Here is a 144,179-nt window from a genome sequence, read left to right as displayed (position 1 = left end):
CCACTAGTTGAAAACCACGGGTAGTATCGCTCCTATACCTTCGAGAAGGCTCAGGACTCGTAGGTGCAAGCCCACAAAGTCTCCTAGACCGACGATCTAGTTGACTAGCCACTTTGAATTATTTTTAAGAAATCTACTTAAAGACTCAAAAAAAAGTTTAAAGCTAGGCTAGCTAGGAGCAAAGAGAACTCTCTAAAAGTCCCTAAAGCTAAAAGCAATCCAACAAATTTCAAGTATTTCTACTCCAGGTGATTAGGACTAGACACCAAAATACAAGAAAGCCAAAATCAAGGGCCTTCTAAAAAAAGACTAGGGTAATTACATCCTAGGCCTACTAGCGAAGGTGTCAGAAGCAGTTACGCTAACCTCCATACAATAGCCTTTGTCAGTGCAAGCACCCAAGCTTCACAAGGGTACCCTCTAGAATTACTATTGAATGTGATGCAACATTAGCCTCAGGTGCCACGAGATTCCCTTTTGCAACCACCTATATGAACCCTAGGAAAGGAAACTATGGATACCAACTCATATCAAAAGCCGAGGGGAATAGTCGTGAGGTGGGATCCAAGAAGTAGAAGAGGGGGTATCTCTCTTCCTTGTCTTCACTCTCCCTCGTGCTTAAATCCCAATCATGGAGCCTTCTCGATATTTCTAATGATATTGGCTTTCGCTCTTTATTCAACTTTTAAGTTTTGTAATTTGAGCAGCCTTGGAGAGTTAACTCTCCACTCACCTAATCCAAGGCCCTAACGAACCTAAACTTGTTGGTTTTTTCTAATGACAACAATAAAAGTTCTAGTTCATTTTATTAATCGTTTGATTTTATATAGTTGTCCTTTAAGTCAAGGGGAATTACGAAACTAAAACTGATGATGTTTTTATGACGTAAAAGAAACCAATAGAAAACTAACTATATGAATGCAATCATTTTCTTTGATGAAGAGTGATTTCTACTTGGGTTCTACGAAAACCTATATATAAGAAAAATAATTTTCTTTTGTTTTCTGAAACAACCTACACAGACCCAAAAACTAGAAAGGACTAAGAATGCTTTAAAATGCAAACTAACCTAATGCAAGTCAAATTGATGATGTAATATCCTAAACAACACTCATAAGGAAATGCAATTCTTTATAGAGACAATAATCTAACTTAAAAATAAATAGGGAAAAAAATTGAACACAAATCTCTATTTAAAGAAAGCATAAAAAATTGCAAAATATCACAATTTGCTTTTCAACAATAAAACAAAAGAAACCATAAACCAAAAGCTTAGGAAAAAGAAAACAAAACCAATGTTTTTGTGATTTTCTGTTAAGGAAACAAAAGAAAATTTTTGAGGTCACAAGAGTACTACTAAAACTCGAAAGATCAATAAATAAGCACAAGGAGTATTTTAATCTCGCAAGTTATAAATTTGAAAATGAATGAAACTTGAATAAGAAAGACTACAAACTTGCACAAATTGAACCAAATAGCAGCAAAATATTTCGACAAACTAACCAAAATTACAAGAAACAAAAAAAGACTCTCAAAAAAGAAAGAAAGCAACTAGGCCACCAAACAAGGGAAAGCAAAGCAAGCGAACTTGAAAACTGGGCTGAAAATGAAATTGAAAACAATTGCCTATCATGGAAGACTAGAACAACCAATAAATTGAAAATGAAGCCTTGAACCCAAGATACAAACTACAAACTTGCTTAAGAAGCAATCCTAGGCAAAATATTTTCAGTGAGAAGGAGATTTTGAAAAAGAAATCTTGCAGGAGAACTGAGTTCTCCAGACAGCAGCATAAATCACTAGGAAGTAGACCTAACTGGGCAGAAATATTTGAACAAATGATTCAAAAAATTGCATACGCAACTGTGCAAAGACACAAAAGTGTGCACACGCTTTTCTAATACAGGAAACTCGCGTATACGCGAGTCTTATTTAAATAAACCTGTGTGCGTATGCTTGCTATGGGGTAAAATGCACGGTCTATGGAGAATGAAAACTACCCTCAAAGGCCTTCCCAGGACCTTCGATAGACTGTAAGATTATCTACAGATGCTACCAAGTTATACACATGTTCATAGACAAATATTAATTAACAAAGTATGGAAAGATTATTACCTCAAGTCTCCTTCTAGATTTGTTTGGAGATCACAATGCAACCAAGAATAAGTCCCTCAAAGTTGGCTCGAAATCAATTCTTGCACAAAAGAAATGCAAACACAATCACTGCATACAACCTTGAAAACTAATATATGAATACACAACGAACATATATTTTCATACAACTTGTTATCACTCATGTTTTTCCCAAAAGTTGTAAGAAAGGGAATACTGTCGAGGTAACCACAGACCAATATTTTAGATACAGAATCTAGCCCATCTGTATCCAGAGAGGGCTCTCTCTTTATGTTTTTCTTTGTTTTTTAAAGGTTTTAGGCTAGTTATGAAGTTCAAGGGTTTTATTTTGAGTTTGGGTGGTGGGATTCAATATAACAGAGAGGTAAAATAGAATAGTTCAGTCCATTGGGCATGATGGGGTCAAAGAAGATGGCTTTCTGGATTCAGCTTCTTAACAGAGGATGGCTTCACAGAGCAAGGTAGTCAAACAGGGAAAAAATGAAGGATTGAAATATATGGAATGGGCTCAAATAGGTGAAGGGCAATTAAGAATCCTTCAACATATTTAAAGAGGGAAAATGGATGATTACTAAAAAAGAGCAGTTAAGAATTCTTTAATAAATAATCAACATGAGAGAATAAGGAAACAGGAGCAATTAAGATTTCACTGTTTATTCTGATTCTGAAGAAAACACAGAGAATAATAAAGATTGAAAACAGAGTGCAATCAAGCATATTCTAAATTAACCATTTTCTTTATCATTCAGACTATGAAACACGGATGATATAGTAAACCAGGAAACTGTAGAAGACAAGATATAGGGGACTTATTGATTTGGAGGTTGATTCAAGAATTTTGTGACAAGTCCTCTCCTTCAATTCTTCATCCAGTATGGCCAGACAACAGATGTTTCCAACAGCTCTTTATTCCAAAAATTTAGTATTTACAGCAAAGTCTAAGAAATCCACACGCTACCGACTGCCCCCAAACTCTAATGGAGGGGGTATTTATACAAAAATATATGTACAACCTATATCTCATAACAGTTGTGAGATAATATCTCATTTTAACATAAAATAATTTACAAGTTAAAAATAAACAGCTAACTGATGTTGTGCTGGAGGCAGGTCTTTAGGGTTCAGCTTGTAGCCACCTTTTGTAGTAGCTCTACGCTGACTACCTATCTTAACTGTGTATTAATCCTGATGTGATTTTCTTTTATGCCACCTTGATACTCTTTAACTCTGCTCTAACAGTCTTTATTGCTGATTTTCTTTGCCTTTAATTCTACTCTGATACTCTTTGACTTATTTTGTGATTTTCCTTTAATTTCGATCTGATAAAACTGCTAACATGTCCTCATATCATCTTTCCTCTGGCAACTTGCATCTTCTGAAGGTCTACTGGTTTAGGTAGCAAATATCCTTGTTCATTCCTTTATTTCTTTTTCCACGAGCCTGAATGTCCCTCGGCGCTGGTTCGAACTGTATTAAAAGGAATAAAACTGTAAAGGGCAACTTAGTTGAGGCCGTGAGCTCGTTGTTGGAGCTTTTCTAGTCGGAGGCGGTCTGAAACTAGAAAATTTGATTTCAGCTGATTTTACACGTGGAGTGCGTGGGGCGCTATATGCAGAAAACCATAACAAAAATGACCTTTTCCCATTTTATTTAACAAAAATGAAATTTTGGTGGGAATTTATTATTTGAAGGATGGATGATGTCAGTGGGGGTATGGTATAGATGACGTGGTGGTGATGTGGCAGGTGACATCAACAGGAGGACGGTGGTAAGCGGTTTGGCCCGCACCACTTTCGGGGCTGGGCAGTTTTGGGCGGAGGGTTAGCGAACATGGTGGGAGCACGACGCATGTCCTTGGCATGGCGGCAAAACCACCGGTCTCCCATGGGTTAAAGTACCATGATTAAGGGGGTGCGATATAGTTGTGGACCATTGGATGATGGAGCGGAGATCGGACGGTGGACGGTGCATGGAGATGGCGAGAGGTTAACTGCGTGGGGGCCCAATATAATTAACGTTAATAAATCATATTAGGGATGTTTTCATTGGTTCGCGGGAGTGGCTTGGTTATTAATTAACGAGAGGTTAATTAATCCCTTGATGCGCACGGGGAGGGTTTTTAATAAGTTCCAAAGGAACTTATCAATCCACATTTGTACAGTGACTATGGTTATAGTTAACCAGGGCGGGGCATGTAAAATAGCGGGTAGTGTTAATATTAATATAATACGGGATGGGTAAATGATTTTATATGGGATTTATATAATAATCATGTTAATTGTTAATATGAATTCGAAAGTAGAAAAGTGCTAAGTTATAATGTTTAAAAAAAAACTTAGGCTAAAGGGGAAAAATGGGTTTTATGGAGAATTTTTTCCATTTCCCTAAGCAAAACAGGGTTTTACATAGGCAATGCTTATGAAACGAGACGAGTGATTTATGGAGGATATTAAGAATAGATTCTTAATATTTTAGGGGGAAATTATTAAATGACTAGGGAAAAATAAGAAGGGTACTTAGTCATGAAACCTTGACTTGCTTGAGCTGCTCCAAGTATATGTCCACCATTTGCACTAGTGATAGAAGTGAAAGTTAACACATTTTTAGAAACATTGTCCATCACAAGTATCATTCTGCAACACCAATCTACCTACCCTGCCTACTATGCCTAGCATTTTTTCCTTCTTTCTTTGGGTGCACTTAGAGTAGCAAACCCTCATCAACTTTTCTTTTGTTTCATGATAAGACTACCTAAGTCTACACTTATAACATCCAAGGGATTAGATTTAACTGTTGAGCTCCTTTGCTTCTTTACCTATCTACTTATCTTCCAAGATTAAACAGTTTGGTCATATTTTTATTCTCTATCTCTAAAACATGAAATTCAAAACATGAACTAGACAAGATTAAGCTATTTGGCCATTCATTAATTGTGGCATGAATTTGACAAGTTGCACACAATGCTTTATTTGCCGGAAAACGGAGAAGTAGTGGCATTTTGGACTTGCACACTTTCCTAGTCTTTCTTTGTTTGGGGTTCATTTTTTTCACTTTTTGACCATTTTATTCCTTTTACCCTTTGATTTTTCTTTTAGGGTATACCCCCTTTACGTTTTTTGGTTTTTTTTTATTTTTTGATTTTTTGATAATATGGAAAACCTTTGCAAAAGGGATGAACATATTATAGAGCTTCATCAAGTCAATCATGAAATATGACACCTATTGGTATAGGAGTATAACAGTGGCTCCACTTGGGGATGGCTTTCCCTGGTGGAAAGTCAAGAATAGCAAGTCAGATGGCCTTATGAGTAACTTTGACTATTTCTGAAAGTCTCTTTTGCTGGTTGCTTTATTGTACATATGACAACACACTTCTGAAGTTTAGGGCCTTCTCTTCAGGCTTTAACTACAGCAAGTTACTATCTAAACAACACTTAAACATTTATTCTTCCTCCTTGAATCCTTCTTGAGCACCTTGTCCCTTGCATAGGAACTTTTAGCCTTGGTCCTTTTATCAAAATCTTCTTAACCTTCTCCTGCACAACTTGAGATCTGACCTAAAACAAAAGGGTGCTGCAATCTTCAAACCAGATTAGTAAATCCTCAAGATCTTGGATTCAAAAATTTAAGGATTTATTTTGTAATCTATTGAAAATTGAATTAAAACAAACGAAAAACCTACCTACTTACTCTAATCAGCTTTCTAATTGTTGGTTATGTAAAATGAAATAACCAATGCAACCAATCAAGCATTATATACATTAGTGACCTTTGTTGCTTGAATTTGTTGGTGTTCAAAATTGAGATCTTGCAATCAAATATAGCTTTGTTAAGCTGTGAGAAGATAAGGAAATTCCTTATATCTTTTGTTGAATCTAGAAACTGTACAAAAGGATCTTGTAAAATATGCACACTATTTTTAAACTGATTGAAGCAATTGTACAAATGTTCTGGGTAGCTTTCCTACCTTGAAACTGAAATGTCACTTTTATCTTTATCACCCTGCATGTTTTCAACTGCTCTTTGTGATGATATTTTTGCTGACTGTAAGGTCTCTTTTGTAAAACCATTATCATCTTGATTCTGACTCTCATAGTCTATTAATGGAGAAGAATTCTGATTGTTTTCATCATCCAACCTGTCAACTATTGGATCATAAAGGACTTGGAAGGACTGTTGCAACTTACTATATACAGGTTCAAATGGAACTTCATAGATTTCTACAAGTTGCTCCTCCTTTTCTTTAACAATTTTACATGATTCAAAACAAAGAGGTACAGAATCAACTTGGATCATTTGATCATTCGTTCCAGCTTCCAAGTCTTCTTCTGCAACCTGACATTCAATGGCATTTTGGGGCTGCAAATCTAGATATGATAAGTCTTGAACAAAGATTTGATTGCCCTCTAGATGGTTAATATCAAGACTTGTTGACATTTGATTTCTAATTGCATGATAGTTATCTCTGATAAACTGAAATGAATCAAAACAAAATGGTAAAGTTCCTTCATTGATTTAAAAATTTTATGCACTTTCCTTGTCATTCTCATTACTGAAATGAACAAGCTGATCACTTCTTTCAAGATGTTGAACCTGAATTTCCTTATTCCCCAAATTAGCTTCTGATTCCTCTGCAAGGTTAATTTGGATTTGAGAAACATAATCATCATCATATTGATCATATTTGGGTGAATCATTGAAAGAAGAAATGTTATCAAATGCACACATTAGATCAGGAGATTGCTCCTCCACATATTGCTCTATGAATCTATCTTCTGATCTATGGTAGATCGAGTTGGTAGGAATTTGTTCATAAATATCAACCTTTTCCTCTTGTGAAACAAATGTTTCATGATGACTTTGAACAAAAAATTCAACTTTCATTGTGATATTCTGCATCATTTCCTCTGTCTTCTTTATCAAAATGTCGAGTTTTTCCTCTTTCCGTGTTTTCAACTTTTCTCTTCTAATTTTCATATTAACCTCTACGTCCACTACCATGTTCTGCATCTGTTCCATAGTTGAGGGGTTTCTTTCTCTTAGATGAAATTCTATCTTTGAATCAAATGCTCTTGGGTAATGTAGTAGAGCTGCATCAAGGGGAGGTTTTATATTTAATGGTATTGAACAATAGATTTGATTAAATCTGTCTGAAAATTGTTGTATTGTTTCATATGAATGTCTTTTTAGTTGATTATATTCTTCTATGATCATGAGAAGATTGAGTTTGATTATCCATCTATCAAGGAAGAGTTTGAGAAACTGTTCGAGATTTGAGATGCTTGCCTCAAGCAGGGTTTTGAACCAACTCCTGAGTTTGGCTTGCAAAGAAAGAGCAAAAAGCCTAATACTAACACCCTCTTCATCTACTTCAAATAAGCTAAGATAATCTTCAAAACCTTGGATATGTTTTTGGGCAGTGATACCATTATCTCCATCAAACCTAGGGAGATACTTGGGATAATCGTTAGGGAAAGCATGGAGTGTAGGAGGAAAAATGAGTGGTTTATACCTATCAAGAACTTTATGAGGTACCGGAATATGTTCAGGGATTGGATGATTAGTCTTAATGTTTGAATTCTCCTTAACTGAAAAATGATCTTCATAAGAATTAGAAGACTGTTGTTCAAATGTGTAAGGAGACTTTGCATCTACATTTTTCAAAGGAAAATAATAAAAATTTAATCTAAAGTCATCTCTAAAATACAATATACATTGAAAAATATTATCAATGAGAAAGAACATAATGTCTTGGATAACAATCCAAGTCAAAAGCCTGATCTTTTCATATAGTTCTTTCAGGTTCATTTCTCCAGTGGAGTCTTGATTGTGAAATTGATATGGAGTTGCCAGGTGGATGATTTTGACCTTTGTGTGTTTGATCCTTGTCCACCATCACAGACCAGATCTAAACCTGTAAAACAGTTCTCAGGAAAAGGTTTAGCTTCTCCAAGAAACCAAATTTTTTTTTAGTATTTTATGATTATTTCGATTTTTTATGAGTTTTCAAAACAACTTCTATGATTTCTTTAAGAGGCTTTAGATATGAGATTTAAACTTTCTTAAAGATTTTATTTGACAAGAGGAACTGATCATGTATTTGAAACTAGATGTTTAATCTATAAGCTAGACTGGAGATAGACTGAAGTAGCATTTATTTACTTCTGCAATTGTAAAGCAAAAGCAGTTTCAAAGGATACCTGGCTAACTTCAGGCTCCATCTGTAGCTTATGAAACAAACAATAGTAACAAACAATTATTCAGGTCCCCAATATGGTCACCAATGATGTTATCACTCAGGCTTTTCGCAAAAGTTGTAAGAAAGGGAATGCTACCGAGGTAACCACAGACCAATCTTTTAGATATAGAATCTAGCCAATCTGTATCCAGAGAGGGCTCTCTCTTTATGTTTTAGCTTTGTTTTTTAAAGGTTTTAGGCTAGTTATGAAGTTCAAGGGTCTTGTTTTGAGTTTGGGTGGTGGGATTGAATAGAACAGAGAGGTAAAACAGAATAGTTCAGTCCATTGGGCATGATGGAGTCAAAGAAGATGACTTTCTGGATTCGGCTTCTTAACATAGGATGGCTTCACAAAGCAAGGTAGTCAAATAGGGAACAAATGAAGGATTGAAACAGATGGAATGGGCTCAAATGGGTGAAGGGTAGTTAAGAATCCTTCAACATATTGAAAGAGGGAAAATGGATGATTACTAAAAAAGAGCAGTTAAGAATTCTTTAATAAATAATCAACATGAGAGAATCAGGAAACAAGATCAATTAAGATTCCACTATTTATTCTAATTCTAAAGAAAACACAAAGAATAATAACGACTGAAAACAGAGTGCAATCAAGCATATTTTGAATTAACCATTTTCTTTATCATTCAGATTATGAAACACGGATGATATAGTAAACCAAAAGCTATAAAACACAAGATATAGGGGACTTATTGATCCGGAGGTTGATTCAAGAATTCTGTGACAAGTCCTCTGCTTCAATTCTTCATCCAGTATGGCAAGACAATAGATGTTTCCAACAGCTTTTTATTCCAAAAATTCAGTATTTACAACAGAGTCTAAGAAATCCACACACTACCAACTGCCCCCAAACTGTAATGGAGGGGGTATTTATAAAAAATATATGTACAACCTATATCTCATAACAGCTGTGAGATAACATCTCATTTTAACCTAAAATAATTTACAAGTGAAAAAGAAACAACTAAATGATGTTGTGATGGAGGCAGGCCTTTAGGGTTTGGCTTGCAGCCACCTTCTGTAGTAGCTCTACGCCGACTACCTATCTTAACTGTGTATTAATTCTGATATGATTTTATTTTATGCCACCTTGATACTCTTTAACTCTGCTCTGACAGTCTTTATTGCTGATCTGCTTTGCCTTTAATTCTGCTCTGATACTCTTTGACTTATTTTGTGATTTTCCTTTAATGTCGATTTGATAAAACTACTAATGTGTCCTCAAATCATCTTTCCTCTGGCAACTTGCATCTTCTGAAGGTCTACTAGTTAAGGTAGCAAATATTCCTATTCATTCCTTTATTTCTTTTTCCGCAAGCTTGAATGTCCCTTGGCACTGGTTTGAATTTTATTAAAAGGAAGAAAACTGTAAAAGGGCAACTTGGTTGAGGCCGTGAGCTCGTTGCTGGAGCTTTTCTAGTCAGAGGCAGTCTGAAACTAGAAAATTTAATTTCGGCTGATTTTACACCTGGAGTGTGCAAGGCGCTATATCCAGAAAAACATAACAAAAATGAAAATTTTGTAGGAATTTATTATTTGAAGGATGGATGATGTCAGTTGGGGTATCGTATAGATGATGTGGCAGTGACATGGCAGGTGACATCAACATGAGGATGGTGGTAAGCGATTTGCCTGCACCGCTTTCGGGGTTGGGTAGTTTCGGGCGGAGGGCTAGCGAACATGGCGGGAGTGTGACGCGTGTCCTTGGCACGGTGGCAAAACCACCAGTCTGCTGCAGGTTAAAGTTCGGCGATTAAGGGGGGTGCGATACAGCTATGGACTGTTGGATGGTGGAGTGGAGATTGGATGGTGGACGGTGCATGGAGATGGCAAGAGGTTAACTGCATGGGGGCCCAATATAATTAACGTTAATAAATCATATCAGGGTTGTTTTCATTGGTTCACAGGAGTGGCCTGGTTATTAATTAACAAGAGGTTAATTAATCCCTTGATGTGCATGGGATGGTTTTTAATAAGTTCCAGATGAACTTATTAATCCACATTTGTACAGTGACTATGGTTATAGTTAACCGCGACGGGGTATGTAAAATAGTGGGGTAGTGTTAATATTAATATAATACAGGATGGGTAAATGATTTTATATGGGATTTATATAATAATCATGTTAATTGTTAATATGAATTCGAAAGTAGAAAAGCGCTAAGTTATAATGTTTAAAAAAAAACTTTGGCTAAAGGGGAAAAAAGGGGTTTTATGGAGAATTTTTTCCATTTCCCTAAGAAGAATAGGGTTTTACTTAAGCAATGCTTATGAAATGAGACGAGTGATTTATGGAGGATATTAAGAACAAATTCTTAATATTTTAGGGGGAAATTAGTAAATGACTAAGGAAAAATAAGAAGGGGAGTTAGTCATGAAACCTTGACTTGCTTGAGCTGCTCCAAGTATATGTCTGCCATTTGTAATAGTGATAGAAGTGAAAGTTAACACATTTTTAGAAACATTGTCCATCACAAGTATCATTCTGCAACACCAATCTACCTACCCTGCCTAATATGCCTAGCATTTTTTCCTTCTTTCTTTGGGTGCATTTAGACTAGCAAAACCTCATCAACTTTTCTTTTGTTTTCATGAGAAGCCTACCTAAGTCTACACTTATAACATCCAAGGGCTCAGATTTAACTATTGAGCTCCTTTGCTTCTCTACCTATCTACTTATCTTCCAAGATTAAACAGTTTGGTCAGATTTTTATTCTCTATCTCTAAAACATGAAATTCAAAACATGAACTAGCCAGGATTAAGATGTTTGGCCATTCATTACTTGTGGCATGAATTTGACAAGTTGCACACAATGCTTTATTTGCAGAAAATGTAGAAGTAGTGGCATTTTGGACTTGCACACTTTCCTGGTCTTTCTTTGTTTGGGGTTCATTTTTTTCACTTTTTGACCATTTTATTCTTTTTACCCTTTGATTTTTCTTTGAGGGTATACCCTCTTTACATTTTTTTGATTTTTTGATTTTTTGATAATATGGAAAACCTTTGCAAAAGGGATGAACATATTACAGAGCTTCATCAAGTCAATCATGAAATATGACACCTATTGGTATAGGAGTATAACAGAACTAAACTACTCATATAAACAAGTATCGACTAAACAACTTAATGAACTATGTTACTGACACCATGTAGAAGGGAACACAACTGCATTTCTGTATTAATAATGAAAGAGTGATTACAACCATTTGTTGTATCAGTCTTCCTTTGCCCCTTCCACTTCTCTCCCTCTCCCCCTTCTAGCTCACTTCTTTAGATATGAGATAGTTCTCAACAGCTTAGTAGGCTATCCTTCCAATTTTCCTCCTTTTCTCAGATTAGAAATCCTCCAAATATCTCGATTTTGGATGTTTCCTTGCTTTTCTTGCATAATTTTAGGAACAAATATCTAGATATTTATGAGCCAATTCGTTCCTTTAACCCATTGAACTTCGTCAAGTTTCACTAACACTCTCCCCTCACTAGCAACATGAGTTAGTGGGGTCACTAACACTCCCTTAGGCTTGGTAACAAGCTTTATAAAGAAGGTTGTTAGTGTAAAACCAACGTTAGTGTGGAATCAAGGCTTGTAATTGTGATCTTTGCTTCAGTCATCCTGTCTTTCCCCTCTGAGTTGATGAGGAGGTCATTTTGTTGTATAACAGATGCCCTATAAATTATGAGATCAGAGGGAGGGACGATGGCTGAAATACTTTACTAAAACTGTAATTTTTCTATCAAAATGTGAGAGAGAGAAGCTTCAGGCGGCAAGGGAAACCTGATACAAAACATATATATATATATATAATTGCTAAAATCATGTCCTGAGTTGGGTATTCCCATGCTCATTAGCTATGTCAGAGTGATTTTATCCAAAGAGATATGATGATACTAGCTGCTAATAAGCATAATGTGGGTCCAGTGTCATAATAGGATCATCCTGAAACAACTGTCTCCAAAAAAAATATCCACAGCTTGGGAGAGGAAACAAGGTTGAATGATGCAAGCCTCTACCCAATGTCTTTATTTCTATTTCACCAAACAACATTGATCGATACATGTGAAAATATGCGTTGACATCGAACATGCATGAAATCATTTGATTACCAGTGAATAATGGAGACCGTTAACAGATGCAAGGAAGGCCACCGACAATGGTGATGGTATCCAAGATGCACAGTGCAATCTAACAAGTGTGAAAGATGTCTTTGTCATCGAACACCTGTAGAATCGCTCAACTAGGAGCCAATAATGAGAACCCCTAATCAAAGACAAGGTAACCTACCATTAATGTCTGTAAGTACCAAGGCATTGAATGTGTTTCTGGGTTATCTTCCTAGATAGATTGTTGAAGTCGATGGGAAGAAACCTATCGAAAGGTAGGAAATAATATGTCCTACATCAATCGACACGAAACGGGACAAGAATGATTTTATTTCTTGTGGAATCTTTTGAGCATTTGGGTCTAAACAACAGAGGGCACGATGGAAGGATATTCTTGATGGGTTGATGGAGGAAACAAAAGGTTAACCCTTGAACATAGAAGGCATGAAAATGGTTTTAACCATGCAGCACTAGACTCATGAACACTACAGAGTGTTTAGGATACAAAGATGCAATTACATCAGGGTATTTAGGCTAAACACATAGGATGGTAGGATTCATATTGAGAGGTCGTCACAAGGAAGGTTTATCTAAGGGAGTGCCATGTTCAAGGGAATGACTGCTACCAAACCATGCTCTCTAATACAGAATACAGTTGTATTGTCCACTTTCCCCATTTGATTAATTTAATGAGTCCAGATGGGTAAACTCATCGATCTTTTCATATTTAAAGAGTCTAAGAAGGATCGCAAAAAGAATGACTCTCTGCCCTATCTGATTAGTTTAATGAGTCCACACGAGCAAACTCGTCGACTTTTTCATGTTTTAAGAGTTTGAAAAGTATCGTAGAAAGAGTGACTCTATATCTTGTCTGTGTAATTTAAAGAGTCCAGACTAGAAAACTCAGTGGTCTTTTCATACTTAGAGAGTCTGAAAAGATCGTAAAGAGAGACTCCATGGTGGTCCCTTTGTCATAGTTGTTAACCAGGTGTGACAAAAGGTTAATAGTATACCTGGATCAGTTAATTTTCCATAAATTAATCTATTGAATCCGGATAAATAGAAACCTACGTTCAATAGATGTCGACCTCACTTTGTTACGAGTACGAGGAGACGGACTAAACTCATTTTTCGTTGTGAATTTTTAATGAGTCATGTGATGACAAACTCAACACCTTCATCAAAATTTTTAATGAGTCAAATGAAGAAAACTCAGGGTATCTTTTTCAGATTAGTGAGTGAGAAAAAGAGGTAAAAGAAGGACTCATTCCTTCCTCATAGATTTAACGAGCTTTAAGGAGGGGAAAGACTCAGGGATTTTTTGATTTAAGAGCGAGAAACGGTCCCAAAAAAGAATGTGCTCTAGTTGTTGCCGTATATTTTTAATGAGCCCAATGACAAAAACTCAGGATTTTTTAGTTTAATGAGCGAGAAAAGTACCTAAAAGAATTCTCGGGTCATATTTATAAAGTTTAATGAGCCTAAAGACAAAGCTTAGGATTTTTTCAGTTTAAAGAGAGAGAAAAAAGTGCCTAAAAAGAATGCTCGCTTGGTCTTTTTCAGTTTAATGAGCTAGAAAAAGATCAAAAAAGAGTTGTTCAGAGCATCATCGTATATATTTAACGAGTGCAATGATGAAAACTCGGAGATGTTTCTATTTTTTAAAGAGCAATAAAATATCTCAAAAAGTGCTCTAATCTTCGTTGTAGTAGTTTAAGGAGCCCAAAGAAGGAGACTCGAGGTTTTTCGAATTAATGAGCAAGAAAAATACCATAAAAAGAATGCTCAATCTTGTTCATGGTAGTTTAACTAGCCTGGAGAAGGAGACTTGAGGATTTTTTGGATTAACAGGCAAGAAAAATACCATAAAAAGAATTCTTGATCTTCTTCATGGTAGTTCAACGAGCCTGAAGAAGGAGACTTGAGGATTTTTCGGTTTAACAAGAAAGAAAAATACCATAAAAAGAATTCTCGATCTTCCTTGATCTCATGATTGACAATAGAAGGGTCTATTCCATGCATTTCCTCATAAGACCAAGGGAAAACATCACATAAGTCCTTAAAAGGGCAGGTGAAGCTCACAATTTCCTCAGGATTACAATTGGCTCCAATCTGTATGTTTTCCACGATGCCTGTCATGACAGAAATATCGAGGAGCAATGTTTATGAAATATTGCCCCAGTTTCCTTTTGAGTCCAAAGGTTGGATAGTCGTATATGGTGAGGAAACAATTTCATGTGCATAAGGTGACATGATTTGAAGAGGCATCGTGTCCGTATTAGGAATCGAAACATGATGGTGCGAGTCCTCCCAAGGTTGCTCTTCTAAACTCATTATCTCTCGAATAGCTTCGTCCTTAGGTAGGAATTGATTGAGTGGATCAAAAGGAGCGGTTATGGGAGGGATAGTGGTACTTTTGGCTGAAACCAAAGTGACCAGAGATTCAGATGCAATTTGAATGACTTCGCAGGTCAATTTAGCTGGTGACAATGACATTTTTTCTCCATATGTGTCAATGTCTGAAGGAGTCAGTAGGATCCATGGATCGGTCTGTTCATGAGGAATAGATGAAATCATATTAACCTTCTATGGAACCTGGGGTAGCTGAAGAGGGAAAAAAACCATGAAGGAAGAAGCCTTCAAGAGACCAATACCAATACTGACGTAAGAGTCAACTACACCACCCACTAAGGGTACAAATCTACTAGGTAACAGAGAGTAATCTGGGGTGCAAAAGGACAGCTGGTCCACTGTGACTATCTTTCCATCCAAGGGAAAGAGGACGACATGGAAGATAGAAGACAGAACGGCCTTCATGGCATAAGTCCAAGTGCAACCTAAAAGTAGATTATAGTTGATTTTATGATCCACGACTTCTATGTCCACCGTTACAGTTTTCCCATACAAAGTGATGGAGAAACTGGCTAGGTATCCTTTTGGGATAAAGGTGTGGCCGTCAAAAGCTTTCAAGGAGTTTGATAGTGGGGTTAGGGTTGGATAACATAGGGCGAGCCAACATAAAGCTGACATGATGTAGGTAGAAGCACCTTCGTCGATGACAATTCTATGTATAACTTTACCTTTCAAAGTTATATGCACCTGGAATGCAAGATGATGAGAAAGGGGAGGTTTACACTTAGCCATGTCTAAAATAGCCAGCATGGAATCCTTTTGGTTGATACCACCAATAGCCGAAAGCAAAGCTTTCTGTTGTGTTGAGCATATTTTTAGTACTTCGAACGCTGACATAGCCGACGGTGCTTGCGCCAAATCTTCTACAATGTTGAAGTGTTGGGCATCACATGCAGATGTATTGTGCATTGTGCATCGAAGTGCCCCTTTTAGGAGTCGAATTACAAGGTCCTCAATTGGCCTTTCGATATGCAAATCGTTGGGTGGCAATAGGTTTTGACCTGAGGATGGTTCTGTTGCTAGAGCGATAGGAGCTCCATAAGATTTGGTTCTTGTGGCGAGTTCTACCGTTTCAAATGTGTAGACAGTAGAAGATCCTTCACCAGCCAAAGGATGTTACGAACCATCATTGCCCCCTTTATGGGGTTGCGGTTGGTTTGCAATAAGATTTTTCTATTGCTGAGTGGGAAAAGGGTTTCTAAGGACAACGAGGGCCTTACCAGTATCCTGTTTGGCAAGTTACTCTGTGCATTCTTGAAGACATGGACAATGCTAGGTTGTGTGGTCTTTAGCACAGAGTTTGCATGGATATCTGGTGGGTTTATACTTTTCCTCGTTAGTAGGCACAGTGGCCTTTTGTTTTGGGTTTGGATGCTTTGTTGACAACTCTTCAGTAGGAGAGGTCTTTTTCTTATTCTTCTTGTTCTTGTTCTTACCACTGGATTTTTGTGTAGATTGCACAGAGTTTACCGCAGTGACTAGAAGAGGAATCATATTGTTAGAGGGATCCATTGTCATCTCGGCAATGTGACCACTGAGTTGTTTTACAACAGCCCTGGAGGTTGCGCTGACAATCCCGTCGGCATGCACTCCGAGGTGCTAAGTGGTAGAAGCATTGGGGTTACTAGGGGCATTGGGGATTATGTCGTAAAGAGTGCTAGATTGTGAATATATCAGGTCTAAGTGCTCGGCATGACATATGGATTGGTCTTCTATAACTGCACCACCTAGAGGGACATCTGTAGAGATTTGCAGGAGTATGGACCTACAAAACCAGTCCGTTATGAGAAATTCACGGAGGGGAGCTTTGACTAACCTCTGCCTACGTCTCCATTCATGTATATGATCAGAGATGTATGTGGTGGTATCTTGATGAAATGAAGTGAGGAGCTCTATCCCAGTATCATAGCGGATGGGTAGCTGGAAGTGCTTTAGGAATTCCATCGCTAAAGTGTCAAAGGTGTTTACTAACGTGCGTGGTAACTTAATATACTATTTCACTGCGTTGCCAGTGAGGGTGTGAGGAAAAAGACATGACTAGAAACTATCATCCACCATAGAGTTTGAAACACACCAAAGATGGTAGGTGATGATATGGGTGCCCAAATCATCCCCTTGCTTTCCATCGAACTTTGGGATGTCCGTTGGTATCTTATGCGAGATCAACAACCATTGTAAGTTGTGATAGATGGGGTCATTTGTTAGCTTGTATAAGTTGGGTATATCCAACGTTGCCAGGAAAGTCAGAGATTTTGGTGCCCTTGACTCAGACCATGGTGATGACAGATTACTTGAGGAGCTTTGCGCTCCTCCCATCATTTGGCTCCCAATATTATACATGGGTTGCATGGTGTAGTAGTTTCTTTGAGGTATGGTGTTGTAGAGTGGATTTCCATGAGGATTTTGATACTAGGGTATGGAATTGCCCCCATGATAAGCAGTGCCCCCTTGACTCATTTGAATATTTGAGTAGGGTGCCCCCATGGACTGGTTGGGAATCCCTTGAGGATTCCCGCCTGACACAGAACTAACCATTTTTCCTTGATTGACAGAGGGAATTCTCATGTCAATTAGTGACTGACCATGCATGCCTGAGAATGGAGGGGTAACTGTTATGTTCCCTACTGGCATCTGCATGTTGGGAGCCCCCCCATGTATATGAATCTGGGGGTTTGAATTGTACATTGGTGTTCAACCATGTTGTTGGTAAACGAGAACCGCACCCATAGTGCCACACTGAGTGTTATAGGGAGCATTGTATGTGGAACTTGTTGAAGGTATGTAGTTTATCACCATAGGGGTGGAGCCTGGCATCTGCTGGGTTCTGCTCATACAAGGTGTCATGTGAGTGGTTGTACTTGGGACAAATGGGATAGCGGGATTCGCCATTACCAGTGTTGTGGTGACTGTCGACTAGCGGAGTGGTGAAGGACCAAAAGTGTCTCTAAAGTTCCACATCTCATTAGTCGTCGACTGGATAGATGGAAATGTTCCAACTACCGAAGCAAGAAGTATTGGTTCCATAGGAATCAAGAGGGGGTCTAACTGATTCATGAGCGGAGGGTTAAAATTAGGAAGAAATCCTTCTGTGAAGAAATCCTTTGGCAAACTTGAATCGTCGGTTGTCCAAATAGATTTCGTGTGAGATCTGGAAGATTGATTTCCTGAATATTGTGAATTCGGTTAACGAGAGCTCGACGGATCCTCCACAATGAGTGGAGGAAGTTCTAGCAATCGTCTAGAGTGATGATGAGGGCCGGATGTAGCCACGGTGACTGTTAGTTTTTAAAAATAAATTTTATCGTCATGTTCATTAAAGTCTCAAAATGATAACACTTGGGTACCTAAAAAATATAAAAAATACACTAAGTCTATCAATCAGCAAACAGAGGGAAAATACCTTGTCTGATAAGCACCAATAATTGGAGATGAAACCTAGTATCTCAATGAATAACAGAGAAGGATGGCAAGATGTACATTTATGGTTACTTTAGAGCTCTGCCCAAACCTCAGATTGAGGGGCCAAGTACTCTCGTGAAGATGAGCACCCTCCCAAAAACTGAAGACAAAGTAGGTCCGTTTGTGTTAGGTACCAGGACAGCCCGTGCCAGTCACCTTGTGTAAGTCCCTATAAGTTTGGTCACTCAAGATACCTCAAATCACAGACACCACTTGGAGGGGGACATAGTCGTAGACAGCACGCTGTGTGGGCAGGATACCTAAGTCCCCGACTCAGCTGTGAAATCCTCGAAGAGATCCCCAATACATAGAATACCGAAAGGATTTGTAAGAGAAGGTAGGCTACCTTCACTTATAGTCCGATGTTGTCCAATATTTAGCTCCGCTTTTACTGGAATGATCCCGATAGTATGAGTGTAGAAGGAATTTTTCTCTCTTTCAATGACACTAGTTTGGTTTTCAACCTTGGGCAGTTCACTCACATGCTTATCCCAAGATCCTAGCCTAACTAATGTTTGTTTGCTCAAATAAAGAGTTAATGATTGATTTTAGGTAAATTTTATGTGTACTTGATTATTGTCTTCGGTAGGGGAGTTGACGTATGAAATGTGATGAGACTCTGACTCAATAAATCATGCAAAAAACAATTCTTTGAATTTTTTTTCAATTTGATGTAAACAAGCGGTATTCTACATATTCATATTTTTCACATATTCATAGTTTCTTCCATGCATATTTAGTCTTACGACACATGCATAACCAAAATATTCTTTTCCATTGTTTCCTAACAACTACTTGAAACCAAAATGAGGCAATTTATAACCAGTTAAACAGAAGGATGAATAAAAATGGTGAGTCTTTCTTTCAGAAAAAATGTTTTTAAGACAGAAAAACAAAACCTTTTTCCTAAAAATAAATTTCTAGGACACCAATTTTCTTAGCAAAATGTAGTAACAAATCTTTTTCGGTCCATGAGAAGGCTTCCCACCCCTATTGGATTACAGACACTACTGAAAATCAAATTCTTGGGAGACTAACGCTCTGTAACAGTGGCTACAGAGAGTTAATAGGTCCACTAACACCCCCTATGAACAAGCACAGTTCTTTATAAAGCTCTGTGTAGCCTGCTAACCTACGTTAGTGTGGGAAATCAGTCAAAAAGAGGGCTTTCAAGATCAGCTTCTGAGATGAATGTATACAAGCAATATGCAACAAGATATTTAGTGGATCAAAAAAGGATTTAAAGAAGTATAGGAAGCTCTTAGAAGGAGGAGAAAATAAAGAAGAGTCTGGGTAAACCGAGAACTAGATGTATATTCCCCAATGAAGTCACCAATTCTACTATGGGGTAAAATCCACAGTGTATGGAGAATGAAAACTACCCTCAAAGGCCTTCCCGGGACCTTCGACAGACTGTAAGATTATCTACAGATGCTACCAAGTTATACACATGTTCATAGACAAATATCAATTAACAAAGTATGGAAAGAGTATTACCTCAAGTCTCCTTCTAGATTTGTTTGGAGATCACAATGCAGCCAAGAAGAACTCCCTCAAAGCTAGCTCCAAATCAATTCCTGCACAAAGGAAAGGCAAACACAATCACCGCATACAACCTTGAAAACCAATATATGAATACACAACGAACATATATTTGCATACAACTAAACTACTCATATAAACAAGTATCGACTGAACAACTTAATGAACTATGTTACCAACACCATGGAGTAGGGAACACAACTGCAGTTCTGTATTAATAATGAAAGAGTGATTACAACCATCTATTGTATCAGTCTTCCTTTGCCCCTTCCACTTCTCTCTCTCTCTCCCTTCTAGCTCACTTCTTCAGATATGAGACAGTTCTCAATAGCTTAGTAGGCTATCCTTTCAAATGCTCTGACCTCTTTCATAATAACCCTCACCTTGCTTATATAGCAATTGAGTTAGGGTTGCCAAGCTCCTCCTTGAGTTCACTAGGGAAAAAGTAATGAACTTGCCATGCTTTTCAGCTCTTTCCAATTTGCCTTCTTTTCTCAGATTAGAAATCCTCCAAATACCTTGATTTTGGATGTTTCCTTGTTTTTCTTGCATAATTTTAGGAACAAATATCTAGATATTTATGAGCCAATTCGTTCCTTTGACCCATTGAACTTCATCAAGTTTCACTAACACTATCCCCTCACTAGAAACATGAGTTAGTGGGGTCACTAATGCTCCCTTAGGCTTGGTAATAAGCTTTATAAAGCAGGTTGTTAGTGTAAAACTAGCGTTAGTGTGGAATCAAGGCTTGTAATTGAGGTCTTTGCTTCTGTCATCCTATCTTTCCCCTCTGAGTTGATGAGGAGGTCATTTTGTTGTATAACAATGCTACTATAATCAAAGGAAACAACATATACAAAGCTTAATTAGTAAAAAACAAAAATCAAGGTCTGATCAAGAAAATCATAATTGATGCCTGTGACACTGATGGAACAAACAATACTGCAAAAGAAAGCAATCAATAAACTGAACCCTAACTGAGAAAAGCAACCCAAACTAGGAATAACAAGAAAGTTATCCCCAACAGAGTCACAATTCTGTTGTGGGTGATACCACCCGAGGGCTTTGGGTTGAGAACCCCAATAGAGTAGAGGGAAAACCACAACAAGAAATGCTCAGGCAATGAACCTAAATTCTTATTCTAATGAACTATGCAAGAGTGCCCTTACCTGGATGTCCCATGTTTGGGTAGATCCCGTAGGGTGCAAACCCTCACCTTCTCTTGATGTTCTTGAAACCTAAAAATTACCCAAATGGAACATATAAAATAGTAGAAACATAAAGCGTGTTCATGATATTAACCTTAAATCATATAAATGAATGACCAATTATACATCAATATAAGATTCATAAACGAATTACAACATAACTTAATGCATAAACACATTTAATATCGTAAACATAACATCATTCCTTTTATTAAAGTTAGCTACAAGTAAAGTGAGGAAATAAAACCTGAGTCCTTCTCTAGCTCCAAGCGGAACCGTCCTCCAGATCCATCCTTTCCGGCCCTTCAACAATCTTCGTCCATCACCAATTCAAGGATATCTCAAGCAAGATGAAGGATATCTATAACAAGGAAAAAAGGGTTCCCTGAAGCTTTGGAAAGTGTAGGAGGCACAAGGATTGATCAGACTCGATAATGGATAATCTCACTATAGTATCAATATCTCATCTCTTCTCCCTTAAGGCCTTCCCATGGAGGTTTATTTATACTTTTCCAAATTAGTTTTATTAGTTGGGAAATAGTTGGGCCACTGTCAATATAAGGTGAGTAACAGGTAAAACCCATGAACTCTGCCCGAAATTAAGGAAATTTATTTTTTTTTAAGTGTTTTACTATATGTACAATGGTTGGGTATCTGCTGACCAGCGTGTAGACACTTTTATCATGGGGAAAAGTAGCAGATAGGGAATAAAACATTGTTTTTTAGATTTTGGACCATGTATGGAAGGAAGGGTTTCCCTAGGCCATAATTAGAGCATCAGATCTACCAAGAGTGGTAAATGGTGCTATAACAATAAGGCAATACATTTTCAAGGAAGTCAATAGAGGGAGGTGTGATGTGAGAGTAGGTGGTTCCATTAATCCAAACCAAGGAATATGGATACTTAGATTGAATCTGGATAACTTGATAAGCTAACTTGTTAGGTGATAAGGGAATTTGGACCCCAAAAGACTCAATGGTAGAAGGGATCACTGTGTCCACGGATTTGCAGGGCCATCTAAAATGGTCAAGACCATTGAAATGGTCAGAGAAACCTTAGGCGATGGAAGCAGGAAGCACACTAAAAGTGAGGAGGCCTTCAACAGATTAGTACCGATGATGACAAACATGTCAAGAGAGCCAGCCACTAGAGGAACATTATTGGTGGGTAAGGGTTGAAACTCAGGAGTGTAGAAGAAAAATTGATCTAAATTCACAATCTTCCCTTGATAAGGGAAAGAGATAACCCTAGATACTGATGAGACAATGGCTCACATTTCATAAGTCCAACTACGTCAAAGAATAATATTGTAGTCGAATGAAGAATTTACAATTTCAATATGAATGGATACAATTCCCCCCCCCCCCCCCCCCCCCCAAGAGTAATGGGTAATCTAGAAAAATATCCTTTAGGAGTGAAGGTGTGACCATCAAAATATTTCAAGTAATTTGATGGTGGGGATAAAGTGGGTGAACCCAAGGTGAGCTAATAGGAAGTAGTCATCAGAAAAGTTGAAGCACCTTCGTCAATCATGGTGCAATGGATGGTTTTTTCTTTTGCTTGAACTTGCATTTGGAATTGAAGTTGATGGGAAAGATGAGGTGCACTTTTCTCCATGTAAAATACATCTAAACTTGAATCCTGAGGGTAAAATCACCCTATCGTTCTAAGCAAAGTATTCCATTGTATAGGAAAACTTTGTAACACTTTAAGAGTGGACATGGCACAAGGCACTATAGTTCTATGCAGTGCAAGCAAACAAATTGTGCATAGTACAAATAAGTATCACTTTGTGGGGACAAATCATAGGGTCTACAACAAGCCTCTCAATATGTAAATCATTAGGAGGAGGTGGGGTGTAGCTTGATGAGGCATCTAACGAGTCAGGGATAGGAGTCACATAATTCTTGGCTTAGGTTTGTAAATAAACTACCCTAAGAGAATACAAATTCAATAATACTTCTGTAAAAGGATGGGTATGGGAACCACCATTTACCCCTTGTGGGGGTGGAGGTGGGTTTACAACAAGGTGTTGCAATTGCTAAGGCTAGGTAGGGAAATGCTTATTAAGGATAAAAGGGGTCCTAGAATCCTTCTATGCAAGATCAGTACATTCTTGTAAATGAGGAAATTTGTAGGTCAAGTGATCTTCAACCCAAAGCTTAAATGAAAACTTAACCACTTCTTCTTTTCCTTATCAAATTTGGTAGTGGTAGAGGCTTTCTGAATTGGAGTGTTTTGACTAGGTTGTTGATCCTTAGAAGGAGCAAATTTGTTCTTATTTTTCTTTTCCTTACTGATAGTTGATTGGGTAGATTGCACCAAATTAATTACACAAGAAGGAGGGGTAGTAGATTGGGTCATTATATTTGAAGTGGGAGGCATAGTGATGGATAACTAAGTCGATTTCCCACACAGCTAGTTTACAGTAATTGTGGTCATAACACCTGTTAGAATCAGGTTTACACCTGCATGTCAAATCAAGGATGTCAGTCTATTTTTTTGCAACTCATAAGTCATGTAAAGGGGGGTGTTGTATTCATTATAGGGTTTTCTAAGCCTACGTAAATGTGTCATTAAAACTCTTTTACCTAACTCTAAGTCTATGCAAAATTTCGCTTAGTGATTTGACCTATAGAAAAAAATCGTGTGGCGCTACGAAATGTTCGTAACGCTTTAAAAAAAAAAGACTTTATTTTTTACCAATTAATTCATATTTTTTGAGCACTCAAGTGGTGTTTTGTAAAATAATGGTCCTCCTACTACATGATGTGGCATTTTCTAGCATTTGTGAGCCCATTTGAGTCATTTTAGAGAAAACCCTTGTTTTCCCTGTTTTACTTAAAAATGATTTTTCCAACAAACCCAGTTTTTTGTTTCTCAATGAAGAAAGGGTGCGAGTTGTCTTTTAGTCTTGTGTTAGGTTTTTTCAAGGTCAGTGAAGTTGTTTTAGGTCTTTGAGCTTGGAAAAATAGGTCAGTCTAGCCAAATGAAGAGGTTCGAACTTGATGGCATGTACTTTGAAGTGTACCCTAAAATGCTTGATCTTTTTAGAAGTGTAAGTTGGGAACTCGTCTTTCAAATTTTTAGTGGGTACAACCTCAATCGATGCCATGACTTTATCTTCTCTTTTGATGGTACTATAGTGAGAATCAAGACATTATGGTTCCCTTTCATAGAAGAATCAATTGCTGAACTAATGAGTTCTCCAACAAAAGGTCAAAGGTGGTTTAAGAAGAAGAGGTTATTGAATGTGGTTTTAAATTCTTCCTGAAAGAAGACCACCAAAATAAAGATTGGGATGCAAGGGTCCTCCAACATAAACTGAAACCTCAATTGGCTACTTCACTCAAAACTATCCAACTTTTCTTCCCCTGTGAAGGAACTTATTCCAAATCTTACCTATACCACATGAGGTTTCTTTGTCACTTAGCGGGTTTTACGAAAATGAATTTGCCATATTTCCTACATCATAAATTGTTGAAAATGTGTACTAAGGCAAGGAATAGACCCAAGTTACAAGCTCATGATATTTCTCATCACAATCTCATTAAGATTTTATATACTCATGAGTTGAATAAGAAAGTAGAACAATTGAGGGAAATGAGGCAAAGGAACCCAAACCACTTGTACCTAGAAGATAAAAAAGATGCCAAAATAGAGTTCCTTCTCAAGCTATAGCCTAGGAAACCAAAGGAGAATATAGTAAACCCTAGGTTGAAAGACACGAGGAGGTCCCTGTGAAAATCCCAGAGGTTGAAATTTATGAAGGCATGACAAGAATCCAAAGAAGCCAACAAATAATTATGGTAGAGGAGGAAGAAACAAAATAGAAAATCTCAAAAAACAAGAAGCAAAAACATAAATTTGGAACGTAGGATGAGGAAGCTGAGATAGAGGTTAGGGTTCAGGGAAAAATACCTCACTCTCATCCTTCTAATAAGCTAATATTGAATTTCAAAACTAGAATGAATACTAAGTTCAAGGAAATAATTGTCATCCTTCATAATGAAGAATAAATAGAGCAGGCTACAAAGAGTAGAAAAATACAGAGAAAAATAGAGTATGTTGAGAAGAAAAAATTCAAAACCCTAAAAGCTGATAAAAGTACACAAAAACCTACTAGACAAGGAGTCCAGGTAAGTTGGATAACCTTGCTCAAGTTGCATAGGGCATAAGGAAGTGATCAGTTGAGTCAAGGGGAAGAGTATAGTTTAAAACCTAAGTTTTGTTACAGTAAACCCTAATTTTGTTTCACCAAACGCTAATAGAGATTTAAAATTTTGGTTTACCCATGGTTAATCATCAATTAGTAATTATTTTTAGTATACTGTGGTAAGATATCATATATTTTTGTGGCCTAATGAGTATGATTCAACATGAGGAAACAAAGCAACAAATAAGGAAGAAGTTACATAGTTTTGGCATCATTTCCAAGTTCATGCATCAGTTGGCTACAAGGAGGGAATACAATTTTAACTTTAGAGATAAAGCCTTTAAAGTAGCATATTCTTTTTATATCCTATCTTGTAGCAAAGACCTCACTATTTTTCTAGGATACCAGCAGGAGGCACATATAGCAACCTTATACTTTATTTTGACCAGCGATTATGTACCAAATTAGGGATTCAAGTAGCTAAGATGTTAGGGTTTATGTGATTTTTGTCAATTAAACTCTCAAATATTATGTAAATATTTTTTAATTATTTATACCATACTCTAAGGAGCTGAAATCTATTGTATTTTCTATATATTTCCTTAAGAATATGAAGAAAGGGTTGGTTTTTTTGAAAAAAATAGTCATTGTTTGTGTGTGTTTGAATACTTTAATTATTTCATTTGCTAAGATTAGTAGATTATGACCAATGATATAAAGATACATGAGAAAGTTGGTTTTAGTATGTATCTGTGTATGTTTTCATTTTCTCCTTTAATAATTTCATAAATGTATTCCTTCTTAATGTTTGGAAAAGATAAATTAATTCAAAAATTCATTCTGTTGTGATGCTCTAAATTTACTTTTCAAAGGTTCCCATCATGATATTCTAAAGACACCATAGGATTCATTGTGCATGCCCTATAGTGGTGAAATATTATTCTTTTTATCATCCATCTACAACAAATGGAAAAGGTCTAAGATATATTATCCACCTTGCCTTTATCAATCCTGATCAGACAACCAATTATCTTAGTAAACCTATCTAAACCCTATCTATTTGACTCCATCACCCAATGGGCTATTGATTTCAGTACCAACCAAACCCTATATGAACACAACCTATCTAAGTATCTAGACATAATGTAAAGGTTAGAGGGAGCCCTCTCTAGTTTGAAGAAGTTAGCCTTCAATCTACAAGTTGGAGTGAAAATTTTACCTTGGGAATTTATATCCTACAACCAAGAGAAATTTTCTAAGTGCTTACAACACCAATGAGACCGTCAATGTGTAGACCGGGTTGCTAAGTGATGGGAGCTTTCAAAGTTTGGGGAGCATTAGGGATCAAGTCATAAAGAGTGACCAATTGCAAATATCTAAGATAAATATGTTGGGCACGTCGAATGAATTTATCTTTAGTGACTTCTCCATACATGAAAACGTTCTTCGCGATGGCAAGTGAAAGTGATTTGCAGAACCAATTGACAAGTATGTGGTCTGGAATGGGTGCCTTTACTAACATATGTCCTCTTATCCATTCATGGATATGATTGGAGATATGGGTGGATGTATTCTAACAAAAATTAGTTATTAATTTAATTCTTGTTTCATAACTAATTGATAACTAATTTATTTTTAAGAAATTCCATGGAAAAGGTGTTAAATTTGTTAACCAAGTCACATGGTAACTCAATATACCACTTAAAAGCATTACCAGTCAAGCTATGATGAAAGATCCTAAGCCGGATACTGTGATCAATCATGGAATTGGAAACACACCAAAGATGGTATGTAGTGACATGTGTCACCAAGTCATCTACCTACTTGCATTATAACTTACACATGTTGGTAGGAATTTTGTGTGGGGTCGAAGGCAACAACAAGTTATGGTTTAGGGGGTTGTGTTGTAGCTGCTACAACCACCCCTCCAAAAATTTCCCCATGCATTGATTTTGGAGCCTACCTTTGTCTAAAAGGACTCGTCTTTCACTATCATCATGTATTCATGTCAATGATTGTTGGGCAGTGGATCCCCCGCGTAACGGTTTTGGGGCTTAAAGCCCACAATTTTGGGTAATGGTATTGTAAAGGCTCCGCGAAGTGTGTGGAGCGTGAATTGTATTGAGTCAAGTCAAAGGGTTATCAGCCCCTCAAATGATGCAAGGTAATGTAAAGTGAGTCGGCCTACCCATGGTCCGCAGACCATGGGAATGTATAAATAGAGTGAGGATCTAAGGATAGAAGTAAGTTTTTAGATCTGATCTGAAGTATTATGGGTTTTTGAATACGATATTCGATCTGAGTCTATAAGTTCGAGTCTTGGGTCGAAGTAGTAGATAGAGGCTCTTCAATTGTGTGCGCGAAGGCCTAGTAGAGTCCACAGCTATGTGTGCGGACCCCTGCAGCTGTGTGTGCAAGGTAGGAAGTGGATTGTAAATGGATAAAGCACTAATAAATACAAGTTGGTTTTGGAACATCGTGTATCTATTTCTATATTTCTGTTTATGCATCTGTTACAATCTATGATTGCACTCATGCTTATTTATGTTGAATGGTAACTGAATGTATTGGGCCCACTTAATTTAATTCAAGATCTTTAATAATACTAAGCACAGAAAGGGTAAAGAATATTCGCACTCATCAGCCAAGTTGTGTGAAGGTAGTTGCACTGAATAGACAGCTACGCGGAAGTAGTGCAGCACATAAGATCGGTTTGCGAACTTTCCAAACCTCATCAAGACATCCCTAGGGTGCAGAAACTTGGTTCTAGTACCCTCCCATACTACCTAGGGTGAGACCTCAGTTCACACTCTGCGGACTGTTGCCGAAAAGGCCGGTAGTTCCAGGATTTGTTTGGTTAAAACACTTTTGAACTTGGGTCAAGCCACAATAAGCCAACAAATGGTTCCATTGCCGGGACTAGGATCTGCCTAAGGGATGTTTGTTGTTTGAACACTGGAACCCTACGAAGAAGGAAATTGAAGATTGGTTGGATCAGAAGCTTCACGAGTTCATGGTATAGGAAAACAGAACTCTGTAGATATCTGAAAAGAGGTGGTTGGATCACTACGTATATATGAAAATCCATGAGATATTCTTTACAACCTTCTCTTCAGATGTGTATGATTGGATCACGAGGCTAGCCAACAACCAGGGAAGGTATAAGCTTGATCAAACAATATTATGGACTCCGAAGTTAGTGCGCAAACTAGAGGCATTAGAAGATAAGATCGCATGGGTCGTGGACCATTGGCTCAACAGGATAAAAGGAGGGTTTATCACTGAGTTCGTGATAGACACAACTATGAGCTATAGCGAAGCAGAACAATGCTTTCTCAAAGGACCACGAGGTAGGTACGTCAAATCCCTGAATACCTAGATTAAGATGATGTTATGTGAGAAGCAGGTTATGCGAATACATTAATGATTGGAATGACGCAAAGCGGAAATATCTACAAAGGGAATGAAGGGTTAGGAAACAATCCTTTAATTTCACCACTGTGAGCAAGCAAGGAAGAGCAAGCTCGGTCTTCCGCCAAGAAGTGCAGTTAGTTTGATAAGGCATTGCATTCTACAGTTATCACCTCCACTTACCCCATAACCCACTTCGCCTACTTCACCTCCATCTTCAACCACCCCACCTCCACCAAATCCAAAGTTCAGCATGGTGAGCATGATCAAGCTACCCATATTCAGAGAAGTAGGGAATGACAACCCGGATCAGTTCTAGTTTGTGATAAGAGTAGTGTGGGAAGCACATGGGGTCATGGATGACAACATTAATAAGGCCACACTAGTAAGTGCGTTACAGGATTGCGCACTTACATGGTATATCAAGCACTCGAATGATCACCCAAATGCAGCAATAGCGGAGATCCACAATGCGCTGAACAGAGAGTTTAGTTGACCGAAGTCAGAGACACAGTCAATAATTGGATTTAAAGAGATTGTGGTGCTTCCAGGCAAAACCCATTGGGATCTAGATCAGAGGCTGAAAAGCACGATCCGCGAGGCTAATATGACACTGACAGATGCGCAGCACCACGCATGGTTTGTGGTTTGTTTGACACCATACCTGAGGACGGTGCTATCACAATAGAAGCTTTCAACCCAGGCAGAAACGTTGGAAATTGTGATGAGGTTGCATGAAACCGCGATACAGGATTCTAGATTGGGAGTCCAATAGATCCATTCGCAACTATAGAACCTATGCTTGGAGATGTAAAGTTTGAAGCAGGATAGTGCACCCCGGCCAGAAGCGTGCGATGAAGTATGGTGCATAAAATGTAAAGACCAGGGCCACGATAAGGATCACTGTCTAGTATTCGTAAACTATTTGGCAGGAGGGGGACCAATGTCATTGAGACCAAAGGTAGAGGTAGGGCCAAGTGCAAAAATCACTCCGCTGCGCGATCTGTTAGGTGGGAGGAAAGCACATGACGGACAACTGTCATTTGTTGCAGAAGTATACACAGACTCTGCAGCAGCTGTTTTGTAATTTTTGTAGATCGGTAGGCCATGATGAGCATACATGTCGTAGCTACGAGTTAATGATGGAGCAGACCCCAGCATATAGGATGCAGATAGAAACACGAGGCTTTGACCTAGCTGCAGGGATGGCACGTGCTGGATTTCAAGGGTGAGGGCGAAGATGAGGAGGAATGGGGCCAAGAAGAGGCCGCGAACAACTAATCTGTTACAATTATGGAGGACTAGGATACAACGCCTGTGATTGTACCAACCCAACAAGAATATCATGTGCGTACTGTGAGAAGTTTGATCATGAAATGGTCGATTGTCCTATGATGATCGAACAAATGTGTGAGAAAGGGGTACTACAACCTACTCTGACTCATAATATCCAAATGATGAGGCCGGAACTGCACGAAGAATAACCCAACATGAACATGATGCTCAGAAGTGGCGCAACCACAGGGGAAGATAAAGGGAAGCAGCCCAGGGAAGATACATTGGTTTGCAAGGCTGCTACAAAGGAACCTAAGTTTGACTTGGAACGCGCAAAGGAGATGTTTATGGAAGCTAAGAAGAGCTTCACAGAGGCCTCTACTTCAGGTAGTAAGGATCAACCAAAGCCAAGAATGGATCCATCTATGCTTACTACCTTTTTAGAGACATTCATGAAGCTGCTGCATGACAATAAAGCAGTTAAATGACTACAAGAGCTAATCACTGGGTGTGCAAGGTCAGGTGAACCATGCATAGTCTGGAAGCTGGGAAAGCATGCCTTGCACACCAGGAAGGAAATGCAGTTGACAGTGCAAATTGGCGAATATGAGATGGATCAGGTAATCCTAGACCTGGGGTTGGATGCAAATGTGTTACCAAAGTAGACATGGGAATGCATGGGCAGGGCCGTGTTACAGTGCTCTCCTATTCAATTACAGATGGAGAACCAACAAAAGATCTTGCCCACAGAAGATTGCAAGGGGTAACAGTGGATATCAAAGGTGCGAGCACACAAACGGACTTTGAAGTAATAAAGATTGTGGATGAAAGTAACCCTTACCCCGCGTTGCTAAGAATAGAATGGGACACGGATATGAATGGAGTCATCAACCTGAAGAAGCGGAAGATGATTTTTGAGAAAACGTCCCTACGCATAGTAGTTCTACTAGATCCAGTCGAAGGAGCATGCTACACTGAACCTATGTGTGAGAATGACAACGACGATGAGCTAGATTGCATTTACCAGATAACAGCGCAATACCAGGATCAGGTGAACCTGACTGAAGATGGGAGAATCTCATGGGAGTGCGATAGTTACTATACCTCAGATTCAGATGAAGAAATTGAAAGATTGCAAAATTAGTTGCACGAAGTGATGACGCTAAATTGCAACATGATGATTAGATCATTGCAGCGAGTGACGACCGAAGCAAGGGAACTACCAACAGATGATGGGATAAAAAATGTGGAGGAACCCTTAGACCAATGTGAAAGAGTAGTATCAAAACAACAGAAGTATGGTGTGCTCATATGGTGCACACGATGGGGGAATATACATCAGAAGACTATGGGGAACTGGTGCGAAGGTAGAAGATGGATGCGCTTACGACCTAGAAGTCCCCAGTGATGAATGCGAGTTGGACAACTAGGATACAATAGTTTGCATGCCCACTTGTGTCGATGCGTGTAGATGTGTGCTGTGCAAGCAACTTCCAGACTAGGGGTCGAATATCAGGGAATGTGATGCACGCCACAAAAATTTCACTTCAATGCCCTCACAAAGCTATGTGGAATCATAAACAAAATTTACCAGACAGGACGAACAGATTGGGACTTACACGTGCCAACGGTCTGATGGGCATATAGGGCCATGTATAGGAACTGAGGTGCAGAAATGGTTCTGCAGACGATGAGCGGAGTCAAGGCCATAGTTTTGGGAAAGAATCCTCACACAATCACTACCATAATTGTGACATCTCGCGAGGACTAGAGTGAAGACATTATGCAGCTGCGTCAGGATGAACATATGCAGATTCAAGAAGCCATTTAGTGAGGGAACATTGAGCTGCATGAACTTGAAAAAGATCAGGTATAATTGAAGCAAAAAATCACATTAATAGATGAGGATATCAGAGAATTGGAAACCAAAATCTTGCAAGAATTACGCACCAACAGTAGGATGTGGCCATGTATGGGAAACTCAATAACCGTGCTAGAAGATTATTGTTAGAAGCTAGTGACTATACTACCCTCGCTGCGAACGAACCTTATTAGGTGAAGCAACCAAGGAAGCGCTCTGCATAGGGGAGAACGCGAGGTGCTGATTGGCTCAAGGGTAACTAGGGAAGGCCCGTGGACTGGGTTGGGTAGTGGCTTGAAGCCTCGCACTAGTAGTACGACCACCCGACTATCCATAGGAAGCATAGTCTCAGCGCTCCAAGTAGTTGAAAGAGAGCACGAGACTATAAAAAAGTCTGTATGGAAGCTACATGACTTGGATGTCGTGCATAAGATCAGTATGACGCATAGATCACATTCACACACAAAGGAATACGCTGCCACGTGGATGGGATGGAAAGTGACCATTGGTGACACTGTTCATGACAAGATGGCTAATTTAAGGCAATGAGGAGTGGATGGTGGACAATTAAGACATGGGGTCAGAACTAGATTTGAAAAGATCTACTGCCAATATCACATTAATGAGCCAAGAAAGGGGGGAACAGTTGAATTTGAATTATGGTAGGCCTATAAATCCCAGATGGTCATCCACTGAACAACCATTGGTAACTTGAGAATTCAGTTATTGTGCATGGACTTTATGGCTTTAGAGGATTTGACAGTGAGTTCACCATTTGAAGTGTTACCGAAAGAGACTTAGGACCTTCTCAGAACGACAATGTCAACCACCAAGGACGCCACACCAAGCCCTATGTCACTAGTCGAGCATGCATCATATATTCCAAAATCACCCCAGATGTCGAGGGCAGAAAAGGATCCACAGGTTGTTGCACCAGTCTGTATGTCTCCGTGAAACCTGCGGTTTGGCAAACTGTCGATGGAATAGAAGGGAAAAATAGTTAATATTGAGAGCGATGATGAGGAAGAGGATCCTCTGACCTTTGTCAAAGAGGTAAAACCAAAGGAGGAGATGGAAGAAGACACCTCACCAATACGTACCACGGCAAAGCTTCCCAAGTATGTCCCTCCACAGAAAGGGAGGGTAAAAGTACCTAAATATTTGGATGACGTTAAGAGTACACTCAACACCCCATTCCTCCCCAGAGAAGTTCTATTCGAAGGTTCAGCTGTGGGCCATGTACCCACTATGAAGTTTGAAGACTGGGACCTCATGTATAGTGAGAATTGTCCTCATTTGGAAACTATCCACCTGATGAAACTAAGCACGAAGGGGGCAGTTACAACACTATAGCCACAAAAATGGTTGTGCAGGGTAGAGGAGGCCGGGCTACTCCACCTCCTATCAATTCCACACTTTCATCGGGCCCTAGTCATGATATTTATCATCCAGCAACTGCTTTGCCTGGTGCACGATGGGTACTTGTGGTTGGCTTTATTCCCATCATGGTGGAGCTGATGCATAGGATTTCTCAGCTTCCCTGTGTAGGAAAGGACCCCGCAGCAATAGTTTATGTAGGTGGAGACTTGACCATTGTAGAGGCCATGAAAAAGAAATATAAGTTGGAGAAAAAACAGAGGGGTTATGTTATTACTAGCATTCAAGACAAATGGGTCTATGTCACTACCCAGTTGTTGGCAGGGAAGGTGATGAGAAAATGTCATGGTAATGAGGTACCATCAATGGTCATCATGTTGGCCGATCAATGCGAAGAACGGGTACGATTCAACTGGTCGCAGTTCCTCTGCAAGGAATTTCTAACAAATTGTAGGGAGGCCCAGGAGCAAGGTAAGACCTTCCACTACACGTGGTTGCTCTTATCTATCCTATTGGTTACAAGAAAATTTCCTGAGCATAGTTAGTTTCCTTCCATTGATCAGGACTGGCTAGAGGCAGCAAAATACATGTCATTATGGGAAACAAAGGATGCCACATGCATCCGAGAAACCAAGATCTTTTGGGTACTGATGGAAGTGAACATAAGACTATGGATCAACAAGCAATTGCGCCTATCCCCCTTGGTTTATGAAAGTCTGAAGATTTTTGTAAACTTTAAAGCAGATATGCACAATGTGCATATCAAGGCATGATAGGATCCAGAGCAAAAGTGGACCACGCTCCCCTTCATCGCAATAGATGACATTGTTTTCACAGTGCTCAACACATGGCCACCGGAATGGCGTGCACCAAATTTTGTGTGACACGATGAGATGGAGATTCAAAGATAGAAGGTTTCCACCAAGATGCTAGCACAACAAAAGCGGAACAAACAGCTAGCTGAGGAAGTATGGGCATCCCAGGAGGCAGCGAAGGCCGCTGCAGAGAAGACAAAAGCAAGAGGGGCCACTACACCATAGGAAGAAAGAGGCCCGAATGTGACCATAGGGCAGGGAACAGATGATACAACAAATGGCATGGACCCAAGCACCACCTCTAAACAATTAAAATGGTTGCGCGCGACCAAATGAACAGGGCCATGGAAGAATACCAAGGCTTCCAAGTTGGATGGGGAGCTTATCACACTAATCGATGGTGACCTATATGACATCAGCGACACAGTTCGCGAAGTCACCACAGAGGCACTCCAGGAGGTAATGACGGAGCAGCAGAATGTGTTGGGGGAGCTCAGGGTGCAACTCTAGGAACTTCAAGTACAGGCCCCACAGCAAGCAATGGTAGCCGGGGATATAGTACATTAGCAGCCGAGCAATTGCTGTGAGCCAAAATGCCAAATACTATTGCACTGCTAGGAGGAGCACTAACAACGACCAATACAGAGGACAGAGCTATGGTAAGTTAACTCAAGGGACTTGGTTTAAACATGGTTGCCTTGTTTTGAGAAATATTATACTAGCTACAAGATGGAGCGATGACAGAGCTCTGTGCTAGGGAAGGACATGCAGTCCAGGTGCTCAGTGAATAGCGCATCAACATCGATCAACTGAGCCTTCAATGCAATGAAGCAGTAGCACAAGCCTAGCAGTTGGATAAAATCATTGAGGAAGCATGTTGCTGCATCCCCGAGCTAGAGATTGCAGTAGACTTACCAGTGGGTATCCAGATCCACACTGGCCAATGGATTCTGCTAGGCACGGGAGGAAGCAACAAAGATCCAAATGGACCTCAACCTATAGATCGCGGAGCTGAGGATGAAAGTGCAGCCCACTACACCACCGAAAGTCAAAGAGTAGCGGAACCGTGACATTAAATTAGGGTTGGAAACAATAGAGCACACGATACAGGATTGCACGGTCTTGTTAGATCAGTCACTCGTCACCCTCATTTCACTATACGAGGACCAAACATTACAGTGGTTGGAGACAGAAGCGTAGGAGCTGTAGTAGGCTTATGACAATATCTTGGGGAATGCGCAGATGGTCACCCTTACTCAGCGACTAGCCAAGATGAGGGAGGCCCAAGCTCTCAAAGCGCGGGTGGATGTCGCACGCCAAAAAAAAGCAGTGCTTAAGGAATGCATCCAACTGTGGCTCGAGGAATCATTCATGGTCACAGCTAAGATCAAGGCAAAGCTGGCACAAATACAGGGCGTATACACACTCAGGAAAATAATTCCACATGACGACGAAGCATCAGAGATACGCGTACAATGGGTACAGTGGACAGCGGAAGAATCTGTTGCAGACATAAGAGAAGCGAAAAAGTTGTTGGATGAACTTTGTGCGAAGATAACTACACTAGCCAGGTGACTCGGGACGAGTCACGATGATTGTGTTGGGGGCCTGTTGGGCAGTGGATTCCCCACGTAACAGTTTTGGGGCTTGAAGCCCACAATTTTGGGTAATGGTATTGTAAAGGCTCCACGAAGTGCACGGGGCACGAATTTATTGAGTCAAGTCAAAGGGTTGTCAGCCCTCAAATGATGTAAGGTAATGTAAAGTGAGTCGGCCTACCCATGGTCCATGGACCATGGGAATGTATAAATAGAGCGAGGCTCTAAGGATAGAAGTAAGTTTTTAGATCCGATCTGAAGTATTATGGGTTGTTCAATACGATATTCGATCTAAGTCTATAAGTCTGAGTCTTGGGTCAAAGTAGTAGATAGAGGCTCTACAGCTGTGTGCGTGGAGGACTAGTAGAGTCCGTAGCTATATGTGCGGACCCTTGCAGCTGTGTGCACAGGGTAGGAAGTGGATTGTAATTGGATAAAGCACTAATAAAGATAAGTTGGTTTTGGAACATTGTGTATCTGTTTCTATATTTCTATTTATGCATCCGTTACAATTTATGATTACATGCATGTTTTTTTATGTTGAATGGTAACTGAATGTATGGGTCCACTTAATTTAATTCAAGATCTATTATAATAATAAGCACAGAAATGGTAAAGAACATTCACACTTTTCAACCAAGCTACGCGATGGTAGTTGCACTGAACAGACGACAGCACAGAAGTAGTGCAGCGCATAGGATTGATTCTTGAACTTTTGAGACCTCTTCAAGACATCCGTAGGGTGTGGAAACCTAGTTCCAGCACCCTCCCATACTACCTCAGGTGAGACCTCAGTCTACGCTCCATGGACTATTGCCAAAAGGGCCGGTAGTTTCAGGATTTGTTTGGCTTAAACACTTATGAACCTGGGTCAGGCCCCAACAAGCCAACAATGATGGAAGCTTATCTTTGCATGCAGTGCTTGTGATATTTTATTTTGACCCTCATTTGACCTTGCAACATCCCCAATCTTGCCTCTTGGAATCGCATAATCCACTGTAGTTATAAATTGTGTTGTGCCTTGAGCATCAAAATTGCGCAATCATGGAAGGCAGGCTAGTCTTGAAATCATAAATTGCACAGATATTCCCTTCCTCTCAGAAACTGCACAATTCACTAAGGCAAGGAACTTTGTAATCCCTTGAGACTAGGAATTGCGTAATCCCTTCTTATAATGTGAATAGGAATTTTCCTAAAAAATAAGAGTTCCCCTTACTAAAAAAGAGGAGTTTCTGAATGTGCACCATTAAGTAATATTGGGATAAGTGATTTAGAAACTTGTGTGTGAGCTCGGTATTCTTGATAATGGCTTTCATGGGAGCTAGGGTTTCAATTACAACTATCGCAGGCAAGGTTATGGAGGCTAAGACTAGGCCCAAGGCCAAAGGAAAGGAGGGACTTAGTCCAGCGAGAGTTAGGGCTCTGATTGCTGTCAACATCGAATTGGATTTGGCGGTTCGGAACAGGCTCAGGGCCAAAGGGAAAGAGGGACACAATCTTGTGAGAACAAGGGTTTTGATTGCAGTCATCAATGGCATGGATTTGGTGGCGGTCTTATGGAAGAAAGCCAATAAAGAAACCATGAAGAGGAACTGGAAGCATGGTCTAGAGAAAACAGAAATGACGGCAGAAGAGACAACAATCTTGGATCCATGGCAACAAGACTACAGATTCTAGTGCAGCTCCATTAGATCAAACGAATCGAATTCTATCAACTCAAAACCCCACTTTCTGACATATACCCTCTGAGCTTTGCAGACAGCAGAAAGGAGGTAAGGGATTCTTATCAATCATGCAAGCGTATTAAAAATGGGGTTTACCACTTTTTGATGTAGGGCTTGACGGTATTTTCTACAATAATACCTTCGGAACCCCTGTATTATCAATCTATGGAAACTATAATGAGGGGAAAAGCACGAGAAATAGGTATCTTCGAGGTCAAACGGATATCCACCATTAGAAATTTGGGGATTGATGGACAATGTGGCAATTTAGGTAACTTTGGAGGTTTTTTCCCAACAGAGCATCTGGAGCAACTTAGCTGGGACCAGATCTCATCCCCTCAGTATTTTCTTAGCGTACCCAGAAAGAAATCTCTCGGAATACGAAGATGTGCAGCGAATTTGATGTAGATGGGAAAATTTACTCTCAGAAAAAACCAGAACCCGAATCATTGGTAAACCCTCTTCCCTTTCAAGTTTTTATAAAAACCCCTTCTGGGAGGACACAACTGGCTTGGATACGGGTAACCAAATTAGTACAGCTTTTGAAGAAAGCATCTTCCAACATACTGTTTATCCTACAGGATCACAGGTTTTGATATTCGGAGGCAGAGTACTCCAAGAATACAAATCTCTTATGGATTACAAAATCCTACTTGAGTCCACCATCACTCTTAATCTGCGACTAAGGGGAGGCATGGCAGATCATCACAAAGCAAATCCTTCAGGCAGTGGCATAGGAAGCAACACAAAAAAATCTCAAAAACACATCAAAAGCAAAAAAGTGCAGGGTTATCCTTCAAAGACATTCTTGAAGGAAACAAACTAGCTACAACATCAACAAAACAAGCTGGCAGAGCACCCACCCCATACATTGTGGAACAACTGAGTTTCACCCCAGAATCAAATATGGATGCACCAGAAATAGATGAGTATTGTTCTTCATTTGAAAAACAAGCATTAATTTCAAATTCAACGGTTTTTGGCCCAAATCTATGGACCTTTTCCTTTGGGTCTTTAGAACCTAGACCAATTTATGTGACATTCATATCTGTTCCAAAGGGTTCTTCATAGTAAAATTTCGTACAAAAGAGGAAAGGGACATCATTATGAGGGAAGGACCATCGTTCATGGGATCCACGAGTCTCTTCATTACTCCATGGTTCCCAGAATTTGATCCAAATAAAATGGTTGTATCTCGGATGCCGGTTTGGGTTCGTCTTCACAACCTACCACTACATTTCTGGAGCCCTAAATTCTTGTCTAGTATAGGCAACACCATTGGAAATTCATTAAAATGGACACAGAAATAATGGAGGAAGGAATTTACACATTTGCACGCATGTGTGTGGAAGTATACCTTAGCAAAGGATTTCCAGACCAAATACAACTAAAGTATAAATAGAGATGCTAGACACAGATACTAGATTATGAAAATATTGCATTCCAAAAAAGATACGTGCAGGAAGAAGAAAGTAGGAAAATAGCCCAAGGGATGGCAATTCCCTCCACCAGACCATGATGATGTCCCTGTTGAGGAGGAAGATATGGAAAAGGAACACCCCATTCCCAAAGAGAATAATCAGATACATAAGGAAGCAGAAACTGAAGAATTTGTATCACATGATCTGATGGACTCTTTTCCAGAGAAGATACCAGACACAATGGATACCAGCATATCCATAAGACATCATACTTCAGACCACTCAGATTTAGACAAGGATAATCCTCGCCCTCTGGAGGACACTTCACTCGAACTATTTTCGTCCTTGCCAACTCAAGGGGAGTGGCGAAAGGTCGAGAAGAAAAAAGGGAGAAAAGTCTAATTTTCTCCCCAAATGTACATTATTTTCTTTCTGGTTATTTTCTTTTGAACAATAGTCTTTGATCTCATAATGGATATGCGCTTTAGCATCTACAAAATGTATATTTTTATTATTAATAAAATTACGAATTTTCCCATGGGAAAAAAAATAGGAGTTTCCCAATTAATGCCCGGTTAAGTCCACTAAGCTGGTAATTATGACTTTTATACAAGTGGCACTTTTTCCTTGATTTTAGGCATGTTTGTGACAAACCCTAACTTGACTAGATATATATAATAGAAACCTCTAGAGCTGATTTTCACATCTAATATTGGAGCTCCATATGTCCCAACAATATCAAGGAACTTTCAAGTAAGTTTTTGGCGCTTTTTCAGGTAAGTTTTTCATGTGTCAGTTTTTGTCGCTTTCTATGTCACTTTTGGTGCTTTTGCTTATATGAATGATATTTTTCATGTTTCTTTTAATATTAGTCGGAATTTTAACTAGTATTATCTTGTAAAAGTATTTGTCCAGTTCGTCATTCTCATTTTGTAGGTGTCACATTAACTTCTTTCTTCTTACCCACCAACAATTGCCTCTGCTGGATCACTTAGTGCATTTTTGTTGTTTTTCCTTTTGCATGTTTTTTTCTAGCACTTAGTTTTCATTGATCTATATTTCCATTAGCTTGATCTATGTTCCTTTCTTCCCCAACACTGAAATCTTATATTTTCTCTCTCCTTATCGAGTAGCTTTGCACAATCATGGCGAGGAGTTTCCCTCTCCAACTGCACAATTCACATTATCTAGGGTCAAGCCTCATGCTTGGCCTGTGGGACTGTTCAATGCACAATCACTAGAATTCCCAACTACACATTTTGCAATGCCAAGCCTCAACCATTAACCCTAGCCACTAAGACTACGCAATGTGTAGTTACTCCGTTTAGTCTACCTATCCGGGACTGCACATTGCACAATATCAAGCCTTTAACTACCAACTTGTCTGTTATGACTACACAATGCACAGTTCATGAGCTAAATCTCTCACCCTTAGTCCATAATTGCATAATCCTTCCCTTCGGTCTCTGAGTTGTTGTCATTATCTTGTAGAATATACTATTTTCTTGAGGTAATTGTGCTTGCCATGAGTGAATCTTGTGAAATAGTTACTACAAATGTTGAGGTTATCTCTCTCTATCAGTTGTTATCATCATGGCACCAAAGAGATCTGCCTCCAAAGACACCACAAAGAGCAGCACCAGTGAAGCAGTTGAAATCACCCTGATCAATGTGCCAATTTTCTTAGACACTTAATTGTTCATTGAGAAAGATTCAAATATAACATGGCACACATTGAAGGATTCGTTCACAACAACTAATTACAAAATCATATCTTGAAGATAGACAAGATTATACTAATTTTGAGAAGTGAGGATTACATAAGATTTGATCCACGTATCTGGTTTTCCCTTTCGCGAGTGTTATGAAATGGATCTTGTCACATATTGATTCAAAGATAATGATCCTTAGAAATTCTAGTGGACAAAGGCTTGCCTCATTTATGGCACATTATTTTCACCTTATGTATCACTTACCTTTGCTAGAAACCTGCATGGATTCTTACTTCTATGCAGTGACTAGTTACATGAGAACTAAAGATGTCATCAAAGGTTGGGTGAAAGTGACATCCAAATTTTGGCAGAAAACAAACAACACTTATAATACCAAATCTCTCATCAAAATCATTCCAATACTGATAGTTCTATGTTGCCGAATCTATGGTCAAAAGAGTATTGAAACCTTTCCCGAAGGCTAGGAATTCCTACTATATGAGGTTGTGAATGATGGGAAATAATTAAATTGGTCAAAATTGTTGGCTCAGTAGTTAAAGATCCATGTAACCAATGAAAAGAACCCTCCCAAGGGTAAGCAAGCCATATTCTACATGTCCGCATACTTGTTGGATGTTATATGTGCTCAGAATGCTTTTCCTGGCCTGAGTTGGAATTGGTCAACAAAGGAGCCTGTTGTAAAATTTACTACAAGTTATTTTTAAAATGAAGATACAAAGAAGTCATGGAGAAGCTCACTCATCTCTTGTTCATACCACTGTACAAGATGATCTTTGAGTAAGATCCACCTTGCATGTCTCAAGAGGGAACAAAAGAAGTAGGGAAACTTGCGACTGGTTTGCCTCATCGAATGGAACTTACCTCAGGATGTTCATTGGTTAGATGTCTTCACATTGGTTACTGAGGCATGCCACCAAAAAATTAGTCATGAAAGAAGCAACTTATCATATTTCAACAAGTTTATGAAGAGTTTTGTAGAGGAAGAAGAAAGCACACTAGCCCACTCTTCCTTTGTAAATTGGATTGTACAAGATCAAGAATCTAAAGGCTGCTGAGACCGAGGGAAAATAGATAGAAAAATTTGCATTCGATCGCATGGAATACCATCTATACGATCCTATGATTCTTTTCAAACGAATTTTTGAAAAGATACATTTCAATTGGTTAAGTGGGACTTATTCCAAACCTGAGGTGGAAAAGACTAAGAACTATTATAATGCATCTAAGCCCTTTGCACTAGTCATATTTACAAGTACATGAAACATTAATCCTTAGCAAGAAAAAAATCCAAAAGTAGAACCATCAGTGAGGCACAACCTAGTGTGTGGAAAGGGGAAGTGAAAGGTTGTACACAGTACCACAAAAGAACAAAGCCACAAATGGAAAGCAAACCCAATCATATTGAAAGCGTCCATAGCAGCAAAACGAAAGAGGAAGTAGAAGAAGTGGGAGGAATAAATAAGGTAGAAGGAAGAGTAAGAATAGAAAGAACACAAAGAGATAAAAATACTAGAAGAATAAAGGTGGAAGAGAGAGGAGGAAGAAACAATAATGAAGTTAGATTTGGGGGCCTGTTGGGCATGGTTTGAGGTTAGAGTTGAATCTGAAGTGTACAGGGTCATAGTAGTAGGAAGAAGCTCTGAAGCTGAGTGTGTAGAGGCCTAGTAGAGTCTGAAGTTGAGTGCACAGACCCCTGTAGCTGAGTGTGTAGGGCAAAGTTGGGTCTGTAATTAGGATTGGAAGTTAATAAAGAGAAGTTCACTCTGTGCACCTATTATTGAATCCATATTTTGATGTTATGCATTAATTTTACTCTGTTTATTTATTGTGTGAAATTGATAGATACTTGTATGAATTCTTATATATGAAAATAATCTAAGTAATCAGCTAAAAGAGCCTAATTAAGTAAGACTTGGGTAAATAACATGGGTTGCGCTGCAGCTAGAACTACGTGAAGATAGTATCATAGGGTGCGGGTGCCATGGGTGCATGTAGCACAGTAAGTGCAAAAGTTGGACCGTGTAACAATCACCTCATATCAGACATCCCCACGGTGCAGAAACCTGGTTCTAGCACCCATCCCATACTACTTCGAGTGAGACCTCAATCTGCGCTCTATGGACTGTTACCGAAAGGGCCAGTAGTGTTGGGCATAGGATCCCCCGTAGCATGTTTTTGGGGCTCAAAGCCCAATTTTTGGTCAATTAGATTGTAATACTCCATGAATTGCGGATGCTGAGCGCGAAGTCTAGGATGGGTCATAGGGCTGTCCGCCCTAGAATATTGTAATTTAATGTAAAGTTGTGTCGGCCTACCCATGGTCCATGGACCATGGGATTGTATAAATAGAGTGAGTCTCTAAGTGTAAAGAAGAGAAATAATAGATGGAATAGCGAAGGCATGGTTCAGGGTTAGAGTTGAATCTTAAGTGGACTAGGTCATAGTAGTAGGAAGAAGCTCTGTCGCTGAGTGCGTAGAGGCCTAGTAGAGTCCGTAGATGGGTGCATGGACCCCTGCAGTTGAGTGTGCAGGGAAAATTTGGGTCTGTAATTGGGATTGAAAGTTAATAAAGAGAATTTTAATCTGTGCACCTATTCTTGAATCTGTATTTTAATGTTCTGCATTACTTTTACTTTGTCTTTTTATTGTGCGCAACTGATGAATAGTTGTATGAATGCTTATATATGAAAATAATCTAAGTAATCAGCTAACAGATCCTAATTAAGGAAGACTTGGGTAAACAACATGGGTCACGCTGCGGCTAGAACTCCGCAAAATAGTATCACAGGGCATGGGGTCTCTGCTGGTGCGCGCAGTGCAATAAGTGTGAAGGTTGGACTGCGTACCAATAACCTCCTATGAGACATCCCCAAGGTCCAGAAACCTGGTCTTAGCACCCTCCCATACTACTTTGGGTGAGACGTCAGTCCACGCTCTACGAACTATTGCCGAAAGGGCCAGTAGTACTGGGATTTGCTTGGCTAAATCACTTCTGAACCTGGGTCAATCCCCACTAAGCCAAAAAATGGTTCCATTGCCGAGACCGGGATCTCCATAACGGATGTATGATGTCGTGCCACTGGAACCCAACAAAGAAGGAAATTGAAGAGTGGTTGGACAAGAAGATTCACGAGTTCGCGAAATAGGAAAATAGAACTCCGCAAGTATCTAAGGAAAAATAGCTGGAGCACTACGTGTATACGGAAATCCATGAGATTTTCTTTGCATCCATTTCTTTTGAGTTGTTAGAGTGGATCGCGAAGTTAGCTGACAGCTAGGGAAGGTGTAGGTTGGACCAACCAATAGTGTGGACTCCGGAATTAGTGCACAGACTAGAAACGCCACAAGATAAGGTCACGTGAGCTCTAGACCATTGGCTCAACCAGCTAATAGGGGGATTTATCACTGAGTTTGTGGTAGACACAACCGTGAGCTACAACGAGGCAGAATCACGCTTTCTCAAAGGACCAAGAGGTACGTATATTAAATCTTTGAATACTTGGATTAAGATGCTATTATGTGAAAAAAGGGTCATGCAAATACATTAATGTTTGGGACTACGTGGAGCTGAAAGATATACAAAAGTAGCGAAGAATTAGAAAACAATCCCTTAATTTCACCCTCGCGAGAGAGAAAGGAAGAGTTTGCTAAGGTCTCCCCAAGAAGCACAGTCAGTTTGATAAGGTAGCACATTCTGTGGTTACCCCCTCCACCCACACTAACACCTGCTTCACCTCCCTCGCCTCCATCTCCACTCACTCCACCTCCACCACCTTCACAGTGCAGTATGGCGAGAGCGATCAAACTACGAGTATTCAGAGGGGTAGGGAATGAAGATCTGAACCAATTCTAGTTCATGGTAAGAGCAATATGGGAAGCACAAGGTGTCATGGATGACAATATTAAGAAGGCTACATTGGTTAGCATGCCACAGGATCGCGCATTAACATGGTATATCAAGCACTCTAACGACCACCCAAATGCAGGGATAACAGAAATCTAGAACGCAATGAATAGGGAATTTATCAGGCCAAAGTCATAAACACAATCAATCATCAGGTTTAAATAAATCACGTTTCTCCTGGGCAAGACTCCCTGGGATTTGGATCAACAGCTGAAGAGTATGATTTGCGAAGCCAATATGACATTGACGAATGGACAGCATTGCGCATGGTTTGTAGCATCTCTAACACTGCACTTGAGGAAGACGCTGTCACAACAAAAACTTTCCACACAGGCCGAAGCATTGGAAATGGCAATTAGATTACATGAGACCCTGATACAAGACCCTAGGTTGGGAGTTCAACAAATCCACACGCAACTATAGAATCTATGTTTGGAAATGCAAAGCTTGAAGTAGGATATGGCACTGTGGCCAGAGGCACACAAGGAAGTATGGTGCATAAAATGTAAAGGCTAGGGCCATGACAAGGATCACTGTCCAATGTTCACGAATTACTTTGCAGGAGGAGGGCCAATGTCATTGAGACTAGAGGCATAGGCACGGCCGAGTGCGACACCTGCATTATGGTCTGTGATCTGTCAGATAGGAGGGAAACACATGATGGATAAGTTTCATTTGTTGCATAAATATACACAGACACCCCAATTTTTGCAGGTTGGTAGGCCACGATGAGCACACTTGCCACAGTTATGAGCTAATGATTGATCAAACCCCTGCCTATAGGATGCAGACCGAAACACTAGCCCTTGACCCAGATGCTGGGATGGTGTGCGCTAGATTTTAGGGGCGAGGTCGAGGACAAGGTGGAATGGGACTAGGAAGGGGCCGCGGACAATTAATTTGTTACAATTGCAGAGGACCAAGGCACTATGCCTGCGATTGTACCAACCTGATGAGGATATCTTATTCATATTGTGCTCAGTTTGATCATGAAACAATAGACTGTCTTACATTGATCACAAGCATGCATGAAAAAGGGGTATTCCAGCCTCCTCTGACTCAGAATATACAAATTATGAGGTTTGATCTATGTGAAGAAGACCCGAATGTAAACATGATGCCCAGAAGCAATACAACCATGGGAGAGGATATGGGGAAATAGCGAGAGGAAAGTACATGGGTTGGTAAGGATCTTGCAAAGGAACCCAAGTTTGACTTAGAACGCACAAAGGATACATTCATGGAAGCTAAGAAGAGCTTCACGGAGGCCTCCACTTCAGGTAGTAAGCATCAACCAGAGCTAGGAATGGATCCTTCATTGCTCACTACCTTTCTGGAGACATGCATGAAACTATTGCGCGACAGCAAGGCAGTTAAAGGACTACAGGAGCTAATCACCAGGTGCGCGGGGTCTGGAGAACTGCATGTAGTCTAGAAATTGGGGAAGCCTGCATTGTGCACTAGGAGGTAAATGAGGTTGACTGCACAGATTGGTGAGTATGAAATAGATTAGGTAATCCTAGATCTGGGTTTGGACGTGAATGTATTACCGAAGCAAACATGGGAACACATGGGTAGGCCCATGTTACAATGGTCCCCTATTCAATTGCGAATGGTGAACCAACAGAAGGTTTTTCCCATGGGGAGGTTGCAAGGGGTAACAGTTGATATTGAAGGTGTGAGCGTGCAAGTAGATTTTGAAGTAATAGGGATTTTTTATGCCCTATCCCATGCTATTAGGAATAGACTGGGCCACCGATATGAACAGAGTCATCAACTTGAAGAAGCACAAAATGGTTTTCAAGAAAAATTCATTGTGTATAGTAGTCCCATTGGAGCTAGCCGAAGGACTGTGCTACACTGAACCAGTGTGCGATGATGATGTTGATTGTATTTACAAGATAACTGTGTGAGACCAGGATTGGGTAAATCCGACTGCAGATGGGAGGATCTCGTGGGACCGTGAAATCTCTTGCACTTCGAATTGAGACGAAGAAGTAGAGTGATGGTAGAATCGATTGCACGAAGTGATGACATCGAATTGTAACATGATGGTTAGATCACTGTGTTGTGTGACAATAGAGGCAAGAGAGCTGCCGACATATGATGGATTGACAACGGTGGCCGAACTCCTGAGAAAATTTGAAAGCGAAGTACAGGAACAATAGCAGTTCGATGCATTGAAGTGGGCACTGCGTGCAACACCCGCGCGATGATGGGGTACACATCAAGGAAACTTTGAGGACTGGCGCGATGTAGAAGGATGATGCGCCTATGGTTTGGAAGGCCCTAACTTTAGGCAAGAGTCAATTAGCAAGGATGGAGCAACTTGTGTGCCCACCTGTCTCAATGGGTATAAACATGTGCTGTGCAGCCCACACAAGCACACCCCAAACTCAGGATCGAAAATCAAAATAGGACACAGCAGCAGGAAAGGCGACAACCACCAAAAACGTTCCCCATGGAAGCATTCAATAAGGTATGCAGAGTCTTGAGCAAGGTTCACCAGGCGAGACAAACAAACTCAAACCTACGCGTACCAACGACTCGACGGGCCTATAGGGCCATGTGCAAAAACATGAGCACGGAGATGATTCCGAAGCTGAGGAGAAGAGTTGAGACCATAATTTTGGAGGAAAGGAATCCTCATGCAATAGCTCCCATAGTTGGGACAATACGAGAGGAACAGGATGAAGGAATTATGCAGCTATGTGAGGGCGAACATATGTAGATTCAGGAAGCCATTCGGTGAGGGAACCTTAAGCTTCGCAAACTAGAATAAGATCGGGTACAACTGACGAAGAAAAGCATGTTAATGGATGCAGAGATCAAAACACTGGAAAATGAAATCGTGCAAGAATGTCTCATTGATAAACTAAGAATGACAAGACAAGATACGAACATCCATACTACTACATTAGAATATTGTCACCAAGAATTTTTGACTCTACTACCATGGCTGCAACCACACCTTACCAAACAAAGTAACCAAGGGAATGCACCGCATAAGGAAGAATGCGTGGTGCTTACTTTTGCGAGGGTAATTGAGGAGTGCTCGTGGACTAGGCTGGAAGGTGAATTGAAGTCTTGCATAGGTGGTACGACCACCTGACTAGCCGTAGGGAGCACAATCTTAGCACTCTAAGCAGTTGAAAGAGAGCGTGGGTCTATAAAAGAGTCTGTGGGGGAGTTGCACGATAAGGAGGTTGCATGCAGGATTGGCATGTCACAAGGGTCACGCCCGCCCAGAGGGGGTTGCGCTGCCACGCGGATAAGCTAGGAAGTGACTGTTGGTGTTACTGTTCATGACAAGATGTCCAATTTAAGACAAAGAGAAGCGGGTGGCGGGAAATTAAGACATGAAGTTAGAGCTATATTTGGGACGATCTGCTGCCAAGAATGCATTAATGACTCAGAAATGGGGGGAACGATCAAATTCAAATTTGAAAGATTCTATAAAACTACCGAGGCTAGCCACGAGAAAACACTTGTTTGTTTGAAATTTGAGTTGTTACAAAGAGCACAGGGTGTTGAGTGCCAAGTGGTGTTTGAGCCCCCAAAGTCGCGAACAACTATAGACAGCTCGAACAAGATGACAACTGCCAGGAAAGATGTGGGTTTTGTCGAAAGTACTACCAAGGAAGCTGTGAAAAGCCCTACAGCACCGGTGGGGGATGCGCCAGGAATCCCGAAATCACCTCGGACACCGACGCCCAAGAAGGACAAGCAGACAGCAGCACTAGTCTGCATGTCCTCACGGAATCCAAAGTTTGGTAAACTTTCCATGGAGGAAAAGGGCAAGACTATCAACCATGGGACAGATGATGAGGAGGAGGACCTACAGGCCCTCGTAGATGAGATAGAGGTAGATGAAGAAATGACAGAAAACGTCCAGTCGGTGCGCGCTGTAGCACAACTGCCTGAATATGTTCCCCCACAGAAAGGGAAAGTTAAGGTACCAAGGATCTGGATGCCACTGAAAGTGCAATCCAAACCCCGCTCCTCCCAGATGGAGTTCAGTTCAAAGGCTTGGCCCTAGGCCGAGTGCCCATAGTAAAATTTCGAGACTGGGACCTTGTGGATGACGAATAGTTCTCACATTTACAAACTAAGAACCTCATGAAACAAAGCACGAAGGGGTCTGTTATAACGCTAGAATTGCAGAAATGGCTACGCGGTGTGGAGAAGGTTGGGCTACTCCACCTACTATGGATTCTACATTTCCACTGTGCACTAATTACGATCTTTGTCATCAGGTAGCTACTTTGCCTGGTACATGATGGGTACTTATGGATAGAGGAGCCCATTCCCATCACGATGGAGCTTATCCACAGGATTTCTCGGCTTCCCTATAAGGGAAAGGACCTTGTGGAGATAGTTGGCAAAAGCCGAGATTTTTCGCTCGCAGAGACCATGAAAAAGAAGTATAAATTGGAAAAGAAGAAGAGAGGCTATGTCATCTGTAGCATTAAAGATAAAGGGGTGCATGTAGCCACCCAACTGCTAGCCGGAAAGGTGATGAGAAAACGTCGAAGTGACGAGGTACCAGCACCTCTGGTTGCATTGGCCTAATAGTGTGCGAAGGGGATCTAGTTCAACTCGGCTAAGTTCCTCTATGAGGAGTTTCTGACCAATTGTAAGGAAGCTCAAGAGCAGGGCAAGACCTTCCACTACACGTGGTTGCTCTTGTCCATCTTACTAGTAATAAGGGAACTGCTTGAGGATAGTTAGTTGCCTCATATTGAACAGGAATTGACGGAGGCTACCAAATATGCATCGCTCTGGGCTATGAAGGACACCACACAGATTTGTGAGACTAAGATCTTCTGGGTGCTCATGGAGGTGAGTATCCGAATGTGGATTAATATAGGGCCGCACCTATCCCCCACAGTGTACAATAGTCCGCGGAGCTTTGCAGACTTCAAAGCGAATATGCACAATGTGTATATTAAGGCGCGTAAGGATCCGGTGCAGAACTGGACCAAACTTCCTTTCATCGCAATTTGATGATGCCATTTTCACCATGCTCAAATCATGGCTCCTGAGTGGCGTGCCTCAAATCTGGCGGACTGCGATAAGATAGTGATACAAAAACGAAAGGATGCCACCAAGCTGCTGGCTCAACAGAAGTGCAATGAGTAGTTTTCCATGGAGGTAAGGGCTTTCTATGAGGTAGCGAAGGTCGCTGTAGAGCAGACCTAGGCCGCCGAAAAAGCAGCAACATCATAGGCAATAGGGTTAACCACAACGCAGGAGGAAGGAGGCCTGGACTTGACCATGCGATAGGGAACAAAGGACCCAATGGAAGGCGTAGACCCAAGCACGACATCTACACAACTAAAATGGTTGCGTGGTATAGAATGAGCAGGCCCACAGAAGAATACCAAGGCTTCCAAATTGGATAGTGAACCTATTACACTGACAAAGGTTAACCTCTACAACATTGGTGACACAGTTCACGAGGTCACTAGGGAAGAACTCCAGGAAGTGATGGAGCAGAAAAATGTGTTGGGGGCCCTCAGGTCCTAGCTACAGGAACTTCAGGTGTAGCCCCCATAGGAGGGAACGGTAGCCGCCTACGGTGCCGTAGGTACATCAACAACGGAGTAGTTTCTATGGGCCAAAATGGCTAACACCATCATGCTGCTAGAAGGAGAACTAACAACAAAAAGCATGGGGGCCAGAGCCATGGTGCGCTAGATCAAGGGACTTGGCCTAAACTTGTCTACCCTTCCGTGGGATACATTATACCAACTACAGATGGAGCAACAACAGAAATCTATGCTAGGGAAGGTTGCACAGTACAGATGCTCAGCGAATAGAGAATCAACATCGAGTAGCTTAGTCTACAATGCGATGAAGTGCTAGCATAGAATCAACTACTAGAGCAAATGGTAGAGGAATCATGTCACCATGTTCCATAGCTAGAAATTGCGACAGACCTCCCAGTTGGAGTGCAAATTCACAGATTGGCCAATGGATTCCATGAGGCAAAGGAGGAAGCAACAAGGATGCAACTGGACCTCAACGTTCAGATTTCTGAACTGTGATTAAAGGTGCAATCATCCACACCCCCAGAAGTTAGGGAACAATGTTCTGGCACTATCCAGAAAGGGCTAGAGGAAATAGGATAGGTAGTGTAGAACCATACTACTATGTTGGAAGAATCCTTCACGGTCCTCACTTCCTTACAGGAGGACCCCACCATACAGCGCCTAGAATTAGAGGCGTGGGAGCTTCAAGTGCAGTACGATAGTGTGTGCAAAATGTCACAGATAGTTGTCTTGACCCAATGGCTGGCAAAGCTACAACAAGCAAAGGCATTGAAGGAATAGGTGGATGTTGCACGATAGAAAGGGGCAGTACTTAAAGCACTCATCCAGCCTTGGATTGATGAGACCTTTGTCATCACTGTCGATATCAAAGGAAAGCTGGCACAGATGAAGGTGATGCATGCCTTAAGACAGGGATTTTCCCTTGACAGTGAGCATTCAGCCAAAAGAGTAGAACAGATCCAGTAGATGGCAGAACAGTGAACTCCGGACCTTCACGTAGCACATGAACAGTTGGAGGGGCTCCGCACCAAGATCACAGCACCAGAAGAGTGACTCAGGATGAGTCATGATGATTGTGTTAGGGGCTTGTTGGGCATGGTATCCCCCACAACATGTTTTTGGGGCTCAAAGCCCAAGTTTTGGTAAATTAGATTGTAAGACTTCGTGAATTACGGGCGCGGAGCACGAAGTCTAGGATGAGTCATAGGGTTGTCTACCCTAAAATATTATAATTTAATGTAAATTTGTGTCAGCCTACCCATGGTCCGTGGACCATGGGATTGTATAAATAGAGCAAGGCTCTAACTGTAAAGGAGAGAAATAATAAATAGAATAGCAAAGGCATGGTTCAGGGTTAGAGTTGAATCTGAAGTAGACTGGGTCATAGTAGTAGGAAGAGGCTCTGCAGATGAGTGCACAGAGGCCTAGTAGAGTCCACAACTGGGTGTGCGGACCCCTGTAGCTGAGTGCGCAGGGCAGAGTCAGGTCTATGCTTGGGATTGAAAGTTAATAAAGAGAAGTTTAATCTATGCACCTGTTCTTAAATCTATATTTTAATGGTATGCATTACGTTTACTCTATCTATTTACTACGCACAATTGATAAATATTTGTACGAATGACTATATATGAAAATAATCTAAGTAATCAGCTAACAAAGCCTAATTAAGGAAGTTTTGGGTAAATAACATGGGTCGCACTATGGCTAGAACTGCGCAAAGACAATATCGCAGGGCGCAGGGTGCCCACTGGTGTGCACAGTGTAGTAAGTGCGAAGGTTGGACCGCGTACTAATAACATCATATCAAACATCTCTAGGGTGCGGAAACCTGGTTCTAGCATCCTCCCATACTATTTCGGGTGAGACCTTAGTTCGCGCTCCATGGAGAGTTACAGAAAGGGCAAGTAGTACTGGGATTTGCTTGGTTAAATCACTTATGAACCTAGGTCAAGCCCCACTAAGCCAACAAGAAGGTTGTACACAGTACCGCAAAAGAACAAAGCCACACATTGAAATCAAACCCAATCATATTGAAAGCGTCCATAGTAGCAGAACGTCAGAGGAAGCAGAAGAAGTGGGAGGAACAAATAAGGCAGAAGGAAGAGTAAGAATAGACAGAACACAAAGAGATACAAATACTAGAAGAATAAAGGCGGAAGAGGGAGGAGGAAGAAACAACATTGAAGCAAGCTGAAGAAGAGGAACAAAGTCAACTACTTGAAGAAGAAAGCAAAAAGTTGCAGGGAAAAGAAATTTCCCAACGTATCAAGAATTTGATACTGATCAAAAACATGGAGGTAGAGCTAGAGGAGTAAAATAAAGATGTCTATCTCATGCATCCCACACAGTAGATCACCACTCAATCTCCATCTCCTCTTGTTTAAGGTAACGCTCTAGGTGAGGAAGAGGAAATTTCTCCTCTTAATGAAGGTCTGATCATGAATATCTATAGCTTAACTTATGATGAGATTCAGAAGAAGATTGTATAGGTGAGGAATAATCACTTCAGATAGTACCTCACACATCTTTCATTTATCAAAGAATAGGTGATCGTGATGGATAACAAGAAGAATCTAGAAGTTATTTATGTAGCCAACTTGGCCTTCACAGGAGTCTCCAAGTCAAACATAAAGTATTTCATGGCCGAGAACAAATAGATGGAAAAGAACTTAGACGATATGAAGTAACAGGTTGAACAACTCCAGGAATATTTTTAGAAATAAAATTCCACATAGATGTACTTAGAGGAACTCAAGGCAGTAATACTTGGCGAAGTATCAACAATGAGAGATAATATGAGGAGCTAGTCATCGTGCACAAAGAAGTTGTCTGCCTCAATGACATGGAACAAAAATGTAAAAAGAATTCTAAAGCTATAAATGATGTCCACATAGCCATCGTTTTTGTGCATGAGTGGGGAATGAAATATATAGGTGCACCTCCTGAGTAGGTGAAGAAGACAAGGCAACAAACTGAGTTGGAGAAGTTAGAAATCTAGATGCTTATTTATAGAAATAAGCAGCTCGATACTTTCATCACCAACATTCAATCCTCTTATGCACATTTGTATAATAGTGTGGATTTCTTGATGAATTCACACAAGACTCCTTGAGTTGGCACACTCATCGAATGTAAAGTCATAAACAAGGTTAGATAGGAAGTGGATGAATCTTTGGACCAGTTCAAGAAAATCACTACCAAGGGAGATTTAGAGGTGAACAAACATGATATGTAAAAGTATATTGTTGTCCCTACCAAGATAAACACCATGTTTTTCTTGTTAAAGAAGGAAACACAAACTAGATCTAACATTGTGTTAGAGCCTAAATCTACCTCAGGCTGAGAAAGGTAGGATCCAGGGCCAACATCAAACCACGCTTAACCTGATAGCTAGCACTATCAGGTCGGGAGAGGGCTCTCTCCCGGTCAATCTCAGCAAAATATGATCAATGAGGGCTTGAGATGACTGATGTGAATACTGATCTTAGGCTAGGTATGTGTGTAAATGAGTTTGATTGAATGAAATGATGCTTTTTTGGGCTCAGACCGAAAGGCAGTTTTGGGTGAGGGGAATGAGGCTCAGTCTTGCAGAGATCTCAATGGGGCAAGGTAGGAAACTAATTTTGGCACTTCAAATCAAATGAGGTGTAGGGATTAGACAGGTGAGGAGTTGAAGAGGGCAAGAGAAGCCATGGATCCTCTCCAAATAGCTGGAAACATCAAAAACTAAAGCAAACCTCAAGTAGAGCACTGCAATTTCAAGGGATTCTACTTTCACTCTTGTTTGATTTACTTAGGAAGAAATAAGATAGATAATGTCATACATAACACATAAGTAAATTCAAAATTACAAAGAAAAGCACTGTACCAAAAAAAAATACCATAGGGATCAAAAAGAGTGCTGTAAACCCTGGTCTCAATTCCTTAGCCAAAATGTTGATATGAGTGTACAATGAAGCTCCTTGCTTTCTCAAGAGTCCAACCATGCTAATGACTGAAAAACCACATAATATAGACAAACCATAGCTCATCCTAGCCTCTAGGGGTCGAGTTCACATGTTTAGGATCTGTTTTAACTAATTCTAAACTAAGAACTAGAAATCAGGCAATAGAACAGCATGCCTCTAGAAACAAGGGAACTGATTCATTCAGTTTCAGACAACTTTTTAACAGATGAATCTATGTCCATAAGGGAAAATTGAACATATTTACATCATGATCCATCAACATACATTAAATTACATCACAAGTTTGACACTAAGCAGGTGAAAAATTCAAACTGGCAAAAAATAGGTGAAAAACAAAGCATTCCTGGTCAAACTGGGCCAAATTTCCTCTATGCGCCGTGCCTGATTCTCTATGCGTGGCACCTGTTTGGAGCCACTTTTGAAGGCCTTCCTAGTGTCCAAATTCGCTCTAAGTGTGTTTGTTTGAAATTTTTTCCTGTCTACTTTCCAACCCAAGTGGAATTTTCCAACTTGGCCTCCATTTGCCTCTCCAAAATTCAGTTCTCCCAACATTGCTTCCTATGTGTCAAAATAGGGGCAGTGAGGTCATTTTTTGAGTGTTTTCAACCTTTTTGAGGGCTCAAAACTTGTCCAAATTTCTTGGCCATTGGTAGGAAAGCATATTTTTTCATGCCAAATTCAAAAATGCTGAGTTTTTGTCATTTGGAGGCTCCTATCAAAAGTGAACGGCAGGTGGCGCGGCGCATAGAGCAGAAAATCCTGTTTTTTGTGCCAAAAATTCCAAAAATGCAAAAAGTGCCCTAAATTTTTTGAGATTTGGACTGATTCTTCTTCATCAAGCATTGTGTTGGGCCAAGGAAGCCTTATTCAATATCTGAAGTCCTTCATGCTCCTTTTGCCTCCTTGATGCTCTCTTCAATTTTGCCTTCAAGCTCCTGATTCTAGATTGGCACACCATATTCCTTGACAAATAATGATATGCCATGTTTCTCAACATATTCTTCTCATTGATGGCCTTTTCCAACCTCCTCTCCAAGTGGATATTGGCTCTTTCAAGCCATGACTCCCGATCGGAATTGACCTCTTGCTCAAGTGAAGTGAGCTCCACCCTCCTCCTTTAGGCAGCTTGGCGATTCTCCCGAATGTTTTGCAACTCCATAATCATTTGCTGATCTTAAAGATGCTTATTTCTTTTCTCCAGGTACTGTATTGTCCATTTATCCCTCTCCAAGTTGAGGGACAAGGCATTGGTATCCGCCTACTATTCTTGGATGATCCCTTTGAGGTTTGTGCTTTGCGGACCCATATCAGTATCATCACTCTCAATGAGAATGAAATCAGTCTCCCGCTCACCTGATGGTCCTTCATCCTGTAGTGGCCTCTTGCCTTTGTCCTGAACCCATTGTGTTGATGACGCAAGCGAGATCCCTTCCACCGCAGGTGGAGATAATACTCACTTAGTTGTTGTGAACAACCGTCTAGTGCCCTTCTGATAAGTGATAAACATCGACATACTAGTGGTCTGTGTCTCATGACCCTCATGCTGATATGAAGGTCCACCTGTCCCATGAAAAGTCTCTGAAGTTCCCTGAGGAGCTGTGAAAAACTCACGAGAAATGAAGTCCTCCCAAGTGATGCCCTGTAAGCCAAGCTGATGGATGACCACAATTTTAATGAGAATAAAATGATATATACTGTTGAACTGCTACTAAGGAGTCTTCTGCTATACTAGGGTGGTCATCTTCTCAATGTTTCGGAACATGAATTAGGGGAGGTTCATCATCCTCACCCTGGTAAAATGCATCAGCAGCCTGATATGATAAGCATATAAACGGGAAAACCGGCCCTTACAGATGAAATACTTCATTATCAACTTCATCAAAGGAGCATAAGAATCTTTGAGGTACCGAAGAGGAAACACTCTACTGAGTTGTCTCAAATAACCAGGCTTTATGTATGGTTCATAATGCTGCCTATCAATTTGCTGCCTCGTGTTCCATTGCTCTCCAATGTTAGGAATACCAGTTGCTAGTGAAATAGATTCTGGTGTTAATGTGAATGTGACACCAGCTAGAGTGGCTTGACCATCATGTAAATGAAGCACAAAAAAACGAGCCAACTCATGATGAAACTAAATTATAGCAACCATCTCACAATATTCATAGCAGGATTGGTGTTGGAAGCAAGTGATGGCAAGAGGGCATGACTGTAACTCAGTAACAGTGGTTGGTTCTTCTCGAATATGTTTGCCACCTCTATGAGGCCTCCTGGGTGCATGTACCTCTGTAGGTGAGTCACTGTGTGTCTCCTCTTCATAAGAATATGAGGGATCAGATTCCATCTCTGCTAGGTGGATGAGCTGTCTTGATGAGAAGTACATGATTTATGATGTTTTTTGACTTCTACCACCAAGGGAAAAGTGATATGAGGGACTGTAGAGGGAGGGAAAAATGAGGGATTTTAGGGACCGTTGTGATAGGGTTTAGTTAGGGAAATAGGGGATTATGGAATAATTTAGGAGTTTTGGGTATAACACTAGGGTTTGGGAATTATATTTGGGATTTTGGAAAAAATAGGAGTGGGGATAGGGATATATGATTTTGTTTTGGGAATATGGGAATTAGGTAATAGGGGAATACACTATGAAAATGAGTGAGGGAGTGGAAAGATGAGGGAATGACTTGGAAGCCAAAACAACAGTACAAACCCTAGGCACTATTTCCTTTAAAAGATGCAAGAGGTAGGGTTTGCTTTTTTGTTCACACAACCACCATAAGACAACGACCATAAATTAGATGAAAAGCAGTGATAGAGGATCAACCTACTTGCACAAATGAAGATCCAAGAGTTTTGGATTATTTGAAGCAAGTTGTTGCAAAATTCGGGCTTGGCAGCTCCATGCACTGCGCATCAAACACAACGCGCCACGCCCGTGTAAATTTAAACTGGAAATCACGGCCCTATGTGCACCGCGCCACTTGCCCAGTGTGCCGCACCTCTAATTTTGGACAGATTTCTCGAACTTTGTCTTACTTGCTCACAAACACGAATTTGCTTTGCCCAACTTTGTCTTTGAAATGCAAATGAACCTTTCAATGGAAGAAATGACTTATATACAAGGAGATTTAAATTTTTTGGTTTATAAAACCCACTTTACAATGTTTGGAAAATGACTTTATTTTTCTGTTTTTGAGCTTTTTCACTTTATTTGAGCTTGTGATGAACTGAATGACCTGTGTCTTGTTTTCTTTGTAGGGGGTTAGAGCTACTGAGGCTAGGAAAAGTGACCAAGGTTGCAAGTGAAGTAATTTACATATGAGAGAAATAAAATTACATGAATTTGTACAATAAAATATAAAAATACCATGTTTTTCCTCAAAATATAGTTTTGAGGAAAAATACGTCTTTGACCACTTGATTATGAAATTTATTGATGCTGGAACCTGCTCATGTGCCTACTGGTTATTATTGTACTTTTTGGAACCCTTTTTGATGAAACCCTAATGAAACCCTAGACCTAAATGACAATGAAACCCTAGAAAAGACTTATGTAATCTTTAAGACAAAAAGGTGACTGTATAAAATTTTTGATGAATAAACATGAGCCAGCAGGTAAATGACATCAGGGAAACTGTAGGAGAAGCCACTACTGTGAGATGATCCATGCACCTAATGGAATGTAGCTGACTAGGAAGGACACCTAATATGCAATTCAACAAGAGGATTTGATCTTTGATCGAGGGATGAATATACCAACACTAACGTTGGATCCAATGGGGATGGTAGCTCGTTGGAGGTGCCAAGAACCATAGATCTCTGGGAAAGCGGGGAGTGCCTTCATCCATTGGGCTATGGAGTCAATAAATTTGATAAACCCAAACAAAACTCTTGAGTCAATGACTCATAGTTGAACTGACTAATTCAAAACTGAAACAAGACTCTCAAAAACTCAAATTGGATGCTTAGCTAAAACTATCATTAAATTGAACTGACTAAAATAGAAAATGACACAAGACTGACTTAACTGAAACAAGTACTTACAAAGCTTTCAAAGGGTAGTAGTCCATCGAGATTTGAAGGCTTTCAAATCATGACGACAACCACCTGCCTACTGATGAAATATGTACAATCATGTGTAGTGAGCCTTCCAATGTAACCAATCCAACAAATGGCTACTCAATGAAATTCTTCTCTCACTTTCCCTGAGCAGGTAGAATGATGTACATGTAAGCAACTCACAATAAAAACTGAAACCAAGGCTTATGATTACGAACCAAGCAACATTCATCTTCTCTAATGCTTGCAAAAGAATGCCAAAGGGATCTTGATAATCCTGAAGCACTATCTTGTCTTGAGATCCAGCAGCAAAAATTCAAGTACTCCCGTTATTCTGATCTGAAAGAACAACTAATTTCCAAGTGATAGGAAAGCATAGAGAAGTATAAGCTTCTTCCATCTGAGTGTTAGCTGTAAATTCCTCGAGCATAAAAAATTATGGCATATTGTCTCTCTCAGGCTCATATTCCTCAATTTCATGGTCAAGGTCATTCTTAAATAGAAAACAATCTTCTAGATTATCAAACATGACAACCTTATCATCTTCATGAAAGAAACTATTATCTGTTCGCTGATCTATAAATCTAATTTCAAGATTATCATCATTTTCAAAAGAAGAAAAAGTTTCACCAACACCTTCTTGATCATGTGCACACTACAGATCTGCATTAGCTTGGTCTCTAATATGACCTTTTAGGAGTTGATCTATTTCATTTTCAGACAAAGGAGATAAGATTATTTGTTTCCTTTTGCTCAAGCAAGTATTCTCTTCTTAAAATAATATTTCTAAACATGAAAAACCCGACTGAGAGTCCTCTATTCCCTGATCTTGTGAAATTTGAAAAAATTGTAGATTGTCTTCATATGACATGGCAATCAAATTATCATTTACCATCAAGTTACCAAAAGAGTATTTTTTACTTACTTGAACAAAGATCTCATCTTGTTTTTTATAAAATGACTGGATTACCTCCTCATGAAGGCTTTGTTCTAATGAAATGGGAACACTTGGATCAATAACTTTGTCTTTTTCATTCATCTCAACAGTAGAGCTCTCCTTCATGGGATTTAGAACAAGGTAGTCTTCATCTTCACGATCTGTATCTAGATCTGAAATAGCCAACCTAATTTTGTCACAATCTAAGATTGAAACTTGACTTCCCTGCATATTGTTTTCTTCTATCAACAAATCTGAAATAAAACCTTCTCTTTCATCATTTTCCACTGTACTAAGATCTTGATTCAGCTGCAAATTTTCCTGAGCATCTTGATAAGTATTCTCTTTATGCTACTGAAATGGATTTTCATGCAGGGCTTCCATGATCTCATCATCCATGAAGTTATCATCTTCATAAATTCTCTCAATATTTTCACTAAAACTATATACATGTTTCCAATAGTTCTGAACTAAATTTAATGATGGATAAGATTCTTTATACCATGCAAAGAACATGGCATGGAAATCCTTTAAACAGTAAATACAAGCAAGCGACAAAATTTCATACCAAGATCGGGCTTCACATTCCAGAGTGGCCATGAATATCTTCATCAAGCAATCTTCATGAAAATCAACCTTCAACTTGCGAATATGTATGTGAAATCTAACCAGATGTAAAGCAGCATCATTCCTATCATCATCTTTAAACATAGGCAAATTCCTTTGCCAATCTGCCTTAGGAATTTTATTTGGAAAACCTGGAATGTGATCTCGGCTCATGGGAGCATATCTTCAATCCAATGAAACCATTTTGATAACAATGAATTCACCAAGAAATTTTTTAGGCTACTGGTTCTTGAAGGGTAGAGTCGCCATAAAAATTATAAACCTTGGGATTTTTCGACACTGGAGTCACCAGGTGAATGATTTCAGCCTTAATATTTTTCTGACTACTGTCCACCATCAACAATCAGATCTAACTTGAGTCATATACTGGGGCAATTTGCAAGTCAGATGTTGCGTTTATAATACTAGACCAGAGATTGACTAGAGCAGCGTTTATCTACTTTCGCTGATGCAAAGAAAAATCGTTTTGAAGGCTACCTGGCATAACTTCAGGCTCCGTCTGTAGTTTATAAAGCACGAACACTAACAAAAAAATAATATTTTCTTCCCCAATATGGTCGCCACTATGTTAGAGCCTAAATCTACCTCAAGCTAAGAAAGGTAGGATCCAGGGCCAACATCAAACCACGCTTAACCTGGTAGCTAGCCCTACCAGGTCGGGAGAGGGCTCTCTCTGGGTCAATATCAAAAAAATATGATCAATGAGGGCTTGAGAGGATTGATGTGAATACTTATCTTAGGCTAGGTATGTGTGTAAATGAGTTTGATTGAATGAAATGATGTTTTTGTTGGCTCAGATGGAAAGGCAGATTTTGGGTGCGAGGAACGAGGCTCAGTCATGCAGAGATCTCAATGGGGCAAGGTAGGCAATTGATTTTGGCACTTCAAATGAAATGAGGTGGAGGGATTAGATAGGTGAGGAGTTGAAAAGGGCAAGATAAGCCATGGATCCTCTCCAAACAGATGAAACATAAAAAACTAAAGCAAACCTCAAGTAGAGCACTGCAATCTCAATGGATTCTACTTTCACTCTTGTTTCATTTAGTTATGAAGAAATAAGATAGATAATGTCATACATAACACATAAGTAAATTCATAATTAAAAAGAAAATCACCGTACCAAAACAAAATACCACAGGATTCCAAAGAGTGCTACAAACCTTGGTCTCAATTCCTTAGCCAAAATGCTGATATGAGTGTACAATGAAGCTCCTTGCTTTCTCAAGAGTCCAACCATGCTAATGACTGAAAAACCACATAATATAGACAAACCATAGCTCATCCTAGCCTCTAGGGGTTGAGATCACATGTTTAGGATCTATTTCAACTAATTCTAAACTAAGAACTAGAAATCAGGCCATAGAACAACATGCCTCTAGAAATAAGGGAACTGATTCATTCAGTTTCAAACAACTTTTTAACAGATGAATCTACCTCCATAAGTGAAAATTTGACATATTTACATCATGATACATCAATGTACATTAAATTACATCAAAAATTTGACACTAAGAAGGTGAAAAAGTCAAACTGGCAAAAGACAGGCGAAAAAAAGAGCATTCCTTGTCAAACTGGGCCAAATTTCTTATGCGTCGCGCCTGATTCTCTATGCATAGCGCCTGTTTGGAGCCACTTTGGAAGGCCTTAATGGTGTCAAAATTCACTCCAAGTGTGCTTGTTGGAACGGTATACCTGTCTACTTTCCAACCCAAGTTGAATTTTCTAATTTGGCCTCCATTTGCCCCTCCAAAATTCAGTTCTCACAACACTACTTCTTGTGTGTCAAAAAAGGGGTAGTGAGGTCATTTTTTGAGTGCTTTTGACCTTTTTGAGGGCTCAAAACCTGTCCAAATTTCTTGTCCATTGGTAGGAAAGAATATTTTTTCATTCCAAATCCAAAAATGTTGAGTTTTTTTCATCTGGAGGCTCCTATCAAAAGTAAGCGCCAGGTGGGGCGGTTCATAGAGTAGAAAATCCTGTTTTTTGTGCCAAAAATTCCAAAAATGAAAAAAGTGCCCCAAATTTTTTGAAATTTGGGCCAAGTCTTCTTCATCAAGCATTGTGTTGGGCGAAGGAAGCCTTAGCCAATATCTAAAGTCCTTCATGCTCCTTTTGCCTCCTTGATGCTCACTTAAATTTTTCCTTCAAGCTCCTGAGTCTAGCTTGGCACACCATATTCCTTGACAAATAACGATATGCCATATTTCTCAACATATTCTTCTCATTGATGGCCTTTTATAACCTCCTCTCCAAGTAGATATTGGCTCTTTCAAGCCATGACTCCCGATCAACATTGACGTCTTGCTCAAGTGAAGTGAGCTCCACCCTCCTCCTTTGGGCATCTTGGCGATTCTACCGAATGTTTTCCAACTCCATAATCGTTTGCTGATCTTCAAGATACTTATTTTTTTGCTCCAAGTACTGTATTGTTCGTTTTTCCCTCTCCAAGTTGAGGGAAAAGGCATTGATATCCGCATGCTGCTCTTGGATGATCCCTTTGAGATTTGTGCTTTGCGGACCCATATCAGTATCATCACCCTCAATGAGAATGAAATTAGTCTCCCACTCACCTGATGGTCCTTCATCCTGTAGTGGCCTCTTGCCTTTGTCCTGAACTTGTTGCGTTGATGACAGAAGCGAGACCCCTTCGACCCCAGGTGGAGATAATACTCGCTTAACTGCTGCAAACAACCATCTAGTGCCCTTCTGATAAGTGATAAACACCAGCATATTAGTGGTCTGTGTCTCATAACCCTCATGCTGATATGAAGGTCCGCCTATCTCATGCAAAGTCTTTGAAGGTCCCTGAGGAGCTGTGAAAACTCACGAGAAATGAAGTCCTCCCAAGTGGTTCCCTGTAAGCCAAGCTGATGGATGACAACAATTTAAATGAGAGAAAAATGACATACACTGTTGAACTGTTGCTAAGGAGTCTTGTGCTGTACTAGGGTGGTCATCTTCTCAATGTTTCAGCACATGAATTAGGGGAGGTTTATCATCCTCACCCTGGTAAAATGCGTCAGCAGTCTGATATGATAAGCATATAAACGGGAAAACCGACCCTCATAGCTGAAATACTTCATTATCAATTTCATCAAAGGAGCATAAGAATCTTTGAGGTACTAGAAAGGAAACACTCTGCTGAGTTGTCTCAAATAATCGGGCTTGATGTATGGTTCATAATGCTGCCTGTCAATTTGTTGCCTCTTGTTCCATTGCTCTCCAATGTTAGGAATATTGATTTCTAGTGAAATAGATTCTGTTGTTAATGTGAATGTGACACCAGCTAGAGTGGCTTGACCATCATGTAAATGAAGCACAACAAACGAGCCAACTCATGATGAAACTAAATTCTAGCAACCATCTCACAAAATCATAGTAGGACTGGTGTTGGAATCAAGTGATGGCAAGAGGGCAGGCCTGTAACTCAGTAAGAGTGGTTGGTTCTTCTCGAATATGTTTGCCACCTCTATGAGGCCTCCTAGGTGCATGTACCTCTATCGGTGAGTCACTGTGTGTCTCCTCTTCATAAGAATATGAGGCATCAAATTCCATCTTTGCTAGGTGGATGAGCTATCTTAATGAGAAGTCGGTGATTTATGATGTTTTTTGACTTCTGCCACCAAGGGAAAAGTGATATGAGGGACTGTAGAGGGAGGGAAAAATGAGGGATTTTAGGGACTGTTGGGATAGGGTTTAGTTAGGGAAACAGGGGATTATGGAATAATTTAGGAGTTTTGGGTATAGCACTAGGGTTTGGGAATTATATTTGGGATTTTGGGAAAAATAGGAGTGGGGATATGGATATATGATTTTGTTTTGGGAATATGGGAATTAGGTAATAGGGGAATACACTAGGAAAATCCGTGAGGGAGTGGAAAGATGAGGGAATGACTTGGAAGCCAAAACAACAGTACAAACCCTAGGCACTGTTTCCTTTGAAAGATGCAAGAGGTAGGGTTTGGTATTTTGTTCACACAACCACCATATGACAACCACCGTAAAACAACCACCATAAATTAGATGAAAAGAAGTGATGGAGGCTCAACCTACTTTCACAAATGAAGATCCAAGTGTTTTGGATGATTTAAAGCAAGTTGTTGCAAAAGTCAGGCTTGGCAGCTCTATGCACCGCGCATTAAACCCAACGTGCCATACCCTATGTGTGTGTCGCACCCGTGTAAATTTAAACTGGAAATCGCGGCCCTATGCGCCGCGCTTGCTATGTGTGCCGCACCACTTGCCTAGTGCGCCACACCTCTGATTTTGGGCAGATTTCTCCAACTTTGTCTTACTTGCTCACAAACACAACTTTGCTTTGCCCAAATTTGTCTTTCAAATGCAAATGAACCCTCCAATGGAAGAAATGACTTATATACAAGGAGCTTTTAATTTTTTGGTTTATAAAACCCACTTTACAATGTTTGGAAAATGACATTATTTTTCTGGTTTTGAGCTTTTTCACTTTATTTGAGCTTATGATAAACTGAATGACCTGTGTCTTTTTTGCTTTGCAGGGGTTGGAGCTACTGAGCCTAGGAAAAGTGACTAGGGTTGCAGGTGAAGTAATTTACATATGAGAGAAATAAAATTACATGAATTTGTACAATAAAGTCTAAAAATACCATGTTTTTACTCAAAACGGAGTTTTGAGGAAAAATACATCTCTGACCACTTGATTATGAAATTTTTTGATGTTGGAACCTCCTCATGTGCCTGATGGTTATTATTGGACTTTTTGAAACCCTTTTTGATGAAACCCTATTGAAACCCTAGACCTAAATGACAATGAAACCCTAGAAAAGACTTCTACGATCTTTAAGACAAAAAGGTGACTGTATACAATTTTTGATGAATAAACATGAGGCAATAGGTAAATGAAATGAGGGAAACTGTAGGAGAAGCCACTACCGTCAGATGATCCATGCGCCTAATGGAATGCAGCTAACTGAGCGGGACAGCTAATATGTAATGCAACAAGAGGATTTGATCTCTGACGGAGGGATGAAGATACCAACACTAACACACTGTGTACCTAGATGCAATGGAGGAAAGATTTTTCTTATAACTTGATCCTATCACAAAGTTTGGGGAAGTCATCACACAATATAAAGCTTGGCATTGCTATGTCAATGAGAACTACAAGTTGAAATGGTTGAGTTGGACTTCCCCCAAAATCAAGCTCGACATCTTGTTTTTCTATTAGGCTTGTTTATTTGACTCTACCCAATTTTGTCTTATATGGGTATGAGAAATATTGTAATATTCTATTTGTAATTAATTTGTAAGTGAAATTCCAAGTGTCAATAGTGGGAAGTGAAAAGTTAAATTTTAAGGAAGTATAAGGATCATGGTTGAAAGAAGTCAAAGAGTCATCATGGAAGTACAAGAGTCACAAAAGGGAGATGATTAGTTATCCCATTTGTTATAAATATACCCTTATAACTCATAAAATAGGCTTTTGGCCAGTCTTTAGCTAGGATCGAAAGCTCAGGAGTTTTATCAAGAGCCATGGTTTCTCCTTTAGCATAGAGAGAGTATATTTATTTGGAGCAGTAGGTGTTGTCTTCATGTTCCACTATTGGAGCTTGTGGTTTGTCAATTGTATATGTATTTTTGGAACTTTCACTTTAATAAAATCTCAGAGTTGGCACGTTTTCATGCATATGTGTTGAATATAGTAGGACTATTCTTGTTATTTTTGCAATGTATGTTATTTAATTTATGTTAAAGCTTATGAACTAATTTGTTTGCATTAGTATGAATCTTGTTGAATGTGCGGAATTATGTATTTCTATCATGTTTATCTTGTGAAGTATTTTGCATGGTAACTTATGATTCCTTTTATGCTCGTGTGTTCCTTTGAAGCTACGTACTATTACAAAATTTTAAGGGGATCACTTGATTCCCCTTTGTTGTGTTAGAACCTCTCATTTATTGCACTTGACTCTTCACAACATTATACACTCATTTCACCAAAGTCACAATTACATCATTATATGTGTCATCCCAACAAAATCATAACAGTAAAACCCATTCTTTCGGCAATTGGGCCGTATTCTGGATGGGGCTTGTACTCTAAATGATGTGAGGTCTAATTGGGACTGCATACCAAGGAGACCCATTGAATGTTGGTGAGTCAAAAACTACTAAAATTTATGGAACTATAAGGAGGGATAGATGAAAAGAGAAGCCCATGAATTCTGCTTCAACTTTCCTTATCATTAAATGTATTTTCCCAAATCTTAACCCAAACAGGTTTTTCTAGAACTACAAATATGAATGTGCCCATGAGAATAATTCATGACTTTTATGATTTAAATTCTGATGGATGGGCTTGAACAACCATTATGGAAAACACAACTCATTTCTTTGAATTATGCACTCATCATAAAATTCATTGTGAAGACATGGCTTGTAGGTTGTTCATCCTCATATTTGAAGCACATGTTAAGGAATGGTGCTACACGTTGCTGACCACTTCAATTCGCTCTTTCAAGCATCTTGTCAAGGAGATTTGTTGCACCTTTGATAGTTATGATGAAAAATCTATTTACAGGAAAATAATGCATCTTAGAAAAGAACCTGATCAATCTCTCAAATACTTTCATGATTGTTTCATTCATTTTTGTTTTGAATTTTCTGAAGCAGATATTGACTCGGATCTTATGAAAGATAATTTTTAATTTCTTGTTCATATTTCTATGAATCGAATAGAATATAAATCTTTCAAAAGTATCCCAACATACATTGGTCAAGTACCTTTTAAATATGCAACAAAAGAAGTTTTTGTCCCAAGTGACTCTTCATCTTCCTTTCATCAAATATATCCATGTACGTAAGTTGAGGTTGGAGAACTTGAAATTTATCTATTGATTTACTAGCATCCTCCCCTAGCTCACATGTCAAATATCTTAGAAAAATTTTCTATTGCGAAGTTGGTTCGATTAGTTATATTATTTCTTCCCATCCTCCATCTGTGGTTTCCTTTGATCCTCCTAAGTGTTAGTTGTCAGATCCACTCGTTTTGATAGTTTCTTCTGATGTTTATCAGGATGAGGTTCAGGATGGAGCCAGTGTCAACCAGGAGACTTATAATATAATTCATAATGACTATGTGTGGGATTCCATTTCTGAACAAGAATCTGCGATAAAAATTCATCTTTCTCCTTTCTCACCTCTCCCTTATTATCGTGACATCTTCCACAATTCTATCATATCTATTGCATCCTTCGAAGAATCAGTTTCTAACAATGTTAATTCTCAGGACTCATGAGGTGTCAGTTTCACATTTGAGATGAGCAAGGAAGAAACCTTATCTTCTCAATCTACCTTGTTGTTGGGAAAAGTATCCAATACGGAATGACCCTATCCCACTCTAAGGGTGATAGTACCTCAGCAACAATCAAAGCAAAGCTATTCAAGATTACTTCTTTATGATATGTAAGAGAGAGGAGAAAGAGATCCACTAACCGTTATCTTCCGCTAATGATTGATCCAATCTTCCCTCTTTGCTGCTTGCTCCCAGCTCCTTGCTCTTTCACTGGCCCAGCTACACAAAGATCCTGCAAAAGCACAAGAAAAGGAAACTACAAGAAGCATACATCCATAATTGATTCAAGGATTAGAATAAATCAAATATACAAGCATCAAAAGACACATGCATATAGAAGAACCTCAAATACTTTATTAATGGAAGAAGTAAAGTTCTGAGAGTGTTACAACCATAAGAGGCCCAATCCAGCAACACCTCCCAGCAGAAAGAAATCTCCTCTTCACCTCCTTCAAAGCAATCACCCAATAGTTCTATACTCAAACCAACAGCACTTCCTTACATTCACAAGATTCCCGCCTCCCTAGACCTCATGAGAGAGCTCTATATATAGGAGTTTTGGAGAAAGGATGAGTCAGCTTGAGGCTGGCATGAAGCTGACTAGTGTCCTCTCCCACTTCAGTTATTCTTTAGTTCTTGAGTCCACTTGGAGTTTCTTGCTTCCACTTGGAGATCTAGATCCTCTTACTCATCACAAGGCAAATTCCCTGATCCAAGTGTCATTTTGGAAGCTTCCTGGGCATTTGACACCTTGCAGAATGACTGTGCCACTTGGCCAATCTCGCCCAGTGCAGGTAGCCTTCATTAGATTTGACATTCGGCGCAGGTACAGAGTGAAGCAGTTGACATTCAGCGCAGATGCTCAGTGGAGCAGTTGACATGATCCAGAATTAGCTTGTTTTTGAGTGTTTTCAGGTGGAGAACTGATTTTTAGTGCTGTGGTTTGCTGACCTTGTTCCTCTAGGGGTAGGAACAACATGTTTAGGGACTTTGGATCCCTCGGATTATCGACATTTCGATAACTTTAACGAGCCGAATAAAACAAGCGCTCGACCTTTTTGTGTTGTTTTATACTTTTTCGGACTTAAGGGATTAGATGACGAAAAAGGAATTTTGGAGTTAACTTTCTGTACCTTTTCAGACTCTCTAAAAATGAAAAGGACCGAGTTTTCCTTGTCGTTAGACTCGTTAAAATGATTAAATAGCCACAAACTTGTCTTTAGACGAGAACGAGTTTCCCTATCGCTAGGCTCGTTAAAACATAGCGATGGGCTTGCCCGAAGGGCAGGTTATAGAACAAGCATATGTTATCCTCCTCAAGCTTGATAAAAATAAAGAGGTACTAGTCAGAAATGACTGGGGAAAAATTGGGAGAACCTCAAAGCTTTAATGGTAGCAAGTCGCTCTTGAACATGACACTTTGTCCTCCGTATCACATCGGGTTGGGTTGTTTCATTCATCGGTCTCATCACCATGGTCCTCGCCAAACCATCCACATTTGGGGTAATGCTACCGATCCATCACATCAGTGTCGTTATATGTTCAAGAGATGTTGTTCAGAAAGAGTCAACCGTGTCCCATCCACTGCCATACATTATCCTTCATCCACCCATGATCGCCACCCTGAATCATATTTCACAGATTGTTTTCACCTCCACTAAAATCATTAGCTCCGTTCCGTGTCACTGATGTGAGATTCATTAAGGCCCTCCTTTGACGGATCGCTTCTTGTTGACTTCAGCTCATTATCCAAGAAGTTGATCTAGGGACAAACCCCCTCAGTACTTTGAAGCTTGCATGCCTCAATGGCAAGTTTCTCACTTCCGGCGACAGGTATACATCAATGACCTTCGACCAAAAGATTTTGCGTGGTGTTCGACGCCAAGTCCTTTATTCACACCACGCGAATTGTACTGCAGTACCTTGAGGGTCATTGTCATTATTGGTGATTCCTCTCGCGCTTGTTAACGGTTTACATTATTGACCGGTAATCCAGCGATGTCTTTCCATGTTCGACTTCAGCGCAATTCTCACATGGATCGACTTGTACTTAGAGTGAAGATCGAACGAGTTTGAAGACCCCGGATCTAGTTTCATCCATCCGGGCTGCGATATATATTCAGGAAATAGAAAGACATTTGATATGTACATCATTGCAGCAGATGATCATCCTACTCAAAGGATGATAATTTCAGCAGAGAATTATCAGTCTACCATCAGACGATCGTCTGTTCTATGTACCAAAATGAATTTATAAAACTGAGCATGGGAATGCCCGCCTCAGCTAGATCATGAAAGCAGAATGAAAAATAATGTATTGTATTTTATTTTATTATAGGGCACCTCTCAGCGATTGAATGAACTTCGGATCCTCCTGATAAAGCATTTCACCCAATAAATGACCTCATACTTTAGGGGGCAACTGTTATAGACATTTTTGTGCCTTACAGCATGAAGCATGAAATGTCGATAATCCGAGGGATCCAAAGTCCCTAAACATGTTGTTCCTACCCCTAGAGGAACAAGGTCAGCAAACCACAGCACTAAAAATCAGTTCTCCACCTGAAAACACTCAAAAACAAGCTAATTCTGGATCATGTCAACTGCTCCACTGAGCATCTGCGCTGAATGTCAACTGCTCCACTCTGTACCTGCGCTGAATGTCAAATCTAATGAAGGCTACCTGCGCTGGGCGAGATTGGCCAAGTGGAACAGTCATTCTGCAAGGTGTCAAATTCCCAGGAAGCTTCCAAAATGACACTTGGATCAGGGAATTCGCCTTGTGATGAGTAAGAGGATCTAGATCTCCAAGTGGAAGCAAGAAACTCCAAGTGGACTCAAGAACTGAAGAATAACTGAAGTGGGAGAGGACACTAGTCAGCTTCATGCCAGCCTCAAGCTGACTCATCCTTTCTCCAAAACTCCTATATATAGAGCTCTCTCATGAGGTCTAGGGAGGCGGGAATCTTGTGAATGTAAGGAAGTGCTGTTGGTTTGAGTATAGAACTATTGGGTGATTGCTTTGAAGGAGGTGAAGAGGAGATTTCTTTCTGCTGGGAGGTGTTGCTGGATTGGGCCTCTTATGGTTGTAACACTCTCAGAACTTTACTTCTTCCATTAATAAAGTATTTGAGGTTCTTCTATATGCATGTGTCTCTGTGGCGTATTGATGCTTGTATATTTGATTTATTCTAATCCTTGAATCAATTATGGATGTATGCTTCTTGTAGTTTCCTTTTGTTGTGCTTTTGCAGGATCTTTGTGTAGCTGGGCCAGTGAAAGAGCAAGGAGCTGGGAGCAAGCAGCAAAGAGGGAAGATTGGATCAATCATTAGCAGAAGATAACGGTTAGTGGATCTCTTTCTCCTTTCTCTTACATCTCATAAAGAAGTAATCTTGAATAGCTTTGCTTTGATTGTTTTCAGGTGGAGAACTGATTTTTAGTGCTGTGGTTTGCTGACCTTGTTCCTCTAGGGGTAGGAACAACATGTTTAGGGACTTTGGATCCCTCAGATTATCGACATTTCATGCTTCATGCTGTAAGGCACAAAAATGTCTATAACATACCTCATCCCTCATCTTATCAATTTTTAGAAACAAAGAGTAGGATCTCTTGTTTTCAATCACTCTGTCTTTACGATTCATTAGATCAAGAAGATTACTTGTTTGCACACGAAGAGAACTATGATCTCAATTGTCTTGATCTATTCATTGAATCATCTAGTGATAATTATGTATCCCCTATTATTTATTTTTGTAATCCATCAGTCTTTAATGATCTACCTTATGATGTCTTGGAATTACCACAAGTTATCGAGGCACTTCAGCCTACGCTGATGGTTATAATAGGTTCTCGCAATATTGATGTTAGTCTCAAGCATGATCGAAATAATACTATTTCTTCCAAGGATCCTCATCATCCAGTCACAAAAGTTGAAAATAAATTTGTCTCACATCCTTCACTTGTTTTTCATGATCCTATTGCTTTGTCATTGGAGGAATCATACATGGCAAGATCATTTATGAAACATAGGTTTTTCATTTTCATTATGTTTGGCAACTTTGAAATTTTGGAATAATGCTTTGGCATGACAACTTGTTATGAATTGCACAAACACCATAATGCATTAAAAAGATGTGTGACATATGATTTCTTTCTATATTTTTCTACTTTTGTCTTCAACCTTTAGATTTTAGAGCATTTTGCATTTTATATTTCTCATCATTTGTTACTATTGATGATATTTCTTTTCGTTCATGCCCTCGCCCTATAGGTTAGTCTATGCTTTGGTGGTTACATTGGAAGTTTCATTTTACGTTATCCTATCCTATTTTTGGGTTATTTTAGGAGTGGGATTAGTTTCCTTTTGTTTATTTTGTTTTGCTTGATTTTGTGTCCTTTCCTTTCTTTCCTCCTGTTGTAAATAAATTGTTGGTTGAGACATGTGTTGAGCTTTCAAAGCAAGCATGGTGAAGTTCAAGAGGACATTGTTCCACTTTCAACACTTGGATTTCTATTTATTCCTTCTTTTTGCATGGCCCTTTCACCTTTCAGTCGATGATACCCTGATGGAAAATAATTTCTTTCTTAGAGAGAGCCTTAGTGGAGTTTCGATGCTTGAATTTATAACTAATACCATCTTCTCTAATTGGTTTTATGATTGGTTAGTTTTGTATTCTCGAATAAGTCAAGTAGAGTAAGGGGGGCAGGAAATTTAAATAAGTGGAATATATTCCAGAGGTATATAAATATCCTTCTCTGAAAGGACCACCTAATTTTCTCTCAGTAGGTTAGTATCCATCCTCTTCCCCATGAAATCAATAAGTTCCAATGCATTGTTCTATGAGTAAAATATATAAAAATAAATAAAGGGTGAAAGAAGAGAAAGGCTTCCTGCACTAGGAGGTGAAGTAAACAACTCCACTAGTGTACTCTCAAGGCTCGCTAGAAGCAGAGTAATGTTTGTGTTCCTGAAGTGACTCTGTCAGGGTACTTTCTAGGCTCGCTAGTAACAGAATAATTTTTGTGCTCGTAAAGTGACTCCGTTGGGGTATTGTCCAAGCCTACTGGCAACGGAGCAACACTAGAGATAAAAACATAGAATCTGAGAGTCTTGTTCCACTTGTATATATATATACTCCTCGTCCCCAATCAAAACAACTGAAGTTGAATTTATTTTGTTAATATACCACCATTGAAGAGAATGTTAGGGGTTTTGTCCATAAAACAAGATAAGCAAAGAATCTATGGTGATTGATGAAATGAACAATATTTCCTGAAGAGTTAGACTTGGTTTATAAGAGGTAAGGACCATACAAAGAGCTATATTACTACAAGTGTGTCACCAAGTGTTGTAGCCGCTACAACCACCCCTCCCAAAAATTTTCTTGTTCATTGACTTTGGAGCTTGCCTTCTGTCTACAAGGACTCATCTTTCACTATAATCAAGTATCCATGCCAATGATGGAGAATTATCTTTGCATGTAGTTCTTGTGATGTTTTATTTTGACCCTCATCTGTTCTAGCACAAGCCGCCCATTGCCTTGACCTTGAAATATTGTTAGTCTTCCCTCTTTGAGTTGTGAAATCCACTATCTCTAGAAATTGTGCTAGGCCTTGGGGATCACAATTGTGCAATCATGGAAGGCAAGCCCGTCTTGAGCTTAGAAATCGTGCAAGAGCTTCCCTTCCTCTCAAAAACCGCATAATTAATGAGGCAAGGAACTGCATAATCACTTGAGCCTAGGAATTTCACAGTCCCTTCTTCTAGTGTGAATGGGAAGTTTCCTAGAAAATCAAAGTTGGCCTTCCTAAAAAATAGGATTTTCCCAATTAATGTCTGGTTAAGTCCACTAAGCTGTTAATTATGACTTTCAAACAGGAGGCACATTTTCCTTTATTTTAGTCATGTGCATCAGAAACGATAACTTGAGTATATTTATATAATAGATGACTCTAGATATCATTTCCACATTAAATCTTAGAGCTCTATCCTCCCCAGCGAGAACAGGGAACTTTTGGCAAAGTTTGCGGTGCTTTTTTGGGTAAGTTTTGCATGTGTTTATTTTTGTCTCTTTTTTTGTCGCTTTTGTTTCTTTTGCTTATATCAGTGATATTTTTCCTCTTTCTTTTCATATTAGCTAGTTTTTTAACTAGTATTACCTTGTACAAGTGTTGATCCAGTCTGTCATTCAAATTTTCTAAGTGTCACATTATCTTCTTTCCTTTTGCCCACCAGCAGTTTCCATTACTTGGTCACTTAGTGCATTTATTTTTTCCTTTTGCATGATTATTTTTGTTGGACATGGAATCCCCGCAGAACATGTTTTGGGGCTCAAAGACCACGTTTTGGTCAAATATGTTGTAAGACTCCATGAATTGTGGGCACGAAGTGCGTAATGTACAATGATTCATAGGGTTGTTCACCCTAAGTTTTGTAATGTTTTGTAATGTCATGTCGGCCTACCCATGGTCCGCGGACCATGGGATTGTATAAATAGAGCAAGGCTTTAAGTTGTAAAAACAATAAGAAATAGATGAGCATGGATGAAGTCTAGAAGATAGTGAGCATATAGGAAAGGTCTAAGTGTCGTGGGTTGTAGTAGTAGGAATAGGCTCTACAGTTGAGTGCACAGAGGCCTAGTAGAGCCCGCAGCTAAGTGCGCGGACCCCTGAAGCTGAGTGCGTAGGGCGAAGTTGAGTCTGTAACCCAAGAAGAAGAATAATAAAGAGAAGTTTGATTCCAAATACTATGTATCTGTTTTGTATGATTTCCTATGCATTTATAGTATTTTGTTTATCACGCACACTTATATGAATACTGAAAACTGTTAAGTATACTTGAGATCATACATATAAGTTAAGTAGTCGGATAATATCAAGTTAATAGTAAGGAATTTGGGTAATAACATAGATCACACCTCGAACAGGGCTGCACAAAGGCAACAATGTAGGATATAAGGTGTTGATAGGTGCGCTTAGTGACGTGCGCGTAGGGTCAAACCGTGGACCACTGAAAAACCATCAGACATCTCTAGGGTGTGGAAACCTAGTTCTAGCACCCTCTCATACTACTTCAAGTGAGACCTTAGTCTGTGTTCCATGGACTCTTGCCGAAAGGGCCAGTAGTACTAGGATTTGTTTGGCTAAATCATCTCTAAACCTGGGTCAAGTCCATACAATCCAACAAATGGTTCCATTGTCGAGACCAAGATCTGCATAAGGGATGTCTAATGTCGTGTCACTAGAATCCAATAAATAAAGAAATTGAAGGGTGGTTGGACAAGAAGATTCACGAGTTCACGGTAGAGGAAAATAGGTATTTGTGAGTGTCTAAGGAACAATGGTTGGAGTGCTACTTATATACAGAAATCCATGAAATTTTATTTTCATCCTCTCCTTCTGAGTTGTATGAGTGGATCATGAAGCTAGCAAACAGCCAGGGAAGGTGTAGGCTTGACAAACCAATCGTGTGGACTCCAGATTTAGTGCACAGACTAGAAGTGTCAGGAGATAAGATCACGCGAGCTATGGACCATTGGCTGAATCGAATGATAGGAGGATTTATCACTGAGTTCATGGTAGATATGACCATTAGCTACAGTGAAGCAAAATGAGGCTTCCTCATAGGACCACGAGGTAACTATATTAAATCTTTGAACACTTGGATTAAGATGTTATTATGTGAAAAGCGGGTTATGCGAATAAATTAATTTTTGGGACTATGCGAAGTGGGAATATCTACAGAAGTGGAGGTAGCGAAGAATTAGAACCCAGTCCCTTAATTTCACCCTCGTAGGAAAGCGAGGAAGAGCTCGCGAAATTTTCTCCAAGAAGCGTGGTCAGTCTGATAAGGCAGTGAATTCCGCGCTTACCACCTCCACCTACACCGCCACCTGTCTCACCCTCCTCACCTCCATATCCACCCACCCCACCTCCACCACCACCACAGTTCAGTATGGCAAGTGCAATCAAACTAATGGTATTCAAAGGAGTAGGGAATGAAGATCCCGACCAATTCTGGTTCGTGGTAAGGGCGGTATGGGAAGCACAAGGTGTCATGGATGACAATATCAAGAAGGTTGGGTTCCTAAGCGCATTGTAGGATCGTGCCTTAACATGGTATATCAAGCATTCTAATGACCATCCAAATGCAGGAATCGCAGAAATCCAGACCGTGCTGAATAGGGAATTTAGCAGGCCAAATTCAGAGACACAATTAATTATTGGGTTTAAGGAGATCGCGATGCTCCTGGGCGAGACCCCCTAGGATCTAGACCAAAGACTGTGGAGTATGATTCGTGAAGCAAACATGACTTTGACAGCTGGATAGTACCATGCATGGTTTTTAGCGTCACTAACCCTGCATTTAAGGACGACATTGTCACAACAAAAGCTTTCCACCTAGGCCGAAGCTTTGGAGATGGCCATGAGACTCCATGAGACCCCTATACAAGACCTTAGTTTGGGAGTCCAACAAATCCATGCACAACTGCAAAATCTATGTCTGGAGATGCAAAGTTTGAAACAGGACATGACACCTCGGCCAGAGGTGTGCGAGAAAGTATGGTGCATCAAGTGCAAAGGCCAGGGGCATGACAAGGACCACTGTCTAGTGTTCGCAAATTACTTGGCGGGAGGAGTGCCGATTTCGTAAAGACCTGAGGCACAAGTAGGACCAAGCATGGCACTTTCCCTATAATGCATGATCTGTCAGATAGGAGGAAAAAACACTACAGATAATTGTCATCTATTTCAGAAGTATACGTAGACGTCCCAGTAATTGTTTCATAATTTCTACAGGTTGGTAGGCCATGATGAATGCAATTGTAGAAGCTATGAACTAATAATGGATTGGACTCCTGCCTACAGGGTATAGACTGAAATGCGAGCCCTTGACCCAAATACAGGAATGGCGCACGCTGGATTTCAGGGGTACGGACGAGGTCGAGGTGGAATGGGACTAGGAAGGGGTCACAAACAACTAATTTGTTACAATTGCATAGGGCCAAGGCACTGTGCGCAAGATTGTACAAACCCGACAAGGAAATCATGTTTGTATTGTACTCAATTTGATCATGAGGTAGAAGGCTACCCTGCATTGATAGTGAGGCTATGCAAAAAAGGGGTACTCTAGCCTCCTCCAACTCATAATTTGCAGATGATGAGGTCTGAGCCATGCGAAGAAGACCTAAATGTAAACATGATGCTTGGGAGTGGCATGACCATTGGCAATGATAAAGTTAAGCAGTCATAAGAAAGTGCATGGGTTCGCAGGCTCCTACAAAGGAACCCAAATTTGATTTAGAACACGCAAAGGAGACATTCGTGGAAGCTAAGAAGAGCTTCACAGAGGCCTCCACTTCAGGTAGTAAGGATCAACTAAAACTAGGGATGGATCCTTCAATTCTCACTACCTTTCTAGAGACATGCATGAAACCACTACATGACAAAAAGGCAGTAAAAGGATTACAGGAACTTATCACTAGGTGTGCGGGGTCAAGAGAACCACGCGTGGTCATGAAACTTGGAAAGCATGCATTGAGCACAGGAAGGGAAATGAGGTTGACTACGCAAATCAGCAAGTATGAAATGGATCAGATAATCCTAGATCTTAGATTGGATGTGAATTTACTGCCGAAACAAGCATGGGAATGCATGGGCATACCCGCGCTACAATGGTCTCCTATTCGGTTGCGAATGGCAATCCAACAGAAGGTCTTTCCCATGGGAAGATTGCAAGGGGTAACGGTGGATATTGAAGGGGTGAGCACGCAAGTGGATTTTGAAGTGATAGAGATTGTTGATGGCAGCAATCCCCATCCTGCGCTACTAGGAATATACTAGGTCACTGATATGAACAGAGTCATAAACATGAAGAAGCGCAAAATGATTTTTAAGAAAAGTCACTATGCGTAGTAGTACCGCTAGATCCAGTCGAAGGAGTGTGATACACTGAACCAGTGCGCATCAATGATAGTGATGATGACCTCGATTACATCTAAAAGATAGCTGCGTGAGATTAGGATTGGGTGAATCCAACTGCAGATGGAAGGATTTTGTGGGAGTGCGAAAACTCCTGCACTTTCGATTTAGACGAAGAAGTAGAATGATGGCAGAATCGGTTGCGCGAAGTAACAACACTTAATTGCAACATGATGGTTAAATCACTTCACTGCGTGACAACAGAGGTAAGGGATCTACCTACATATGATGGGTTGACAACAGTGGATGAATTCCTAAACAAATTTGAAAGCGTAGTACCAGAACAGTAGCGGTTTGATGCTGTGTGATGGGCACTGCGGGCAACACCCGCAGGATGGTGTGGTACACATCAGGGAAGTTTTGAGGACTGGTGCAGATGCAGAAGAATGATGCACCTATGATTTGGGAAACCACAGATGTAGCTAGTAGAAAAATATGATGGACAAGATGACCCACATACACACCTCACGAAATGGACCAAGTTCTACGGGGAAGAGCCACAGCTTGAATGGGTAGACTTATTCTATCATATCCTGGATGTCATACCTATGAATTGGTATACTGAGACGGAGCTCTGCCATGGTACAAGCGAATGGGATGTCTTGCATGAGGGATTTCTGTTAACTCTCACATTTGAAGATCATTGGTCAGATACTATTGACGATGCACTACAGGCAGTAAAAGCAGCTATCTTTAATATACCCCAGGAGCCAATGGAAGTAATTTAGCTAGAATGGGCAACACAGCTGAGTTGTGCACTAGAGTGTTATAACATAAATGTTGAGGAGGATGATGAAGACCCATGAAATATTAACATTCTAGAAATGGAAGGTTGTCGTGAGATTCGAGGACGATCACTTGAGGATCCTGACATCACCACACCACTAAAAAAAAACAGGTAAACATTGGAACGGAGGTGGAGCCAAAGTATACGAAGCTTGGGGACTATTGGGATGATTCCATGGTGGATAAGGTCGCTGAGTTGCTCCGTGAATACCAAGACTTGTTCCCGACCAAAATTATAGACTTAAAAGGGATCATTGGCAATTTAGGGATGATGAAGATCACCCTGAAACCCGACGCAAAGCTAGTTAAGCAGTGGCCTTACCACTTGAATCTGAAATATAAAGAAAAGGTCCATGAAGAATTAGATAAAATGCTCATAGCATGAATTATTGAGCCAGTGGAAGAATCTGACTGGGCGAGTCCTATGGTAGTACAGGAGAAAAAGCAGTAGGGTGAAATAAGAATATGCGTGGACCTTAGGAAGCTAAATAATTCCTATGTACACGATCCATTCCTGACGCTGTTCACAGATGAACTACTCGAGAATTTTGGTGGTCAAGAATCATACTCATTCACAGATGAGTTCTCAAGGTACCATCAAATCAAGATCGCGCTGGAACATAGGAGCAAAACGACCTTCGCAATAGAATGGGGCTGCTTTCAATACACTGTTATGCCGTTTGGACTGAAGAACATGCCAGCCATCTTTTCATACATCGTTGTGCCTTCATTCAAAGAATACATCCACAAGTTCTTGGAGGTCTATCTGGATGATTGGACTGTCTTTGGATTAGTTAAGCACCATGTAGCAAGCTTATGCTTGATGCTGGATACTTGCCGCTGACACTAGATTGTGCTGAACCTTAAGAAGTGCACATTCCTCGTTCCCTTTAGAAACTTGTTGGAACACATGGTCTACAAACAAGGACTAATGGTGGACCCTGTGAAGATTGTTGTTATTCTAAATTTGGAAGTACCGTGAAGTATTAAACAACTATGCACTACTTTGGGACACACCGGATACTATACGAAGTCCATCAAGAGCTATGCCCAAATAACTGTGCCGATGGAAAAGCTATTGAAAAAGGATGTTACATATTGCTAGAATGATGATTGCATGAAGAGTTTGGATGTCTTGAAGGGGAAACTGGCCTCTGCTCCAATCCTGGTCTTCCCAAAATGGGATGTGGAATTTCATGTACATGTTGATGCGTTGTGTATTGCGCTGGGAGCCGTACTCACACAGGAGGGCAAGGAGGGCATGGATCACCCAATCACATTTACAAGTTGGAGATTGTCCAAAGCAGAAAAGAGCTATTCCACCACCGAGCGTGAGGGGTTAGTGATGGTGTACGTGATCCAAAAATACCAACACTGTCTGCTCGGAGGACGTTTCAAGATGTATACCGACAATTCTGCGTTGAAATACCTTTTGAATAAGCCTGTGTTGGGGGGCGCATATGTATATGGCTCTTACTGTTCCAAGAATATGATTTTGAGGTCATAGTCAAGCTAGGACACCTGAACGTAGGTCCAGATCACTAGTTATGAATTGAGATGGGCGAGGAACCAATGAATTTGGAGGAGGGACTCCTGATGCATAGCTCTTTGCAGTACGCGTTGCGGACGGACACTTCGAAGATATAATCCATTTTCTAACAATAAGGACTGCGTTGAAGGAATATTCAGTCCAACTGAAAAAGGAATTGGTGTTGTGTGCGACAAACCTTTCTGTCATCGCAGGGCACCTATACAAAATGGGCAATGATGAGATATTGCGAAGATATGTACCTGAATTTTAATGAGGTCAGATCCTCACAGAAGCACATGGGGGCACTGTAGGAGGACACTATACAGGATGTGTGACCGCACAAAAGAGTCTTCGAGCAGGGCTATGGTGGCCAACCCTAGACTAGGATTCGAAAGCACACTCTAAGGCTTGTGATATATGTCATCACGGAGGGACGAGATGCCACTCAATCCAAAAATAACACTACAACCATTCGAAAAATGGGTAATCGACTTTGTAAGACCGATCAAACCTCAGGGAAAGATAGGCACATGCTGCATCATCACCGCGATGGAGTACTTGACATGAGGGGTGGAAGTGCAACTGGTCAAAGACTACACGGTCACTACAGCTGCAAAGTTTTTGTTCAAAAGCATGTTGACACGATTTGGCTATCCAAAAATCTTAATGAGTGATTGTGGAACACATTTCCTGAATGAAACCATCAACGTGCCCCCAAAGAGTTCCATGTGTATCATCGAAAAAGTACACTGTACCACCCACTAGCTAATGGGACAGTAGAGGCATTCAACAAAACACTGGACACTGCCCTGACCAAAGTGTGCAAAGCGCAGTGAAATGACTGGGGCCTATGCGTATCTACTCGAGGAAGAATGGCTTCTGGATGGATTTCATTAGTAGGTACAAAAGCAGCATGAAAAGGCCTAGCACGACTGCCATATCGAGTTTCACACCTTTAAGGTAAACGACTTAGTGTTGTTGTATGACAGTAAGTTTGAAAAAATTCTGGGAAAATTTAGAATGCACTGGCTGGGACCATACATGGTTAAGGAGGTCACAGATGGAGGCATGGTCTAGCTAGTCAAAGTAAATGGAGAACCCTTCCCAGGCAAAGTAAACGGTAGTCACTTGAAGCCCTACATGGGGGCGCCGACTATTAACTAACCGACCAAAGCACAGTCTTCACAACCTGAGGAGCCAGACAAGGGTGTGGGACTATAAACACATGCATCAGATGTTGGTACAGAGGTAAGGACAAAATTCAGACATAGAGGATTCAGAAGCATGAATGCAGCAGGTTCAGCAGGTAGCAGCGCAATGAGTTGCAGAAATTTAGGCCATTTAGGACCAGTTGGAGAGACTCCGCACCAAGGTCATGCACCAATAGAGTGAATCAAGGGCAAGTCACGATGTTTGTGTTGGGGGTCTGTTGGGCATGGAATCCCCCCACAACATGTTTTGGGGCTCAAAGCCCAAGTTTTTGTCAAATATGTTGTAAGACTTTGTGAATTGCAAGCATGGAGTGTGAAATTTCCCTTGAGTCATAGGGTTGTTCGCCTTAAGTTTTGTAATGTTTTGTAATGTCACGTCAGCCTACCCATGGTCCACAGACCATGGGATTATATAAATAGAGGGAGTCTCTAAGTTTTAAAAACAATAAGAAATAGATGAGCATGGATGAAGTCTAGAAGATAGCGAGCATAGAGGAAAGATCTAAGTGTCGTGGGTCGTAGTAGTATGAAGAGGCTTTGTAGTTGAGTACGTGGACCCCTACAGTTGAGTGCATAGGATGAAGTTGAGTCTGTAACACAATAAGAAGACTAATAAAGAGAAGTTTGATTCCAAATATTGTGTATCTGTTTTTGTATGATTTTCTATGCATTTATACTACTTTGTTTATCGTGCACACTTATATGAATACTGAACACTGTTAAGTATACTTGATCTCATACATGTAATTTAAGTAATCAGATAATATTAGGTTAATAGTAAGGAATTTGGGTAATAACATGGATCGTGCCCCAAACAGGGTTGCGTAAATGCAGCATTGCAGGCTACGAGGTATTGATAGGTGCACATAGTGACGTGCGTGCAAGGTCAAACCACGGACCACCCAAAAACCATCAGACATCTCTAGGGTGTGGAAACCTAGTTCTAGCACCCTCCCATACTACTTCGGGTGAGACCTCAATTCGCGCTCCATGGACTATTGCCATAAGGGCCAGTAGTACTGTGATTTTTCTGGCTAAATCATCTCTGAATCGAGTTAGGCCCATACAAGCCAACAATTTTTGCCACTTATTTTTCACTCATATATATTCCCCTTATAGTTATCTATGTTCCTTCTTACCCCATACTCAAATATGATATTTTCTCTCTCCTTCCTAGGCAGATGTCTGCAATCATGGCCAACAATTTCCCTCTTCAAGTCAGAAAATTTCATTCTTTGGGTTCAAGCCTTGTGTTTGGCCTCTAGGACTACACAATGCACAATCACCGGCTTTCCAAATTGTGCATCATGCAGTTCCAAGACTTAGCCCTTATTGGGTGTATGAATTGCAGTTCAACAAACTCCTTTAAACACTTCGTTTGTCAACCTGGGGTTTCGTACACTTCAAGGCATAGCACAAGAAATGCCAAGAAATGATATGAACCTTTTGTAATTATATTCCTACTTCTTTGATTACAAATTGAAGACTTGAAAGGAAAGAGCACACGTCAATCAATACCAAGAAAACTCTGGTGTTGAATGAAAAGAATGTACTTTGCAGAAACTAAAATAAAGGAAACTCTCAATTATTCATGAACAATATGAATGGATAAAATAACTATTTGAGATTCTCTTCAGTATGGTTGTAAGATAGAAGAATGATCCAACTAATCAGGATGTCTGTCTTCCTCAAGATTTTCCTTCTTGTACCAAGTTGTCATTCCTATACTGCAACAAGGTTCATGTATTGGAACATTGTTCTTTTACTAGAGCTAAGCTTCTATAATGGAAGTATATATACTGGGCCCTTACTAAAGATCTTGACCTGCATACAACAGCTCTGAGCCTTTGTACTAGAGCACTCTATTCCTGTACTCGGAATGTCAATTACTGTACTAGAACAAAGGTTCTTGTACTAGGAAACCAGAGTTCTTGTAGTTGGTTTCCAAATCGGTTGCAAGAAATAAAAGCATGTTAACTAAGAAAATAAACACAAGGTGAAAACAAAACTATATAGTTAACGTCTATAAGAAAAATGAATCATTAACTAATCACATGCTCGGAAATGTAAGGTGCTTTTAGCCAAAGGGAATTTCTATTGAAATAAGAAACCATTTTACTTGGAAACTATTTTGACCCAAACATCAACATGCTCTTTCCTGATATGACTATTCATTGAGTAAATTAGATCTGCAACCTTATGAAAATAATCGTTTTAACTCAGGGAATCTTTCTGAAAAATTCAGTATTAATTCCAACAACGAGTGTAGGTACAAATACAAGTAATGCAACAGGGTTTTAGTGAAAGCTTATTGACATTAATAAAATCTAAATATGAACTTCAATATTGGAATATGATTCACTAAAAATCCAAACACTATTTGCAGAAGAATAATAAACCTACAAATATAAGAATGACTGGCTGCATTGAGTAAAGGAAACTCTCAAATTCTTGAAACGAAAACACACTGGTGCATGAAACTAGATGTACATTTACTTTGTAAAGAAAAGGGTAGCACGCATTTGTAGGAAAGAATGGAAGGAAATCAAAGTAAATGCAAATGAACCACACACACACCTGGATCCATATCACACAACTTGTAAGAAATTAAAGTCCATAAGCTATGACAGAATCCAAACATGATCTGCTTCACTAACCTTGCATGAAAATAAATCTAAAACACCTTTAACGGAGGGAGAATGAATTGGGTTGGCTGGGACCCAGCCAACCAACCTGTTTCCCTATAATGAAATAAAAAACTTCAAGCGCTCAAATGGAGCATCAAAACGATATCGAGACAAAGAACTTCACAACTAGCATGTTCCTTTGTATTAAGTTTCAAAAAGAGAAAATACACATCATGGATCCCCGATCTACCCCAAAAATGGTGATACTCGAAAATTACAATTGGTATAAAATTACATAACATCGCTTCCTAACATCTACGGAGAAACCCTATGAAATGCATGCTTTGGTTCTTGTCCGCAACAAAAATGTAGAAATATGATATATTAAGCCTTTTAGTTATTCGCAAAAGGTCTAAACAAGTGTTTTGTAGCTGAAGTTGAACCTTCATATTCCGCCTTCTTCTCTATGTGTCAAGCCCAGCAAGGAAATTGATCTCTTAGATAAGAAATCCATGGTTCTACTGAGTTGGCTCGTCCATAAGCAGTGAGTCAAACAAAAATTGACAGCTGCCTTGAAAGTGCAGGAACATTGACCGGTACAAGAACGATTCCTATACAAACTCAATCTCTCATATAGATTAGCACTTTTGTTCCATCGAATTAGTTAGGAAAGTAATGTATTAGTTGCAAAGACATTTTAAGGTATAAAACCTATAAATTTAATGATTAAGTACATATATAACCTTTGAAAATAAAAAACATAAGAGGAGTGTAGGAATGTGTGCAATTGGGAAAAAGTACAAGAATAGACAGGCCTTCATTTTCGTTCTTACACTTCCCCTACCAATTCAACATTCTTATTCTGCAGCACTACACCATGTTCTTTCATGGCCTGATTTAAAACATTGAATCCATAAATCCATTGCTTCAACTCATCAACCTGACTATTCAAATTGAGAGTGGAATCCTCCTTGACAAATTCCTCCTGCGACAGAATGTTCTCAACAATTGACTCGAAGGAAGTGTTGGTGTTGTCAAGACCAATATCATCCTGTATATCAATATTTGGCATTTCAACATCACATGGTGTCTCATCACCCTTCATTTCATTGTCACGTTTTGTTTCATCATCCTGCACTTTGTCATCACATTGTATTACATCTCCCTATACTTCGGCATTACATTACGCTTTATCACCCTGACCCTCTGCTGGACCCTTCTCTACACTAACATCTGGTGTCTTAGAGGTCTTTCTATTCTTCATTCTTCCAACTAACACTGACAAAGGAGTAACATCTTCCTCTTTGAGGTGTCCTGCACTAAACATTGTTTGAATCGTAGCATCTGCAAGAAGCGAGAAATTTTTCTAATTCCGCGAACTAGCCTGGGAATCATTTACATTTATTGAAGAGGTTGATTGTGTATGGCCCACTCTCGAGGAGGAAATCCTCTTCATAATATAGCTTCTAGTTATTCTCTTCAAAGGACAAGTGGTTTCAGTTACGGGTGTTTATTTCTCTTCCTGCACTGGTTCCTTAGGCAGGTTCCTTTTCTTCTTAGTAGTTGGCGGGGTGAGGGTTTTATCATCTCTTTAGATTCTTCCTTCCTACTCTTAACCTTATTCCCGAGTGACTCCACTATGTTTCCTCCTTGTAATTCATTCAATAACCCTCCCTAAGTCACATTTCACTCTCTAATTCCTTACTAACCATAATTGAGATCAACCCGTAATGACATAGCTTGAACCCAACCTAACTCTATTGACTTTTTGGAACACCCTTCGACATATTTTCCAAACTTTTAAGCAAGAAGTAAGAAAAATTAATCAAATTACCTGACTCAAAGTGTAACAGAAAGTGGAGGTGATATAGGAAGGCTTGTGAATATCGACCCTCATAAGTTAGGAACTTATGAAAAATGTACGATGGGTGTTCCATTTCTCTATCATAACACTTTGTTGCAGCACACGTCCACTTTCTTCTTTTTATTGACTACAAATCTATGCCAAGTCCCTTTTTTGAGCTCTCCTTTCTTGACCCACTATTCGCCTATGGCTGGTAGCCCTGTAGCCTGCGAAATAGTCTGCTCTGTCACTTCAAACTCTAGAGACCCCACCTTGGCTCTACGTCCATCAATGGTTTAGGAAAATTCCAACGCCTTGGTTGAATAAAAACCATCGAACTTAAGGAAGAATGGGATAAATCCTGCTTCCTGCATTATAGATAGACTATTCTTGTACTCTGTCGTTTGCTTTACTTCCTTCAAAGACCATGGTTCAATTCAAACACGTGCCATTTCTTGTTCGAATTCGCTCAACTACTCATAATTTGAGAGAGTTAATTAGCAGGGGGTTCAAGACTAATAAATTCAAAATTTTTGAATGAAATGGACATTGCTATATTGATTTTTTTCTTTAACGGTCACACTCATGAAAATCTCAGGTCTTGGGAAAGGATGTGATATTGTTGGGTTGTGTTATATTATTTCCACGACTAGTCCACATAGTTAATTGGGGGGTCACATGGGGTTTGAGGTGTACCCATAACCCCACTTAATGGGGTCTAGGGCAGCGCACTGGAAAATTTTGGTTTTAGACCCTATGTTAGGTTGGGCAAACCCACTTATGGTTTTGTGCATGATTTTTGCAAATGTTTTTTGAACATGATGGTTTTTAGTCCATGGTATTGGACACGATGGTTTTCTGTCCATTATATTGGATGCTTCGTCATGTATAAATATGTATTATAACATTGAAAGGAACATAATGAAAAATCAAGCTGGTAGTCCCGGTTTTGGGATCTAGGGGAAAATCTCTGTGTATATGTGTTTTATGTGTTATGCTCTTGCATTGTTTATTTTCTATGTTTTAGAATTCATATGCAGGTAATTTCTGTATGGAGTTAAAACCTACATTTGGTATCAGAGCTGTTTTGGATTCAAGGGGACGCTTTTGTTGCTAAGGGGTTTCACTCGGGCCTGTGGTAGACCCTATTCAGTGGGAGATCTGTGAGAATGATTTTGTTGGTGAAAGAAGATGGTGAGAAGTGGAAAGATAGAGATCGAGAAATTTAATGGTCAGAGTTTTGAGTTGTAGAAACTCAAGATGGAGGATCTGTTGGGGGATAAAGATCAGTGGATCACAGTAGATCTAGGTACTAAACCAACGGGAGTGCTTGATGAAGAATGGAAGAAGTTGGATTGGAAGGAAAAGAGCACAATATAATTGTGTGTCTCAGATTCAGTATTGCTAAATTTATCAGGGGAATCTACAGCGAAGGCTTTGTGGGACAAGTTACGGACTTTGTACCAATCTAAGTCTCTGGTGAATAAACTGTTCCTGCGGAAAAAACTGTATAATCTAAGATGAAAGATGGAGACTCGGTGACAGAGCATCTAAATGCATGTAATAGTATGGTAAGTTAGTTAGCATCTGTTAATATTAAAATTTCAGATGAAGATAAGTGCATTAGTTTGTTGTGTTCTCTACCAGATTCATGGGATAGTCTAGTTATTGCAATAGGTAGCAATGCAATTGCCTTGCATTTTGATGAAATAGTCTCATCCTTGCTGACAGAGGAAATGAGATGGAAAAATATGGAGCGCCAGAATGGTGATGTGTCAACCGGATGAGTCGTTCTTGCGGACAAGACTGACCTCCCTAGTATCTAATGATATCTAGCGACAAACAAACCAATCAACTTCTATCTTTCTCTAAATATGTAGTTTATAAATAAAGGAAAACAAGTGTTTTAGGCCTACCTTGGGTCCCATGCAAGTTTGTGGAAGCCTCGCTCCATTAATCCAAATGAGCTCCCTTGTAGAGAATCTGCAAACAAAAACAAGCACACAAATTAAATAGCACTTGAAAAGCCAATATAATAAAGCATACTTATCATGATGATCAAGGAATTCATGAAACAAATCACATAAGACAATTTGTTGAGAAAAATGAATCTGATTGTATTAATTTAAATCAAAGAAGAACTTTACAACTTCTGCCTTGATGCTGTACAAGCTCCTCCCAGGGTCCATCAAGAAGTCTCCTCTACTTTGACAAGTTTCACTCTCTTCCCAATGAAGCCAAAAGGTATGTGATCTCTCCTCTCAAGCTTAACTAGGAAGTCTCAATTCCAACAGCATTTACCCTCAAAAATGTTCAGCTTCTAACCTCTCTAGCAACCAGCCCAATGCCTTAATTTATAGTGTAATGGAGGGAAGTTACTAGGTCCTCCTTCAAAGGGATAAAGCCCTCCTTCAAAGGGATAAGCTCCTCTCATCAAGGGATTATCTCCTTCACTTTTGGGATGCATGAAACACCTAGGAGCGAACCATCCACGTCAAGATTCCTTCTAGAATCATCTAGAATTGACCCAAAGTGATTTTTTAAGAATAAACTTGCACCTTTTTGACTTTCACAGGGGTTCGCACCCACTCCTTTAGAGATAGAGCGGGCAGGTCCGCAGGTAACATGAACAGGGGGTGCAAGACTGGAGGCAACAGTGAGAGAAAGTGCGAAACCAGAGCTTTATTAATTTTTAAGGTCTTTCTCTCATTTTCAAAGCTTGACATGAAGCGCTGAGGTTTGAGACTTGCTTAGGAGGACAGTATGAATGATGATAGACCCATACTAACTGCAAATAGTCATGGTGACAATATTTTGTGTAACAGATTTCCCCCTAAAGTGCGAAGTCTGTAGTAGATGAGGATTTCATTTATCATCTAAGAAGAGTGAAGTACTTAATCATTTCGAGGATCATCTTGTGGAGAGCCTAGTTGGAACCTGTAAAAACATTCAATGCAAAATATATATATGAGATCATATCATCGCTGAGGTAGGCATTCCCATACTCAGATCAAAACTGACTAGAATACTAACTACTGCTCTGATGTAGGAATGATCTTGTAATACATCACAAGTATAGACACATGTAGACACAGTATGGACGCAACCATCTATTTATGAATAGTCCACTGTATAATGAATACAAAATTCCTCGCAGCCTGGATGGTGAAAACTAGATCCAGGTTCTTGATTTCTACTTCCCGAAATAGTACGATTCTAACCATTTGAATGAATGTGTCGAAGTCGAACATGGTAGAAACCACTTGATTACCAGTCAATGATGTAAACTGTTAACAAGTGTGAGAGAAACCACCAGTAATTTCAATGGCTCTCAAAGTACTCAGTACAATCCATGAAATGTGAATAGATGTGTTGATGTCGAACATGTCATGGAATCCTTTGATCGAAGGTCAATGATGCAACCTATCGTCAAAGGCGAAAAACCTGCCATTAAGGCATGTAGATCCCAAGGTACTGACGATTTCTAGATCATCTTTCTAGATAATGAGCTGAAGTCGATAGAAAGCGATCCATCGTAGGCAAGCCCACAACACGAAATCATTGATCAAGTTTGAAGAAATTTAGTTGCGAGGACTGACTCAGGGATGGTCAAGATGGATGACAGATATTTCGCAGATGAATGGATTATTTGCACTGACCTCTTGAACACATAATGACACAGCAAATGGTTTGGTGACAATTGACCCAAAGTTAATACCCAGAAACCAGCTGAAGACTTTCAATATGGCTTGATCAACTGTTAGGCAAAGGATTTCCCAACCCAGGTGATAAAAGTGTCGTGTTCAAGAGTGGTTACAAAGTATGACAAACAGGCTCATTTTTCTCTCTTTTCCCCCACCATTTCTGGCAAGTACCTATTTATTTTTGACAAGCTTGAGGAGGATAACATTTTCTTGATTATAAGCTCATCCTTCGGATGAGTCCAACTTAGTCTAAATTCGAACCCTAGGAAAGAGTGGCCCATTCCTGTTTGTAATTGAACAGGTCCTTTACTGTTAAATTTTAACGAGTCCAGTATAGGAGAAACTCGGCGTTTTTCAATTTTAGAGAGTCTGAAAAAACTTATGAAGACTCCATGGTTGTCATTTTTCGTAAATTTATGTCTCCCAAGCCCGAAAAAGTATAAAATAATACTTGAGAGAACCGCTTGATCATTATGAACAAGGAGTACTTTTCATACTTAGTGCCTCTGATCCAAAAAAGTAAAAAAACGATCAATGACACGTCGTTTTATAACCAATATCGAATTTGAAACGACAAAAATCCAGCAATCTTTTCATGTTTTTACAGTCAGAAAAGGGTTGTAAGTGGACCATATTTTTAGTTCCATTTTAATGAGTTTAAAAAGAAAAAGTCGACGATCTTTTCATGTTCTAGGAGTCAGAAAAGAGCTTAAAGGTGACTCTAATGTTTTTTGTCGAAAATGACCAATTTTGCCTGAAAAATCCGTTATCCTGCACAAAAACTCAAACATTACTCATACCTGTTTAAAATGGATAAAAATGCTTCAAAATTTACCACCTTAAAGTGAAACATAAAAAAATTAAAAACTCATTTATTCAAAAAACTTATAAAAAGGGCTTTTGTAAATTCATTTTTATCGTTTGACTTCAGAGTGAGAAAAGAGAGCTTTTGGTCAGAAACTTCTCATGAAGATTGCGGAAAATCCATCCAGGTAATCTACATCATCCTACTCTTTAATTTCATCCATTTCAAATTTGTTTTTAGGCTTTGATTTCATTTTTTAAGGGATTTTTAGGTTAGAAACCCGCGCGCGGGGGTTCGCAGGCATAGCACAGGTAACCTGCGGACCCCGACTTTTTCGTAAAAAGAAAAAAGTTAGGGGTCCGCACTTGCCGTGAAGGCAAAGTGTAGACCCACGCACTGTCTCTAACAGAGAGGGTGCAGTCCCCACAGCAAGGGTTTTTTAACTTAAATTTCTCAAATTTCACCCAAAAATTTTGCTTTTAGATATTCTAATTCGCCTTTTATTGAATGTAGGGTATACATCATGCTTGATTGGTCAGAACGGGAGCACGAGGATGTATATATCGCCGCAATAAATCATCAACCTTCGATTGATGCATTGAAGGCATGCGGCTTATACAAATTCTGGGCCATACCTGGCATGAGGGCCCAGGTGGACTTTTTGCAATGGCTGGTAGACAAATACAGGACCAGTGCTTCTTCATTGGTGGTCACCAGCTCGAAATGGAGCCAGAAGACATTTACTTCTTGACTGGTTTGCCTAAGAGAGGTGAACACTTGACTCTATTCAGGACTAGGCCAGGTGGCCAGTCTGTCGATAACCTCTGGCTAGAGTTTTGCAACAACCAGACTAGAGACAAAGGGATAGATATCAAAACCATAACCCTTCCTGAGCTCAAAGTGATTACGTTTACTGTTACCAGGCTCTGCGGAAGCGCAGCACTACATACAGCCACTGGATCCCAAATGCAGATGGCAGTAGACTGCTTTCGAGGCACCATCTTCAACTGGTGCGATGCTGTGTTGGCTAATATAAAATGCCAACTAACTAGAGCAAAAAACGGACAACTGAAGACCTTTGGATATGGTGCTTTAGTCGTGAGCTTTGGTCTGGAGAGGGTCCCAATGTTGGTCCCACAGCATCTCACTCTCGGAGCTGGACTTCCTCGAGAGCCCAAACTGATGCGTTGGGTAGCAGTTATGGCCCATCATCCTGAGGAGGGGACAGAGGTTGTTTGATTCACTCCTGAGTATTTCCATTGGTTGGAGAACCAAGTTTTTTCTATTCAAGACTTTCCTTACGCCGGGGTAGATTATCGTGGTGACCCAGATATGGCTCTTCCACTAGGAGAGCAATGGGATGATTCAGGTAAAATCATTTTCAACATTTTCTAATTTATTTATTTTTTGTTTTTTATCTCGTCCCAAAATTGATAGTAAAAGTTTCAAATGTAGATGTAGGTCCACGGTGACCAGCCACTCTCCGGCCCTATGAGAGGAAACAACCAGCTGCAGCAGCACCAGCCCCATAGGACGAATCCACAGAGACCTTGGCCGAATTGGAGAGCCATCTAGAGCGTTTGACAGTAGACATTCCAGTGACTAGTATAGATGACATTCCTCTTAGGCTACAACGCTACGTGATTGGGGTCCCACGACCTTTCAGGAGGTTACTTTGTAAGGTGGCCCGTAGAGTGGTTTCTTATCGTGATCATCACCAGTGATAGGATGATCGCCTATTGTAGACACATATGACATTTTTGCTTTTTGTAATATCATTTTTGCCGATCATAAGGTGTTTTTCAACCTATGATCGAAGACGATGTATATTTGACACACTTCTATCCTATACTATATCACTATTACCGGCTTATCTTGTAAAACATGTTATGGAATGTTTTTAAATTTACTTGTATGATTATTGCAAATGTCTACTTAACATTTGAGAAGCAATTTTGTCTGCTAATGTATTTAAATATCTTGGAATATGTTGATATTCAATATAGTCAAATTCACATTCCAAGAGACGAACTCTCAAAAAAAGTCTCAATAACACTGAATTTCTAATGGCATATACTCTATTAAGCTGTAATACAACGAGTTCAAAATCTAACCTCACTATCAAACTCCGAATCCCAAATGAAATAGATTCAGATAATAACTCAATCACTGCACTATACTCGGCAATGTTGTTTGTTGTTTGACCGAGGCTTACCCCATGCATAGATACCAACTTGTCAGAGGGCGAATAGATAACCCAAGCTGCGGAAGAAATGTTCCGTGTATTATGACAAGCACCATCAGCAAAACTAATGTATGTTTGGAGAGGCGTCAACATCTGCAATATCAAGAGTAAAACCAAGATAAGCACGAATAATGACGAAAACACTCTCTAAGCTAAGCACACCTTTTAAACTAAAACACACCAGCTAGAAAGAAAACTAACCTAACTAAAAATCTCCACACCCAGATTTAAGCATAATACCTCTTCAGGTAAAGACCATTTCTGGGTTTACCTAAAGAGACCCCATCAAAGTCTACCAATTCATAGGCCCCTTTTGCTAGCTTTCGCTTGACAACATAAGGACCATGCCACATGGGTACAAATTTCCCAGCACCTAATTTATCATTTGCTTGATCGTACAATAAGACTAGGTCTCCTTCCAAAAAATTTCGAGGGGTAGCATTTTGATCATACTGAGCTTTAATACGTTTGGCATGAGTTTCGATCGCTAATGGAGCATCACATCGATTCTCATCTAGCTGAGCCAAGTATAACAAATGTTTTTCCTCTTCGGAAGTGACTGGAAGTAATTCGATGGCCTTTTGCAATGATGGGATTTCGCATTCAATGGGTAACACCGCTTCCAGACCATAAACTAGCTGGAAAGGAGTGAACCTGATTGACGTTTTTACTGAGGTTCGATACGCCCAAAGCGCTGAAAATAACATGTTATTCCAAATTGACCTATGAATCCTAATGATTCGTTGGATCATGATGACTAGAACTTTTTTGATGGCTTCAACCAGACCATTAGCCTGTGGATAATATGGAGTTGAACTGTCATGACGCAAGCCAAGTTGGTTTGTAAGTTCAGTCATCATAATGTTTCGAAAATGACGCCCATGATTAGTGATAATTGCTTGTGGAACAACAAACCTAGCAATTATATGATTGAACACGAAAATCACAGCAGTTTTGCCGTCTGCCTCAAATGTAGGCATCGCCTAGGCCCACTTGGTAAAAGAATCTACTGCAAGGATGATATACGCATGCCCCCCGGCCGAGTGAGGGTTACATGTAATAAAATCGATATCCCATTTCGAAAAAGGATCGACGACAATTATAGGGTGGAGAGGAGCAGGTGGAGCGTGCATCTTTCGATCAAAAATTTGGCAGTTGTGGCATTTTCGGACCACATTAAGACAATATTTAAACAAAGACGGCCAAAAATAGCCAGCGTGCAATATCTTTTGGGCTGTGGCAAACCCAGACATATGACCGCCACACGCTCTAGAGTGACAGTCATTTAGAACCCTTTTAGCTTCGTCATGAGTTAAACAACGTTGAAAAACAGAGTCTGCCCCACGACGATAAAGTGTATCTCCAATAATTTTAAATTGTTGGGACTGGAATCATATTTTTCTGACGTTCTGACCTTGAAATTTCTGGTCGAAAGGATTGGGTCTGGAGATAAACTATGATATCCCCATACCATGGCTCTAAAGTGCTGATTAGAAACAAGGATTCGTCCGCAATGGGATCCTCCGCCACAATTTCCGTGTCAGCATGCGGGAAGTCACACATTAACTCCGCAAAAACTAAAGATTTCTTCGACTTAGATTTTTCAAATTCCAAGTCGAACTCCTACAGGATTACAATCCATTTGGAGTACTTGCCCCCTAGCAATTGTTTGGTCAAAATATAGATCATAGGGTTGCAATTGGAAATTACTGTAGTTTTGCGTAGTAAAATGTAATGATGAAAACGTTGGACAGCTTGAACAGCTGCCAATGCCAATTTCTCCACATGTGAGTATTTTAGCTCAGTTGGATTTAAAGTTCGACTAAGGTAATATATCACATGTTCAGTACCAAATTCATCTTCCTGAACTAACACCATTCCGATGGTGGAATGGGAGGCGGCGAGATACAAGAAATAGTCCTGGTTGTAGTTGGGAGGATGCAGTAACGGTGCATAGGTCAACGCATGTTTTAGTGCATCAAAAGATTTATCAGCTATCTCATCCCAAAAGAATGGAGTATTCTGTTTCAACAACTGGGTAAAACCCTTTGTGATCTCGGCATAGTTAGGAATGAATCGACGTAAAAAGTTTGCTTTCCCTTGCAAACTTTGGAGTTGGCGAAGACTCGAAGGAGGAGGAAATTTGACAATAGCTTCAACCTTCAAGGGATTGACATGGATGCTGACTTTCGAAACAACAAACCACAGTAACCAACCCGTTTCTATACAGAAAACACACTTGTGTGGATTCAACCTAATTCGATAATGCCTACACCTCATAAAGATTACTCGTAAATGGATGAGATGATCAGCTCGATGTAATGAATGAGCAGGTAAATCATCGAGATAGGGTTGCACAATGTGCTTGATGTCATGAAACGCATAAGACATGGCCCTTTGAAAAGTTGCCCCAGCGTTCTTGAGCCCAAAAGATAATTTGCAATAAGCAAATGTCCCCCATGGACAAATGAAAGTCGTTTTTGGTTGATCAGCAGGTAGAATATTTATTTGATTGTATCCGGAAAAACCATCCATGAAGGAGAATATTTCACTGCCGGCACAATCATCAATCATCTGATCGATATAGGGAGTTGGGTAATTGTCTTTTGGACAGGCTCGATTAATATCCCTATAATCGATACATATTCGTATTGTCCCTTGCTTTTTGTTAACAGGAACAATATTCGATACTCAATCCGTTAACAGAATCGGATAAATGAAACCTGCTTTGAGTAATTTTTCAACTTTTGCTTTAATAGCAGCAACTTTTTGCAGGTGGATCTAACGCAAACGTTTCAAGATGGGTTTAGCATCCGGGTAAGTTTTGATTTCATGAACAAAAATTTCTAGGTCAATTCTTGGCATTTCCTCATATGACCAGGCAAACATGTCGCGGAATTCTTGAAATAGGGCCTTATATGTTTGAATTTCATCTTCCGTACAAGAGGCACCTATATGAATGTTTTCAACAATTCCAGGCTTAACCGAAATATCAATAGGAATAGTTCAAGAAATGTTTCCAAAATTTAACTCTGAATCAGGATTTTTCATTGGATTCTGAGGTTCCTTGACATATTCAGTCGTAAAAATAGAGGAAAAATCATTTTCAAAACGATAAATCTCAGGTAAAAACGAAGATCTATGATGAAGATCTTCCCATGGTAAATCATTGACACATAGGATTTCACGAATTTGCTCATCAGTGTGGACAAATTCGGAAAATGTTGTTGAGTTTGAGTTTGATGTCGAAAGTGATTCTTCATGGACCACATTCATTAAGTCAATTTTGGTTGAAGAAGGGTTGAGAAACGACTGCACGGCCTGATACGCAATTTCATATGGACTCAAAGGCATAACATCACCAAATGAATCTATCTCAGATTCGGAAGGTACAATCCAAGGATCATCATAAACAATAGTGTCTAACGAAATCATATGAATGGTTGTAGTAGAAGACGATGCGTTGATAGGAGGAAAAGGAAAAGTTCCTAGTAAACTAGAATCTTTAACTAGTCCTACTCCAACATCCTTATACGGGATAGTTGTTTTCCTGACATGTTGAATACTTTCAGAAGAGGCTGGGTAAGATGAAAAGTAATTCAGCTGGCCTATAGTTACGATCTTTCAATTATGAGGGAAATTTATAAGCCGAAAGACCGATGAAACAACATCTGTCATAGCGTCAGACCAACTACGACCCAAGAGAAGGTTGTAATCTAGAGGGACATCAACCACTTCCACATCTAGATTAACAGTTTTGCCTTCAACCCCTATAGGTAAATCTTGTAGAATGCCGAAAGGATGAAACCCACGGCCATCAAAGGCCTTTAGAATCGTCGGGGATTGATTTAGCGTAGGAGAACTAAGCGATCTCCAACACTGTATCGACATAATACACGTTGAGGCTCCTTCATCAATCACAGTCCTATAACAAGGTCTGTTTTTTACTAACACTGGGATCTAGAAAGCCATTTGATGAGGTAAGCGTGGTGCAATATTTTCTAGATTGAAAGTTATAAGGTTCGAGTCCTGAATATCAACAGCTCCTATAGCTGACAATAGAAATTTACGCTGTGCTGGACATGATTGAAGCACTTCCAAAGCCAACATTGCTGAAGGCAAAATAGCCCAATATTCAACAATGTTATAGTTCTGAGCCGCTCTCGCATGTGGATTGAAAGCTGACTTTCGAAGTATACCCTTGGCGGGCAGTTTGATTACTAAGTCTGGGTTAGGTTTCTCGATCTGTAGTGGATCGGAACTGGGAGTCGAAGTTGACAGGTTCAAATGAGAAGATTATGCTTCCTTACCATCAACAGGAATTTTACTTCCATAATCATGCGATCGAGTCACAATCCTAACATGGGACATCATCATTATGGGTTCTTCAGAGGAATTTGAGGAAAAACCTATCATCTTACTATCTTGACTAGGAAAAGGATCCTTCAAAACAGCAGGCGTTTGGGAACCTTTGACAATTTTCGCAACCTCTGCACGATGAGGGCAATCTATTGTAAAATGCTCTTCATCACAAATGAGACAAGGATAACGAGGTTTGCGTTTCTCATCAGTTGATTCCATTTTTTCTCGTTTCTCTTTCGAATTTTTATGTATTTTATTTTTCTTCTTCCCTTTCTTCTTACCGCCGGATTTTGATTTGGCTGTAGATGACTCTACAACATGAATATTAGCGGAAATTTCCGTGGAAGAATCTCCTGTCGGGGAATCTGGTAAAGTTATGATAGGAGAAGAATTCTTGGAAGATTTCTTCTTACTTTTGGTATTAACTGTACCAATCATACCATCAGTGGCATGAGACCCTGAAGGAGCTGCAGTTATTTGATTTTGTTTAGGAAGATCGGGGATTTTCTCGTGTAACGTACCTGATTGCGTATAAACTAATTCAAGGTACTGAGCTTGAGCAATTACTTGCTCCTCAGTAACGACTCCTGCCTTAGCTACATCCTCATTGATCTTCGGTAATAAAGATTTTACAGACCATTCAACTAAGATCTGATCCGGAATAAAAAATTTCACTAAACGCCATCGACGTCTGCATTCATGAATGTGATCTGAAATGTACGTGGACGTTGACTGTTTTAATGAAGTTAATAATTCCGTGCCATTGTCATATCTGACTGGCAACTGAAAATGAGTTAAAAACAAAGTAGCTAACTCACTAAAGTTATAAAAAGTGGCTCGCGGTAACTCAATGTACCACTTGGCCGCAAGACCAATTAGAGTGCGCTGGAAAAGCCTTAAACGGATTGAATCATCTGAAATGGAATTAGACGCACACCAAAGGTGGTAAGTCATCACATGGTTCGACGGGTCCTCTCTTGATTTTCCTTCAAACTTAGGAATATCACTAGGAAACTTATTTGGCATTGGCGGCCAAAACGGAAGATAGTTAATTGGATCGTTCGTAAGGTGCGACAAGTCAGGCAAGTCCAAAGTTGCAATAAACAGTAACTGACGATTAGGGTCCTTGAAACCCTGGGTCATGAGACTAGCCCCAGGAGGAGGATATCCAGGATAACTAGGAATTGGAATTGCATTTGGGATATTATATCCTCCCAAAAAACCAGGATTAATCGGACCGTACTGGGGTTGTTGGTGTTGCTGATATGTATATCCAGGGTACGGTTGATACTGATAGACTGGCTGCTACACAGCAGGACCGAATTGGTACTGTACCTGGTATGGTTGATAAGTAAATTGAGGTTGACTTGTGACAACCGTACTTGGACCAGGTTGTCCTACAGGCATTTGAACCAAAGTCTGAATTGTGGATCCAGACTGAGGTAAAGATGTCTAAGGAGTTGATACAGGAACAGTAGAAACCGGAGCTGTTGATACTCTAGAAGTAGGTGGGGTAGACTGAACAGATGTTGCAGCAGTTACAGCAGTCGTTTGAGTCAGAGTACGAGGCGTACTAGGCCCAGACTGAGAAACTACAGAAGGTGCAGAAGTTTGAATAGTAGACTGGACAGGTTGCTGGGGTGAACCAGAAACCAAGGGCTGTCCAGATTGACATGACAACTGCACATTTGGTTGTAAGATCTGTTGAGATTGAGATGGATCCCACACTAAATTCATTCTGGGGTACGGACCCACAATAGGTTGAGAATATTAAGGACCATAACCGGGTTGAGGGTAGGGTTGATAATTCAAAGGTACATTTCCAGCTCCTTGGACAGATGATTGACTGGAAGGTGGTTGGAAACCTTGGGTTTGGTACTGACCTTGAGGTTGATAACCTGGAGGCACGTACTGATATTGGGGTTGACCTTGAGGTACATATTGATACTGGGGTTGACCTTGAGGTACATACTGAGTCTGGGGTTGACCTTGAGGAACGTACTGTCCCGTAGGTATGTACTGTCCTTGAGGTTGCCCCCCAGGCGGAAATTGGGTACCTTGAGGTTGCCCCCCAGGCGATAATTGAGGACTTTGAGGCTGACCCCAGGGGGTAACTTGCCACCTTGAGGTTGAGGATTAGGAATAGTACCTGACATCATAAGAATATCTTCTACACTCAACGGCTTAGTTCCATTATTACCAGTTAATAACCCTTGTTCAATAGGTTGAGGAGATGCTCCCGAAAAAGTACCAGTAAGTGACTGATACCCAAAGGGAACAGAAGGACCGTTGTATAAAAAGGTTTCTGGAGATTGAGAAAACATGGATGACTGCCTTGACATATTTAGCGGAGGATAGTAACCCTTAGGTGTTGGGTGAAAAGGAATGCGAGGTGGTGAAAAACTTAGTCCCGGGTTTTCCAAAAAATTGGTCAATGAAAGATACCAAGCGTTGCTCCTAGGTGGACTGTAAAAGATTGATTCATGCTCCCTAAGTTCTATAGTCAGTTGATTTTTAGGGATAGGGATACCTTCTTCCGGAGTAGCAAGTTCTTCAATAGCTATAAGTCTAGAAGGAAGATTTTGGGTAATTACTCTTTCTACCCTGGGTGAACCAGGACCACTAGAAGTTAGAGAGGAAAATCCTGATGTTGGAGTAGCAGAAAATTTAGTTTCAGGTTCAGATATTTCAGGTTCCTTACCTAAATCACTAGTAGATGAAAAGCTACCAGTAATTTTAGAAAATGAAATAGATTGTGGATTATAATCTGTTACTAAAGCTTGATAATCGGGATGTACAACCAATGAAGAATCTCCTTCTACAGGTGAACCAACTCTAGTGTCTCTAGGAGTTACAAGGGCTCGTAGCCCTTTAGGCTAGCTCGGTGAAAACTTAGGAGGTTGGCCCCGAAGTCTACGGGACTTCCTCAGTAATTCAGCCACGATTAAATATTTTAACTACTTCACATGCAAACAAAGAAAAATCTCAATAAAAACCACCTAAAGCCTCTAAAGAACCAAACAATTTTGAATCACACGCCTAAAGAATCTAGGAGATCAAACCACACAAAAACAGTAACTTTCCGTACTAAAAACACTATTTGGTGATGAAATCCAACGTCGCAGAGTTCAATACAGAAATAGTGGTTGGAACATTTACCCCGGCAACGTGCTTAATGAATAGACTGGCACAAGTTTCTCTACTAAACCATCTCGAGTGAGGAGAACCCCCCAGAAAATCCAAGTGAGTCTAGCCGACGTCTGCTCCAGGTACAGTGGGATCTTCCCTCCACCATCACCTTAGGAAAGAATCCTATAGAATATGGTCACTATGGTTACCAATGGAAACAAATATACTTGGGGAACAGTCTACGATCCGATACGCACGTAAGGGCAGAGTAACAAGCTCAATCCCCTTGAAGGCTCCTTGACATAATCCAAGGTTTACCAACAAGTGACCCCAGGCTCCTTGACAATGGTTAATTCAAGGTTTACCGTCTTTAATACGTGAATATCTTCTATCGTTCCCAATGAGGAAGGATTGATTTCCACACTGGTTTAGATATGATCTCGTGCTTCTCCTTTAAGAGGAGCTTTCCTAGAGCATAGATGTAACAATTGGATTTTATCTCCTACCGCAAGATACAGCTACTTGTTTGTTTTACTATCTTGGAGAGTTAATTACTCCCTACTCCAAGATACTAGCCTAAGCTATGTTGGTGATATAGAGCCCTAGAAATAAAAAGATTACTAGATAGATTTTACTTTAAGCATTATTTTCATTGGCTTTTTCTTAAGTCAAAAGGTGCGGAGATGAAACTTATGGTATGAAGACTCGACTCCAAATCACTAAAAAATGCACTTAAGATGATAAGCAATCTTTTCCCTTCAATGAATTTCTAGCTAGGAAAGAGTTGAGAATGCAAATGCTTGTAAAAACAAACCTTTCTTTAACAAACAAATTAAAAGAAGAGCTTTTAGTCTTTTCCAATACACTCAAAAACGAGACAACTAGTTACGCACACGAAAATTTCCCTTTTCTTTCAAACACTCAAATACTACAAAAACAAACTTTTTCAAAAGAGATTTTTATTATTTTTTATAAAACACTCAAAACTATGGAAAAAACTAATCTTGAGATCTATAAATTCTAAAAACTATTTGAAGTAAAAGCTTACAAGATTTCTTTTCAAGGATGTTTTACTTAGCTATAAGCAAACTAAGGACTAATTTTTCCAGAATCACAAATTAGTCAAAAAACAACCAATTTTTGTTTTCTTTTCTAAAAATGAAATCCAAAACTTTTAACACAAGTCCTTTCGAAGTTTCGCAAAGAGAAAAAATAAGATGGATCCTCAAGAAAGGTAGATTTTGCAAATGGTCAGACTCATAAGAAGGCCAGTAAAAACCAAGGTGATTTGAGGCTTCTAAGGCTTCTAAGCTCTGAGCTACTACAAGACCAAAATGAAAATCAAGCCCGGCAACCAAAACTTCTAGGAATTTCACCTAAAACCCTAAAGCCAATGGAATTAACCTAAGAAAAGTTCCTGACAAGTCACATGCAGGTCTGGGCAGAGGAAAAAAACACCTAAACAAATCCTAAGCTGACTGAAAGTGAAAATCTTAAGTTTTTCAAAATTTTGACAGGGTCCGCGGGCCCGCAGTTCACACAAGTGTGGGACTGCTCTGTGTGTAAGGCAAAAGTGTGGATAGGTCCGCACTGTGTTACAAGCAGAGGGTGCGGTCCTCTCCCAAAAGTATGAAAAACAAAAAATAATTCAAGATTAACTAAACCTACCCAATTCCATACACAACAAGCCAAAAACAGAAACAAAAAGACAGCTTCTCAAGTCAAAGTAAAAGTAAATCAAAAAATCAAGTCCCTAGTGGAGTCGCCATTTTGTCAACCGGATGAGTCATTCTTGTAGACAAGACTGACCTCCCTAGTATCTAATGATATCTAGCAACAAACAAACCAATCAACTTCTATCTTTCTCTAAATATGCAGTTTATAAATAAAGGCAAACAAGTGTTTTATGCCTACCTTGGGTCCAATGCAAGTTTGTGGAAGCATCGCTCCGTTGATCCAAATGAGCTCCCTTGTAGAGAATCTGCAAACACAAACAAGCACACAAATTAAATAGCACCTGAAAAGCCAATATAATAAAGCATACTTATCATGATGATCAAGGAATTCATGAAAAAAATCACATAAGACAATTTGTTGAGAAAAATGAATCTGATTGTATTAATTTAAATCAAAGAACTTTACAACCTGTGCCTTGATGTTGTACAAGCTCCTCCTAGGGTCCATCAAGAAGTCTCCTCTACTTTGACAAGTTTCACTCTCTTTCCAATGAAGCCAAAAGGTATGTGATCTCTCCTCTCAAGCTTAACTAGGAAGTCTCAATTCCAATAGCATTTACCCTCAAAAATGTTCAGCTTCTAACCTCTCTAGCAACCAGCCCAATGCCTTAATTTATAGTGCAATGGAGGGAAGTTACTAGGTCCTCCTTCAAAGGGATAAAGCCCTCCTTCAAAGGGATAAGATCCTCTCATCAAGGGATTATCTCCTTCACTTTTGGGATGCATGAACCACGTAGGAGCGAACCATCCATGTCAAGATTCCTTCTAGAATCATCTAGAATTGACCCAAGGTGAGTTTTTAAGAATAAACTTGCGCCTTTTTGACTTTCACAGGGGTCCGCACCCACTCCTTTAGAGACAGAGTGGGCAGGTCCGCAGGTAACATGAACAGGGGGTGCGGGACCGCAGGCAACATTGAGAGAAAATTTAGAACCAGAGCTTTATCGATTTTTAAGGTCTTTCTCTCATTTTCAAAGCTTGGCATGAAGAACTGAGGTTTGAGACTTGCTTAGGAGGACAATATGAATTATGATAGACCCATACTGACTGCAAATAGTCATGGTGACAATATTTTGTGTAACATGATGCCTTATCTGTACAAGGATGGTCCCAGAACTGAAACAAAAATAAGTCATCAAGTGGGAGATATAAATCTAGAGGGAGATATAAATCTCTAGGAAAACCTGTAAAGGTGGTGTGTTGGAAATGCAAAAAGGAAGGGCACTTCAAAAGGGACTATAAATCTAGAGCTCCTGATAAAGGAAAGGGATCTGATGATGCTCCTTCTGTAGAGGCAAAAACCACCTCAGATGAAGGCGGGGATGTGTACTTGGCTTCTTCAAGTACACATGTAGATCATGAGGCATGGTTGATTGACTCAGGTGCATCCTTTCACTTCATTCCCCATAGAGAGTGGTTCTGTGAATATGAGAAATACGATGGTGGTGATGTCTTCTTAGGGGATGATAGGAAGGATAGAATCATTAGTCATGGAAAGGTAAAGTTGAAGTTACAAGGTGGAAGGGTTAGAACACTTCCGAGTGTTCTGCATATTCCTGCACTAGCCAGGAATTTGATTTCTGTAAGCAAGCTGGATGATGCATGTGTAAAAATAGTGTTCAGGAAGGATACCTACAAAATGGTTCGGGGAGCACTGGTATTGATGCAGGGAGTTTAAATTGGAACTATATACAAGCTGCAAGGTAGCACTATTAGAGATGGGTGCAACAGTTCTGTGGTTCCTGAAAGTGGAGCAAAAAATCTAGTGGTCTCTAGAGAGAAGACCATGTTGTGGCATCAAAGGCTTGGACATATTGGAGATAAGGGTCTTTGAATACTTCACGGTAAAGGTATGGTAGAAGGTATGAGTAATAACTCTCTGGATTTTGATTTCTATGAAAATTGTGTATATGGGAAGCAGAATTGGGTGAGTTTCCCCTCTGGTAGTAAGAGGGTGAAACAGATATTAGAGCTTGTGCACAGTGATGTGTTTGGACCTATGAAGGTTCCATCACTGGGTAAGTCTGTGTACTATGTACCATTTATAGATGACTTCTCAAGGAATACATGGATATATTTCCTTAAGAAGAAATCAGAAGTCTTTGATAGATTTAAAGAATTCAAGGCTCTGGTGGAAAACCAGAAAGAGAAGAAGATAAAGGTGATGAGGATAGATAATGGTGGAGAGTTTTACAGTAAGGAATTTGAAGAATTCTGTAAGAAGTGTGGTATACTATGACAGAAGACTACTCCATATACACCTTAGCAAAATGGAATTGCAGAAAGAATGAACAAGATGATAATGGAAAGGGCAAGAAGCATGCTTAGTGGCAAGAAGCATGCTTAGTGGCATTGGGTCAAGACATGAATTCTGGGTAGAGGCGGTGGATACTGCATGTTACCTGGTCAACAAGTCACCTTCATCAGTGTTGGAGGATAAGACCCCACAAGAGGTATGGATTGGTAAGAAGCCCTCTCTTTCACATCTGAGGGTATTTAGATGTGATGCATATGTAGATGTTCCGAAGAAGAAACGCACCAAGTTGGACAGTAAATAAAAAAAGTGCATCTTTATTGGGTATAAGGATGGTTTAAAGGGTTATAAGCTTTGGAACCCAGTAACAAAGAAGGTTGTGTACAGCCGAGATGTGGTGTTTAGAGAGGTAAAAGATGTTATTAAACATGAAGTCCAACCAAAGGATCCTGAGAAGATAGAGTTTGAGCTAAAGGAGGAAGAATCAGACTCTACAACAAAGGAGGAATCAAAAGATGAAGATCCACAAACCCTGGCTGTGAGAAGATTAGTTCGAGAAAGAAGGCAACCATAAAGATATAGTCCATTTGCTTTCTGTTCAAATTTTTCTTTGTCTGTTACTGATGATGATCCCAGGACTGTGAAGGAAGCAGTGGATTCAGAGGATGGAAAACTTTGGAAAGAGGCCATGGTTGATGAAATGGCATCTTTGAACAAAAATGAGGCTTCGGATATGGTGGAGTTGCCTGCTAGAAGGAAACCCATTGGGAGCAAATGGGTGTTCAAGAAGAAGACAAATGTAGAAGGAAAGGTGGAGAAATACAAAGCTCAGTTAGTAGCAAAAGGTTATTCCCAGGTTCTAGGAATTGATTTTGGTGATATTTTTTCTCCTGTTGCCAAGGTAACCTCTATTAGATTACTTTTATCTATTGCTGCTGCTTTTGATTTTGAGGTAGAACAGATGGATGTGAAGACATCATTTCTTCACGGGGATCTAGAAGAGGAGATCTACATGAAGTAACCTGAAGGTTTTGCGGTGAAGGGTAAGAAATAACTAGTATGCAAGTTAAAGAAGTCTCTGTATGGGTTAAAACAGTCACCAAGGATGTGGTGTTAGAAATTTGATACATTTATATGGGGACTTGGCTTCACTAGAAGCAAAGTAGATCATTGTGTGTATTTTAAATTAATTGGTGACCATGTTATTTATCTGGTCTTGTATGTGGATGATATGTTATTGGTTGGAAATTACAAAGAAGTTATCCAGGATTTGAAGACCCAATTGTTCTCCAAATTCGACATGAAAGATCTTGGTGCTGCAAACTATATTTTAGGCATGGAAATTAAAAGAGATCGAGCAAAGAGGAAGCTCTGGTTAAACCAGAGGAAGTATGTTGAGACAATACTGCAGAGGTTTAATATGTAGGATAGTAAACTGATGAAGGTTCCTATTCCTGTAGGTGTAAGGTTATCTGCTGAACAGTGTCCCAAGACACAAGAAGAGGAAGAGGACATGTCCAATGTTCCATACACAAGTGCAGTTGGTAGTCTAATGTATGCAATGGTCTGTACTAGACTAGACATTACACATTTAGTGGGAGTATCGAACAGGTTTATGTCAAAACCAGGGAAGGAGCACTGGACAGCAGTGAATCGGGTTTTCATGTATTGGCATGGCACAAGTGATTATGGTTTGTGCTACCAAGTAAGATCAGGATGGGACAGAATGTTAGATATTCATGGCTTTGTTGATGCAGACTGTGCTAGAGATCTAGATTAGAGAAGATCTACAAGTGGGTATGCGTTTAACCTATTTGGAGGTGTAGTCAGTTGGATGAGTAAGAAACAATCTGTAGTGGCACTATCAACTACAGAGGAAGAATACATGGCAACCACTCATGCAAGAAAGGAAGCAGTTTGGTTGTAGAGATTGTGTTCAAGTATGGGGTTAGTGCAGGGAGCTATAAGGATAGACTGCGACAGCCAAAGTGCAATTTTCTTGGCAAAGAACCCCACATATCATTCAAATACAAAGCACATTGATGTTCAACATCACTTTGTGAGGGATATGATAGAAAACAAAAGGGTGTTGTTGGTAAAGGTGTACACTTTGAAGAATATTGCAGATGCAATGAAAAAATATGTGATCTTTGAGAAGTTCTCTTGGTGTAGAGAGACAATGGGCATTTTAGGGCTAGAAAAATGACTAAGCTCTCTTGTGGCCCCCTATGGAAAGAAAACAACAAGTGGGAGAATGTTGGGTTGTGTTATATTCTTTCCACGACTAGTCCACGTAGTTAACTAGGGGATCATAGGGGGTTTGAGGCATACCTGTAACCCCACTTTATGGGGTCTAGGGTAGCCACCTGGAAAATTTTGGTTTTGGACCCTATGTTAGGTTGGGTATACCCACCTATGGTTTTGTGCATGATTTTTGCACATGTTTTTTGGATGCGATGGTTTTCAATCCATGGTATTGAACACGATGGTTTTCAGTCCATGGTATTGGATGCTTCAGCATGTATAAATATGTATTATAACATTGAAAGGAATGTAATGAAAAATCAAGCTGGTAGTCCTAGTTTTGGGATCCAGGGGAAATCTCTGTATATATGTGTTTTATGTGTTATGCTCTCGCATTTTTTATTTTCTGTGTTTTAGAATTCGTATGCAGGTAATTTCTGTATGGAGTTAAAACCTACAGTTACAGCCTGATCTAATCGTGCATGTAGTAATAATGATTGGTGGTGGGTGGTAGTAATGAAGGAAGTTATGTGAGAGAATGCAAGGTGTTATATATGAGGCGGCCATCATTTAATTATCAGCAAGCTTTTCAAAAAAGAACATTGGATTCTGGGATACTTTTGCACACATCCTTTGATCAACTCATGATTTCATACAAGGCACACATGTTAACTTACATAGAGATAGGTTTTCATAATTAAATGTCCATGTACTTAAAAAATATTTCCTAATTAGTAATGATGAACAAATTCTAATCATCTATGAAAGAAAATCATTGCATGACATCATTTTAAAGTAGTGCAGTTAGTTGTGCTTGAGCGTGACTTTTGTACCAAACATAAAAATAAATCCCCTTTTATCCTTGGACTGAACTTTGGCCTCAAGCGTGCATTCCTGCAACGGATATTCCTGTACCATAACATACATTTTTGCACTAAGGAATTTTTGGTTCCTGCATTCGAGCATACATTCTTGCATTGAAGACTATTATTGTTCCTTCACATGGCACATGTTATTGTGCTCAGGGCACACAATAGTGCATGTTCTTGCACCTGAGATTTAATGTTCTTGAACTGGAACATACATTCTTGTACCAAGGGGCGTCACTGCTCCTGCACTAATTGATGTTGCGGAATACTTGAAAAAGGTTTCTAAAAAAAATGCAATTTTCGAGCTAAATCTTGAAAGATTTGCGAGATTTCCAAATGATGTTTTATTTTCCAATTTCTTGGTAGTGATACATGCCTTCCGATCTAATCCATGAATTTTGATCAGATCCTATAATACAGTCCATGAGGGAGAAAAGAAGCGAGAAAGGAGTAAATTTCAGAATGGGAAGGAAATTCAACATGGAATTCAAGTGTGAAACCACCAAGAGGGCATATGAAAAAAGGGAAAGGGAAAATAAATTCAGGGGAAAAGAGGGAAAAACGAAATTGGATAGGGGTAGTTTCTTTAGAAGAAAGGGAAGGTTCATTTCCATAGGACGAAGAAGAAAAAATAGAAGGGAATTTATGAAAAGGAAATGGAATAAGGGTAGAATTTCACCTCAAAACTTTTCCTGAATATTGTCAAACCAAAAGTAAATGCAGCAGGAATTGAGTGTTTCTTGCATGAAAATTTCCATGTCCGTTGTCCCAAACATGGATAAGGGCTTGGTTCCTACACTTAAAAGCCTGTTTCTTCTTAGTGACAAAGATTGCATATAAAGATCAAGAAACATTCCAATTTTATTAGAATTTTGATCTTCCTGTGAGCATGCTAGTTTTTAGGCTGATCCTTTTGTGACCATGTGAGTAAATTGATTTTCAAAATCATAGGAAAAGATTTTTTGCATGTTTTATTTTTAGTTTTTATCATTTTTTTCGTTAATTTTTTGGAAAGAAAGAATCATATTCATAATAGGTTGGCATAGCCACCTATAGTCTCTAGCTCAAATTGTTTTTGCACTTGTTGCATGAAGTCTTCCTTTGTGAGGGGTTGAAAATATACCTTCAGTTTATGCCCATCCACAAGGAATACTAAATCTTTCCCATCATTAGTTTTGATCTCTATAGCCCCATTCTTGAAAATTATGACTACCTCATAAGCTCCCATCTAGCATGTATGGAATTTTCCTTTGAAATGTTTAAATATAAATTCATAAAGAAGTACCCAATCACCTGGTTGGAACTTCTTCTTCCTGATAGACATGTCATGCCACTTTTTGTGTTGTTTCTGTACTAACACATTCTGTTGAACAACATCTCTTCAAAATTCATCTAACTCATTTAACTATAATAAACATTGTTGTTGTGCTTCTGAGAGATATAATCCCAACTGAACTGTTATTTGAAAAGTTGTTATCCGAAACTCTATCAGAAAAAGAACTTGTTTCCCGTATACTAGCTCATATGGTGTATCTCCTGTACTGTTCTACCAAGTGGTTCGGTAAGCCCATAAGGCTTCATCTAATCGGCTGGCCCAATCCTTCCTATGCAGATTTACCATTTTGGTGTGGATGGATTCGATGACCTTGTTGGTAGACTCCACTTGGCTGTTTTCTTTCAAGTGATACGGAGTGGACTTCCTATGCCAAACTTTGTATTGATCCATGAATTATTGTACCATATTAGAAATAAAATGCAGCCCATTGTCAATAACAATCTATATAGGAACACCAAATCTAGTAAAAATTTCACTAAACAAAAATCCAACAACAAGTATTTATGTAGCAAAAGAAAGAACAACAATGTAAACTATGAAACGGGAACTATAAACTCAAAACGGGAACTCTGGCAAAAAAACGTCGAAAAAACATCAAAAACAGTGCTAAAAATGAAAAGTGTTGATGCTGGAATAACATTTTTTTTTTTTTTTTGGTAAATTTTCAACATGTTTTAAAAAATGGCGGTGAAAACAAATTTTTTGAGCAAAAAATATCCAAAAAACACCCTCAAAATGAAAAGTGTTGATGCTGGGAGAACACTTTTTTTTTTTCAAAAGTAAAATTTCAACATTTAGAAATAATGGTGTAAAATATTTTATCATGAACCCGAAAAACATTAAATTTAAAAAAATAATAAAAACATAAAAAAAAAAAAAATTAAAACAATGAAAAAACTCAAAAAAAAAAAAGAGTTTAAAAAAAATAACAAAACATAGATTAAAATATATACTAAAAGGAAAATATAAAATAAAAATAAATAATGAAAAAAAAAGTCAATCATAAAAATGTAAAAAAAAACAAAATTAATGATAAGAATTAAAAAAAAAAAAAAAAAAAAAACTATAAACAATTAAATAGTAAAAAAAAATATTTAAAAAAATGGAGAGAAAAAAGAAAAAGATTTATCTTGTAAAATATTAAAAAAATTGCCCAAAAAAAATGGAAGAGAAAAAAAAAACATTTAAAAAAACAAAAAAATTAAGTAGGTGAAAATAGAAAAATTCAAAAAAAAAAAATTAAGGAAAAACAAAAAATCTAAAAATTAAAATTAAAAACCAACTAGATCTACAAAAATAGAAAATTAACAAAAAAAAATAAGAACTACTAAAATTAAGATTAAAATGTTGATTACTTAAAAAATAAATATAAAAATATATATAAAAGATAAAAATAAAAAATGTTAAAAAATATTATCTCACAAACTATAAAAAAATTTGGAAAACAAAAAAACAAAATTATATATATATATATATATATATATATATATATATATATATAACAAAGTAAGTAAAAATAGAGAAATTAAAAAAAACATTACCAAAACTGGAAAAAAAAAAAAAAAAAAAAAAATACGTAATTTTTATTAAAAAAAATTAATTATTTTTTATTAAACATACATATTTTATTTTAAAAAAAATATTAAATTTTTTTTTTTTTTAAACAATCCTTTTTATTATTTTAAAAAAAAATTATAATTTTTTTAAAACAATTTTTATTTTTATTTTTATTTTTTCTTTAAAAATACAAATTATTAAATCTACGTTTTATATTTAAAAAAAAAATAAATAAATATTAAATATTAAAAAATTATTAAAAAAAATTCAAAATTTAAAAAATTCAAAAAATTAACATTTTTTTTTTAATTATTAAAATGTAGATTTAATAATTTGTATTTTTAAAGAAAAAATAAAAATTGTTTTAAAAAAATTATAATTTTTTTTTAAATAATAAAAAAGATTGTTTAAAAAAAAAAAGAAATTAATAATTTTTTTTTTAAATAAAATATGTATGTTTAATAAAAATAATTACATTTTTTTTAATAAAAATTACATTTTTTTTTTTTTATTTTTATTTTTTTTTTTTTTAATTTGAATTTATTTTTGTTTTTTTTAATATTAATTTTACTAGTTTTTCAATTTTTTTCGTTAATTTTCTATTTTTTTTAAACTAGTTTTTTTTAATTTTTTAATTTTTTTTTTTTCCAATTTTGCTAATGTTTTTTTTAAATTTCTCTATTTTTACTTACTTAGTTTATATATAGATATATATATATATATATATATATATATATATATATATATATATATATATTAATTTTGTTTTCTTGTTTTCCAAATTCTTTTATGGTTTGTGAGATACTTTTTTTAACCCCTTTTTTTTAATATTTATTTTATTAGTTTTTTTAATTTTTTTTGGTTAATTTTCTATTTTTTTTTAAACTAGTTTGTTTTAAAAAAAAAATTCCTAGTTTTTGCTAATGTTTTTGTTTTTTTATTTCTCAATTTTTATCGACTTATATATATATATATATATATATATATATATATATATATATATATATATATATATATATATATATATATATAGTAATTTTGTTTTTTTTTTTCCAAAGTGTTTTATGGTTTATAAGATAATTTTTTTTAACACTTTTTATTTTTTATTTTTGTCTTTTTTTATATATAATTTTATATTATTTTTTTAGAGACAATTATTTCATTTGGATTGAAAATTTAATTAACGATGTATAAATATGTAAAATATGGAAAATGCAAAATATTGACCTTCTTTTTTAAATATGCAAATCAATAAAAACCTCACTACCAAAAAACATAAAAATAAAAATAAAAATAAAAACAAGAAAATATGAAGAAGAAGACCACTTCCAAGATTATTAAATTTACAAAATAATTATTTACATTACATACATTAGAAAAGTTAAAGTCAAAAAATAGGTATTTTAAAAAAAGGGTCTGATGCAGAATAACGACTTTTTAAAATCAGCATGAAAATCACTACCATTCTAAAACACAATGTACATAAAAAAAATTAAAAAAAATTAAAGTGCCAAAAACTATGCTCTAAAAAAACATGTGTGTTCTACATCACCCGTTTTTCAAAATCGGGTCACTTTTTTGCTATCTCTACAAAATATGTGTGTTCTGCATCACCCCTTTTCAAAATCGGGTCACTTTTTTGCTATCTCTACAAAATGGGTAACAGTATCAGTTCCCATTTCAAAGTTTACATTGTTGAACTTTAGCCTCTACCCATTTTGCAACAAAATCAGTCAAAGCCAATATATGCTTTTTATTCATAGATGTTGGATTTATTGGTCCTACGAAATCAATAGCCCTTTTTTCAAAGGGCTCAATCATAAGCTGAGGACATAAAGGCATTTTGCTGGCTTGAACAGGTTGACCCATTCAGTGGGAGCTATTGCATCACTCGACATACTATTAGGCATCCTTAGACAAAGAAGGGAAAAGGTATCTAGCACGTAAGATTTTATATGTAGTTCTCTTATTAGCGAGGTGACCACCACAACGTTCATCATGGGCAGATTTTAGTATATCAAACACTTCTTCCACTCTTACACATCTACGAATGATAAGATATGGTCCAGTCTAAAAGCGGTCTCCTTGGATCCATGAATATGCACCACTTTTTAATATGATATTCTGCTTTTCACGAGTGGATAAGTGAGGTGGTGTTTTTTCTGGTGACTAAATAGTTGGCTATGTCAAAAAACCATGGAGACTTTTTGGCACAACAAAAAGATGATCGTCAGGGAAATCATCTTCAAAAGGAATTACTTCACCAAGATTATTCAATCTAGAAACATAGATAGCTACAACATTATATTTTCCTCGTCTATCAACAATAGTAACATTAAATTCATGCAACAACAGTAACAACCTAGTCACTCTACCACTAGTCAATGTTTTATTCATCAAATATTTTATCGCAGAATGATCAGTATGAGCAGATACTCCATATCCTGTGATGAGTGTCTGAATTTATTGATAGCAAAAATTACAGCTAAAAAATATTTCTCAGTCACTGTATAGTTCAATTTAGTGGGTGACAAATTTTTACTGATATAGCATAGGATTTTTTGTTCTCTTCCTGTACTAAAGTTGCACCAATTGTAGTATTTGAGGCATCAGAGGAAATGTGGAATGGAAGGGACCAGTTGGGACCTATCAAAACCGGTCTCTGCACTAATTTTTCCTTTAATGTCTCAAAAGACAGTTGGCAATCTATGGACTAGAAAAACTCACTATCCTTAGCTAACAATTGGAAAATGTGGGTAGCTATCGTAGAAAATTTCTCAATGAACCTCCTGTAATAGCTTGCATGTCCTAGGAACCTCTTGCTTCCCTTTGTGTTTTTGGTACAGGAAGATACTAGATAACTTCTATTCTGGCTAGTTCTACTTAGATACCTTTGTCGGAAACCAAATATCCAAGGACTACTCCTGCTTTGCACATTAATCTACACGTTTTATCACTCAAATCAAGGTGAGCCTCTTGGCAACGTAAAAGTACTTTTTCTAAATTTTTGATTGCTGGCATTATGATACATATGTTGTACTTGATGGCAACCCACTCATCTCAGATGATAAATTATAGTGCAGAAAAGTTCACGCACTTTTATGTAGAGAAAAGTTTATTTCATGTAGAGAAAAGTTCACGCACTTTTATGCAGAGAAAAGTTTATTTCATGTAGAGAAAAGTTCACGCACTTTTATGCAGAGAAAATTTTATCTCATGTAGAGAAAAGTTCACGCACTTTTATGCAGAGAAACGTTTATTTCATGGAGAGAAAAGTTCACGCACTTTTATGCAGAGAAAAGTTTATTTCATGTAGAGAAAAAGTTCACACACTTTCATGCAGAGAAAAGTTCCTTTCATGAAGAGAAAATTTCACGCACTTTCATGGTTGGCTCATGGTATTAGTCCGACAGTTTTTGATCCTATGGTTTTGGTCCGTGGTATTGCATCCAAAAGTGTTGATCTCACGCACTTTCATGGTTGGTTCATGGTATTAGTCCTATAGTTTTTGATCCTATGGTTTTGGCTCGTGGTATTGCATCCAAAAGTATTGATCTCACGCTATTTCATGGTTGGTTCACGGTATTAGTCCAATAGTTTTTTGATCCTATGGTTTTGGACCGTGGTATTATGGAAGGCCTAAGACTATAAAAGAGGAAGGAGATCATTTGGCAAAGCATCATCGAATGAATTGAATATCTAATAAGTGTTAGATCTGAAATATTTGTGATTGGGTTATGGTGTAGATCTGGATCTGAATGAAGGAGGAACCTTAGCGCATAAAGAAGGATAAGTTCTTTTGATGGGTCATAATCTTTATGCTTGAATAATAGTGTCTTTGCATGATTTTGATCCGTTATATCAGGCGCATGCTTGATCTATAAATGTGACAATCTGGGTTAATTAGTGTCTGAATATTTGAAAGAAGGAATTATCCTTTATAGATCTGCACGCAGGTTTCAGGTTGTTGAAGTAGCGTATATCTTTAAATTATGATCTAGCTGCCTCTGTCTATTACTGCAGTATTCTGGGTTCATAATTTGGTGTGTGGTTACTGTTACTGTGTTCTGGGTACAGCTGTCAGAGAAGTGTTTACTTGATTCAGTGCTAATTGGGAAAAGGAGATTGTTTGATGCAGATATACTTGATGATTGATTGATGTTCATGGATCCAGTCTGAAAATTTATGAAACGTGGTCCCTGGAAGAAAGAGAAGGTTGTAGCCTTCAGTAGGCCAGCACCTACGTACTAGTATCTTGGCTAGTACAAGAGCTAAGGGGGTTGTGGCTCCCTTCCAGGAGAAGCTGGAGAACGAGGGAGGGTTGTAGCTCTCTGCAGGTTGTAGCCTGCGTACTGGTAAAGGATTGCACCAATACAAAATCATTGTAAAAGGAGTTTCTAATTGAAAGAAGATAGAGACATATTGCAGCAGGTGGTTTTCACCCACATTGGGTTTCCACCTTATATCTGGTGTTCTTTTGTGTGACTATTTGCTTTTCTTGTTCCTGCTCATTATTTTATGATATTGGCATACAAAGTAATGATCAATATTTGAAGAATTATTCAAAATATAAATAAGGAAGATAGATTGATAAGAATTTGATAATACTGATTCACCCCCCCCCCCCTCTCAGTATTATTTCCAACATTGATGGCTTCTTGGAATGAGTTACCAAACACTGAAAAATCATCCATATAGATCTCAACACACTGGAGAGAAGCAAAAATAGCCATCAAAACCCTTTGAAAGGTGGTTGGAGAATTAAATAGTCCAAAGGGAAGCACTTGATAAGCAAGTTGTAACAACCCTGCTGAAAATTACATGTAAAAATTATATAAATGCCACGGATGATGGAACACATATTCCTAGTTGAATGTTGGGCAATACATCCTAGGGGGTGATCATTTGATTGTTTATGGCTAAGTAAATTGGCAAAGGCAATGGCTAAGGCACTAAAGAGGCAAAAAGGTATTTTGGCACATTTATTTATGAAAATAATGGAAATTAGGAAAAAAGGAAGGCGAAAGGTCACATTTTGCATGTGAGGAGAAAATTGAAGGAAAATAATGGAAAATGAATTAAATAGAGGCCTCATTAATAAAAAGGCTTATGAGGATCAATGGGCAAGACTTGGTCAGTTCAGTTTTGGAGCTCTCTCATTATTGTCTCTCTCTCTCACACCCTTGGTTACTTATAGCTTTCTTGTATCACTCATGGAGGGCGGGGCATACTTGGATTCTTGGAGCAAGAAGGCAAAGGAAGAACAAGAAAGAACAACAAGGCATCAACATCAACAACTGCATTAGATTTGCTTGTAGGTATTGAGTTGCATGTATGATTTATTCACTATTTTTGGCATGCATGACACATGCATGTGGTTTCTTGGTTGTGATCTATCATTGGCATGGAGGATTGCCTAGGTCGATTATGAATTACCTAGCCTGGCCATTTCCTGGATAGCGATGGTGATTGTGGGCTTACTTTCATTGCTTTGTTTTTGTTGGTTCTCATGTTTCCCTAGCTTGGGTTGAATTATTAGTCCTGGAAACCCTGGTTGAACAAACACTCTGGAAGCCCTGTAATAGTTTGGGTTCAGTTACTAGTCCTAGAAGCCCTTTTTTTTGGAAGCCCTTTAACAACTTGGGTTGAGTTACTAGTCCTGGAAGCCTTGGTTTGAAATATGCTATCGAAGCCCTTGGTGGGTTGAGTTACTAGTCCTGGAAGCCTTGGTTGGACAAATTCTCTCGAAGCCCTTTATAAGTTGTGGGTTGAGTTACTAGTTTTGGAAGCCTTGATTAGAAAAACGCTCTGGAATCCCTATATAGGTTTTGGGTTGAGTTACTAGTTCTAGAATCCTTGGTTGGACAAACACTCTGGAAGCCCTAGAAGGCTTAGATGGAGACCAATCTGATGATGGTTTTGGTGATGTCCGACCGTGAGGTGGAATCACTATTTGATGGGTGGAGGTGGGTGGCCTCTGGAAGCCCTAAATGATTTTTGATTGATGTGTTCTATGAGATCCCACATTCATGCTTGGAATATGGCTCAGGGGTGATTGGTTATAGAGAGACTTGGCTTAGCGAATCTATAGTCGGGTGGAATGTGGTAGGCCCATCTTCAGTTGGTTCATTGCATTTATTAATGAAAAAAAAAAATCATTCCCTTGATTTTCATGTGTAAATGTACTGATGTATATATGGATTTTGATGGCTGATATGTTTATTGTATTTCTATTCCTATTATGTTGTTTATATGCAAATTTACCCCGGAGGTTGTTACAGAGTGGTATCAGAGCATGGTTCAAACACTTGGACTGGATGGGCTTTATCATAGGTAAAATGAATAACAAAGGTTACATTTTAGACCGTTCTGTCATATATGTTATAACTTTTCTTCTGTGGAATATCAGAAGTCAAAAAAATTTCAATATTTAAGGTAAATTACTAATAATGTGGTAAAAGTTTCAGATATTGGTTCATAATACTTGAGGAATTATGATCTAAGGAAGATGACCTCCCTAAATACACCTTTAAACAGGTCACGTTGGCATTTCTGTAATAACTTTTCTTCTGTAGGCTTTCAGAAGCTAAAACATCGTCTACATTAAGGGGAAATACCAATTATTATGTGGTAGAAATTTCAGATATTGGGTTGCAATATTTTAGGAGATATGAGTAGAGGGAGTCGAGCCTTCTGAATGCTCATAAAATCAGGTCTCTAACATGTCACGCTGACATTTTTGTTATAAATTTTATTATTGGCACTCTCAAGAGCTGAAATGTTTTCCAAAATGAGCAAAACTCCCACTTATATTGTGATAAAAATTTTAGATATTTATTCGCTATATTTTAGGAGATATGACCAATGTAAATCGAGCTTTCTAGATACTCCTAGAATTGTGCACCATATAGGATTGTGTTGGTATTTTGTTATAACTTTTCATCTATGAAATCTCAGAAGCTGAAACTTGAACCATAGTTAGGAATAATTCCTTTGATGATATGGTTCAGTTTCCATAACTTGTACTATACAGTTTAGGATATATGCATTGAATCATTTGCTATATTAGTTTGCATGCAAAGTGTTTGATGAAATGCTTAAATGGTTCAATGATTAATTGCATACAAACTGTTTCATAAAATGCCACAATGAGTATGTTGTTTATGGTTGAGGATAGTATTGATGTGTAATAGTATTTCTTTTGTTGATATATTCTTACTTGTATGCAAAGAGTTTTGTATATTAGTTTGCATGTAAAGTGTTTGAATAAATGCTTACATGCAAATGTAATAGTATAGTAGTTGTTTGTGGAAAATGTAAAAGTATGGTAATTGTTTGAAGAAAATGTTACTTTTTCTTGGATGGGATAGTATTGTAGTATGATAATATGGATGTAGCTGATCTATGCCTATTTTCATGCAAATAATTTGAAGAGTTTCATGTAGGGAATTTGAAAGGTTGCATGAAAATAATTTGAAAATTTGCATGTAAGGAAATGGAAAAGTGACATGAGAATAAGTGCAATGTTTTTGACTTCGTCTCATACAAAATGTATGAGAAATAAAAGTCAATTTATTTTCAAATGTGGTTAAATTTAGTAGAGATTTGGAGATCCCATTTCCATAATTGGACATTGGAGATCGAGCCATTATAGTAGCTTCCTCCTTCTACCTTAGTGTGGACCATTGATAGTAAGGGGATATGCTTATAGGTTGTTAGTATTGGTGAATGATGATTTCAAATTAATAGACACGATGTCTTGATTTCTAAAACATGTGACTGATTTTGTATGAATTATATGTCGCTTACATGTTAATTTCATGATACCTACTTACATCCTTGTATGTTAGGTTACATTTTTGAATATTTTGATTACATGTATTAGTCTTGTAGGTTGATTACAAGAATTGATCGCTTATGTTCAACTACATGCGTTTATGCATAGGTGTAGTTGATTCGACATTGCTTATGCATATTGGTGGTTTCATGTCGCAATGTGCACAATGGAGTAATGGTTGTTGTTATGCATGTATGGCCTTGGTTATGATTATGCATGTATAGTAGGTAAAACATGCCTTGTGAAGTCATTGTATGCAATTTAGGTCATCATGGTGCTATTGGATGTTATGATGCTAATGTGTTGGTAGAGATAAAGCAGGAGATGCAGATCATCATAATGAGGTTGCAACATTGGAATTTGGGTTAAGAGCAGGTTGTCATACCGGTATTGTATGTTCGGCATGCAGGTACGTAAGTTAAATATTTTTATATGCATTAGGTTTATATACATTAGGGTTATGTACATGTCTTTTGATGTTATGGTTACATTCATGATAGATGTTGGTTGATTAGTGTAATTATATGCACATGTATCAGATAGTCAAGAATTATAGTAACTTGTATTTGTATGTGTTTCTATTGTTGTTTTATATTAGATAATCTGATGATGATGCTATATGTTCTTGATGAGTATGTTATAGGTTAACTTGTTGATTGTTATATAACAATTAGCTTGACAATTCGGTTTTATGTTGTTGATGAGTATGTCATAGGTTAACTTGTTGATTGTTATATAACAGTTAGATTGACGATCTGGTTTTATGTTGTTGATGAGCATCATATATAGCTTAGTGTCATTATGTGCTATTAACTTGATGATTAGAGCTATTTCATTGAGATCTTGATGTTGTAATTTGGATTGGTCATATGTGTGATGGTTATGTTCATTGCATTCAAGATCTTGATGTTATATATATTGTATTAACCTAGTTTGACCTATGCAAATGGTTATGGTTGCGATACTCAGGTATGAGCTGACATATTTGTGATATGGGTTGTACTAATCTAGCTTTATCATACATATGTGCTTTTTATGCATGAATGAAAAATGCTTATGAGCTTATGACGTGAACATGTTAGTTAGTTACTGTTAGGAATATCATGATTTATGTTTGAGTTGATATGTTGTGAAGTTGTATCATGCTAACCTAGCTTTATTGTGTAGATGAGATAGTGTCCCCTGATATACATTAAGGTATGAGTTTTCTTATGCCGTATATTTGGTGCTTGGTTGTTTGATTGTGATGTCTATTTTGTGTTTGAGTGTTTGGTGCCTAGTTGATTTATTCAACATGGTATCTTTGAAATTGGTTGAATCATGGATGAATTGATTAATATGAGTATGTGTTCAAATTATTTTGTTTTAAGATGATTGTACTAAAATATATTTGTTGAGACAATTGATAGGTACCTGAGTGTAGTAGGTGATAGTTTTAGTATTATGCCTAATGACCGTGAGATGACTATGGACTATGACATGGTGGTTAGTCTTGGTAAAGGTTGATTTCACATTGATAGATATGATTGTCTTGATATTTGGAACATGTGGTTGACATGTGTGAGCATGATGCAAGGAGTTGCATGGCAAGAGAGGTTGCCATGAAATCTTGAAGAAGGCTCGGGTTGAGCATTCCCTAGGAACCATGGGGATTGAGTCATGGTGTTTGTTTTTAGTCTTGTGATTTTGATATTTTATGAATTGTTGAGCTTGATTTGCGTCTTTGTCTAGTGTATGGCCATACCACTTTGTTTGCGGAGTCATGTTGTTATTGGTTTTTATGGTCTTCTTGTTTGTTTCTTGTCTTGCCTTTTTTATGTTTTGACTCTTGGGAATTGGTTTGGAAAGAGGAAATTTGATGGAAATCGGGAGAGATTTGTGGTATCCAAGTGATGATATAAGATCCAGATGAAGCTTTGTGCATGAGTTTTATACACATATTTGGGCACTACAATCCCAATCATACATGTCCATAAACCAAGGGCTTCTAAGTCCCTAAAAGTGTTGTTTCATACCCTAAAGGATCAAGGTCAGCCAATTGCATCATCTCCTAGAAGTTCTCCATGAAAAACTACTCAGAACTAGTCAAAGTAGGACCATATAGACTGCCCAGTGCTAAAGGTGCAATGAATCTCACTTGCCACATGCAAAAAGTGCGATGCATACTGGAAAGCCCTTTTATAGGGTGTGATGAGCGAGAGCAGACAAATGGCACAAGCAGTTTTCTAGGTGGAAACCCAGAGAATCTTCTAGAAATTGCTCATTTGACACTTGCCTCTCCGAGTTCACCCAGGGATGAGTAAGATATCTAAAATCTCCATGTGGAACCAAGGACTATCAGTGAAATGACACTAATCAAAATCCCAGAAATTGACTCACTCCCCTGTAAAAATCTATATATGGATCCCTCATCCAAGAGATCCAAAGGCTAGAATTTTGTAATTTGCAAGGAAGTGTTGTTGGTTTCTCTTTGAAGTCATTGTTGGGTGATCTTGCTTTGTATGAGGTGAAGAGGGCTTTCATGCTGGGAGGATGGCACTGGGTCAGACTAAGTGGTTGTAATTCTTTGTTCGACTACTTTTACTAATAAAGCTATTTGAATTTTCCTCCATATTTTTGTGTATGTCTGAATATTGTGTTGATATATGCATTTGTATGGTCAATATGTATCTGATCCTATATTTTTTACAGTGAAATATCTCTATGCTTTGATGGCATTATGTTGCTGTGAATCTACAGGTGTTGTTCGAAGTGGGGCAAGTAAGGAAGCTGTGGCAAGATTCTATCAAAGGGGAAAGGAAACAACCAAGGAGCCAAGTGGAAGACTGAGGTTGGTACTCTCTACTTCTTTCCCATCTCTCTCTCATAATGGAAAAACAAGTGACTTTAATCTGTTTGTTTTTGAGATAGCTACCCATCTTAGTGGGACTAGTAGCTCTGAATAGACACTAGATTTCCTAATAACAAAATGGCGACTCCGCTGGGGACCGATTAGTTTGATTGCTTGTCTCTATTTGTTTGATTCATAAACCACAGATGGAGCCTGAAGTCAAGCCAGCTAGCCTTCGAACTGCATTTTCTATGCAAGTGCAAAGTAGATCAACGCTGCTTTAGTCAATCTCCGGGTTTGTTTATGAACTAAACAACTGACTTGCGAACATCCTAAGTGCCCTAGAGGTAGCTTGAGTAACCTCATTAGATCAGCCCTATACTTTGTAGTTACTGACTATCATTTGCTCGGCCTAAATCCCTGAACTAAACTGCAAAATGTGACCAAAAACCAAGTTAAAGTTTCATTCCTGGACCATTGCACCCTCTCCTTTAGGCAGACTGGATGCATCACACCTCCCATCTGTAGTAGGTGAGATGCATCCCTGTTTCCCTGTGTTACAGGTGTGATGATCAAACAAGACTAAATCTGCCTCCAGATTTTGGTTTTTTCTTCACTGTATTCAGTTTTATTCAGGAGTTTTGCTGTCTATGATCAATAGACCATTGTAGAAACCCCCTTCCTTTGCATCATTTACCCTCCATTGTACAAAGATTTGTGAATGTTTTTATGTATTTTTTGCCATTCACAGTTCTCATTTACAAAATTGTAGCTTAATCGAACTGTCGTCTTTTGATTTGAAAGTGTCGTAAGTGTTGTTTTTAGTCAAAGAAAAGAATACTTCTCTTTTTGATAGTCGATTACATGGTTACTCTTGTATTTGATCTGAATTTATAAGTATTTCAAGTGTCGAAAGCAGTTTTCAATTCAAAATCACAAAGTGTTGTCTTGCCTTCCTGTCATTTTTTGAAAAGAAAATCGTTAGTACTATCGCTTTGAAAGAAGAGATAATTCAGATTTGTATTCAACATTCCTTTTGTCATTCACACATTAAGAAAGTGGAAAATAAATACATGCACTGCATTTGCATTTAGACTGCTTGTTGATTTTGATTTAGGACAGTGCATCTAGTGTGTGCTCTCTGCTCTATGTTGAAAGGATTTCATTTCTCTTTCCTTAGTAGCTAGGATTTTCATTGCAAAAAGAAGATTAAACAACTATTTATCATCTTAGATTGCATTTTAGGAATTGTATATCTACATCACACAGTGAACCTGAAAGGCAAATTTCTTAAGAAAGATCAACTGTAAAATAAATTCAGTGAACATAAAATGCTTTGGAACTTAATGCACAACATTTAGAAGTCTAGGCTAGAGACGTATTCCAACGTCATAAAGCCTGGTAACATTCGCTTTCATCGTAGGTTGGGTGATTCCTCCTCTTTGAGACAACAAGTGCTAGTACGGACTTGTGCTCCCACGTACCATTGAGTATATATTGGGAGACCACAATAGGCTATATCCTTTATCCTTAGGAAGCCGTGTCTTCCACCCTATCGATTGCAATGCACTGAACATAGCATTCGGGAAGATTTACTGCTGTACCGTAAAAAGTATTCTACAGTTTTGTGATTGGTTTGGTAATCCCTTTGTCTAGATTTTTAGAGTAGTCTCTTTCGTTCCTTTTTAGTCTCCTTCAAGGAAAAGGTCCATCTGAGCACTTGTCACTTCAGGCTCATTAAAAATCGAAGGCAACTAGAGCCATTTTTAGCTTTTTCTCAACTCTTAAAAAGTGAAAAAGCAAGTTGTGTCAAAGTGTCTAAAATTCATTTAATACAGAATAACATTTTCCCCTATTATTTTGAGTTGATCAAATAATCCGCAATCGTGGAAGAAAGTCAATCAAAACCCCGTTGTTCGCAGAGATTGACGAGCCAACCATATTTGACTCCAGAAACCAAGCCATTCCAGGCCAAGTGAACTCGCTTAACTGGGTCAAAGTCTCCTGCTTTGTTTGAAACTTGTGTTTCAACATCCTCTGAGACTCCAGTTACTCCAGCCATTTTTGGTATCCCTGCCTCTAGAGAAGAAGTTCCGCAATTACAAGAGGACATTGGAGCTGATCCCAGTGTAACAGTAAACATTTCGACTCCTGAACTAGCTCCATCTAGAGTTGATCGGAAGGTGTTACACCTTCGGCATCTGTCGCTGCAGAATCTATACCCTCTTCAGCACCAGAAATATTTTACGAAGCTGACGATCTGCCTCTTCCACCCAGATTGATTTCTATAGAAGAGATTACGGAGAATATCCCATCCAGTATTCCATCACATTTTGGGACTGGGATCCACCTATATCCTTCTACTTCAGAAGTTAATACCCCTTCATCACAAGTTCCTGTAGAAGAACTGGGAAGTCTTTTGGATAGACTCGATATGTCTGGACAACCATCGACATCTAGGGCTATCTCGTCCGATACAACAATATCAGAACCTCCTTCCACCACTCTGATGATGTTCACTGGTATACCATCTATCCCAACTAGCTCTCAACCACTAGAAGGAGTCCACCTAGGGACTGTTTCGACAGTATGGTCTATTCCCATTTGTTCATCTGGAATAGTATCTTGAATCTCTTATGTTGAATCTCAAAAAATTTATCCTTCACAACAAAATCAATTTGGGCAGTCTAGTATCCAAAGGCCAATCATTCCTTTGAGCACTGGATTGCTGCCATATGGAGGGCACTACACCCTTTCATTGTTGCCTCCAGGAGAACAACCATATGAGAGTTCACAACCGAATTCAAGTCAAATTGGAATCACATTCAGCAGTTGGGTGCCAATACTGCCTCAACAACCAAGAGTTGTATACTTAATGCAACCGAGTCTCCCTGTGTCGAATATCCCCACTACACCAACTATTGTGATAGTGTCGCAAGTACAAGCATTGCCTGTTGTATGCCAACCTCAAGTTTCTCAAGTTGTTGTACAATAGCCTCTTGTCTGCGTGACACAACCACAATCGCCAGTTAGTGGCTCCTTTGCTGGAGTGACTTAGGCTCAAATGGGTACTCTTACCCCTCATCCTAGTCAAATGTCTAGTAGTGGGCAATAGCAAATGGTTTCACAACCATGGCTGGTACAACATCAATAACCGCAATTCCAACAAGCTTACCAAGGACCTGAGCAGCAAAACTTTGCAGGTAATGGGCAGACATATATTCAAAACGGTTATCACCAATCGTCTCAAATTGGTTATGCTCAACCACCTTATCAAAGTTATCAGCAACAAATACATTATGTTGGTATGCAAAGACCCACTGCTCAGGCGATCCCATCTTATCCTGGCTATAGTTCGCTAAACCTGAATCAACAGTTGCCCTTCGTGGCGACTCTAGAGTTACCAGATCTAAATCGACTAACGAACGATCCAATCGCTTATGCCCCTTGGTGGCTGGTGATTCCTCATAAACTCCCAGCAGATATTCCTAAATTTAATGGAAATCTAGGTGAAGACTCATGGAATCATGTGATGACCTTTCATCTGTGGTGTTCATCCAACACTCTCAATGATGATTCGATTTGGCTTCGCCTTTTTCAGTGAACGTTAACTGGTCTGGCAGCAAAATGGTACATTGAATTGCCTAGAGCTTCATTTGATAACTTTAGCACCCTTGCCACAAACTTTTTAACCCATTTTCAATTACCAATAAGGTATGAAATAGGAACAGAGCTTCTTACCAATTTCAAGCAAACGACGCCCACTCACATATCCGATCATATTCATGAATGGCGACATTGTCGTAGAATGGTAGAAACATATGTCCCTGATCAACTACTAGCTTAATGGTTTATTAAGTCTTTGTTACCTTCTATAACAGGAGATGTGGTGAAGGGAGGGGTTGTCACTAAATAGAAGGTCATTGCTTGTGTGAAATATCTAGACTTGATCTATACTCAGTTTGGCATGCTCTATGACAATATCCCTGATGCTCCGAGACCAGAATTTTCCATTCCTCCTCCTCCTAAATCAAACAAAGACTCTCATGCCAGATGGCGTGATAGGTACCACGAGCATGAAATCAACAAAGGCTACATCTAAGAAAGCCCGTAAGATTTCTGATCAAAATGCAAATGAAGAAATTCTAACCTCGAAGGTTAATGCCATGTCAACTGACGAAGGTAAAGAACCAAAGCAACCAGGAGGCAAGAAGAAAGGGAAGAGAAAAAAGAAGAAACATGATAATTCGTCTCCTGAAAAATCTTCTGCAAACCCTTCTAGGAAAAAGAAACCTACTCAGCCATGCCTCATATGCGATGAGGATCATTGGATGAGAGATTGTCCATATAAAGTTGAAGTTAAGAAATTCTTTAAGAATTCAAAAACCTCAGTAGTATTGGTTGATCCGTTTCCAAACACAGGGACCAATCTGGTTGCTAGTGACAATGCTTCCCCATCCCATGTCCTTATGCTGTCCATTTCAAAACAACAAAATGATGATTTGATATCGACAAGGAATAAAGATTACGTGAATCCATAGTTGTCGAACAACAAGGCTACTGATCAACCTAGTAGTTCGACAACAACTTCGATCGAAGTTGGGCCACCCATCATTCCTGAGCTAATGATAAAGCCACCAAAGGGAGTAGTACACAAATCGACATTTAATCCTCGTGCCAGAGCAACACATAATTATAATATAGTAGAGGACCTGGCCCAATCAATGTCCGCTATGTCGACACTTGAAGTACTACAAAATTTCCCCTCCCAAAAGCAGCCTCTATTATCAGCAATAAGTGGGATTGACCCAACGGATTCCAATCTTATGGCCTTTAATCATAAAGGATATGAACCTCAGTTACCAACTCAACTCGCTTTCCTCATTCAGGTGAAAGCCCTCAACAAAACTGTTCATTGAACAATTATTGATGAGGGGCCATCTACATGTATTATGTCAATGAGTTGCTGGAAAACTTTAGGCTCACCACCCTTGTCATGATCGTCGACAACGTTAAAATCATTCGATGAACGAACATACACTCCATACGGGATTTTAAGTAACTTACAATTCGAACTGGGGGGCAAAACAGTAGAAATTGATGTGGAAGTTATTGATGGAAACCTCGATTACAACATCCTACTGGGAAGACCTTGGATTTATGCTATGGCTGCCATTGTGTCGACATACTTCAGAAAGATTTCATTTCCCTTCCATGGGGGAATTACAATCGTCGACCAATAGACATTCCTCCCCAACAATTCACAAGTTACAGGAAGCATTCTGATGATCCACGGAAGCTCTCAATCGCTTCAAAATATCGAAGTAGGCATACTAAAAGACCCTACATTGATGGGTACTTTCGCTCTACCGCCTCCAAACAACTTGGTGGAAGTGGAAATGGTGGAAACCTGCAATATGGTATCTTCCATTCAGAAGATGTCCGAACATGATATTAGCATGGATTGTCACCAGGTGTTGCCTCCAAGCCCAATAGAAATATTGTAGCAATCAATGTTCTCGGAATGGGAGACAAACCCAAAAGAACACTCATCAAGCAATTGGGTAGATAGGTCTAAGGAGTATGGTACCTCTTCGGATCCTTGGTTGCATGTACATTCTACCGAAGAAGGAATTGTTTAGTCAATGAACATACAGGGGGCACCATGGGAAGATTACCTCCATCGTTCCCATCTTCCAGATTACAACGAAGATTACTCCAGCGACCTTAATCATCCATCAATTTTTGATTTTCTATCAAATACTATAAATACAGTGGATTCCGAGCGAAATTTGTCCAATATTGAAGAAACAATCGCCATAAATATCTCGACTAAAACAGATGTTGTAGAAAATATTCATGTTGGAAAATCTTGTTCTTCTTCAGAACTTGAAATATATTACACTCTCTTTCATGAGTTCAAAGATGTCTTTGCATGGTCATATGAAGGAATTCCAGGCATTGACTTGAGCATAGTCGAACACGAAATTAAGATGTATCCAGATGTCAAACCAGTAAGACAATGGCTTCGCCAGGTGCACCCAATGAAAGCCACTACCATCAAGGCAGAAGTTGAAAAACTTCTCCATGCTAGTTTCATTTACCTAGTTCCTTTAACCGATTGGGTATCGAACATTGTTCCCGTGATGAAAAAGCAAGGAACAATTAGAGTGTTCGTCGATTACAGGGATGTAAATCAAGCTTGTCTAAAGGATAACTATCTTACACCCTTCATTGACCAGATAATTGATGAATGCGCCAGATGCGAAATATTTTCATTTATGGATGGATTTTCTAGGTATAATCAAATAAATATCTGCCCACGGGACCGGTCAAAGATTGCATTTATTTGTTCGTGGGGCACATTGGCAGTTACCTTTCGGTTTAAAGAATGCAGGGGAAACTTTTCAGAGGGCAATGAATTATGCCTTCCATGACATCAAGAACATCATTCAACCATACCTCGATGATCTTCCAGCTCACTCGTGAAAGCGGACCGATCATCCGTAGCATTTGAGAGCAATATTTATATGTTGCCAACACTACAAAATAAGACTCAATCCGCAAAAATGTGTGTTTTGCGTCAGTTATGGTCATTTACTTGGCTTTGTAGTTTCAAAGTACGGAATCCGTCTTGACCCATGCAAGGTTCAGGCAATCATCGATTTGCTTCCACCTTCAAATTTGCTTCAGATTCAGAAACTCCAAGGGAAAGCAAACTTTCTAAGGAGGTTCATTCCAAATTATGCCAAAATTGCTAAAGGTTATACACGTATTTTGAAAAAATAAGTACCCTTCAACTGGGATTAGGTCATGCAAGCTTCCTTCGTTGCTCTAAAGGAATCCCTAATAAAATCATCATTAATGTACACTCCTGATTATCAAAGAGACTTTAACTTGTATCTGGTTGCAGTAGATATGACCATCGCAATGCTTTTAGTTCAAGAAGACAATGGAATTGAACGTCTTGTTTATTATTTAAGTCGAAACTTAAATGATACAGAAAGCAAGCACCCATATGTTGAAAAGATAACTCTCACTGTTGTTCAGGCAATACATAGATTTCGACACTATGTTCTCTTTCGAAAAACTACCGTTTTGTCAGATTGCAACCCCATGACTTACATCTTGTTGCAACAGTTTCTTGGGGGAAAATATTCAAAATGGATAACAATTTTTCAAGAGTTTGATCTGGAATTTGTAAAATCCAAATCAAAGAAAGCTCTAGTATTTGCAGAGTTACTATGTGATTTCCCATCATCGTCCAACGATTCAACATCCAAAGCAATAATTGTGGATGAATCTTTGTTTTTGATATCTTCAAGTGATCCATGGTATGGAGATATAATCATTTATCTCCAAACCCAAACATATAGGTCTAATACCGCTCACTCAGAACAGCTATGTACTCGATACCAAGCAAAAGACTACATGATCATCGGTGATACACTATACCGTCGGGTTGTCGACAGTGTTCTGTGAAAGTGCCTCACCCATGAGGAGGCCGAAAAAGTTCTGAATGATTTTCATTCAGGTGCACGCGGGGGGCACCAATCTAGTTATGCTATGGCACAAAAGATTTTACGAGTAGGATACTTATGGCCAACAATGTTCAAAGATTTCATAACCGCAGTTAGAAGTTGCCATGATTATCAAATCTTCGACCACAAAACCAGAATACCACCCACACCTTTGTAGCCAGTAGTTGTTGTTGGGCCATTCACCAAATGGGGCATAGATTTCATGCAATGTAACCCCACCTTAGTCGGGGGGCATGGGTATATCATAGTCATAGTTGACTATTTTACGAAATGGGCTGAGGTGCTGCGTACATTAAACAATAGCGGCGAAATGGCCGCTCTTTTATTTTTCAATCATGTAGTCGTCAGGTTTGGCGTTCCACAAGCTATAGTTACAGATCATGGATCACATTTCTGCAATCACATGATGGTTGAATTGGCTGCCAAATTAGGACTATCCCATGACAGCTCTACTCCATATTACCTGCAAGCTAACGGGAAAGTTAGAGTGATCAATAAAGTCCTAAAACGCATGCTACAAAGGATGATTGGAGTCCATAAACGGAGTTGGCACCTAATCTTGTACCCAGCTTTTTGGGCATACCAGACATCTATAAGAAATGTGATCGGGTTTACAGCCTTTCAGGTGGTGTATGGCTTGGAAGAAATCGTACCAGTCCAGTGTGATATTTCGTCTCTCAAGCTTGCAGTTGACCTCCTCCATGGAACTTCAAAGGAAGAATCTAGTTTCTTATAATTAATCCAACTAAATGAAACTCATCGTGACACTGCCTTGGCTAACGAAGTGCATAAGAAATGAGTCAAAGTGCAATTTGACAAGAATGTCAAACCCCACGTTTTCTCAGAAGGTGACCTGGTCTTGCTCTATGATCAAGAATCCGATAAATTGGGAGCAAGTAAGTTCCAGTCTTTGTGGATGGGTCCCTATATTGTGAAGCATGTATTAGCAAAAGGAGCCTACGAGCTAGTAGGTTATGATGAAATTCCACTGTCGCAACCCCGAAATGGGTTGTACCTTAAGCATTAATATGCTTGACTTGGCATGGTAACCTATTCATATGTTTTTGTTACATTTTTGTTTTCATTAAGAGTGATTGTTTTGGTTAGGTAATCCACTTTTGCATTTTGTTGCAGATGTTGAACCCATTGGAATCATTTGTTGGATATGCTGACGGGGCGAGTCGTAGTACGCGAAACCTATCTTCTGCAGCTTGGGCCATCTTTGATCCAAGCGACGAGTTAGTAAGTTTCAGAGGGGTGTGTATTGGTCAATCAACGAACAACATCACTGAATATAGCGCATTGATAGAACTCCTCTCTAATGCCATCGCGCATGGCACACGCTGACTTGTCATCAGGCTAGACTCACAACTCGTCATTCTACAACTTACAGGCATCTATTCCGTTCGGAATCCAGCTATATACCGCATGTTCCTAAGGGTCAAGATTTTGGAAAGATAGTTCGATTCTATTCAATATCAACATATTTCCAGAAACTTAAGCACATTAACTGATTCATTAGCAAATTATGTGTTAGATAGACATTTGCAACATTTGTAACAGAAAAGCATTTAATCAATAAACTGCATGAGGATGATATAACTTAACCAAAATAAAGCTCTGAAAATCATATATATATATATATATATATATATATACTGTTTATAGTTTGTACATAGTGTTCTGTGTCTAGGAAAAAATCGGTCATATGACCCAAAAACTCAAAATGCAAGGGGGCACCCTAATCCAATGGTGCTCATGATAACTGGTCACCACTTGTGCAATCATGCGTAAGAACCTGGTCCATCGACTCGGGATGCGAATGGTATGGCGCTGTAATCTCAGAGGCAGCTCATTGGTCCTCACATCTGGAATACCAAGGGTGAGACCCTTGATCTGATCCTACAACAGTGTAATGATCTCGGATACATCCAGGTTGTGAAGAATGGCCCTCCCTACAGCCTCTCTTGCTGGAACGACAGCTGCTCCTCTCAGATGCGGTGTTGGTCGCACTGGCCCAATATCTGCATAATTACCTGAGTTTTGATTAGTCTTGATAAACATTTAAAAAACACAAGAACATTATGAAAACAATAAACAGAGATATGGTTAGAGATTTTTACCTATGACACCCCACTGCTCTCCCAGCGGGCAGCACCAAATCCGGGTCACCCCGGAAATCCATCCCAGCATATGGATACTTGGCATAAACCATCTGCTGACGGTTGAACCAATCAAAGAAGGCATCATAGAATGAAACCTGCGGTTGACTAGCATGTCTAGCCATAAGTTCAACCCATCTCTGCATCCTTGGCTCAGTTGGTGGTGGTAGGCCAAGTGAAATGTACTGTGGCTGCATCAGTGGGATCTTCTCCAAGGCGAAAGCTGTCAGAATAGAACATAGCCAAAGTTCTTGGATCTTTCGGATTTCACCTTGGTGAGCTGTTCTTTGATAACTAGAAGTACTGCATCACACCAGTTGAATACCTTGGGTTCGAGACATTCCAAGGCATACTGCATATAGGACCTATTGGCCAAGTGAAGGGCCACGCTACCAGCAAATCTAGCAAAGGCGAATAAAATAGTCCTGAAAGGCTAGTCAGTGACATCTTGGATATTGATCTTACCATCCTTGCTCGGCTGAGATCCTTCCCTACAATATCGGTGAATATAATCCCTCACGGATTCACCCCCACGAACAGAACCTGAAAGTGAGAGAGGGGCGCCACGCCTTAATAAACCGGTCAAAAAGTAGATGTCCTCAACAATCATGGGGATGGGTTTGCCTCTTATCTGGAACACTTGGTTGGTAGGATCCCATGCATCGAGGAAATATTGCAACAAGTTGATTTGTTACCTCATGCTAGAAATGCAGAAGAACTTGAGCAAGCCACAGTTCCGTAATGCAGTTACCGTACTCGGATCATGTAGGGCAACCATGTCCTCTTCCTCATGCTCAGAATTCAAAAAGGAAAGAATGCAATTGAAGAGCTCAGGTTTAGCTCCTACCTGGTCTAGACGGTGCCGAAAATCGTCCACAGAATCTCTTGGAATCAGCTGGTGAAAATCAAAGGGGAAAACACCTCCAAAGCTCCAACAGTCACAACTCCAAATGAAATGGTAAAATGGGGGGTAAAAAGCTATTTTTAAGTTACTTTTCATGTAATTTAAGTAAGGAATTGGTTTTTAACTCATTTTTCAAGCATATGTCCTCATTTCTAATCAGTTTTATGGAGCAATTGAACAGGTAGTACGACCATCAAAAGAACCAAGTGTCAACAGTGAATCAAATATCAATGACCATTATCACAAGCAGTTTTACGCGAAGTTCAAGCTCGTTAAAAATTAAACCTAGAAATGAGCATATGTTCCACCAGAGTTTAAGCTCATTAAGAAATGAACCCACCACCAGTAAATAACCATTGAGATCGAATTATTATCAGCTTTTGAGCCTTGGTCGTGTTCTTACCATCACATCCAATATTTTTTAGCTGATCATTCACCTCCATTTGATTGTTTACCCCTTTTGAGGAACAGCTGTGACAAGTGACCCTATTAGCCACCTTCTTGACATTGTCATGATTAGAAAGTTCCAAACCTTACCTAGAACCAGCTTCTATCTGAAAACATCACTCGTTCCTCAAAAAATGAGTCTCCTTTAAGCTCTTTTCATCTGACTTGTAAAACATGAAAATATTGTCGAGCAATTGGCCTCTCCAACTCATTAAACTGATTGGAAGTGCTATCCCTCCTCTAGATTTTAATCTTTTTGGACCTAAGGGATTATTACACAAAAAGACTGAGCGTTTGTCTTGTTCGGCTCATTAAAACTATCGAAAAGTCATCCCTTTCGCATTTTTTTATACTTTTTTAGACTTAAGGGATTATATTACGAAAAAGGAATATTGGAGTCTTCTTTCCGTCTCTTTTCAGACTCTCTAAAATTGAAAAGAACCAAGTTATCCTTGTCGTTAAACTCATTAAAACAATAGCGACAAACTTGTCCATTAAGACAAGAGCGAGTTTCGCTGTAGCTAGGCTCGTTAAAACATAGTGACAGGTTTGTCCGAAGGGAAAAGTATAGAACAAGCATATGTTATCCTCCTCAAGCTTGACAAAAATAAAGAGTTACTGTTCAGAAATGACTGGGGAAAATTGGGAAGAAAACTTGAAGAAACTTTATTGGTAGTAGGTTGCTCTTGAACATGACACTTTCACTCCATCACCATGATTGAGTCGGGTTGGGTTATTCCGTTCACTGGTCATATTACCATTGGTCCACTGTACCATCCACTTTGGAGTTAAAGCTACCAATCCATTTCAGTGTCACCGATATGTTCAAGAGAAGTCACTCAGAGAATTCACCGACCCAGCTTGTGTCTCATCCACTACAATACCTTCACGCTTCATACTTTCATGACCGCCACCCTGAAACTTGTATCATCAGATCGTTTTCACCTCTACAAAATCATTTTCTCCGTTCTGTGTCATAGATGTGGGATCCATCAATGCCATCCTATGATGGGTCACTTCTTGTCGACATTAGCTCATTATCCAAGAAGCCGACCTAGGAACAACCCTTTCAGTACTTTGAAGCTTGCATGCCTCAATGGCGAGTTTCTCACTTCCGGTGACACGTTTACATTAATGGCCTTCGACCGAAAGACTTTGCGTGGTGTTCGACATCAACTCATGTATTCACACCACGTGAATTTTACTGCAGTACCTTGAGGGTCATCATCATCATCGGTGATTCCTCTCGTGCCTGTTAACAACTTACATCATTGGCTGGTAATCAGGCGATGTCTTTCCATGTTCGACATTAGAACATCTATTCAGATGGATCGACTTGTACTTCGGGCAAATATTGAACGAGTTTTGAAGACCCCGGATCTAGTTTCATCCATCCAGGCTGTGATACATTCAGGAGAATAAAGACATCAAATGTACATTATTGCTGCATAGATAATCATCCAAACTAAGGGATGATGACTCTACCAGAATCATCAGTCTGCACACAGACGGTTGTTTGTCCTATGTACATGAAAATGAATTTATCAAAGTTAAGCATGGGAATGCCTGCCTCAGCTAGATCATGAAAAATATTATGAAGATAATGTATTGTATTGTATCTTATTATAGGTCACCTTCCAGTTCGAAAAACCTCGGATCCTCATTATAAAGCATTTCGCCCGACATCAAAAGGATTTACGACCTCATGCTTTAGTGGGAAACTGTTATAGAAATATTTGGGCACTGCAACCCCAATCGTACATGTCCATAAACCAAGGGCTTCTAAGTCCCTAAAAGTGTTGTTTCGTACCCTAAAGGAGCAACGTCAGCTTATTACATCATCTCCCAGAAGTTCTCCATGAAAAACTACTCAGAGTTGGTCAATGCAGGACCATACAGACTACCCAGTGCTAAACGTGTGATGCATCTCACCTGCCACATGCAAAAGGTGCGATGCATACTGGAAATCCCTTCTATAGGGTGCGATGAGTGAGATCAGACAAATGGAACAAGAAGTTTGCTAGGTGGAAACCCAGAGAATCTTCTAGAAACTGCTCATTTGACACTTGCCTCTCTGAGTTCGCCCAGGGATGAGTAAGAGATCTAAAATCTCCATGTGGAACCAAGGACTATCAGTGAAATGACACTAATAAAAATCCCAGAAGCTGACTCACTCCCCTGTAAACATCTATATATGGATCCCTCATCCAAGAGATCCACAGGCTGGAATTTTGTAATTTGCAAGGAAGTGATGTTGGTTTCTCTTTGAAGACATTGTTGGGTGATATTGCTTTGTATGAGGTGAAGAGGGCTTTCATGCTGGGAGGATGGCATTGGGTCAGAGCAAGTGGTTGTAATTCTCTCTTCTACTACTCTTACTAATAAAGTTATTTGAATTTTTCTCCATATTTTTGTGTATCTCTTAATATTGTGTTGATATATGCATTTGTATGGTCAATATATATATGATCCTATATTGTTTACAGTGAAATATCTCTATGCTTTGATGGTATTATGTTTCTGTGAATCACCAGGTGTTCTTCGAAGTAAGGCAAGTAAGGAAGCAGTGGCAAGATTCTGTCAAAGGGGAAAGGAAACAAGCAAGGAGCCAAGCAGAAGACTGAGGTTGGTACTCTCTGCTTCTTTCCCATCTCTCACTCGTAAAGGAAAAACAAGTGACTTTAATTTGTTTGTTTCTAAGATAGCTACCCGTCTTAGTGGGACTAGCAGCTCTGAATAGACACTAGATTTCCTGATAACAATGAGTAAGCATAGCGGAAGGTAAGACTACGATGATTGGTTGGACTAGTTGGGTCCATTGTGTTAAATGGACAGTAGTAGCACAGACAAAAGAAATGTAATCAGAAAAGGTAAAGTAAATGGATTAGCAGTTTCATATGCTTTAGATATGGTGGGAACTATTTCTCTCAATGTTGTGCATGAATAATGGAAGTTCTCTAAACCTTGACCTTGGTATCTGGTAATAATTTTATGATCATGATTATGTTGAAGTTTATATATGTATACATGTATGTATGTATGTTGTTGTCTAACAGGATCATGATTGTTTTATGCTAACGTTTATATAGGTATGTATGTATCCATGTATCTATGTTACTATCTAACAGGGTTGTCAGGGATCATTCTTGTGAAGGAATGATTGCTTATGCAGGAGAATAACCTAAAGAGGTTCCTAGTCTTACAAGGAATCAATTGGGAAGAATAATCACGACAAATATCCTAGGTCAGTATCATGTGGATATGATTTTGTATTGTATACTAGTATTATGCCTATGTTTATGTTATGACAGGTAATGTTGAATGATACATTAGCAAAGTGAAAGTAGTGTGGTTTGTGACATGCTAGGGTAAGCATAGATAAGACATGGGAAGAAATGTTTCTTGGTAACGACAGTGTGGGTTTGGATGTGTGGTAATACTGTTATGCATACGATGTATATGTTGTACATGTTGCATCTATGATGTGTGCACTTGTGGTGTTGTTTATACATAACATGTGTGCATGTTATTTATGCAATGTTATGTACAGGATGGTACAAATAGGGTTGGGTGAATATTGCATATGGGGTGTTGTATACATATTGTACTATCTTCATGATGTATATGCAGCATGTGTGCATATGGTGTTCTGTGCATGTTGGCTATACGGTGTTGTGTACATATTGTACTATTTGAATGATGGATATGTGCTATTGTATGCATATGGTGCTCTACGCGTGTTGGATATGTGGTGCTATGTACAGATGATGTTGCATACATGTTGGATATGCAGTGCTATGTACAAGTGGTTTTGTGTGTATGTGGTACATTGGTACTATGTACATATGGTGCAGTGTGCATGATTGTACAAGTGGTGTCATGTGCGTGTGGTGTTGTGTACATATTGTACAAGGGGCATTGTTTGCATGTGGTGCTATGTACATATCGTGCATGTGGTGTTGCATCCATGTCATGCATGTGGTATTGTGTACGCATTGTATAGTGGTGTAGTGTACATGTGGCATTGTGTACATGATGTGTAGGTGGTGTCATGCACATGTGATGTTGTGCACATGTTGTGCAGGTGGTGCGATGTACTGGTGGTACTATGTACATGTTATATATATGGTGTTGGTGTACGTGTGGTATTGGGTGCATGTCATCCATGCTGAGTTATGGGCATGCGGTATTATGTATGTGCATTTTGCAGTCATGGTATCGTGACATATGCATTCATTGTGTTGCACCCTAGACACATATTTGTGTTGGGTTGTACATTAGGTGTAGGTGCATGTATTGTGTTATACACAAGATGTAGGCGTATGTATTGAGTTGTGTTGTACACTAGGTGTAGGTGTATGTGTTGTATGTCGGGTGTAGATGCATGTTTTGCATGGAGTTGCATTTCGTATGTGGTCATATGTGTGTGATGCACACTATGCGTATGTGCACATGGTTGAGGAGAAGGCACTGGATGTTTGTTGGGTGTGGCAACCAATCCAATATGTTATAGAAATAACCAATGTAGAAGTAAGGATAAATGAACGATAAGTATCAATATTGTATTTCGGTTTTAGTATGCATGTGGTTTATGATTCTGGCCCATGATGATTACATGTGATCTATGATTTTGATTTATAATGGTTACATTTCATTTATGATTTTGATGGTTATGTTTGAGCTAACCTGATGTGATATTTTTATACATGTTGACTTGGTCAAATATGCTAGTTTGACTTATTGTGACAGGAAGCGAACATGATTGCAAATGTACCATATTGACGAGCTACCATGAGGTATGATGTGAATTTATTTTAAAACTGATGGAAGCTATGTGCGTGGTATAGGAATCATGAACATGCCCAGTTGGGTAGTTGAAATCAGCTACAAGAATTAGCAGCTTGATATGGTGATTTGGTGGTTGCTTATGGTGGTTTCGTAGTTGATTTATGATGGTTTAGTATTTTATTTATCTTGGTTTAGTGTATACTTTATGGTGATTGATATATGCTTTATGATGGTTGATATATTCTTTATGATGATTTGATATGTGCTTTATGTTGGTTCATACATGCTATATAATGTTTTGATATATGCCTTATGATGTTTTGATATATGCTATATGATGATTAGTGTATGATTGATATATGTTTGGTATATGATTTGGCATATGTTTTGATATATATATTTTGATGATGTTGTTATATGTACACCTGTGTATGGATGTAAATACCGTAACGAGCTATGTTATAAAGCTCCACTATGTGGTATGGGTGTAATGCTATTATGCTATCATGTGGTTATGATATCATGATGTTATGATTTCATATGAGTTTTCTTAAGCTAAATGATAATTGTAAATACTGTAATGAGTTGTGTTATCAAGCTCTAATATGCGGTACAGTTTTTATCTGGTCATGTTGTCATGATGTTTTGATTTTGAGTAGGTCATTCATTGTAAATACTGCAACGAGCTATGTTATAAAGCTCCATGGGCAGTATGTTTTTTTTTTTTCAGTAGTCATGTTGGTTATAGGTGTTATGGAACATTGAGGATGGTGTTCTCCCAAGGGAGAGGGTTCTGTAACAACTCTGGTGAAAATTTCATGTAAAAATATATAAATACCATAGACGATTGGACAAGTATTCCAAGCTAAATGTTGGGCAAGATATCTTAGGGGGTGTTCATTTGATTGTTTATGTCTAAGGAAATTGGGAAAGGTAATGGCTAAGCAATTAAAGAGGAAAAAATGTATTTTTGCACATTTATTTATGAAAATAATGGAAATTAGGAGAAAAGGAAGGTGAAAGGTCACATTTTGCATGTGAGGAGGAAATTGAAGGAAAATAATGGAAAATGAATTAAATAGAGTCCTCATTAATAAAAAGGCTTATGAGGATTAGTGGGCAAGACTTGGTTAGTTCAGTTTTGAAGCTCTCTCATTATTCTCTCTCTCTCTCATACTCTTGTTTATTTAGAGTTTTCTTGGAGCACTCTTGGAGGGTGAGGCATACTTGGATTCTTGGATCAAGAAGGTAAAGGAAGAATAGGAAAGAGCAAGAAGGCATCAACATCAACAACTGCATCAGATTTGCTTGTAGGTATCGAGTTGCATGTATGATTTATTCACTATTTTTGGCATGCATGGCACATGCATGTGGTTTCTTGGTTGTGATCTATCATTGGCATGGAGGATTGCCTAGATCGATTATGGATTTCCTAGCCTTGCCATTTCTTGGATAGCCATGGTGATTGTGGGTTTACTTTCATTGCTTTCTTTTCATTGGTTCTCATGTTTCCTTAGCATGGGTTGAGTTATTAGTCCTGGAAGACCTGGTTGAAAAAATACTCTGGAAACCCTATAACATCTTCGGTTGCGTTACTAGTCCTAGAAGCCCTTTTCTTTGGAAGCCTTGTAACAACTTGGGTTGAGTTTCTATTCCTAGAAGCCATTTTCTCTGGAATCCCTATAACAGCTTGGGTTGAGTTAATAGTCCTGGAAGCCCTTGGTGGGTTGAGTTACTAGTCCTAGAAGCCTTGGTTGGAAAAATACTTTGGAAGCCCTATATAAGTTGTGGGTTGAGTTACTAGTTCTAGAAGACTTGGTTGGACAAACGCTCTGGAATCCCTGTATAAGTTGTGGGTTGAGTGATTAGTTCTAGAATCCTTGGTTGGAAAAACACTCTGGACGCTCTGGAAGGCTTGGATGGAGACCAACCTGATGATGGTTTTGTTGATGTCCGACCGTGAGGTGGAATCATTGTTTGATGGGTTGAGGTAGGTGGCCTCTGGAATCCCTGGATGAGTTTTGATTGATGTGTTCTATGAGATCCCACATTCATGCTTGGAATATGGCCTAGGGGTGATTGGTTGAAGAGAGACTTGGCTCAGCCAATCTATGGTCGGGTGGAATGTGATAATCCCCTCTTTGGTTGGTTCATTGCATTTATTAATAAAAAAAAAAATCATTCCCTTTATTTTCATGTGCAAATGTACTGATGTATATATGGATTTTAATGGTTGATATGTTTATTGTATTTTTGTTACTATTATGTTGTTTATATGCACATTTACCCTAGAGGTTGTTACACAAATGTACCCCATGGACATGTAAAATTGGTCTTATCTTGATCTGTGGGTGTGATCTGAATTTGGTTGTACCCGCTGAAGCCATCTAAAAATGAAAAGTACATTTTACCAGCAAGGGTATCTAGCACCTGATCTATAAAAGGAAGGGGAAAGTAATCCTTGAGAGTGGCTTTATTAAGTTATCGATAATAAATACAGATGCGTCATCTCCCATGCTTTTTCGAGACTATTAACAATGGGGAGACCCACTGACTATTAGATATATGATATATAAAATTAGCATTCAATATTTTTTTTAATTATTCTTTCACAATATCTCTTAGCGCAGTATTCACGTGCCTTTGGGGTTGACAAATAGCTTGGGCTCCCTCCTGAATATAAATATGGTGAGTAAAGGTTTAATGAGGTATGACTTTCATGTCCTCGTAACTCCATGAAAAGGAATCAAGGTGATCACCCAACAAATAACCAATCTTCTCTCATTGAGATGAGTCTAGGTATGAATTGATATGTGAGGATTTTCCTGGACTAATTTCAACAAGAGTAGTCTCGGGCTCAAGAGTGTAGTAAGATGCTATTAAGACCAGCGATGAGGAGGGCTAAGAATCAAAATTTACTTGAAAATATGGACTAAATATTTGACGAAACATGTCAAAATTAGGCATTGTGTCCATGTTATTTAATAAATCTTGTAATTCACCCTCCGGGGTAAACTCAGTATGATGGTGGATCAAAGAAACAAGTTGAGTCTCCTCATCACTGCTGTTGTAATCTAACCACAAAGTTTCCTTGTGTTCTTGAATAGATCTAGCAGGTGGCTATAAGGTAAATTTCTTCCTAAAGTCTCCATGTGAAATATACATATCATTAGGGTGACATCTAATGTAGGCATCGACTGTGGCAAGCCATGATCATCCCAGAATCAAGAGATGTCGACCCACAAGATACTAAATCATAATAAAGTCTGTGGGGTATTCCCAAGAATCTATGGAGACAATCACATCATCTAGTTGTCCTTCTAGCTTAATTTTTTATATGTTTGCAAGTTCAAGCATAGTAGGGGTAGGATGAATATGGACCAACCCAAGCTAATCCATGATTTGCCTAGTCATGACATTGATGGTTGCACCTAGGTCTATTAACACATTGGGGACAAGGATATTTTATATCTGAACAGAAACAACTAGGTTTCCAAGATCAGTGCACTTTTCCATTTATGCACATCCTGTCATTAACTCAGCTTCTCGACCATCAAATTGGATGGTTTGAGGTTCTACTCTCTTCCTCCTTGGATTTTTGAGAGATAGATCCATAATGATTTTCATGTATATGGGGATCTCTCTAATATCTTGAAGCAAAGGGACTTATATGCAAAGATTCCTCAGCTCAGAAGCCAAACTGGACTTAGGGTCACTCCTCTCCATAACTAGCCTCTCTAGATAGGGAGGCTGTTTTGAAGAAGATGGTAACTTTGATGGTGTGGGAATGGGATGAGTGGTGACATTGTTTTTCGAATGACTAGGAGTTTCCTCCTTGTTTCTCTTCTCAATGATCACCATGGGTTGTTTTTATTTTTTTGGTTTGACTACCCTGCCCTGCCTCAATTGAAGCTCATGTATCCCAACTGGAAATGTTGGGTCAATAGGAGAAGACAGTGGTTCAACAGAAGGAATCAATTACACTACCTTATTATTAGGACTTGGTAATAGTTGAGTAGGAAGTTGGGGTGGTCAGAAAGGTGGTCGTAATGGTAATGGTGGCATCAGTTGACTTTGTTGAGGTAGTGGAGGAAAGGATGGTTGTGACATAAGGTGAGGTGCATATGTAGGAGGATATGAGGACATATGTGTAGGATAGTACTGATGTGAATGGTTTGAACCTCTCCATCCTTGTTCCCAGGATTGAAATGGTTGCCCATATTGATAATGGTTCCCATGCTGCCAAGGTTGAGAGTGATGAGCGTTATAATAGGAATATGGATGTGCATTATGACCAAAAAAATGTGGTGAAGATTCAGGAACCATACCCGCACCTACCTGAGGCCAACTTCTCCATTCTCGCATAGAATGTAATGGTTTAGGTTCGGAATGCCCTCCTTCAAGTACAAATTTTAATCCTAGTATGGAGGGAAATTTCTCTATGGCATGGTTTTCTGTACAAATCACGCATTTTAAATTAGTAGGACATTCTCTTAAATGATTCTTTTTCCTACATTTAGGACAAAAACTAGACAAAGACTCTTATTCATCTACCAATTTATGTTGAATTTTTAAAGAGTCTATTTTCTTGCTAATAGTATTCATTACTTCAACTTTCATATTGTCCATGTTATTCTCCCAACCAATAATCATAGCATATGTAGACAAGTTTACTAGTTCTACTTCGATTTCCTCTACTAGATCTAGATTGATTCCTTGAAAATTTCCTGCACAAGTCACAAATTTGATCAAAAGTTTTTTAGCAATACCCCCTTGTCCTGAGATGATTTTTCATTGAGTAAATTACATCTGCACCCTTATACAAATAATTGTTTCAACTCAGGGAATCCTTCTGATAAATTCAATATCAATTCCAGCAACAACTGTAGGCACAATTCAAAGTAATGCAACAATGTTTTAGTGAATGCTTATTAACATTAATCAAATCTAAATATGAATTTAAATATTGGAATATGCTTCACTAAAAAGCAAAACAGTATTTGCAGAAGAATAACAGACCTGCAGAAATAAGAATGACTCGTTCCAATGAGTAAAGGAAATTTTCAAATTGTTGAAACAAAAACATACCATAGTTGGAAGCTCAATGTACATTTACTTTGTAAAGAAAAGGGCAACACATATTTGTAGGAAAGAATGGAAGGAAATAAAAGTAAATAAAAATTAACCCCACACACTTGGATGCAAATCACACAATTTGCAAGAAATTAAAGTCCATAAGCTATGAAAGAATCCAAACATGATCTGCTTCACTACTTGCATGAAAATAAATATAACACACCTTTAACGAAGGGACAACAAATTGGGTTGGATGGGCCTTAGCCATCCAGCTCGTTTCCTTGAAATGAAATAGAAAAATTCAAGTGCTAAAATGGAGCATCACAATGATATCAAGACAAAGAATTTCACAACTGGCATGTTCCTTTGTATTAAGTTTCAAAAAGAGAAATACACATCATGGATCCCCAATCTAGCCCAGAAATGGTGATACTCAGAAATTGTAGTTGGTAGAAATATTTTAGCACAGCATCACTCCCTAACATCTATGGAGAAACCCTATTCAATACATGCTTTGGCTCTTGGCCGCAACAAAAGTGTAACAACAACATATATTAAGCCTTTCGGTTGTTCGCAAAAGCTCTAAACAAGAGTTTTGCAGCCAAAGTCTAGCCTTCATATCCTGCCTTATTCTCTAAGTGTTGAGCCCAACAGGGAAACTAATCTCTTAGACAAGAAATCCATGTGGTCTACTGAGTTGTCCTATCCATAAGCGGTGAGTAAAAAAAAATTGACAGCTGCCCGGAAGTGCAGGAACACTAACAAGTACAAGCACCATTCCTGCACCAACCCAATCTCACATAGATTAACACTTTGGTTCCATCGAATTACTTAGGAAAGGAATGTATTAGTTGCAAAGACATTTTAAGACATAAAACCTATAAATTTAATGATTAAGTACATATATAACCTTTGAATATGAAAAACATAAGAGGAGTGCAGGAATGTGTGCAATTGGGAAAAAGTACAGGAATAGATAGGCCTTTAGGGTTAAAACATGGGTTAAGGTGGTGTGTTTTGGATAGGATAGAGACCAAAAAGTAGGACAATTTTAGCCACCAACAGCCCTCAATCCTCGCCAACGAGACTTCACAATGCATGATCTCTTCCTTTAGCTTTCCTGGATGGGACTACACATTGCACAATCTCAAACATATAGTTGTCACCTTCTGCTGGGATGGGGTCCCCTGGGTTAGTTTTGGGGCAAACGTCCAAATTTTGGGGCAAAAGACCAAGTTTTGATGTAAAAAGATGTAAAGTCTCCACAAAATGTGGTCATGGAGTGCGTAGCTAGTTAAGAGTCAAAAATGGTTTTACCCTTCTTTTATGTAACTTGAGTCGGCTTTTGAAGATTGTATAAATAGGTGTGTCTTAAAGAGTCTAAGGGAAGAAGTTGAAGTTGTCTATGGATACAAGTGAATAATTGTAGCACAGAAGTAGAAGTCTTAGAGGAGGGAAAGGCTCTACAGCTCAGTGCGTAGAGGCCTAGAGTAGTGTCTATAGCTGAGTGCGCAGACCCCTATGGCTGAGTGCGTAGGAAAGTCTTGAGTCTGTAATCGTAACTGAATATCAACAAAGAAGATAGTTGCAGAAATTCCCGTGCTTTATGTATTAACTTTTGTTTGAATGCACATTATGTTGTGATGAATAATGGTTTTATGAGATAATGATGTATTGATGGGAAAATTTACTTGATCTAAATTGTTGATCCGGATTTAAACAGGAACGCAACAAATTACAGAGATAACCATATACACAAAGATGCAGCGGAAATAATACTTCATTTCATTAATGGAAAATACTGAAATATGCTTACAAACAGAAATGGAAATAAACCAGCTAGGGCGATGGTAGCTTATCTCTGAGAAGAGATGTGATAGCTACATGCCTCTGAACTGTGTTACAATGAGGCTCGAAGGCCTATTTATTGTTGAGAAACAATGGAAAACCCTTAACATTCCAAAACCTAACCATAGGAGATGAAACGCCAAACTGTGGGCCCCGTTTGGGGTAAATTGGTACATCAACTTCCCGGGGTCGTAACTTTGGCATATGATCTTCGTTTGACGCATACAATAGCTCGTTAGAAAGATCTATCCGAGTACTACCATTGTTGGAACAAGCAACATCGGTCCATTCCATGGACCCATGTTGCCCCTGGATTCCCCAAAAAACGTCGTTTAGGGCCTCAAAACGGCTCTGGAAGTTCAGGACCCGAAAAAATGCTAAAAATAGTAAGTTGTGCTACAATTAAGGAAACTGAAAATGCTGAGAAAGACAATGGTGGGGGTCCAGGTGGACTTGGCAGGTGGCCACCAATATCCACCTGGATCATTCCTCCCCCCTTAGTAAGTAATGGTCCCCATTGCGTTGAGCTCCTCCATGAGATGAGGAAACTTTTGCTGAACTTGTTCCCTGGTGAGCCACTTGCCCTGCGAAAGGAGTTGGCCTGCTTTGACAACTCGATACAGTTGGATATTCTGTTGGCGAGTGTTCTTGATCTGTGTGTCCATGATCCGATCAGTTGCAACTTGTTCCATGCAATCTGGATTTAATTCTGTGGGTTTGAGTTGTTCTGCAATGTCGGATGTGTCTAGCAATGGTGGAAAGTATGGCCGAAGGCGATCCACATTGAACACTAGGTGCAGGCCAAGGAATGGGGGAATGCTGAGCTCAAATGCATTGTCTCCCATAGCCTTAGTAATGGTGTAAGGACCATATCGGAGTGGTCTCAATTTCCGATAGGCTCCAGTAAGGCGTTCCTTTTGCAAATGCAATCAGACTTTGTCGCCCACCTGAAACTTGTGTGGCACCCGATGTTGATCATGTCGCTACTTGTACTTGGCATTTGATTTCTCAAGAATGTCATGGATCTGCTGGCGAATATGTTGGATGCGCTCAATGAAGCTGGTGGCCTTATCTGTTTCGGACTGGACATGAGCTGAATTCATGTGAGTAGCTGCAAGTGGCATGGCCACATCAATGGGGCATAGCGGTTGGAATCCCAAACCCACCTGAAAAGGGCTATGGCCAGTGGAGCTGTGAAGAGCTCGGTTGTAGCTGTGCTGAACATAGGGTAGGCTCTCGTCCCATGTGCATGGATGCTTTGAGTTATACATGCGCAGAATGTGCACAATCATCCTATTGACAACCTCTGTCTGGCCATCAGTTTGAGGATAGAAGGCTGTGGACTTCGTGAGTTTGGTGTCCAGCATTGACCAGAGACTGGACCAAAATGTGCTGAGAAACCGACTGTCCTGATCTGAGATGATAGACTGTGGGATCCCAAAGTGCACCCACACTCGTTCAAAGAAGAGTTTAGCAGTGGCTTCTGCTGTGATATTCTTCTTGCAGGCCACCATAATGGCCATCTTCGAGAACCTTTCGACGACCACAAAAACACAGTCATTTCCATGCTTAGTGGAAGGAAGGCCTGACATGTAATCCATGGAGATGGATTCCCAAGGTTGACTAGGGGTAGGCAACGGGGTATAGAGGCCGTGCTTC

The sequence above is a fragment of the Pinus tabuliformis genome, chromosome X, assembly GCF_031772625.1.
Source record: "Pinus tabuliformis cultivar Carrire ecotype Pingquan chromosome X, CPIR1, whole genome shotgun sequence".
Classification (NCBI taxonomy): Eukaryota; Viridiplantae; Streptophyta; class Pinopsida; order Pinales; family Pinaceae; genus Pinus; species Pinus tabuliformis.
This window is presented reverse-complemented; position numbering follows the sequence as displayed.